The sequence below is a fragment of the Rhineura floridana genome, chromosome 6 (assembly GCF_030035675.1).
Source record: "Rhineura floridana isolate rRhiFlo1 chromosome 6, rRhiFlo1.hap2, whole genome shotgun sequence".
Lineage (NCBI taxonomy): Eukaryota > Metazoa > Chordata > Lepidosauria > Squamata > Rhineuridae > Rhineura > Rhineura floridana.
The window spans coordinates 75,298,849-75,443,027 of NC_084485.1; the positions used below are offsets into that span (position 1 = coordinate 75,298,849).

The 144,179-nt window shown below is 43.2% G+C and overlaps 2 protein-coding genes across 16 annotated transcripts; one reads left to right on the forward strand and one right to left on the reverse strand.

Annotated features, from left to right (window-relative positions):
• Positions 1-3,337: 3,337 nt before the first annotated feature.
• On the reverse strand, positions 3,338-51,361 carry MTCH1 (mitochondrial carrier 1). 8 transcript variants are annotated; one of them, XR_009763504.1, is made up of 18 exons: positions 51,144-51,361; positions 50,416-50,500; positions 46,732-46,838; positions 45,093-45,170; positions 43,928-43,985; positions 42,723-42,774; positions 40,794-40,853; positions 38,414-38,507; positions 36,764-36,811; positions 35,752-35,819; positions 35,037-35,112; positions 24,325-24,432; positions 20,078-20,645; positions 18,445-18,539; positions 16,833-16,925; positions 14,960-15,120; positions 6,476-6,627; positions 3,338-3,574 (listed from the first exon to the last, which is right to left on the reverse strand). XR_009763504.1 is itself a non-coding variant. In XM_061632468.1 (12 exons), the coding sequence occupies exons 1-12, from the start codon at positions 51,315-51,317 to the stop codon at positions 32,553-32,555; spliced, it is 972 nt and encodes a 323-aa protein (XP_061488452.1). In that variant the 5' UTR covers positions 51,318-51,360; the 3' UTR covers positions 31,757-32,552. The 8 variants fall into 8 exon arrangements, 1 of the variants encoding a protein (XP_061488452.1); XR_009763508.1 differs by lacking the exon at positions 6,476-6,627 and having other exon boundaries at positions 14,960-15,036; XR_009763507.1 differs by lacking the exon at positions 6,476-6,627 and having other exon boundaries at positions 14,960-15,039.
• Positions 51,362-51,702: 341 nt separating this feature from the next.
• Positions 51,703-97,447, forward strand: FGD2 (FYVE, RhoGEF and PH domain containing 2). Of its 8 annotated transcripts, none has more exons than XM_061632459.1 (15): positions 51,703-52,025; positions 69,646-69,726; positions 75,144-75,292; positions 76,954-77,110; positions 83,394-83,532; positions 84,600-84,658; positions 84,773-84,919; positions 88,479-88,571; positions 89,992-90,071; positions 90,163-90,193; positions 91,778-91,870; positions 92,591-92,725; positions 92,998-93,144; positions 94,096-94,239; positions 94,901-97,447. In XM_061632459.1, exons 1-15 carry the CDS (start codon positions 52,008-52,010, stop codon positions 95,111-95,113), a joined length of 1,686 nt encoding a protein of 561 aa, XP_061488443.1. In that variant the 5' UTR covers positions 51,703-52,007; the 3' UTR covers positions 95,114-97,447. The 8 variants fall into 8 exon arrangements, with proteins under 8 accessions (XP_061488443.1, XP_061488445.1, XP_061488449.1 ...); XM_061632463.1 differs by lacking the exon at positions 51,703-52,025 and adding an exon at positions 52,338-52,374; XM_061632461.1 differs by lacking the exon at positions 69,646-69,726.
• Positions 97,448-144,179: the final 46,732 nt, after the last annotated feature.

The following is a 144,179-nucleotide window of genomic DNA, read 5'->3' on the forward strand; positions in this document are numbered from 1 at the left end:
GTTTGATGTGGAAATGGGACTGAGCAAACTTGTGAATGAACACATGTGAATGAACACATGTGAAACTGAGACCAACTGGAAATAGAGTGATCCATCCATCCCTAACAGGTGACTTTGCCACAGAAATGACTAATGGCACATTGGAGTTGTACTAGCAGGAAGCAAGGGCTGTCTAATCTCAGACTTGAGATTAGTTCTCAGAGGTTTTTGTCAGTTCACAGAGGATGGGCAATTCATTTGAGAGAGAAAGACAGAAAGAGTCAGAAATAAGGTCATGGGGGGGAGAAAGGATGACACAACACTGGGGGGGAAATCTGGAATGCAACAAGTTGGCAAGGATGGGAATTCCAGACTAAAAGAGTTAGTGTGGAAGGAACAAAGGTGAGAGTGTAGGATGAGAGTCAGCCAGGAGTGCAAAGAGGCAATTGAATCTTATCTAGCATCCCTATCAACTAACAAAATCTAGAGATGAAGGGATGCCTCTGGAGATCTGATGTGAGGCAGAGGAATTTGCTTTGTTGGAATGTTTAAGTTGTATGACTCCTCCTATGCCATTAATATATATGATCTTTATATCTGTGATAATACAAAATGGCACAAGTTCTTAACAATTAAAGCTCAAAGGTAATTAAACCTGGGTAAGCACTATGCCCCTTCTTGCTGCTCCAAGACGTGGGGTGCACATAACACTGCTGTCAGACAATTTCAAGACAGCCTCTTTTACAGATGAGAAAAGGTTTTGCATCATAAGAGCTTAAACGAAAGAGGTAAGGATCATTAAACATAACACAACTGCAGCAAAAAGTTACCTCTAGTAATGTTTGCACAAATCCTCTTTAGGGTTGCCATCTGTTCATTTTAAGCATGCATTCCCGTTTTTAAAGCTTATCCTCAATACTAGGTCAATTTTATATATGCCTTCATATTTACATGGATTAGCATACTAGAGAATTATCTATCCCAGTCCCTTTATTCTTGAGCTGTGAGACTACTATTCCCAGGAAGCAATGCTCCAGATACAGAAGGCTACAGTTCCCAATAGGCAATGTTATAAAGAACAAGTAGCAACATTAGAAGCAAAGTATCATGATAACTTGCGTTACCTCTCATAGCAACAGCTAAAAGCTGATCCAGAAAACTGTTGTTTCTATTTTTAGTATTACAATAGGGGTCACAAATGCCAACTGTAATGAGGAGCCCACCTTAACATTAACTGTACAAGCATAGTTGAAAATAGCTGCTATAAGGAAGAAAAAACAAAATACCTAAATAAGGCAACCAGAAAGTCACACAAGAGGGCATTAGTCAAACCCATGTTTCCAGTGCTATAATCCACATTCAGGGCCAGATCTTTTGTATTGGTGTGTAGGGAATATAACTAAGTCATCATGCAATACCAGAAGCATACATATAAGTAATCTAGTGTGCCTACAGTATTTAATTAAATAATGCTAACTAAAAACAAATACAATTAAAGAATTATTATTACATTTATACCCCGCCTTTCTTTTCATGATAGAAACCCAAGGCGGCTTACACATGGTTCCCAGGCAGTCTCTCATCCAGGCATTGACCAGACCTGACGCTGGCCTCATGTGCCTTCAGACCATAGCTTGGGCACTTGGCATTTATTATCTCAATGCCTTTACATTCCACCAAAACACTGGGAATTAAAACCACATTTACTTGGGCTACATCTGCACTATACCTTTAAAGCAGTATCATACCACTTTAAACAGCCATGGCTCCCTCCAAAGAATCCTGGGAACTGTAGTTCATTAAGGTGGCTGAGAGTTATTAGGAGACCCGTATTCCCGACAGAGCTACAGTTCCCAGAGTTCCCCAGGAAAATGATTTGATTGTTAAACCACTCTGAAAATCATAGCTAGTCTCCTAACAACTCTTAGCACCTTTAACAAACTACAGTTCCCAGGATTCTTTGGGGAAGTCATAACTGTTTAAAGTGGCATAATAGTGCTTTTAAGTATACAGTGCAGATGGGGACTTGGTATTATAAAAGGGCACAGAATGCTGCCTGCAATATAAAAAATAAATCTCCAAAAGGGCCGGAGACTTACTAGAAAGTGTTTTCAGTGCCTGCTAAAAACTTTTTTGTTCCAGCTAGCCTACCTAGTCTTGTAATTTTGACATATGGTTTTTAGAGGTATAAGCATTTTGCAATGACTGATTGGATTTTTTTTAATGTAACATATTTTTCATGTTTTTATTGGTCTTTTAAATGAATATTTTAGAACACCTTGTAAACCACTTAGAGATCTTTTGTTCAAGTAAGCAGTAAATACATTTTATTAAATAATGAAAAAGGTAAAAATTTAGGAACAGCCCTGGAATACTCTTGAGAAAGCTACCCCCACCCACTTCCAGCTATGGACCTGATGTAACCCCAAAATCATGACATAAAAGCTCACAATCCACTCTTCTAATGGTTGTTGCTGTTGTACAGTACAAGATATGTAACAACTATGACCGGGGGGGGGGGGAGACAGCTATAGGAGAGCGATTTTGTTCTGCTTTCAGGCGAATTGCCAGAAAAGCAAGCAGCCAGGCTGATTTCCCTACCCATCCTTTAAAAATTATTTTTAGTTGTTCAGTTCTTTTAGGCACATACAACTGGCTGACAGAGGAAGGGGACCAGGAGAGCAAATACAAGAGAAATCCCAACTTGTGCTGGTGGGGGGTTGAGATAAAAATAGTGCACATCTGGAAGGAAAGAAAGTCATGTTTATAGGCAAGGGAAATGTTTAATCCCACTCCTAGTATCCAAATAATATACTGATTTGGGAAACTTTATGCTTCTGTACAGAAATAGCACTCTCCTACACTGTGATATTGCTGCCTCTCTTGCAGTTTTCTTTGCATAGATTTTAGGGAAATGATCTCCAATCTCTACAAAGAGCACAGATCAAAAGAGAATTGTTATTTTTCCTCTCCACACGGCCAGTTAAAAAGTTTAAGCAGTATAACACTGTGCAGGAGGGGAACATCAATATGGGTTGCAAAGCCCATTTACAGACTGGGATGGTTCTCAAGATGTCATGTTAAAACCTCTATAGCAAGAAATCAGGTGCTTTAAATTCTGGTTTCATGCACATTTCGGGGGGGGGAGATATCACAGCTGTGCTTTCTCTATGGCTTGGTATCAAAGCTGCATTGTCCATGACCAGCATATCTGATCAAATCTCTTACAATATGAGCGTTTGCAATGCCAGAAAGTGAAAGTCTGAAAGTATCTAAGGAAGCAATTTAGAATGAAAACAAACTTGAACTATTGTGAAATCCTGAGTTCACTTCAAAACCTAAAGAGTTTTAGGAGAAGTTTTTAAAAGCTTCAGGTGCCGATCTGGTTTATTAAGAGAGTCTGTCAAACTGTAAAACAAAGAACAAAATAGCTCTTTTAAAAGTAGACCGCTGCTTTCAGCTTTTGTATAGTCACAGTCCAGACAGGCGCTGCCAAAACGATCCGGGGACACTTTCCAGAGAGAAAAGTGGTGCCAGTCTTTCTTATAATCTTTTCAGTCCTTCACCATGATAGCTAAATTGGGAGACAACCAACCTGAAAGAAAAGAACTGCATTAAATCAGCTGTCTTCATTCTTACAAAATGGCTGACAGTCAGCCATTTTGTCCTTTAGATTTGCCTATAGGAAGGCTGCAGTGATTTGATGTTCAAAACGTGTGACTATTTTTTTTAAGCAGGAAGATCAGCAGCAACAAATATTTTTTAAAAGTTACCCAAACTTTTAAAACATTGCACCATCACTGTTTGTATACTGAGTATTTTCTAATCTAGGCTATATTCCTTGGAACTATTTTGTTTAAGGCTCACAGAAGTATCTTAAGCATCATGTGTTTTATTGTGTGTGTGCTCTATTGTAGTACTGGGCTTTTAAAAAAAATTGCTTTCAATTCGATTGCCAAATGCCAAGCTCAATCCTTTATGGCAGGAGTGAGAAACCAAATCACAGAGAAGCAGTGAAGCATCTGTAAAACACTTCAGCCCTTTCTCGCCAACAAAACCAAAACCTCAGATTTTCAAAACTTTATTAAAATGTTGTACATCCACGTTATGCCTTTGTTTAAAAGCAGCTAACAGCCCTAATGTGAAAACCACAATGTTCACAAAATGCATACAGGTGAAAATATCCAGCCATCATTATTCTATATTAAGCAGAAAGGCAGCAAAGATGAGCATACAACAATGTGAGCAGCTGTAAAATAAAGTCTATGTGCTACTATAGAAAACTCCAGTCCAAGAGACAGAAAAATATTACGCCCCTTTTCTGAGCAACAGACAAGAGTCTGGGGGAAGGGGGATGAGTTAGCCTTGCAGCAGGACGCAGCCTGTTTACAGGGATGGGGGGAATTCAATGCAGTTTGCATTTAAATGTGAATCTACACTTTTTGAAACACTATGCAAACTGAAACACTGCCATCCTTCAAAATTCATACTTCTCCGAATTTTGCAGTGTAGTTCTCCAGCCAAGTAATATCTACAGAAAAGCATGTACTAAGGTAAAGCGTGCATTAAAATGCCTCTGTCCATGGAAATAACATACAAAAATGCATTATATTGGGGAAAATATGCATTACAAAAATGTATATATTAGGTGAAATTCGCACTTAAATGCTGATGAATTTCCACGAGGGCTTTAAAAAATGGCAAACTGATGTAGAAATGTGGAAAACTAAAGTTAAGATTGGAAAAATGAGAAATGAAGAGAAACTGAAATTGGCAGATTTGCCCATCCCTATTCTGTGTATAACTTTTTTAAAAAAATGTTTTGAACAGGGAAGAAAAAAACACACGGAATGGCCATGAACAGCCCTGCTTGTGTTTGCTTGTATGTAAATATTTAGCATGGTTGTTAACTTCCGTAATAGAATTCTTCTTCTTTTGCTTCAGCTGTAATTTAAATTGGGAATTAATTTGACATATATAAAAAGGGTTAAAATCAAAAACAATCATTGTAAAGGAATAAATTAACTGAGTTTATTGATTTACAGTGAAATCCTGTACATGTCTACCCAGTTTAACTTTCACTTTCAGAAAAGTGGTTATAAGGTTGTAACTTTAAATATATTGTCAGAACTTCATTGATCACTTTCATCAGCTTTTACTGTACTGTAATTACAAATTTCCATATCACTTTAATCATTTCTGCATTGTGCTTATGATTTTTACCAACTTCATCAGTCATGTACAAACTATTTCTGAATGTAAACACAACACAAATCATAGCTGCAAATTAGATACATTCTGTATACCACTTAGCATCCATTATTTATTTTATTGACTAGTTTCCCTTGCCGAAGAGCCCTAATGGTTTCAAAATGTGAAATTCCATACAAAGTACATTTTTAATCTTTAAACTAAAAGTAGTGATCTTGACAGAAAACCAGCTAACCCCCCTAGCTTTCTAGACATTGTATAGAACATTTCTAAATATTTTAGGTATTGCTAAAATATGAGCAACAATATTTCTTGCTCAATCTGCACATCGTAATTCAAAACTTCTCTTATCTGGAAAAGCATCTTTAGCTGTGATTGTTATCTTCCACGCTGGCTTTTCCTAACCAGATGCCCTCCAGATATTATGGACTACAATTCCCATCAGCCCCAGCCAGCAGCACCATATATGTATGTATGGAAGCATAGATACTTATCGCTGCTGCTGGTCGTAAGCTATTCAGCTCTTTAAAATTTAGTACCTTTACAACAGGTATTCAGAAAGTAGTCATGAAGTGGCTTCTTCTCTAGCACCAGCTTTTTGATGCCATTGGACAGATTCTTTAAAATAGACTCAATTAACTTAGCACTATTACAGTACTGGAGACAATGAACTGTACAGAGATGCTGCAAAATGACATCAAGGTCTTTTCTACTGTTCTTCAGCTTCTCCTTGCATGACACATCATGAAGTCTCATAATTTATTTCAGGACATACACCTATTACTACACAATTTTTTCCTTACAATGCTAGGTCTACTTTTTCTATAAGCAACAATGAAGCCATGGGGCCTGAAAAACCACAACAGTGCTTTTAAAAGTTAAAAAATTGATTTCCCTTGAGGAAAATACTTTTGAGGAAAAGTAGTAGATATTATAAACTGGTTATAGATATAGACCAACAAAAAACTACTGGCACAGAAACATAATCAAATTCTGTTTTCAGAAATGAAAAACAAGAGAGGAAGTGAGTTAAGTTAAATCCTTCCCTGTAGCTTGGCCTAGGTATAATCACATTGCCCAACCATATATAATTGTTTGCAATTCTAGCAATTGATGATACAACATACAAGAATCATAGCAGAGACTTTCCTTTCATACTGCAAACAAACCTTTCCAGCTGGTTCTAGGCACAGTCACATGGTCCTGGCTGTACCGAGTAACATTACACTGATAACACAGTAGCTTAGTTTGGCAACCCAGCCCATTTGCAACACTCGGCACATACCAAAACTACCCACGTCTCCAACTCTGGTTTTATTCCAAACTGGTTTTCTCTGTTTTATTACAGATAGTGCCATGTAGAGATGAAAGAGTTAGGTCCTAACATGGGCGGAGAAATCCAAAAAAGCCACGTCCCAGCCTCTTTGCTTCCCTTTCCTGACAGAAGATGAGTTGGCCAGGCGGCAGCCATTTTGTACGCCTCGAAACAGGGAGAAAAAAAAAGGGAGGGGAGAGGGAGGCTCAGAGATTAGTATGTTTCAAGTTTTTAAAAAAGGAATAATCACAGCTCTTTAGATATATACCTTCCTTTCCTGCTATTTGGGCAGAAGAACTAAGTCTAAAAAGATCAGTTTCTGAGGTTTCTAACACGCTGTTGCTCATGAAGCTTGAATCTGCTGATCTTAAAGGAGAAACACATCTTTCCTAGGACTAGCCTATTGCTGGCACATGTGGAAGCATGACTCAGCTTATACTTCTTCACCAAAAAGGGACACACAGAAAAAAAATCTTCGGGAAAATTCCCAGTAGGAAGAAAGCAGTGTAATGGAAACTACCTGGCAGTGTCAAACTTTCCTGACCTGGTAGTAAGCTGCACAAATATTTCATTAAATGCACAATGACGGTTCCCTCAACATAGGGTCTTGGGCCAGAAGGACAACACAGACTCTAGATAGCTCATCATGCTACCTGGAGGATGGCTTCCAAGGAAAACGCAGCTTTCTTAAAAAAAAGACATAATCTCACATGAATGCCTATTTATGCTGCAGTAGTAGTAATTAATAGTAGTAATTAATGGGTATAACTAAATTGTAGTTTTAAGGCAAGGACTGTATGTCAATTGCTAGCTTATTCTGGAGCTCATCTTCAGCATCTCATTAGAAATACCTATGATTTGATAGTTGCTCTGGCTCAATCCAAAACAGGACCTCAGGAAGTCTGGATAAAGTAATTCTTTCAAACCACTTTATTTAGCTGTTTACTTATTTACTTCTGTGGTAAGACCTTTCCTGAGCCAGAGACAACCTTGTATAGTTATTGATGGATTTATTATAAGTGAGAAGGTGCTCGCTCTGGAAGTAATCTCCAGGTTTCTTCATAGCACAGATTAATTTAGTGTAAGTTATTCAGTAGGGCCAGAAGCCAGACATAAGATATGATGGTCCAGAGTTAGAAATGTTTCAGAATTTGATACTTGGCAGAACGGTGCAGAGTGGTGTTCTAGGGCCAAACATTTAGTGAAAATGATTGGGATGTGGGTTCAAATGTTACTCTGGAAGCAAGCAACTAGGAAGGCAGTCTATAATGCTCTTCCATGGAATGTGTCAATGTGCTCTGGTCCTGCTCGCAGGCTTTCCATAGGCATCTGGTTGGCCACTGTGGGAACAGGATGCTGGACTAGATGGGCCACTGGTTTGATCGAGCAGCCTCTTCTTATGTTCCAAAAAAAAAGAAAGGAGATACAAGAGGGTGGTAGGGGTGCATAATTCAGCTGTTGTACCCTTCTCAGGAGAAGATCATGTAAGAGTGGTCTCTTTTTTGAAAGACCAGTTACACTTAGTTGATAGCATCAGTTATAGGCAAGGACAATGGCTCATCTAGCATACAACAGTGAGTCTAGTCTTAAAAGCAATGTTGTTTAAGAGATGATCAGCCAAACAGCTTTTTCAGCACATCCCAGGAAACTTGCTGAAATCCAACCTAAGCCAAAGTCTGTTCAGTTAATAGCAAGAATCGGGGCAGATCATTTTATAAAAACTTGCGCCTTCTACATAAAGAACAGAAGGGAACTTAGTTCCCTTCAGGGTACATTAAGAAAATAATGGGGAGATTCAAGGTGAATCTATCAAGTATAATTCAATTGTTCTCCAAATGTTATACAGTAGTTCAGGATATGCCACATGGATCATCTTCATATTTTCAATTCCTACAGGAAATAATAATCTCTCTTTGTATATTGCCATGTATGAAAAGCAGCACACTTAACCAGCATTTTTTGTTGCAAGTACATTTACTAGATGGATGGTGGGCATCATTGCATGACTGGTGTACTGGCAGTTGGAAGTGCAGGATTTCTGTGGCTAAGCTTCTTCCTGTTCTCCCAGGTGTAAATGGACATTAGAGACACCCAGTTAGCAAAGTCAAACTTGATTGGGCATTATGATAGGTTGGTCATTCCTGTATGTATGCATGCTGGTCACATACATTTCAGCACCTTAATTGTGTGAATTGCACAGCTTGGGATAGACTGACTGATTCCAAGGCAACACTTCCAATTTTATTTTCATACATATGTATGGGGAATATACATCTATATATCATTTCAACCTAAAGAAGCCCTCTAGATATATCAGAAATGTAATGAAATATTATTAGCATCTTAACACAGCAGCAGCACAGGGACCTACTACAGATCAGTTTGGGTTATAGACCATATCGATAGCATACTGGAAGTCCAACTAGGACTTGAGAGGTCACTCAACAGAACTCTGTCATAAAATCTCCTATACTCAGCACATTTTGAGCAGTTATTCAAGAAGCTATGTGCATAGGTCTGCTAGTATTATAGGCATGAGAATATGCACAAATAAATATGTACCTAAGGGTGCATAAACAAAAGGGAACATTCACGTATCAACGAGAGAAACATACAAATGTTTTTTTCCCCTTTGATAAATGAAGTTTGCAATCTAGGACCTGACCTTTAATTATTATGGCACGTTTCAGGTAAGATATGGGGGTTCAAAGCATAACCACCACTTTGTTACTCAAGTGAAATATTCAGCTTATCACATTTAGTTTAAATTGTGCCACAAGAGGAACATAGAAGAACAAAGAAATGGCAAAGCATTCTAGTGATAAAATGGTACGTTAAATACAGTGAAATAAAATGGTAAGGGAAATACAGTTCTGACAGAAGTACAGACTGAAGATACAAGGAAACTGGAATCTAATATTAACTTTGCCATCAGTTAATAATCACATCAGGATAAAATGTAGGCACCTTACACTACACCACACTGATGAGATAAAATAAGCTCAACTGGCACTGACAGCATGTGAAGTCATGTTCTAACTGCAATCCATATAGACTGCATGAACTGGATTTTTTAAAAAAAAGTAATTAACATAAACCAGGGCAAAGCATCTCAAGCTCCATGTGCAAGATGAAGAAAAATAATTTTATTACTGGTGAGATGTGCAGTTTTGGAACAAATTACATATACTCCATTGAAGATATTGCCTCTGATGAGCTATCTGAAACCCTTGTATCCACAAGTAAATTTCACTACTGCGGTGGAGAGGAGGTGGGTCTCTAGTACACATGGGAAGCAAATGGTCCAATTGATCGTATGTCTCTTAACTGCTGACAGTTATTAAGATTATTATTGGGCTTAATAATCCAAGGGTGGCCTTGCATGGTACCAAAGCTTTCTCCTCTCTCTCAGTGATTTGGGGAAACTGTGATTTTTTGGCACTGTTGCCTCCTCCTGTGGCACAGACAAATTCCTCTAAAGGCTCGCACAGTACTGGTAGGTGCTGGAGCAATGATCACCTCTGTACTCCGCATCCTAAGGGTGGCTCAACCGTCTTAGGCGATCAGTTCTTGACACAATAACCAAATTGCCTTTTACGGTACTAAAAGGTTTATCTGGTAGTTGGGCCTGGACTAGATGGCTCTGCTCTTACTTATTTATTTATTTAATATATATTTATTAAATTTAGTTTCTACCCTTCCTCCCAGAAGGAGCCCAGGGCGACAAACAAAAATACTAAAAACACTCTAAAACATCTTAAAAACAAAAGACTTTAAAACATTAAAACAAAACATCTTTAAAAACACCTTATTTAAAAACAAGCTTTAAAAAGTCTAAAAAAGTAATTCCAACATAGATGCAGAGGAAGGTCTTCAGTGGGCACCAAAAAGATAACAGAGATAAGGGGAGGGAATTCCAAAGGGTAGGTGCCACTACACTAAAGGTCTATTTCCTATGTTGTGCGGAACGGACCTCCTGATAACATGGCATCTGTAGGAGGCCCTCACCTGCAAAGCTCAGTGATCAACTGGGTATATACGAGGTAAGACGATCGTTCAGGTATCCTGGTGCCAAGCTGCATAGGGTTTTACACACCAAAACCAAAACCTTGAACTTGACCCGATACTCAGCATAGCATCCTATTTTCATTGTGTTTACTTCAAGTCAGTATTTGCACTCCTCCAGCTAAAGTGAATTAACAGAACTGGGCTGGCTAAGCATGGTCAAGGATGCTTTAGGTACAGGATTTCCTGTTCTGTCGCAAAATGTGAAAGAGATTATCAATGGTGCATAGGAAGCTGCGTTATACCAAGTCAGACCATCTAGCTCAGTATTGTCTATACTGACTGGCAGCAGCTCTCCAGGGTTTTATTTATTTACTGCATTTGTATACCACCCCATAGCCGAAGCTCTCTGGCAGATTTAGGCAGAGTCTCTCTCAGCCCTACATGGAGACACCAGGGATTAACCAGGGACCTTCTATGTGCCAAGCAGATGCTCTACCACTGAGCTATGGCCGTTCTGCTACTCCTTTATACCTCTACGATTAGAAAAAAAATCCATATTTTTATGCATTGTGAATATAATGAAAGTATGCAGAAATGATAAAAGACCTATGAAGAATGATAGAAGGGCCATAAAGAATGAAGTCTTGAGAGTCTAAAATTAGGGGTGCACAAGAAAATGTTTGTTTTCTTACTTCATTTTCTTCATTAAGCCATGTTTTCATTTCATTATTAATTCGTTAAAATCACATTTGTTTCATACGTTATTCATTGTACTCACATTTAGTTCATTATTTTATTTGTTTTCATTGGCTTGTTTTCCTTTTTTAAAACAATTATTTTTGACACCTGTGCTAATTTCTAGGGCTGTTCCTGATGGCCAGTATTTTATTTACCTAGAATCCCCTGGATATTTAATTGTTCTGGGACATTCTGGTAAAAAGATAGCAACTGCTCCAAAAAAAAAAGTGCTGCCCCATTGACAGCTGGCATCCCCGCAGAACGACCTGGAATTATACATCTGGGACATTTTGAATAAATGCAATGCCAGCAGCTGAAAAGGGCTCCATTGCCACCAAGAGAAAGAAATGTAAGCCATCCCTCCCACCACAACTGGCAGCGCTGGGCACAAACTAGTTTGAATGGGAGTCCTATGTATACCCATTTGTTCTTTTTATTCATTTCAGAATGAAGGAAAATTGAACCAAACTGACTTAACATTTTCATTCACTCTGAAACAAATGCACACCCCTATGAAATGTGCCCCTATCATAGCTGTGCCTTGTCCACCTCCCTCTTTCCAGACGTCAGAGTTAAAGTATCTAGACTATTCAGATAAGTTCAGCAAGCATCTTAGGTACTGACTGGTGTTACGTTAACAGACGCATGCAGAGATCTGGTAAGGGTGTGCATGTGGAGGTTAAGCTAAGTTAACAAGGGAACCCAAGCTAATTATATGTAGGGTGACAACAAAACATACACATTTGTGGCATCTAAATGCTAATTTGTGCATTCTAGGATGGAAGGAAATGTATGTTTTGCAGTTAATGTTTCAAAATAATTTTAAAGTGGCATGTTATCAGGTCAAATGGATGCGACTCACTTAGGTGTTAGCATATCTTTTTTCTTACAATGGCCAACCAGATGCTAATGGGAAGTATATGCAAAACTAAATATATGTAATCCAACTTTTCATAGATGTATACTTACTTGGTCAACAATTCTGGGGTCACTAAGATCACATCCACACCATACATTTAAAGCACGTTTATGCTGCTTTTAACAGTCATGGCTTCTCCCAAAGAATCCTGGGAACTGTAGTTCTGTGAGGGGTCTCCTAACAACTCTCAGCAACCTTAACAAACTAGTTTCCAAGACTGGGGGAAGCTGTGACTGTTAAAGTGGTATAAGAGTGCTTTAAAATGTACAGTGTGGATGTGACCTAAAACAAAAACAAGTCTACCTATTTTTCTCTTGTCACCTATAGGAAAGTATGAAAAATGTCCAAAGAAACAGAAACTTTGAAACTTCACTGGGTAAAAGGTCTATGATTGGGCAGTACCATGTGTATGAGCTCAAGTCAGGGGAAAATGCATCTTGGTGCTATCCATAAAATAGGTGGATTTGTGGCAAGAAAAGGATCTGTTTAATGTCATCAACCAAAAGATGTTCATCAGCAACCATGTCACTCAATAGTTAATTTTATTTATTTTAAACAAAATTTATGTACCGCTCGATTGTAAAAAGCTTTTAAAGCAGCTTACAAAGTCACAAGGTGGAAACATCGTACGGCCTGTGTTAGCCTAGCCTGCATTTTTAAAGAGATGAAAACTTCTGCATTTTTACAGTCCTGTGAGCTATGCTGCATTCATTTATCACAGAGGTTATCAGAAGTTCACAGAAGTCAATGGAGACAACTTCGTATGGGCATAAGGTGAGATTGGGAAGAAAATAAAGCAAAGATGTGAACTATGATGAATTTTGCTTCCCATAAAGGAAACTGGGCTCAAAGCACAATGTTGTCAATAAGAATATAACCACCAGCCTTTGATCTATGAGCTACTTTGGGTTTTGTCCTAGAAGGTCAACCAGAAGGGTTGCACAATTTAGAGATCACCTTATCTCTGGCAGGATCTCTAACTATAACTTCATGGGTCAGGGACAGAGAGTCCAAAAGACCCATCGTTATTAGTGCTAGAGCCTTAGCTTATGACAATGTATAGCTAAAGCTAACTAGTTTTATACTCTGGATTGTGTGTAGAGCGTTAAGTTTGGAGCAAGGAGTGCAAGCATTTATGTAAAACTTGGGAGTCACGAGTTTCTAGGAATCAAGATGGACAGATGAAGACTGGAGTGCACTAGTGAGAGGACCTATCTCCTCCTCTAGCTGGTGTGCTCTCTCTTTGTTCCCATCCCCTCCATGATGCCCCTTTCCAGGCAATACTTAATTAAGGTATGACTTCCAACCAGGAAGTCATACCCTTTTCTCTAGTGAGCAAGTACCAGTTGAGACCACTCAGTTGGGAGAGAAAGACATTCTGCACATGGCCATCTTGATTACTACTATGGATCTTCCAGAGCCGGGTTGGAGCATTAAATGACGTTCTTGAACTGTGCCTAAGAAAGTCGTGGCTTGAATTAAGTCCTGCTTCTGTGGATTGCTATTGGGAGATATGGAGGAAAGAACAGGTAAAAGGGAAGTAGAAATGATTTAAGATGAAGGCAGCTGAGGACTAGGGAAGAAATTATTCAGTGGACTTGAGGCTAAAAGAGAAATGGGGAAGAGGGATTTATGCATGGCATGTAGAACAAAAAAGTTCTGGAGAAAAATAAGGACTAGTAACATGTATTTGGGGGTAGGGAGGAAATGACAAGAAAGAATTGTGTTGGGAAAGGATATAAGAGAAGGCAGCAGCAGCAGCTACAGCCAAGTCCAACACATAGCAGGACACATGAGAGGTGTATAACCAGATTCCTGCCCTCTTCTGCAAGCTGGGGCCAGTCATCAAACCCAGTTTTTAAGTTGCAGGTGACACCTGGATTTTTGCATCTCTGATTTAGAGCACCTTCAAGAAAAAAACAGAGCAACCAATTTTTTAAAGCTAGTGAAGGATTCAGATCTGCACGGCTGAACGTTAAAGATTGTGCAAAACTTCAAAGGAAGCTCAAAATGCAAATTCTTCCCGCTCAAAACATCTGACCATTTTGAGCTGTGTCCAGCTCCTTTTCAGCTGCTCCCAACTAGAAATGGGTGGGGGCATATCTCACTGCTGCTGCCCTGTTCTCTCCAACAGCCTGCCTCACCTTCCCCAAGCGATTTGATCAAACAGGTTTTTTTGAGTGTTGCTTTGGAATGCTCAGAAAAAACCTTCAAGGCTTTTCAAGCATTTGACGGGAATGCTAAAAGATGGCAACTAATAACTGGGGCAAGTTGGAGTGGGCTCATACATCACAATAGAATATATTCAGTGGAGAGGAACTGCAAAAAATATGAATAACTGGAATATAGATGTTTAAACTGAACCTTTCTAGTGATGCTGAATCACGTGCCTTGCTTCCAGTTGGTTATATGCACGTTCATTACTTTTGCCTGAAAAGGTCATTATGCAATATTTTTATACATTCACACTGATCATGTTAGTATGATTTACATTACTTTAGCATGATTCTAAAGCTTTCATGTAAATATATTCCAGGCCTTAAAGAGAGTTAGAATAGGATGCCATAGGGATGGTGTGTGCATTGTGAGGAGTTGGGGCTGATGGGAGTTGTAGTCCATAACATCTGGAGAGTATCAGGTTGGGAAAGGCTGATTGAAAATGTGTTATGCTATCCTGGGCTTATTTGATTGGGAAGAATGGATATATACATGGCTATATTTAAATAAATAGTAAAATAACAGAGTGAGCACATTTATATTGGGACAGATGGACTTGTGTTAACACTTACGCATGGCAAGAGTAGTGAATTGGGTCCTCTGGCCAATTTACTGTTGAGGAAGTCGAAACACGTGCTAGCTCTTGCTTCTGCTGAGAAGGAGGCAGCAATCAAGGTATAAAATGATGGTGGGTTTATTACAAAGGAGCAAGTTATACCCCTGTAATAGGAATCTAGGTTCACAAAAGAAAATAATATTGATCTCAATTTCCCAATCTAGATGTCTTAAACTCTTTTTAAAAATAACTCTGAAGCAATCAACATGAGAACAGAACTAAAAATCCTAACATAATAAGTACAGAGAATTCTAGGTGTCCTTACTTTTAATCACCTCATTCTGTTAGCTCACAAGAAGTTCTTATACACAGCCCACTGGGTTATAAACACTGTATGTAGAGGACAAGGGATTTTCTTGTACATCAGTTCTTAGCAAGTTGGCAACAGAGGAGGAGATGGTTCCACATGTTGTAAAGGGGGGGTTCTCTTCAAATTAGGTAAGCTCTCTTTCTGCAAGGGGGCAAGGCTATCCTCAGTGCCAGAAGTCTGTCTCTATGGCAATGGGGAGCAGAGTATCTAGATAAACTAAAATTTGGTACAAGGCCCAGTTCTCAGAGAGCTTGAGAAGTCATGTCTGGCATTCAATAAGAGCTCTAGTTGAAGCTATGGCACTCCAGGGTCACACAGGGTTGTGGCTTTGCAGTCAACATTTGCATTTAGCATGCCATGCTAACATTTCTGTTTATTGTTCCAGGGGTAGGGGCAGGGCTAGGGAAGGGATTGCCACCCATTTTGGGGGCTTTGTTAATAACAAAACATTTAGAAGGAAGCAGTTGTCTGTAGGAAGAATCTGTTACTCTTGGGGAAACAATATTCTTTTGTTTTAGACAACAGGGACCTAAATTAAGCCTGACGTAAAGAGGCCAGATTTACAGACACTAAGTACAGCCCCTAAACTCCATTCCATCAGTGTAAGTCAGGAGGGACTCAGCGTGCTGTGGTGGAGTTCATCAAAGTTTATGCCAGTGACATGTGAAGGGAGAAGCTACCCTTAAGAAAGGACAAGCCTTTAAAATGACATGAGGTGGGCACTATCAAAAAGCATCCACTTTACTCTTTCCAAATGCCTCCATGATGCATCTAGATTTGTCCCAATAAAGATCAAGTGATGATGTCACTCTCCAAAACCTGAAGCATGCCAGAAATCTACCAAACGCACACCACCCACCCTTCCCAAATCCAAAATGTGCGTCAAAGCCAAAACAAAAGACAAATTAGAAATTTGGTATTTAAATGATAAATACAGAACAGCTTGTAAATGGTTAACATTTTACAAAATACCAAGATGAGGATTAACATGGCTGAACTCTCCCTTCTTGAAGGCTGCATGTAAAATCCCACAAATTATTTCCCGAAGGGAATATTTATTCCCCTGATTTTCGGTCACTCCAGCTCTGCCAAAAGCCATGTCTTCAACGAGGGACATTTCTTGCCACGTCTTTCAACACTGCAAAGCCATACTATATCAGCTAGGGCTGCCATGTTGAATTGCACGTCTGACATGATCCAACTTTTCCCTCTCCTGCTTAGGGTGGCAAAAATCCAAAAAACTGAAAACACCCAGCCTCCCAATACCCATAATCAGAGTATTTTCAAAACTAGAAGGAAAAAACCAACAACTTTATCTATGGCTGGGCAGGGGAAATAATAAAATCCACCATCAGGTTTATCTTTAAAAAAAAAAGGAAATCGTATGTTTTAGCGCCACAAAAAGCAGGGGGGTTGCGGCAGGGAAGAGAAGATGTAGCAGTAGCAAGTGCTAGAACATTTGGACAAATAAAAATGGCATTTTCAAACATTTTTAAAATAGCTACATTTGATTTCGTACCAGAAAGAGATGTGCCGTGAAGGAGAAGGATTTTGTTGCTCTGTAGCCGCTGTCTTTAGTTCTGATTATCCGGACAATCATCAGGAATGGTTTCTTTTTTTTGAAAAAAGGCCAGTTTGAGTGAGACAGCTCCCCCCCTTGCGTTCCCTTTTCCTTCTCATAGCAGCTCAGCACCAAGAAATGGGCGGTGCCTGCATGCCAGGCTTCATCCGAATGAGACGCCAAGGCCGACAAGAGGCTGGCACAAAGGGAAGCTGGCAGGAATTCCAGCACTTGGAACCATTGGCTAGGGTGCTTCTGGGACAGTCTTCCATTATTAACATGGTCTTCAGAAATACTTTTTTTTAAAAAAAGCCAAACACTCTATTGACATTCAGAAGCTAGGCACAGAAAGTTTTGCAGGTTTTGCAAAAACACCCTCCAAAAAAGACAAAAAATAAAAATAAACACTCCCTGCTTTTGATAAATACTGGTTACAACGAATGGCTAAGTTCTCCCTGTCCCCCCATGTATCAGCCCAATGCACGCACATAAAATAAATCTTGGCTTCCCCTGTCCTGAACTTGAGATGCTGGTGGAGGCAGAGTTGTTTAAACACAGCCAAAAGAGATACAGGGCGGGAAAACAAAAACACAAGACCAAAAAATCCCCTACCACACCATCTTAGTTATGCAAGAAGCGTTGTGCTTTTGTGAAATGCTTCATTTGCCAATTGAAAAATGGAATGAAGAGACAGAAATGGAGGCAGGTGAGGTTTTTAAAAAAAGAAAACCACCAGGATACGCCAGAGAAGAACAGACAAGCCCCCCCATGCACACACTTTCCATTTTGTCTGTGCCAGTCTTAGAGAGAAAGAGACAAGGGCAGAGTGAATAGCTGCCTCGTTCGGAAATGGGCCTACAGCCACTTCCCACTTTGGAAGCCTCAGCAGTCATTCTCTCGCTCACTCTCTTTGCGTTCTCCCTGCCCACTCTGGCTTGGCTGCCAAGTCAGAGTTGGCACAGCTTCCCAGGCAGCGCGGAACAAAGCCCTCTCCCATCCCTGAACAGGCACTGACAGTAAGCAAAGTGACAGGCGCATCTTCTGCGTGTTAATCCAAACGGAGAGGAGAAACTGACAAGAGAATTCAACCTCCTTTACCTTCCAAATAAAACAAAACGTGAGCTTAACATAGCTATGCCTATGAGAAAGAAAAAGCCTCTGTCTACCCTCTTTGAAAGGATCCTTTAAAAATACAGCTCGCTGCAATAAAGATTGGAGAAGGGAGGGGAAGGAGGAAAAAGCAGAAAAGAAACAGAGGATTTACCCACCAGCACCCTGGCAAACAAGGCTCCTTTGCATCTGTTGTACCTGTTCCTGTTGCCTTCCTTGCCTTTTGGAACCGTGACAAGAGAGAAAAGTCGCCTCTGGTGGGTTGCTCAAAGCGGCGGGTCTGCAGCACTGTGCAGGAAGTTGGCACTGATCCCAGGTAGGACTTTACTCCCACATTTCTACCCTCCACCTCCTCCCGCTCCTTCCCCTCCCCTCCTCCTTCTTCTTCTCCTCCACCCCACCCACCATCTCCCTTGGTAAATCTCCCCCTGCTCTCCCTCAACGCCTGTTCTTCACTTACCTCTTTTTCCACTGCACCACTGGGTCTGTGTGTGCGCGTGGGTACATTCACATTCTGGATCCATCAGAGGCACTCAGCACCCTCCAGAATTCATGCTAAGAAACACAAACACCCTTTAAGGGTGACCCGGGCAGCAAAGACAGCAACAGCTTCCTGCCTGCACTGGCTCCCCTAAATGCCTGTTTCAACACATGGGTTGGGTAGTGGTGGGGTTAAAAAAAATTCGTGCTGCCAAGGAGACTGGACAGAACGCAAGGGAGAGAAAAAAATACTCTGAACTCTGTACAGGGCAATGAAAGGAAAATGTTGAGCTTCGTGAAACTCCTAAATCCAATCCCTCCCTCCCCCTCCTTCTCTTTTAATAATGCCCTGGCTTCTGAATTGTTTGAGTCCACAATTGGGAGGGAATGTACAGTATAGACTCCCTGCAACTGGCAAGAGCCTTGCAAAGGGGGGGGGGAGAGAAGAGGAGGAGAGTTCTTACAATTAAACAGCGAGAAGAGCAAAGAGAAATTAACATCCAATTAGTGCCGTGTTTAACGAAGGAGACAGAGGCAGCCGTTGTTTTATTGCCCTGTTCTTTTCTTTCGGCTCTGACAGGCAGCGCGAAAGGCACCCCCAGATTGCGGTGACGTCATTTTCCCCCTTCTCTTCCAAGTTTCTCAGAGGTTGGCCATCACATTGGCTGGAAAAGTTAATTATATTTATGGCTGAGCTTCACACAAAAACAAAAACAAAAAAGAGAAAGATCTCTCTCGTTTGCAAAGAATCCAAAAAATTAAAACAAGGAAGATCTCTCCCTCTGCTTTTCTGACTTTCTTTCTCTGTGCTTGTCTGTGTGCCTTCGCTTGTTTTCCTGCTCACTCAGCTTGTAAAAGTTTGAGCTGTGTGACACTCTACCCGGCCTCCTTTGGCAGCATGACAAGAACTGCTTTGGTGTATCAAAGAGAACAGGCAGCTTTTAAGGAAGAAACTCAATTCAGAGAGATTAAAGAATTATAATGTTTTAATCAAGGGAGAGCAAGAGGATGAGTGGGAGGCTTTTCCTTACATCTGGATCTACATAAGTGGCCCTCTAAAGGCTGCAACGGCAATTTGGAATTGGGGAGGGGGGGAGAGAAAGAGAGATGAACTCAGAAGCAGGAATCCAGCATTAATAGTCTCCCTCTTTTTCCCCTCTCCATACACAACATGAACTTTGTGGGCTGTTGCATGAAGGAGATGAAGAGACGCCATGATGGCAAGGCCTTTGTATTCTACCAAGGGATCATACAGCATGCACAGAAAGATTGTTGGGCTTTTTTAATTCTAGAAAAAAATATTATTTCCATGGACACATAAGACTCTCACCCAACATGGTCCATTTCAGCCACCTGGGAGAAATTAAGCTGCTTCCTTTTTACCTCAGTATCACACCTATGCATTCCCTCCTACCAGGAAGGACTTGCATTTTTTCTATCAATAAGGGAAACAATATTCTTTAGTAAGGTGCTTTTAACCTTGCAACAACACCCAGAACTGTTCTTTCTCTCTTCCCCCTCTCCCCAGTTTTTGCCTCTTGAATTCTATGCAAACTGTTCAGACCGGATTTTTCCAGCTGCTAGAAGGAAAAGAGCTAAGCTTAGGAACAAACCTCTGGATTCTGACTGAAGTAGATGTATTCAAGTGATGTCCCTCCTGTGCTTGAGTAATGGTGTCCCTTTTGACCTGTAAGTTTAGAACCAAGCAGAGTCCTCTGGAGGTAGAAGCACATACCTTGAGCTAAAAAGGCTCAAGTTCAAACATATGTTTTTAAAAATTGGCTTTATTTTACCCTCCAGTTTCTGAATTGGGCTCATTTTCAATAGTAAACCCTCTTGAGTGAGTCGGAAGTAATATAGTACATAAACAAATAGCCCTGCCTTAGTTTACAAAGGAAATGGTACACTTTAAGAATACAAGAGTAGTCCTATTGGATCAGACCAAAGGCCGCTCTAGTCCAGCATTCTGTTCCCACACAGGCCAGCCAGATGCCTAAGGGAAGCCCCAAAGCAGGACACAAGCACAATAGCACTTTCCTGCATGCTTCCATAAGACTTGCCTCTTATATTTCTTTAGGACAACTACCAGTTAGATGAATGGATGGATCCGTCTATTTCTGGTCCATGTGTCTTTCCAATATGTTCACTCATAAGTCTGTTCTGACCCATTTTGGCATTCATCTACAAAAAAAATTAATTTATATATTTAAATGTGAAATTTTGTATATTTAAAGTAATATGGACATATTTCTGCACAATACACATACTTCTAAACACATCTCCTCTCAAACTACACACTTCTATATAATTTAATATACAGTTTAAAATGCATTTTGAGCTGGGAGTTGCATCACAAAATTTGGGGAAGGGGAAGGACTTTAGCTCAGTGGTAGAGTATCTGCTTTGCATGCAAAAAGTCCCAGGAGACTTAATCCCTGACATCTCCAGGTAGGGCTGGGGGACACTGCCTGCCTGAAATCCTGGAGAGCCACTGCCAATCAGTGTAGACAGTACTGAGCTAGATGGACCAATAGCGTGACTCAGTATAAGACAGGTTCCTATGTTCCTAAAATCGAAAGAAAACTATGTTCCAGTTCTCACATTAGTTTGGGAGGTGCAGATCAGGTCAGTTCGTATCAGAATTAGCAAAGATCAAATATTTCAAACATCCCTACTACCAAGTGCAAAAGCATCCCCTACACCCGCTGTCACTCCTGTTGAAATTCCTCCCTGCAGATTTCATTGTGATGAAATTCTAACAACCCTAAAGTCTTAATATGGTACCAGGTCAACAGAGGGGAAACTAGGGGGGTCACTGGTGGAATTTCCGACTGGCAATTCAGACATTTATGGAACTTGGAACTTGGCTTTCAGCTAGTCCATAGTGAGGGAGCATTTAAATGTATTTGTTTAATATTTTTGCGTATAGCTTTTCAAGAAAAATTCTTCCCAAAGCGATTTACAAGCCACACGTTGAAACATACAACAAAATACAATTTAAGACCATGCAGTCAGAGCATGAGTTAGTAACATCTCCCGACAGACAGCAAGGCTGCTGTTCTTGAAGAGGAGAGGTACTGTGAGAATGAGGTGCTAATCACTACAAATTAGCACTTCAAACCTTCCACATCAATCTTGGGCAGGTGAAAAAAAAGAAGCCAGGAGAGCAGAACACAGACGATAAAGACTCAAATCTCTTACTGCCCCATAGTACGCATATTCATTTTTTGTGGGCCACCATGATCTCTCATCATCAAACAGCACCTAAAAAAAGATGTAGAGATTCCCAGCAATGTGGCCTATATCATTGGACTATATAGTCATGAAGAATACCATCACCCTAATCTAGGAATACCTAGAGAAATTTTGGAAAGCTATCTTTCAAAATATAGATGTAATTGTTTCAGTATGCCAAAGGATGGATACACAGCTTTTTTTTTTAACAAAGAAATGTAAAATTTCCTTTATGAGTAAAATCAAAGGGCCAGAAGTTGTTTGTAATCTGATTTAAGTCAATTTCATATCTCCCTTGAAGTCTGCAAGACTGGGACAAGTGTTTGCAGTAAGGGGGGGGGGGAAATGAACACATATCTTTTTTGTTTTTTTCCCCTTAAATTTTTAATTTTTTTATTGACATCAAAATATACATAACCCCAAACTGAGAGGGATAAGTTGTATACAAAATAACCTTCTCTGCTCATGTCCAAATGTCTTTTGTAAACTCTTCTTCCACTCTCCTCCATCATACCTGTATAGTCATTCCACTGCTGATAGGTTTGTGCCTTTGTTTGTAATGAATGAAAAATTGAACCAAATGGGGCTTATTCAGTTCACTTTCATTATGACACAAATATGTTTGTTTTTGTAAACCCATTTGTATCTATTCATGACACATTCTGGATTTTTATTTAACCTTTCTCTCACTGATTTTACCAGGAACCTTTTGGCAGCCACCATTTTATTTTCCCAGAATGCCCTGGATGTTGAACCTCTCCAGGACAAACCAGGGGGTGGGATGGTATCCATTCATGGATATTCTCATTTTTGTGTCATGGATACCATTTTCCTACCCAGAATGTCATGGAAAAAAGAAACATCCAACTTTTGGGGGGGAGGAAATGGTGGTCACCAAAACCTGGGCAATGAGCCGCTACCACCACCACCACCTCTCCTCCACAAGTTCAATAATGAAAACAAATACACTTAAATGAATGAATCACATAACAAGTGTGATCTTAGTCAATGAATGATGAAATTAATTATTTAATAATGGAAACAAATGGAGTAACAAGACAATTCCCCTAGCTGCCAATTTATGTATAAAAATATTTATACACCACCCTCTTGCAAAACATTAGGGCAGTGTACAACATAAAAACATTTAAAGATACTACAAAACAATCATTAAAATGACTGGCAAAAATCATTAAAAAGACTGTTGGATCACCGCTGCCACAGTTGTGGCAAGGGTTAAGTGGCTCATATTGCTCCTCAGAAAATCTGGATGCAACGTTTCTCACTCAGCTCAGTTCCTGCCTGATCTCACTGCTATGTGTTACCTTCTTTTTTATGCTGTTATCAATCATTAATTTATGATGCCCCTATTCTTTTTTCTAAAGGGAGAAGATGTTTTGCTGTTTGTAATGCAAGCAATTTGTGATATAGTTTTGTATACTGCTGCAACAAAAACCAGCAAGAAAACTATAAAGAAGAGCTGACCAGTAGCTAACTTACAGCATCATGTTGACAGAGTTTCTTGCCTCCTGCATTTGTCATCTGCTCCCCAAGTATTTTGCATAGTCTGGGATGTCATTGAAACAAATAATAGCGGGAGGAAAGCCAATTTATAACTGCACTTTCTGACCTCTCTCTCATCACTAGTTACTGTTTTAGATCCCTGCCACTATTCTCTGCTGAGACTTGGGCCCTCTAACGTTTGGATCACCTGTCTTTGCACCTAGTTATTCTACATTCCAGGCAATGAACACAGCTGGCTGCCATGTCCCCCTTATTTATACTGGTTTTCCCTGCTAGCTACTTCTATAAGATTTAGGCTGAACTCCTAAACTGTATTGTGGCCAGTTATTCTTGCTTTGGTAACTGTCCATTTGGATTATTGTCATGTGTTGTATGTAGGGCTGTCTCCGAAGAAATGGCAACTGGTTCAAGACATAGCATCTGTGTAAGTGACTGGTTGCATGGGACACATTTTGGCATATAAGCAGTATATAAATTAATTAATAATAATCTCACTTTACAACTATATTAGCTCCTAGCTTTTCTTGGACAACAGTTCAAAGTACTGGTCAAAAGTTCTAAACAGCTTCGGATCTGGGCACCTTAAGGACTACCTACTATCACATGAATCTGTCATGTAAAGTCACACTTAGAAGCTTTTCTCCTTACTGCCCCTCTGCCCTTGGAGGTTAAGTGAGTAGTGATCAGGGTAGAACCATTTCAGTTATAGCATCCTGGCCCTAGAATAGAGAGTCCAGGTGAAGACTTTTGTATTTCCCTGGGCTTTTTCAATTTGCCAATTTTAAGTTTATTCAGTTTGTATTTTTCTCTGCTGAGTTACTACTGATGTTGTTTTATTGTTGTATCAAGTTTTGATATGCATTTTTTCTTTCTTTCAGTAAGCCATTCTTCAGAATCCTTGCTGAATAGTAAGATATAAAATGTCAGAACAAGCTCACTTATTAGGAAGTAAGCCTCATGGAACAGGGCAGGCTTTACTTTTGAGTAAACAGACATAAGACCTTACCACATGTTGCTTTTTGCCCAAACTTCCTATTACTAATAATTCAACATTAAGGATGGAGAGTACATTAATTCAGTTTGCATTTAAAGATGAACCTACCTAATTTGCACAATATGAGAATCAAAACACAGCCATCCTTCGAAATTTGCACTTCTCTGAATGTTGCAATGCAATTCTCCAGCCAAGTAATGTGTACAAAAATGCATTCTAGGGAAAAGCATGTAGAAAAAAATGCACCTATTAGTAAAAAAACATACAAAATGCATTATTATTATTACAAAAATGTGTATATTAGGAGAACGTTGCACTAAAAACTACCAAAATGCAGATGAATTTTCATGACTTAAAAGTACAAATGGGTGTAGAAATATGGATAACCAAATTTAAGATCTGAAAAATATGAAGAATCCTCAGTTGACAGATCCACCCATCCCTACTTGACATTCGCACTGGCCTGAAATACCTATTACCTGCTTTATAATTCCCAGCTCCAAGAGAGATCCTATAGGACAGCAGCCTATCCAGCTGTCTGCCTCTGCACACTCTCTTTCATTTCAAAGCCAGCTGTGACCTTCAAGCTGCTCACTGGGGATGTGAGGCCTGACCCCACCCCCTCTAGCTGGGATCTGTTGTCTTGTCTACGTGCTGCCTGCTCTGGCACAGTACAACAAGAGCAGAGAAAAGTAAACATTCCTATCGCTCTGGGCCAAGGGCGTGTTCCACAGCCTCAAGAATGGCTTGTCTGTTTAGCACAGGGCAGTGCGTCATCCTTAGTCATGCCCCCCACACTCCAGTGCTGGGTGTAGAACAGCCTCCATAGTTTAGAGCGCAGGATGCACCTCCACCATACCTTAGAGCAGTGCGAGCACAAGGAGCTGAAATGTTGTCTCTTTTGCTCTAGTTGCCGTCCCAAACTTGTTGCCCTCCACATGTTTTCGACTACAACTCTCATCATCTGGAAGGCACCAGGTTTGCTCCCCTGGCTTACAATGTAGCTTTAGAGCAAAAGAAATTAGTCTTCAGCTGAAAACTGCTCCCCAAATTTTTCCTCTGTCAAAAGTTTGATGCTAAAGAACATGCCAGGTATGTTCTGAATATTCAAGTGTTTGCCAAACATGTGTAAGCAGTGTTTGACATCTCATGATATTTGATTTCAATATTTTGACAGTGACAATTTAGCATTTGACAATTGGGACCTACAACACAATGTTGCAATGTGGAATGCTCCCACTCTGTGTGCTGCTTCCCAGCTGGCTCGCTGTCCGTTCTATCCCCCCCCTTTTTTAGATTTTTCCAACGGTGTTCTGTGGCCACTGGGCAGGCTTAGTCCTTACCTGGCTTTGGGGTCCTCCCTTTACATTTTCTTTTTAAAATTTTGTTGAGGTTTTCCCCAAGTCCGCTACTATTTACCTCTTGTGCATGAGGATAGTATTTTGATCACATAATGATCATGTTTTGACCAAATAAAGACTGGCATTCAGAGAATGAGTTTGCCACTACTATGCACAATGGTGTTTGATAACTATTACAGGGATTTAAAATAGAGAAGGTAGTTGATCTCCAAAACTATGTAACACACACTTTTTAGCATCACAGCCACCCAAAGCTATGGTAGATATACTCTGAAAGTGAAAAGAACCAGACTGATCCTACAGAGTTGCATATTGCACCCTGTGTCTGGGGAGCAAGGCAGGCCCAACTGGTTCTAACCATGAGCCTGTGACCAGGGACTATCCTCTGTTTTGCTTTCTGCACTGCAGCTACAACAGGCTTGCAATGGTATTTGGCAACTGATGGCAATACCTGACAATGGTGACAGCTTAAGAGTGGTTTATATTAAACACCTGCCGCAACAAAAGAAACCACAATACACATACCGGCATCTTTTCGTGAAGTGCTTGACTTTTAGGGTAAACATTTCACATTCAATTGATAAATGCTAACATTTGAGATTTGGGCAAATTTCAGCTTTTATCTGAGAACTAAGTTTCAAAACAAATCTACCCATGTCTGTCTTTTTTGCATGGTTCTTGTAATTATGATGATAGCTGCTCACTTGAGATATATATCACATTGGCTATGATCTTCAGCAGTCTTTCCTCCATGTGGCAACAGTATCTCTTACTGGGACAAATGCTCACTGCTGATAAGCTTATCTATGCAAATACTGTTAAGGGGTCATCTAAAGCCACCAAAGGGGGTCTGACGATATGGATGCCCATGTGACTTGAAATAGTTAAGTGAACCAATCCATTTGCTTGACTTTTTAAGAGCAAGTAAAATCCCCTACAGAGCCTTTTTGCAACTTTATTTAGCTATGTCCTTAAGGCCAGCATATGAACTGGAGATGATCCAGGAACCTCCTTTCCTTGGACTCGTGATTTTTGTTAACAAAAGAACTGCAAGCCATCTACACAAGCCGTGAATGTTCTTAGCTGTAGCTTCCTGGAAAACAGCAGCTCTACATTATGCTTGGGGAGGGGGGGGAGAGGGAAGCCATTTGCTGTTCAAGACAAGATGCCATGCACTCAGAGTCGCCAGACGGAAGTGGCTGCCAGAACCAGATATAAAAGGGGAAGGAAGCAGATGTAAAAGGGGAGGAGAGGAGGGGTTGTCCCTAGGGGTGGACTGTGGAAGGCTGTGAAAATGGATGGGAACAGAAACAAGGAAAGAAGAAAAAATTGTACAACAGGAACATTAAGGTACACGTGCTCTACAGGGCAGTTTGCTAACTTGGAAGGGGTAAAGCCATGCTCTCCTTTAGTTTCCTCCCCAGTAAACGAGAAAATTTTGGTTAAGGAGCCATCCCTCTCAAGACTCAAAACTGGGCTACCAAATTAAAAATAGGAGACGGGTGGCATGTTACTGGCTAGAGGAATCAAGTTTAAGAGCAGACTCAGTGTGATCTCTTTCAGTGGATCTGATTTATTATTTTAGTACTTCAAACCCCCTTAAACCTGAAAAGCCCGCACTTGTCTGCCGTCAGTGCATAGCTGGCTTTTTTTAAAAAACAACAACAGTGAACTGATGCAGTGCTGATCCAGACAGAAAGGCCTTTTCCGGGCTATTTTCCAAATTCTTGGTAGTGCACTGTAGTATGACAAGAGCATAGAAACCTATTATACCTCATAAGATAGGATCCTGAAACAAACACCCCCTATGTGTGTGATCAATACAGTGCTACAGAATCTGCTCACCATATCACTGGAGAAAGCAAAGCTTGCTCTACATAAAACAGCAGGGAATTTAGCACCTTTAACACTGGATGAAAAATGACATTGGCTCAACACCTGTCACAACATCTGTTGTCTTATTTTAATACTCTAGTGGTCAGTTGTATAGCAAACCCACTGCCAGAAGCCAAATGCCCAGCTGATCTAATACATATTGTTCAGCAGATCTCTTGGAAGATAGAAACTGAACTATAGTTACAAGTTGCCATACACAAGACCTAGCGAAAAGAGGATGCCTCAGTACTGCAGACTATGGAGTCCAAAAAAATGCCACTAACAATAATCTGGAGAAATATGGGTGAGCAACCTGTAGCACTCGGGATGTTCCTGGACTACAATTCCCATCAACCTCAGTCAATATGGCCAGTGGTCAGAGATGATGGGAGATGTAGCCCACACACATCTGGAGGGCCACAGGTTACCTATTCCTGATATATAGGAACATGAGCGGGGTTGGAAAAGACTCCTGTGGAGATGCTAAGGACTGAACCAGGATCAAACCACGTGCTCCACCATCAACTTGCAGGCCTTCCCTATTGTCTTCTACAAACTGGAATTTCAACCATAGAAGATTTTCAACTTAACATTTAAAACTCATTAACAAAAAACATGACTACAGACTAGGAGAGTGGTCCCCAAACTTTTTTTTCCATGGACCACTTGAAAATTACTTAGGGTTTTGGTGGACCTAATGATTTTTCTGTCTGCTGTAGCAGTTGTAATGTGCTGGGCTAGGTGCTGTATGATTTTAAATTGTAACTTTATACATGCTGTGTACCACCTGAATGAAGCTCACGGACCAGTTTGAGAACCCCTATATTAGGGGTTGTATCCAACAAAGTTGTCCTGTTAGCACAATGACTTCTGCCTGCATAAAGGAACTTCTGCATCTCTTTGTACCCCTCCTTCAAAACTGCTCCAAAAGGTTGGGAGAACCTCCAGAACAGATTTGCTGTGGCACATGGGGAGGGACAGGAAGACCCATCGTGCAGGTGGAAGTCCTTGCGGGAACAGGATGACTTTGTTGGATACACCCTAGCTGAATCAGCACACAATTTGCAGATAAGGCAACATGGTAGCAAAGGGACTCTCATGAATGAGGCAGCAACTTTTCATAATGGAATATTTAAGAAGGCAATTACTGACCAAAACATATCCCTGCTCTTGAGAAATAAAAGGCTAAAATAAGACTTGAGGGTAGAAATTTGAAAATATGCCTAAGGTGCCAAGTGAAAATCAATTATCACCTGTATCTGTATTCTTCAAATGGAAGGTAACTGTGGCTTTTACTGGCCCTGATGCACACATATAGCTTAAAGGTAGATTAGCATAATCTAATCTTAACAAAGTGCAATATTCCCAAGAAATTTATAAACAAGTCTGCATTTATACAACACTGGAGTATACCATAAACCTTTCACATATATTATATCTGCAAATTTACAGTGACCCTAAAAAGTATAGGCCTGCGTGACCCCCAAGATAAAATTAAAATCAAAGCTAAAAAAAGAATGAGTTTCTGATGGAAGCAAGATCTGAACTGGAGACTTACAAGCTCACATTCTTAGACTGCAATCTTATGCACTCCTATTTGGTGGTAATTAGTTCTGAGTAAATATGCCATGACACCTAGTGTGGTGTACTGGTTAAGGTGTTGGACTACGACCTGGGAGACCAGGGTTCAAATCCCCACACAGCCAGGAAGCTCACTGGGTGACCTTGGGCCAGTCACTGCCTCTCAGCCTCATGAAAACCCTGTTCATAGGGTCGCCATAAGTCGGAATCGACTTGAAGGCAGTACATTTACATTTTTAAATATGCCATAGGATTGGGATGCTACACTACACCAGTTCTCACTCTGTCTTTATGGCATGAACAGCCCTCCCTTGAAGGAATTTATGCTGCAATTTGCCCATTTGGCTAAAACAGTGGCTTTTTTCTGGAACTATAACGCAGCCATGCCATCAAAGCTGAGCTCAGTCATCTCCATTTGAGAATTTAAGCAGCTAACTACTAAAGGTATAGTACAAGAATGGACCAGCAACATATATTACCACCAATAAAAAATGGGAACCTACCCGGTCTGAGCAAAGTCATCCATATTTTTATAATAGGGTTGCAATGGAGCCAACAAATTAAGTATTTTCAGTTTACTGTCTTGCAAAATACAAAATACTTTGAAGAAAACACCAAATTAACTAGAAAGGAATCTAAGAAAGATTTGCTCTATCATCTGAGAAGTTGTCTGTCCTATTCTGTCCTGGCTAGGTATTGCTATACATCTGTTGTCAACCAAGAACAGTACCTATCAGGTGTGATATCTAATGGTAGAAGGGAAGGAGCCATCTGAATAGGGCATGAATAAGAAAGCTAGAGATGTAAAAAGGGACTTATTGAAAAACATACCAGTGTTTGGCATGCCTTCAGACAGCAATATTGTGAAGAGTGAACATTTCATTCAAGTGTCATTCATCTGACTGAGCCTGAACTCTACATTCTCAGTGTGGGTAAGATGGAAGGAGACTGAGTACATACCAACAATGGTTTTTTGAATACTGTTAGATTTAAAAACAAATTAAAAGACTGAGATTTACAGACTGTCGGGTAATACTGAAGAAGCTTAAGAGAAGTCATTTTTCACAATTTTATTTCAAAGTAAAATCAACAGTTATAAAGACAAGACCATGCAGATTTATGGTAAAGGTAAATGCGTCAAAATTATGGCTAGGTCCAAGGGGTAAGTGGCAGCTATCATTCTAGATACCACAAGAGTCTCCACAGTAGATTTCGTCTAATACATGTACAAATATGTTATACAGGACAACATATTTGAAACAACAAGACAAATATCTGTTCAAATGACAATGTTTGGAAAGTAAAAGTCTTGAAACACCAGTTCAGAAGAAAAATGCCCCCATTCCTCCTTTGAGGAATTCCTGCAATGCCTTGGATGCAAGAGACCAAGGCCAGGCTTTTCTCGGGCTCCCAAGAACGCACAGGAAGAAATCACAAGGCAGTCACTGTATGACAACATTGCAAAATTAATGCACTTGCTTCTGACCCAGAAAGCATTCCAGGCTCTGCTGAAGCTCACACAAATGTATTTGGAATTACTGAGCAACACATACACACACTCACATACTACAAAAAACTAACACCACAACAATTGGAATTGGGAAAGCCTTTCTATTTATAGTAGCACTAGATGGAAACAAAACTGGTCTTAGTGCGTACATGTAAACCTTGATCACAATCTACTAAGAGAATGCCTCCAACACTATTACTGCACAAGCGGTTGATAATTTTCATTCCCTCTTCACTTAGTTTGCCAATGACAAACCCTATTCATACTACGTGTGTGTGTGTAATAAATTAAGAAGCTGAGTCAAATGTTCCAACTACCTTCCTTGTTGAAATAAACACTGTATTAGTACAATTCACAAATAAATGGATTTTTGTTATACTGTTGTGACATACATGACCTAGTAGTTTAAAGATAGAGCTAAAGCTATCTGGACAACCGCATTCATCGACTATTTGTTCTACCCTTGCCTCAGCTTATGACCAATTCACAAGACTAAAGAGGTGTGGTAAGAACATGGGTTTGGTAGACAGGACAGAATTGTTGGTAAAGTAGATGCTTTGCCAGGAAGATAATTTCCTAATATTTGCCATGCAAAGTTGCTGAAGTGGGGAACACATAAGATGTGGGCTGAACTACCAGCCATGCTTGTGGTAAAGTTGCTTCAGGACAGCCACTTACTTGACTGTGGGAACTGAACCTTAAATCTAAAGAAAACCTTCATGCTAACCAGAGCTAGCTCACACAATCTTCTCAAGCAGCAATTAGAAAAGCTAACGATGGCCCCATGAGTACACAGTTCACAAGATAAAAGGTAGCCTTAGCTATGACAGCTGATGCACAACAGCCATTCTACACAACAAAGCTACCAGCTCTTAAAACAGCAGCTGATGTTGCACAGTATCATCTGAAAGTGCACAGCACAGCTGAACTGGGGAAACAGGCTTAGAACAGCAAGTATGACAAGTTTATTCACATACAGGTCAGCACAGTCCCTTTTGTGTTCCAGAGAGAACATTTCATCTTTTTGCTAACAAGCTACCTTACTTTGGCCATTATTCAGCCGCTGGCTGCATCCCCTTGTACTCCAAGGAATCCCACCCCAAAAGGTCCCCTTGCTTTATGAGTGACAGAAGAGCCTCAGTATATATGTGGTATTCCACACATGGCCCTTTGAATTCCAACCTCTATTAGTATTATCCATTTCTTCACCAAACACTACACAGATTCTGGTTTAAACATCAAATTAGTGAGAGACACTCAGCTCAGTCTTAAAATACTCGTAGTTATGTCCCCTTAGGAAATACATAGCCCCTCTTTGTGTTCAACACCCCCTTCAAGTGCTCAGGAACATGGGTTGTTCACAACCCAGATAAAATTGCTTAACATATGTGTTAGATATTCAACATCAGAGAACATTCCCCAGAAAAATCCAGGTGGTGGAAGACAAAGAGATATTATGGTAAAACAAGATTAGGGATAATACATGCCAGTGTTAGGAATTGATCAGTATGCTACTTAGTTTTCTATGGCCCTACTGAATATTTATCGAAGATAGTCCAAAATAAATGGGGTTTAACATATAGACTAGCTGATGAGGCAGAAGTCAAAGCTGACAGAGCTAACTCCTCCTGTCTGTCTAATGATGGCAACAAGGAAGAGAGACTGCAACCAACTGAAGTTTCATCTGGTGTAGGCAGCACAGGGAAAAATGTCAACAAGATTGTGTCATGATCCCAGAGTGGTATGTGCACATCAAGCTTTCAGAAGGTATAACCTTTCTTCAATATGACTGTCCCTTTTGACATTGGGCTTGACTGACACTGAAAAGCTTCCCCCCCTGGCAAAATCAGCTGGCAACCCTGGTGCAGTTAGGAAGCCAGACCAATTTGCTGGGGAGAAGATGGTCTTGCTCTTTCACCTTTGACTTCAAAATTAAAAGGAAATGTCAAAGCAAGCTTTTAGTGTTTCTTCTACAAGAGTCAAGGTTGGCCTCTTTCTCCCAGATGAGATTAATCAATAAGAAATGTTGCTGGTGTGGATGCTCTACGAAAAAGCAGGCTGGAGCCTCTGAAGAGCTGCCCCTAGGAAGAAGAGAAGAGGAGAAGGTTATGGGAACTTGGCTATTGAGATGTACCTCTGAGTAGCAGCAGCTTCTTGCTGGCAGCAAGAGCAAGTGCTGCAATGATAATGTGTGTCGGTCACACCAGGATGCTCTATGCTGAAGCCCAAGCTGAGCAGCAGGGATGGCATAACAATGCAAGGACCCATGTGGCTAAATGGAGGATAAAACTGCAACTTCCAATGGATTCAGATGTGATGTGACTGCATTATGTTAGCCAGAGAAAGACGTACAAGACAAGCATGCCAATTGCACTGAGATGTTGAAGCTGTTCATGTCAAAACCAAATTCATCCTCAGCTAATATGAAGTTTCAATCCTGTTGTACCCAGATTTCCTTTCTGAACTGGTTTGTCAGATTCGAAATGAAGCCTCCTTAGGCCTCAAGGGCGACCAGTAAAATACCCATTGGGGGATGTTTAGACGCTTGTAAGACTCTGAGTTGTCCTTAAGCAGCAACAAAACCTTAGCACTTTTAAGCTATTATTCATGAATGACATTAAGTTACCAAGAAGTCAGACAGTTAAAGTGACCAGAAACCAGACAAACTGTGTTATGCTTCATTCTCAACAGTATTTTTTTTAGGTTTTGCATAAAACCAGCAACTATGCTCGCAGCTGGGACTTTGCATTAAACGCCTCCCCAAAGTGTCACATCCAGTTACATTTGAACCAGACATAAAACCATCCCCAAGCCTTTGCTGTGCTTTAAGTGCAAATCTGTGAAGCTCAAAGGTAGATTGACTCAAAGTTCATTGACAGATGTCATCGTAAGTTTTAAAAAGTCACTGCCCCTATTTCTGTCTCATTCTTTCAAATAAGCACAAGAATGAATCCCTACAAGTGAGCAGAGGATGCTCTTCAGCCTTTAACAGAAGTTATGAACTTGTACCCTCATATGAGAGAATTTAGCAGTTGGAAGAGAAAAGCAACACAAGATAGTTTAGTAGATTTTACCATTTTGCAAAATGGCAGCTGCATAGCAAATCTCTCATCATGCAGTGAAACTTGGCCAGTTGCAAAGAAAAAACCCAAACCAAACTTTTACCACATTTCCACTCACATGGGTAATCCAGCAACCTTCAGCATGCAAGTATCTCTCTCATCTCTACTGTGTGGAAAACCCTCATTTTAAGAATGTTTTCATCTACTAAGCTCATTTCCATTTTTATGCTGCTGTTTATTTCTTTTATGGGATTCATTTGTTTTTCATTGGCAGAAAAAACCCTGATCAGTGCAAATGCGTTGGAAGGGCTGGGAATAAGCATTTCAAAAAAGAAAGTCTGTCTACCTATGAGTAAAATGGATGTCCCACATGTGGATGCACTTGGCATCAAAATGGGTTAAGTGTGGGGGCTGGAGCGGGTCTCTAAATCATGTTGGAGGGGTGGGATGTGGAGATTTGCATGGGAAAATTCATGGATGGGCAGGAGGGGTTATGCTCACATTCCACTCAGCCACAATATACTATCAGGGTGTGATGGAGAGGCTAAGCCCAATGCTCAAGTGAAGTAAGCATTTTGCTCAGCCTCAGCACCCAGCAGGGGAAGGAGAGAGGAAAGAGGACTCAAATGTGCATAGTTCCACCTGCCCAACCACAGCCGTGTGAATCAAGCTGTCATTTGATAATATATCCCAAAGAGTTTGTAGATTGTTGAGAGAAACAAAACAAGCATTCAAATTAAAAAATGGCAGACAAATTTAAGTAAAGAGAACGTTGAAAAAAGTGGATTTAAGAGGTGGATAAAATTGGGAAAAAATACACAACCAGAGAAGACCAAGAAGAAAGAACAGTTTTAGAGAAAAGAGGAACAGCAAGGGTTAAAAAAGTCATGTTTATAAAAAAAATGCGTGAAAGAGATATGCAGAGTGTAATCAACAAAGGCAGAATTGGAAAGCAATGCTTAAAAGAACAGTGTTCTTATTTTGTATAGTAAACAAGAGTGTTGGATGGAGCAACAAAAAAGTGGGAGCACAATACAAAATGTTGATCCCCACCCCCCACCCCATATACACACAGGTCCTCACTTGTCTCTTTTTTTTACACACGTTTAGGAAAATCCTGTATAATATACTGCAGTAGCAAAGAACACTGCAAATCAACTAGTAATAGCCTGTATTTGGAAGATTATCCTTATTGCCATTAAAGTCTGTAGCAGATCTTAGAGATTATAAAAAATAAAAATGAAGGACAGGCAGAGGTAATCTTTTGCCTTTTCTGTTGCTGAACTTGCAAAGGCAAGTTTGCCAGAAATTAAGATTCATACACTCATAGAAGGAAAGAAACAAACTTCTGCCATCCATCAGTACAGCAGAAATGGCCAGGAACTGTGGTTTTACTGTCTCTGGCTCAACCCACCTCACACTGCTGCTCACCTGGGCACTGAGGTGTCTCCAACACTGAATCCAAGTGGAAAACACAGGGGCGTATGGAGGGAGGCCAGCAAGTAACCTATACAGCAAAGAGAGTTGTCACAGAGGAGAACACAGAGAACACACTATTGAGGGGGGGGGAGAAACAAGGAAACAAGGCATAAACAGGAACAAGCATGCCTCTAGATGCTCTCATTTATTCAATGTACCACTGAAGCAAATATATACAGACTGTGCTCTAGAAAGATGGCAATATGCAACTGCAAAACAAACCATCTCAGTGCTCTAACTGCAGATATTTTACAAAAGCTAGAATAAGAAGTCATTGACTACCTCCATCTCCTTTCACGGCCTTGGACATTCAAGGACATTCATAAACTTGAGAGAGACACAGAGACTGTTCATGATTATAGAGCTAAAAATGCACACTGGCTGGCAAAAATAACTGTGGGCTATTTCCACACACACACAGCCAAGCACTTCTCTTCCTCCTGGTTCCTTCAGTGCACATCAAATGCAGCAGCCTACAGTCCCTCCATCGCTTTGGGTATGTGCGTGGATGTAAGGGAGCAATTGTTTATGTTTTCTGTGTGTATATGTACAGCTTAATATCTTTACTACAGGAAACTAGGTGTAGAACAAGTAGCTCTGTCAAGCAGGAAGCAATTCAGTACGTTTTCACTTAAGTTGATAATGTTTGGTGGTAAAAATCACATACCCACAGTTGTTCACTGCCATGAGATCTCCCACAAGAAGAAAAGGGTATGTCAGCATGCTCACAGCAATCTGAAACAAAGACAAATCTAAGAGATTCCCTTCTATACTGAGATGTAAGACCAAAAAGTCAAGAAAAAAGCTTCATGCAACAAGATGAAAACTAGGAAGGACCAGCATGTTTTCAGCATGCAGGTAGAGACAGAGAGATCTTCACCAGTGGCAGGTTAACCGTCAGTTGTGTAGGAAAGCAACATAACAGGTCCCAGATATGTTAACTGGCAGAAAAAACCACAGCTAAAAGATGTAAGATCCTTAACAGCAGAGCCACATGTCTGTTAAAAATTACACAAGGAGAGCGACCATATGCATGAAGGATAAGTTATAACAATAGCTGGTTCTCCACTGACATGTTGCACTTTATTAATCATGGATTTATTCGGCTCTGGTTTGGCAATACAGAAGTTTCTCAAGCACAAGGTGAATCTAGATTGACCAGCAATTCTGGGGAGAACATGAACGCTAGGCCACTACAAGCTGTAATTCCTGAGAGCTGTTGTCTTCAGAAGACCTCTCTTTCACCTAACCTAACTCACTGCAAGCAGGTCAGATTTTAAAAAGTCAAGCAATTACCCCTTTTATAAAACCAAGAGCTTCCAAGTCAGGAGTAGCCATGAGTATCATAACCAGTGGCATGCTAGAGCAAAAGGTGGTGGCTCAGTGAATCTGTATATGGCAGCGAGTCAAATCTACTCACTGTGGTACTATTTCATACTTTGGACCAGACGTGTGGCACACTTGCCAAAAAGGCTGCCAATTATTGCTTTAAGCCAAGGTATCATAAACCAGCAGTTCAAACACCCTGGGACCTGAAGCTCCCACTTGCTGCTACTCAGTGCTTATACCAAGTCATACATGGGTGCACGCCGATTTCCTTAGAACAGTAAAAGACAGAGAAGAACAAGCACACAGCCATATGTCAGGCAATTTCCCAACAGGTGGAATTGTTTACATACCCCCATCACAAATTTGGTGTAGCTCCGTATCACAGAGGCCTGATTGAACTGAAAAGAAGAGATTAGGGGTGTCTTGAGGCCCAGACCATCACACACATTGAGTGAATACAGAAATATCACCAGAAATCAATATGCCGATGCAGAACGTTTCTTTGAATGTTTGGCAGAGGTCTAGCCAGAGCTATAATTTAACCTATATCTGAGTCGGCACAGGTAGCAACGGTTTTAGACTGACAAGGGACACCTGCTAAACTGAAAACATTGTAATTACAATTCCAAGAGGAAGGCCAAGACCACTGAGTCATTAGATAATTATAGGACTCCCAGTTTCCCTTCCATGGAAGGAACTTTTGGTCCCACGCCACCTGGCTTAATATTGGATCTCACTCCCAAAGGGGAACAGACTTTGTGAGCCATATTAACAAGCAGCTCCAGGAAATAGGTTTGAGTGCTTTAATATTTCCTTAGACCAAATGAGCTTACTGCAAACTAGGCAAAAAGTGAGTGTGGGGAAGCAACAATGCTTAAGAGATGCTACATGCACAGGACAAAGTTGGCTAGAATGTGGCAAAGGGCACTTCCTAACTGCTAGATGGTGAGGACTCAAGCTTGTGATGTTTACAGCAAAGCACAACAGTATTAAGAAAAAATGTTTTTTCTGGTTACAACTGTCAGCTACTTAAAGCCATATGAGAGAGAGACCTCACTCATAGATGAGACCCCTCCCCCTTCAATTTACACTGGGGGCTTCAACCAGGGCCAAATGAGTTCTGAAAGGCTTCCTATTTCTTCCTCCACACTTTTGTTACCAAAATCTAACATGTTTTATTTCAGCTATTAACAAGCCTCCTAGGTTCTTTTGACCCATATGTTTCTGTGATACGGGTATCAGTGGTAGTCCTTAAACCACGGGTGGGTAGACTTCAGGCTTATGGGAACTTTTTTTTTTTTTTAACTAAAACCTTGAGATCTATCAAGTGGAGCCAGGAGCAAAATGGCGGCTCATCTAGGCAGACATATGTGCTCTGCAAGTGAGGATCTCCTGCAGATACCATCTCATCACAAGATCCATTCTGCACAACATAGGAATCAGGCCTTAAGTGTAGTGGCACCTATCCTTTGGAATTCCCTCCCTTTAAATATTAGACAGGTACTGTCTCTGTTGTCTTTTTGGTGCCTACTGAAGCCCTTCCTCTTTCAACAAGCCTTTTGAGTAGATACTTTATCCCAGTCTTCATCTGTATTGTAATTATTTTTAAGATGCTTTGTTTAACGTTTTTTAAAAATATGTTTTTTAGTGTTTTATCACTTCTTGTTTGTCGCCCTGGGCTCTCTTTGGGAGGAAAGCTGGGATATAAATTTAATAATAAATAAAATAAATATGCTATGAATTAAAGAACAGGGTGCCTTTGAGCACATGCTCAGTCCAGGAATTTATGATTACTATCAACACCAAGCTTAGAATTCCTTCCACACAAAAAGCCACTCGCGGTTTTCTCCTACGCATTCTTTTTCAGCAATCTAATGTGGGGTGGTATCCTTGCTGATATACTGCAATCATCCAGAGCTCTATAAATCCTGATCTACCTTTTTCTCAGTGCCGCTGTAAACCAACAACCCACCCAAAGGATCAGAAAGGCCACCACTCACATTGTCATCCACTGCATAGGTGTTGATAAAGTGAGCCAGAAGGTTGCAGCACCATAGAAAAATAACATCACCTAGGATATGAGGAACTAAACCTCTGAAAAACCAAAAAGAAAAAATGGATGAAAAAAGACTTGAAGTAACCTCAGGTCTGGGGAGTGAAGGCAATCATACCTACAATACATTTGAACGAAACAAGGTTCCCCAGGTTTGTATAGTCTCTATGGTGCCTTGAGCAGAGAAGAGTTGAAACAAATGCAGGTGTTCTGCATTTTCAAGGCACTAAGTCAGGAGTGGCTCCTGTGTGGCCCTCCAGATGTTGTCGGGATTCCAGTTCCCATAAGCCCCAGCCGGCATGGCCAACAGCCAGGGAAGATGGGAGTTGCAATCCAGCAACATCTGCAGGACACAGGTTCCCCACTTCTGTGTTTTGGAGTAAGAAACAATCAAAATGTGAATGATCAAATTAATCCATGAAAGCAGACAATCCTTTATCAAGTGGCAGGTAACTTACCATCCCATACATATAACCAGTGTGGCAGAGTACAGCCAGCTGCTATAGCATCCTTCCACAGGGTGGGAAGAATACCACTTTGTATATGCTTGCCTGTATTCAACTATAGTAGGAACAGAATGAAACATTTTATAAACCAAAAAAGCTTCTAGATGTCCACACTGACTGGAAGCCATGTTCTTGGAATGCCTCACTCTAGCCCCTTACTAACTGCTGCTGCTACCAAATATATAATAGGTGCCACCTATGTGGTAGTAAGCACCACCCATTTAGGTACAAAAAAATTAAAGGCATAAGTATAGGATAGGAGAGTCATGGCTAGGCTGCAGTAGATGTAAGGAGAATCTAGGTATCATAGTGGATCACAAGCGGAAAGTGCTGCTGCTGAAAAAAGAAAAAGTGATCTGCAGTTCTAGGAGCAACATTTGAAGGACATAACAAACTAGAATATGTCCAGAGGAGGGCAACCAGGATGATGAAAGGTCTGGAAACTGAATCCTATGGAAAATGCAGAAAGAGCCAGATATGTTTAGCTGGGAGAAAAGATGAAGAGACACGATAACAATCTTCAAATATCTGAAGGGCAGAAAATGGGAGGAGACTTGCTCTTTTTTGATCCAGAGGGCAAGACCAGGTGGAACCATTAGGTGGAAGGTACAGGGAGGCAGATTTCAGCTAAATATTAGGAGAAACATCCTGTTGGTAAGAGCTGTATGAGAGTGGAATAAGGTGCTTGGAAGGTGGTGGGTTCTTTTTTGCAGGAGGTATTTAAGCAGAGGATGGATGGCCAACTCCCAGGGATGCTGTAGTTGCATCCTGTGTAACAGATCTTGCATTGAGCAGGGGGGTGCACTAGATGACCTCTAAGGCCCCTTCTAAATCTATGAGTCTATGCAGAATACAATGGGTGACACATCCTGTGCCAATCCCAGAGTTTACTGTCCTTGCTTCAACTATTTAGGTGATTGTTATCCCCTTGATGCCTTTTATAGTCCTGTTCCTCCTGCTCTAGTTTCCCCCCTTTTGTAGGTAAAAGTAGACTACTTATTTTACTAGATGCTTTTCATTCACATGAACATGGCTAAATTCATGAGTGACTTTATAAAGCAAGCTGATGTTATGCTGAAGTGCATATGTGTTCTGTAGCTATTTAAAATGGAATCACCATCAATAATTCAATGTTTTAGTTTTGTTTTAAAGATCAAATTAGAACAAAAATCTACCAAGAGTGACCAGAAAATGTAGAATTTGTCCCTGTCCCTAGCCTAATACAGAAATTCCTACCCTCCAGCTCTGAACTCAAAAGGAAATCACTCACTCATTTTACATGCCATTTAAATAGTAACTGCACAGATGCATTTTAGAAACCTTGGTGCTGATTAAAAAGAAATCAGATAAAATAAGATCTGCTAATCTCCTTATTGCTGTTTTCATTGAGCTAGTCCTAGTAATTATTGTTGCTTAAATAGTCTTGCACTCCTTCCCCAAAAAGCCTCAGGCTGCGACTTTATGCAGGGAGGAATTCCAAGGCTGAGGTATAGCCAATGAAGCCACAAGTTATTTGCTCTTGTCTATTTTATGTGATGTACAGGAGACACTACTGCCCAATCATGATGTCTTGCAGTTTGTCAGGATTCCTCTTTGCTACGTATACGAAAGTTCCAGAGAAATCTCCAGTTTGGCACCAAAGCATCTGAGGTACTGTCTGATAAACTTTGCTAAACTGAACTATAAGCAGTGGGAACAGTAATCTGACAGATTACTGTTTTGAATAAAAGCCTGCCCAACGTGCAATATCTGATCAAAACTACAACCAGCAGGTTTCAGATTTAATGACGGTTGCTAGGAATTCAGATAGAACTCACGTACACAAAGAACCCCAACAGTCCTTCTTCTTTCCAAATTGTCCCAATGGAACTAAACACACCCCTGTTGAGAAAGGAAAGTTGAGACTCAGGGAAGCACTCTCATGCCACTCTTTAGTTGGCAGTACATTTTTGCAACTGCTACCAGTAATATTCAGCAGGAGAATTATAATCTACCTTTCCTTGGAAGCACCCAATTGAAAATTCAATATTCTAACTAGTGTTATCATTCAACTACAGAGGTGGGCAACCTGAAACCCTTGGCCTAATTTCAAAGCCATCAGCAAAGAGTCAGTTCAGACCTCTGGGCAAGATTAATCTGTCCCTCTCCAGGAGCTGGCTACGCAGGGAGGAAAAGTGAAAGAAAAAATTGTGTGGAAGGAAGGGAGGAAAAGGCTCTGGCCCTACCCACAGATGGCTTCAGTTCCACCCACTGCCAGCATGCAGCCCCCATCAAACTACCCCACCCCCCTGGAATCTCACTCTCTCTCCTCCCATCACCAACATAAGAGAACAGTCTGCAGCATAAAATGTCTAGGAGAAAGGAATCAAAACAAATTAATTGCACATCAACTGTGCCATTCAGACTAAAAATCACAGATTCTCCAAAGGCATGGAAAAAATAAAAAGTCTTGACCTGCAGACAAAATGACCATAAACAGGCACCAAGCCAGCCTCTCCCAGAAGGATATCCCACAACTGAGGTGGGACCACAGAGAAAGCCCTCTCCTATTGGTAGCTACCCACCTCACTCTGCTTGGTACAGACACCTACAGCAAGGTCTCTGAAGAAGGTATCAAACTTCAGGTAGCTCTATGTGAGAGAAGGCAATCTTTCAAATATCCTTGTCCCAAGCCATTAAGGGCTTTGGAATGTTAAGACCAGCACTTTGAATTGGGCCCAGAAACAGACTGGGAGCCAGTGTATCTTATAAAGCACTGTCATTAATACAATCAAATTACCCAGTCCCAGCTTACCTTATAGCCCTATTTTGTACCAACTGTTGTTTCTTGACCATTTTCAAAGGCAGCCACACATATAACACACTGCAATAATCTTAACAGGAGCTAACAGTGACAAAGCTATCTTTATTCAGGCATGGCCGCAGCTGTTACCAGCTGAAGCTGATGAAAGGTGCTCTCAGCCACAGACGACACCTGGATCTCTAATGACAACGCAGGACAAGAAGTCCGCCAGCAAACTGCAAAACTGATATTGTGTTCTTATCGCTTTACTTCTGAGCTGTCCAAAGGACAGTGCTCCTGGGACTTCTTTTTATAGTAAGTATAAATAAATCTTGCTCCAACACGTGGGTGGGATTGTGTTTAGTGTTGACAACTTCTTTCCACTACTTCAGATTTGTGGAAAGCCTTCTGTGCTGGCAATTTAAGTCAATCTGATCGGTGGGTATGGCGCACAAGGCCTCTTCTGTGGTGTCTCTCAGGCTGTGGAACTACCTCCACATGGCCTCTATGCTGCCAATTATTAAATGGATTTTTTAAACCCATCTTTTTCAAGCTACCTTCCCCTAGAGGAATTCTTCTTAGTTATGATACACACTGTATAGCTCTTCAATTGATTTATTAGTCTGACAGTTTTAGCTAGCACAAAGCTAGTTTTGATTTTAGAGCATTGTATTCATTGTGTTCTGGGTGGGCTATGCCACAGAAGGCAGCACATAAGAGTGAGCGAGTGTGTATGTGTGTGCACCAGCAGAATTGCTGAATATTGTACTGGTGTTTTGCCCCCTTTTGTTGGAAACAGAAGAGGCTGAAACACATAAAAATCTAAAGGGAAAACAGATATGCCAAAGAGAAGGGGGAGGAACTGTGTTAACACTGAAGCTCCTCTGTTTACATTGAGTAAATACTACATGCAAGATTCTTTTGCTATCATGCTCTGATCCAACTCTAAATTGCCAAAACAATCTCACCTGTATTTCACTTCCCGTCCTACGAACTGGACCATACAGCGCATGGAAATTACTGCAAGGGGGGAAAAAGACGTAAGTGACTGCAGGTGCAATCCATATCATTTGATACAGCTCTATCAAGCAGTACATGAAGCATGAAATCCAGCCCCCAAAGGCCACCATGGTATCTAACAATTCTCAATTCATGATGCTTAAAAGACATAGAAATGCATACCTCTGAAGCAGCAGAAAAACAAGGACAAAATACTAGAGTGTCTTATGGCTCCTTAAATGCTAACGAGTAAATTGTGCATAAGATTTTACCAATTAGAGCAGGGATGGGAAACCCACAGCCCCCCAGATGTTGCTGGACTGCAACTCCCATCATCCCTGACCGTTCACCATGTCAGCTGAGGCTGATGAGAACTGGAGTCCAACAACAACTGGAGGGCCACATGTTTGCCACCCCTGGGTTAGAAGCCATTCTGTCAGATGCATAAAAGTTTCTTCAGTGAGACAGAATCTTTCACTGTTGTGTACATACATTTTTTTTGATAAACAGTAGGACCCAAAAGATCCTCTGTAGCGCAGAGTGGTAAGCAGTGGTAACACAGCCGAAAGCTCTGCTCACGGCCGGAGTTCAATTCCAATGGAAGGAGGAAGTCGAATCTCCGGTAAAAGGGGTCGAGGTCCACTCAGCCTTCCATCCATCCGTGGTTGGTAAAATGAGTACCCGGCATATGCTGGGGGGTAAAGAAAGGCCGGGGAAGGAACTGGCAATCCCACCCCATATATACGGTCTGCCAAGTAAACATCGCAAGACGTCACCCTAAGAGTCGCAAACGACTCGCACTATGAGTGCGGGGACACCTTTACCTTTTTAGGACCCAAAGGCCAAGAAATAGAAAATGCACCAGTCTGCTGTATTTCTATGTCAAGCTAAATTTATAGAGTGTTCAGAAGAGTTACCAATTACTACAGCAGTCATTAGTGATAGTATTACATTTCTTGCTATACAAGTTTTAAAGGACAATTGTTTTCTTTAGCAAGTAAGAGCATCTCAAACTTGACTGACTCAAGATCAGACTCCATCAAGATTGGGAATATCTTTCCCAATCTTGTTTGAAGCAATGGCCTTCAAGAGACCAAACAAAGGTTTGTTCTTTTACCTTCAAAATCAACATTCAAGCAGAGAAAGGGACCAAAAGACAGATCACACAACTCACCATGAAGCGGATGAGAGATAACCCGGGATACACACTGTATCATCATCTCATGGGAAGTCTGAGAAAGTATATAAAACAGAACCCAGTGTGAACCACCATCTGAGAAATGGCTTGACTACAACTGATCCCGCCATCAGCAGGACTAGGTAGGGAAACAGATTACTTTAAGTATCTTAGTTTTAACATTTTTTTAAAAAATCTGCTGGACTACAAAGGAGGCAGCAATTTCTATTGTAAACGTATCCCCAGATCATTCAAGTAAGAGAGACTGTGAAGCTGCTGTAGTTAGAAGTGAAGGGAACACTGTTTGTATACCCAGGCTGCAGATGTATGATGAGTTAAGTCTGAAGGCAAACATTTGTTTTCTTTGAAACTTTCCAAGCCTCAAATATGTTGGAGGATAATTTTCAGGTTTTATGTACTCTTTACATTGTGTCATTTTTCAAAAATCATTGGGTTGTATCCAACACTGCCATTCTGCTTATGCAATAGAAGGTCTCCCTCTTCTCCCTGGCACACCCTCAAAATCTGCTCCAGAGCATTGGGGGATTCTTGGGAGCAGACTTTGGGGTCACACAAGGGGAGGAAGGGGAAGTTCTGCTGTGTGAACTTAACATTATTTGTGCACTGCAACTAAATCACTATGAGTGCAGAATAACTACTGTGAGTGCAAGACAAAGTCCCTCTCTTCTCCTCTGCAAAGCAGATTTGGAGGTGGTGTGGGAAGTTCCGTTGTGCTCATGGAAGTTGTTCTGCATGTGCAATGATTTGATTGGATTCAATCCATTTATTTTATTTTTTTAATTTCTTGAACGCCCGAAGAGCCAAAAACGTAGGAAATTAGACTGATTCCACTTTTGCATTTTTCTGATAATCATCCATATTTAGTAGCTTCATGATTATCTATATTCAGCTATACATTATGTATGTTTATTTAATTTTAGAATAGCCCAGTAGGAGAAAATATTTTGTCCATAATTTCATACCACTCGTACAGGTTTTCCCGCTCTCTCACAACTAAGTTTGTCCCTACAGAAAGTTGGGGAAAGGGTTGTGGAGAAATCAAGCATATTAAGCTTCCTAGATTTATTAAAGTGTAAAGCTACAAAACAGAGTTCTTCCTTTCAAGCACTAGGTAAAAGAAAAACTGCTTGGCAGGTTCCACCTCTTTTGCCACTTTCCTGAGGGAAGTTTTCACATCATCCTTGTTTGAAACATGCTCCACATCCTCCAAAGGAAAGGCCTAAAAGACAAAATTCAAAGAGATTAAACTCATCTCCCTTCAGAGACTTTGCCACGATGAGCAACGACAACTGATGCATCATTGAAGCTTTCCTAACAGCGGTACTCCCAAGGTCCTCTATTCCCCACATAATATAGCTGGACAAGGATGGGAGAAAGGTTATCATACCAGTAAATTTGTCTTTCCTCCAAAGAGCTCAGGGGGGCATACATGAGGAGGGATTACTCATTCCATATTCATAACAACCTCATGAAGTAGATTAGGATGAAAGGCAGTGATTTGCCCAAGACCACCCAGTGAGCTACATGGTTGGACAGGGATTTGAATGCAAGCAACCACTCCCATCATTGCTTTGCCTTTCCTCAGCAAGAACATCGGAACTTGTCTTGTCCCAAGTCAAATCATTAGCTCATCTAGATCAGTGTCTACATTGACTGGCTGCAGTTCCAGTGTTTTTCAGTCAAGGATCTTTTCCAATCATACCTGGAGATCCCAGGGAATGAACCTGTGACCTTCTGCACACAATGCATGTGCTCTACCACTAACCTACGGCCCTTCCCCAACTTCCTTCCCCTCTCCCCACATTATTTGTGTAAGCAGGGAGGGAGGACCGCACACTCTTTCTGCTTCACAGAAATGGAGAAGGAACCTGCTGTCCATTTGAAAACTCCCAGCTTCGAAGCATGTATGTGCCTCCTGCTTAACACCCTGTGTCTAAAGCAGCAACAGCAGTGAGAGGAAAGCTAGACCCGAAAGCACTGAAGAAGTATGAATGAGCCTCTCTTCCCCCTTCCAAGCAAGGAATACAAGGGAGGGAAGCGGCTGCCTGCATACACTCCTGAACTATACAGCTGAATCAGGCAGTGTTGCGCTTCTGGAGCTTTCCTGTGCACAGCAGGAGGAGGTGGAGTGGATGGTAGCCAACTCATCTTGGCAGGAGACAGAGCAGCACTCCTCCCATCCTTAATGAGGAGCTGTCACCAGCTATTAGAAACATGAAATCAACAGCCCCACTGTCAAAGGCTGAACAGGCCAAGAAGCGTCAAACATACAGGCTTTCACAGGAAATAGAAGGTCACTAAGAGAGGATCAGCACCTCATTATTTTAGTAAGGTTGAAGGCATTCAGACATTCCTAAAGCAGCCTGATGGTGACTTAATAATCAATCAATTTAAAATATGGTCCAAGAGGGCCATCAGTGTATGTCTGTAATAAAAAAAACTGCTGAGGATTCAGGAAATTGTTCACAGAATAAAAAAGGGAGAAGTTAAAATATATGCTTAGAGGGGTTCCATTTACTGTTGCTGCTGCTCTTGCAGCTCAGTACCTCAGGTTCTATTAAAGGATTTATTGCCTCTGGTTGAAGGAAAGAGGCCATTTACCATAACCAGAATGGTGGTGGCTGCTGTTCTTGAAGCACACTCCCTTCCACCCCCCAGTGGTCAGGGGTGTCAGCTGTGATTTCAGTTATACTGAAATTCTGACCTGATTTTTTTTAAAACACAACTTGGAGCAATTAATAAGTAGTACACAAAGCGTGGAGAGAAACTTTGCACCTTACCTTCTTTACTCTCCCTCTGCTTACAGTGGATAAAGTGCTAGAGAAGATTCGAGGAGTAAGGCCACGGAAAAGGCCCCTTTTCCCATCCACTTCCACAATGTGTCTGGCTAGGAAATAAATGATTGGGATGTCACATCATCATCATCATCAATCTTTAGAAACTCAAACTTGCAGCTGACTAAACATCTACTTGAAATAATACATCTCAGGGCATTAGACTGTTCACTGATACTGAAGATCTCATTGTAAAATGGGGAGGACCCTGACATTTCCAACTAAATCTTTCAACTGTAGTCTGCCTACCTTTAAGAGTTACACTGGATTTTATTGGGCTAGGTCAGAGTATGAAGATTCCTTTAACTCGTGCTTAGTTGTGCTGCCTCCTTCCACCCCAAAGGGTTCAGGTTATAATCTGCAAAATGTTTTGAAAGGAATTGCATAGAGCCTAAGTTATTATAAGCATCAGATGGTATGCAAGAAAGGAAAAACTCAAATGTGCACCTAGTGTAATATACTATAATGCTGTAGTTGTTTGCTACAGTAGCAATGCAAACTTACTCCCACTTTTCCGCCCCTCAGCTTACTGCAAAACACTGTTTCCCAGTTATACATTTTATTTCAAAAGTAAAACACAAAGTGTTTCCAGAAGAACACATCTATAATGTGATCTTCATTAAATTGCTGTATTATTTAGCCCTTCACTTGATCAAGTGATTGTCAACTGCAAAGCAATGCATTAAAACATTTCATTAGCAAAAACCTCGGATTGTAAATTGCAGTACAGCTGATCTATACAGTTACACAAATAAAAACCAAGGAGTAACAGAAACAAGCTGAGATGGATACACGTTTTGCCCCTCTACAGGCTATAAATGTACTATCCTTTTTAACTCCAACTAATACCAAACAGATTGCTAATGAATATTGTTTTAATAGGTGCCATATATAGTGCCTTGCAAAAATAATCAGATCTCTGATCAATGCTCTCATATTACTGAATTACAAATGGTACATTGTAATTTTCTTCTGTATATTTTATTTTGAAACATGGAAACTCAAAATCTATTACTGTAAGATGACATTGGTTTTATGTTAGGAAATGTTTGTAAGAAACAAAAAAAACTGAAACATGTTGCTTGCATAAGTATTCAATCCCCACACATTAATTTTTGGTAGAGCCACCTTTCACTGCAATAACAGCTCACCAGCTTTGCACAGTGTCAGAGGGATTTTGGCCCATTCTTCTTCACAGATTCACTCTAGGTCTTTTAGGTTGGTTGGATGTTGCTTGTGGACTGCAATTTTCAAAGAGCGCCACAGATTCTCTATGGGATTGAGATCAGGACTCTGACTGTAGGACATTCGCCTTTTTGTTCTTGAGCCACTCCAATGTTGCTTTGGCCTTGTGTTTGGGATAACTGTCCTGCTGATAAGAATTTCCTCACTTTTTAGTGGACTGAAGCAGGTTCTCTTGCAGTATTTCCCTGTATTTTGCTCCATCCATTCTTCCTTCAATTTTAACAAGATGCCCAGTCCTTGCTGATGAGAAGCATCCCCACAGCATGATGCTGCCACCACGATACTTCACTGTAGCAATGGTGTGTCTTGAGGCATGGGCAGTGTTAGGTTTGCCCCACACATAGCACTTTGAATTTTAGCCCAAAAGCTCTAGCCTGGTTTTATCTGACCACAAAACCTTTTCCCACAACACAGCTGGAGCACTCTCATGTTTTCTGGCAAACTCCAGACGTGCTTTCAAGATGGTACTTTTTGAGTAGTGGCTTCTTTCTTGTCACCCTCCCATACAGGCCAGTGTTATGCAGAGCTCTTGATATGGTTTGACTGGTGCACCATTACTCCACTCTCAGCCACTGAACTCTGTAGCTCCCTCCAAGTGATGGTTTGCATCTCTGTGGCTTCTCTCACAAGTCTCCCGAGCACTGAGTTTTGAGGGACAGCCTTTTCTTGGCAGTGCCTGGGTTGTGTGATGCAGCTTCCACTTCCTAATTATGGATCCAATTGTGCTCCCTGGAATATCCAAACACTTGGATATTATTTTGTACCCTTTTCCTAATCTATGCATTTGTATTACATTATCTCTCACTTCTGTAGAATGCTCTTTGGTCTTCATTTTCCTTCAGATCCACAGCCTGACCAATGAACCTTCAACAGTGGAGTTTTTATCCTGACAATGTGATAGCAACTTTAATGGTTCACAGGTGCAAACAATGGTAAGGTAACTGTGTCCTCGATAGGACACTTTCATCTGTGTAAACTGGGAGCTTCCACAACACAGGGGTTGAATACTTATGCAAGCAACATGTTTCAGTTTTTTATGCTTCTTACAAACATTTCCCAATATAAAACCAATGTCACCTTATAATAATTGATTTTGAGTTTCAGTGTTTCAAAATAAAATATCATACAGAATGAAATTACAATGTACTATTTGTAATTCAGTAATATGAGAGCATTGGTCAGGGGTCTGATTACTTTTGCAAGGCACTATATTTCTCTTAAGAGAGTTACATAAGGGGCATGGCAGAAAGAAGTGAATCAAATCCTCAACTACCATACCACTACTCATATAAAGACTTTCATAGAATGGAACTCTCTATAAACTGTATTTTTTGAATCTCTGAAGCCATGGCTTGCCCCTTCAGCTAATATTTGTTCTAACAAAAGGATATATCTAATCATCTAAACAAGTATCTCAAAAACCAAAAAAGTGTTTTGGGATGGAAAAGCACTTTTATAGCTGAACTAAATCTACACATTCACATCAAAGAACCAAACTACACTTTTTGTAGCACACACAAACCTGTCTAAGTCATCAAGCACCAACAATAATTCCATAAACAACATGGCTTTTTGTCTGTTACAAACTCACTGGCACTATAAATGGGACAAGCAATGGCCTAGTTTAAGCCAAATCATGGCTAAGTTTGCAGGTACTCACAGTAAAAACTGCAGCCGCTTTGCTCCTTCCCTGGCCTGCTCCTGCAGCACTATCCAAAGCTAAGTCATGGTTCGGCTAGTGTTATGTATGAACCCAGGCCTGTGGTTTGTCTCACTTCAGACAAACCATGAACCAAGGTAAGTTTTTAGCTTACCAGCTGTGGTTATGTGGAGTGAGACAAACCACAAACTTGGGTTCAGACATACCAGTAAGCCAAACCATGGGTTAGCTCTGAGTAGTACAACAGCAGGACTGAAGGAGTTGCAAACTGCCTGCTATATTTACTGTGAGTACCTGCATGCTCACTTTCATGCTTAGTGTTACAAACAAACTGGGCTACTGTCTACAAGACTTAAAAATCAGGACACTAATAATGCAATGCTGTATATGTCTACTCGGAAGGGTCATACTTCCAACTAGCAACTAAGAGAATCTGGTACATCATATCATCTTAGCTTTCACTCTTCCTCTCTCCTAAAATTTAGCTGTCACTCACAAGCCCATGGCAGTTGCACAAGTAGCACCTCCAACTAAGACAATCAAGGTGCCCTAAAAAAAATCTCTCCTTCACCATCTATGTTCCTATAAACAAACAAGAATAACAATTTATCTGACTCACATCAGCACTGTATTACTGTTGAGTTATCAATCATTTCTGGCTTCTGTTTTATCCTTAGCAGACTACTGACAAATCTTACTTGGGATTATTATTAAAATATGCTCACCATATGTAAAAAAGCCAGGTAGGTAAAGTACATTTCTCCCCAACAAATTTCTCCCAACACTTGGAGGAAGAGGCTCATGTCCGACCTTTGAAAAAGATACCAATCAGGTAACATCTGCTTCTTGCAAGTATCTCCCATACCAGTTAATCTTTTACTCATAAATTTACATCCGACCTACACAGATGTAACATTTTCCCCATTTGCCCTCAGTCGTTACTTTGTTCAACTTCACCAACACCAACCCTTTAATGAGTGAACAGCACAGCACATTGTCTTATGGGTAGTTTTAACTGATTTTAATACTGTATTTTTATATAGTTGTAATCCACCCTGGGACCTTACATGAAGGGTGGGTAAATAATACTAATAATAGACACAAGTAATCAAAAGCAGTTTTTAATTGCAAGAAAGTATCCTAGTCTGTCATTATATGCATTTACTGGAAGAGCAACGTGCCTTACAGTATCTAGCTAGACATCAAAGGGGAAGTTAGCATGCCTTTTATGAACTGCTGACCTCCCTGCCACAAAGCCCAAAGTGGGTTGTTATCAGGGATATAATACGATGTTATAATACGATGCAGACGCCCAGATAAAGAGCTAATACAAGTTTCGGCCCCTGCCTCGCAGTGCCTAAATCCCTGGATTGCCTACTCCATAGGTGCCCACACGCCGAAAGAAAGCCTGCCCACCCAGGAACCGGCATCGGGGACTCGGATCCAACCGCACCTGCACTAGAAGCTTTACATAGAGCAGAGGGTGGCTCAAGGCCGTGAAACCGGCGCTTAACGCTACGAAAAGAGCATCCGCCCCCTCTGCAGGTCCAGGCCCTATTCCCGGGCCAGGGGCTGGGGGAGGAACCCCAGGACCCACAGCTACAGCCGCCATCCCCTCTGACCCCATCCAACCAGGAAGCACGCTTCCGGGCACAAACGCCTGCCCTTGTCACATGACCAACCCCTTCCGTCACAGGGCTTCTACGCCATCGCGTCACGCAAGGTGAGAGGCCGTTGCAGAACGAAGGAACTTGCTGCCTTCCTCCATAGATTCAGAAAAACTGTAGAGTAACAACCGATTGTTTGAAAACAGAGGTTCCTGGTTCCTCGTCAAAGTATTTTTCCCCTCCTCGGGGCGGGAGAGAGGCCCGTAGCGAACAATGAAAAAAAAAATCCGTTGTTGTGAGCGGATACCAGAAAAGGAAGAAGGAAAGAGAGGAATTTAGCTCAAATTGTATTTCATTTAAAAAATGCCATCTTTAAATTTATTTCTAGCTTTAAAACCAAGTTTAAATTGTTGTACTACTGAAGTTCAGCGAGAGGAGAGGGGAGAGAGAGAGCGGGGCACGGACAGGGGTTGATGAAAGACATGGAATAATGTCCTCTCTCAATATTGCAGGTTGGAGGTGGGCCGAACCTGGTTGCACTTAAGAATCCGTGTGGTCCATTGACTTAAGATCTGAATTAGAAAACTCATAAAATCTGCCCTTTGCTGCTGCCTTCTGCTCAGGGAGGGGCGACAAGGAAAACATGCTGCTGCCCAATTATGAAAATGAAATGAACTGCCTTCAAGTCAATCCTGACTCATGGCGACCCTATGAATAGGGTTTTTATGGTAAGTAGTATGCAGAGGTGGTTTACCATTGCCTTCGTCTGAGGCTGAGAGTGACTGGCCACTGAGCTTCTCGGCTGTGTGGGAATTCGAACCTGGTCACCCAGGTCGTAGTCCAACACTCTACCACTACGCCACATTGGCTCTGGCTGCCCAATTATAGATACATTAAAATCCTATATTTGTTCATCGTTTTCTAATCGAACCATCGTTTCAGCCCTAGGGGAAAAACAAACAGGCACTCAGTTTACCCCGAAGCTAGGCGCTGTGTATCAATGTACCTGTTCGATGTCTATTCTTTTCCTATCTCTGTGGATTCGCACGCGCCCTTGGACGATACCATTATGTTTAGGTAAGAAAGGAAAAGGAGGGTAGAAGATTGAAATCTGAAACTTTCCATTCTCTCGTAAGCATATTTTCTTCGGGAGTATTAAAAGGAAGGACCCCCCCTAGCATGTTTGTTATCAGGCGGCGGGGGGGGTATGCAATCATAGTGAGTTGTTCATTCATGGCGATAAACAATCTAGAGATAGCAAACTGTAGAGTTACAACCTCCACCGATCTCTTGTTTTGTTTGAGAATCTCCATTTTACACTGCCCCAGGTACACGATCCCAGCACCAGCGGGCCTGCCTGAATATAGCCCCAGGGCCATTTGTAGAGTATTTAGTTGAGCTTTAGGCTGCTTGGAGATATTATTTTTTGTGTGGGGCATAGTTTTGTCATGATGTCTGTTTTCAGCACAGGTATTCAGATGCCTATGATTGATTTACTATGCAATCCTAAACACCTCTATTCAGAAGCAAGTCCTATTGAGTTCAAAGGGTAAGCGTGTGTATAGGATTGCAGCTGCAAGCACAGAAACCGTTAGCGAATAATCTGAGTCTATTCATCTGAAGTAGTGAATTCCCTATGCAACTATTCGACTTTCTCACCTCTTCATAATTTTTCATGTGTGCGTTATTATTATTAATTGAATTTATATGATGCCGTTCCTCCCAAAGCAGCCCAGGGCAGCAAACATATCACCAAAAACCTTTGCATTAGAAACCTAAGCACCTAAGAAGACCCAAACGCCCATCTAGTCCACCATCCTGTTCTGACAGTGGCCAGCCAGATGCCTATGGGAAGCCTGCAAGCAGAACCTGAGTGTAAGAGCAGCACTTTCCCAACTTGTGATTCCCAGCAACTGATATTTGGAGGCATGCAGTAGCAGTCAGTGTGGTGGGGCAGAACCGCCCTCCTGACACCAGCATCACTGCAGATTACCTGGATAGTGCTGGGGTGAGGCAGAGTGTTGGCAAAGTCAGGACTGTGCACACACACTGGTGGGGTGCCAGATTGGCTACGCTATTGTGTCCACGCAGCCCTGATCTTGCACCATCCAGGTAAGCTGCAGATACCCTGGTGCAAGGGATGTTACTGCTGCTTATGATACTGGAAAAGAAGTAGCACATCACCATCATGACATGAATAATGATAAGGATAGTCTTATCTTCCATGCATTTGTGTAATCCTCTTTTAAATCCATCCAAATGGTGGCCATGGCTATATCTTGTGGGAGCAAATTCCATAGTTTGACTATCATCTGACTGAAGAAGTACTTGCCTTTTGTCTGTCCTGGATCTTTTGACGTTCAGCTTCATTAGATAGCCCCAGGTTCAAGTATTATGAAAAAGGGAGAAAAACTTTTCTCTGTCCACCTTGTGTAATTTTTTACACCTCTACATGCCCCCCATTCACCTTCCCCCCCCAAATTAAAAAAACCCAAATGTTTATTGCCTCATAGGGCAGTTGCTGCATCCTTGTAATCATCTTGCCCTTTTCTGAACATTTTCTACCTCCACAATATCTTTTTTTCGGGTGTGGTGATGAGAACACTGCACAGTATTCCAAATGTGGTTACCCCATAGATTTGTAAAAAAGCATGATATTGGCATCTTTACTTATTTCATCAATAAAGACAGAAAATGTGACAGCTCTTAAAGCCCCCCCTTTTAAGTCAGTTATTGTAAGCCAGCATATATAAATCTGACCCCCCATTTCAAGACCATAATAAGCAGTGGTCCATGGCAATCTGCAATGTGGGGGAAATGTGGGGGGCTACATTGCAAGGATCTCAGAAAGTACTATCATCACTCAATCTGAACCCCACCCCCTGCAATCTGGGTATCTTTGCCGAACTCTGTCAGACTTGTGCCCCCACCCCTGCAAAAATGGAGATAATAACATTGGTCTACATTGCAGAATTGTTGTAAACCACTCTCAACTTCAGCATGCCTCCTATGTCTACAATATGGGTAAAATAATACTGGACAGTTTACTTTTCCTAGTGTAAGAAGCATCTGCAGCAGGAGCTTTTCATATATATATATTTAAAACACTCAAATTTTCACTGTGCAGGAAGATCTGGGTTCGAAGGTACATAAAAACCTGTCTTCTTACTATGTTTGTTCTAGAGAAGGGGGCTTGATGCTATTAGTAAGTACAGTGCTGTTTATTGTAGTCAAACTACAATAAAATCCTGAATTTATCCATTGTCTCATATAAGGAATGGAGGAGAAATTCAATTCAGTTCACATTTAAAGGCAAACCTACCTAATTTGCAGTTTCCAAAACTCCTACTGGGAGGAAGGGCGGGATATAAATCAAATAAATAAATAAATATGCAAAATACAATCATCTGTCAAAATTCACACTTCTCCAAATTTTGTAGTGTTCTTCAGCCAAGTAATGTGTACAAAATTCCATAAACTAGGGTAAAGTGTGCATGGAAAAAATGGACTGCCTTCAAGTCGATCCCGTCTTATGGCTACCCTATGAGTAGGGTTTTCATAGTAACCGGTATTCAGAGGGGGTTTACCATTGCCTCCCTAGTACATTGCTAGTACTCCCCAGCTGGCTAGGGCCTGCTCAGCTTGCCACAGCTGCACAAGCCGGCCCCTTCCTTGTCTGCAACTGCCAGCTGGGGGGCAACTGGGCTCCTTGGGACTATGCAGCTTGCCCACGGCTGCACAGGTGGCAGGGCATGTAACCCCTGAGCCACTCCCTGTGGGGGTGATCTTTAGCTGGCCCTTGACACCCAGGAGACACAGCGGGGATTTGAACTCTCAGCCTCTGGACTCCCAGCCAGGCTGTCCTCCCCACTGTGCTATACCAGCACATTTAAAGTGTGCATAAAAATACATATATTACTGAAAATAACATACAAAAATGTATGAGAGGAAATTGCAAAAAGTGTGCATAGTCAAAATTGCATATAAACATGTATATAGCAGGAGAAATTTGCACTAAAATGCTGATGAATTATGAGGACTTAAACAAAATAGCAGACTATGAAAATGTGGAGAACTGAATGTAACATTGGAAAAATGTGAAATTGAGAGAGAGCAAAATTGACAGTTTCACCCATCCCTATCTTCTATGAGCAGCTGCCACGTTTACCTTGGGAGGAGGAGGAAAACTAACAACCCCAGACTGTGTCAAAAATAACCAGAAAGTCCTGTCAGTCAAGTAGGCGACTGAATTGGCAATCTATAAATTGTCTATGGTTGAGAATTGCCCAATGCAAGGCACACACTGGAGTAGTTGTATGGAGCCTCCTAGTGTTTGTAAGTGTCAATTACAGGGTATTCTGAAGGTCCTCACCCTAGTGCAGCCTTCCCCAACCTGGCATCCTCCGTATGTTTTGGGCTACAGCTCCCATCATCCTCAGCCAGCAGGCTCTAGAACAGCAAATAGAAGTCTCATATTAAGAGATAAGCAGCAAAATCCTGAAAAACTTTCTTTCTACATATGTGATTAGTTGGTTCTGTCAGAAGTTGTAACTTATTTCTGCTCTTGAAATATAAATTTCTTTCCTGCATCACTGATGAGGAGAGGTGGAAATTGCAAGAAGAATGCAGTCATATTACATAAGCAAGTGTTATACACAGTGCATGACCTAAACCAGAAGTTCCCAAACTGTGGTCCATGGACCATCAGTAGTCTGCGAGCTTCGTTTAGGTGATCTGTGACATAAGCGTATTAAATACTCATATTGATTTTTAATTGTGTTTTTATTGCTTCTTTTATTTTTTCTGTAATATTGTATTTGGTTGAATTCTATGCAATGCAAATTGTAAGACAATAAAATACAATATAAGAAATAAAAGCAGCAATAAAAATACAATTAAAAATCCTACAGCATCTAGCACAGCCCATTGCAAGTGCTACAACAGGAAGAAAAATCATTAAGTGGTCCACCGAGACCCTCAGCAATTTTCAGATGGTCTGTGAGAAAAAAAGTTTGGGAAAAACTGACCTAAACATGAGTCAAGACAGAGCCAGAATTAAATGAAAAGAGCACCTTAAAAAAAAATTAACCTAATAAGGGGTCTAAATTCCTGGTATGCCTTTGTAAATTTGTAAATTTTGTTTTTTTTAAAAAATGTGTTTTTAAATTTGTATATTTGTTTTTAATTGTTGTGAACCATCCAGAGAGCTTCAGCTATGGGGTGGTATATAACTGTAATAAATAAATAAATAAAACTTGCTCATTTTCTCTCAGATTTTTGCTTTTCAGTACTTCCTCATAATTTCCATTTATGGTAAACCACAAAACTTGCAAGGGGGGTTTCCTACATCACAGAAAACAACAATATGCAAACTGTTCAGTACTTTTTGAGTAGTTCTGTCAAGTGGGTTTTTTTAAAAATTCTTCAGAAATATCTCAAGCAAAAGAATGTCTGAGCTGTTAAAAAAATCAATGTCTCCTAGGTGTAGATCCTGTTTTGTGCATGATGTTAGAACTGCAGGTCCAGTTTCAGATCAATAGGTCTCAGCCTGATGGAGAAGCAGAGCCATCCACCCACTTCTCTGGTTAACTGTGTGGATGTGTTTGAGATTTTCACGTACAAGGAATCCACCCCCCATCCCCCAAGATGTTTTGTGACTGAGATATCAGGGTTCAAGAGCAGAAGTTGTGAAATGCCAGTTTCAAGTAGCGTGGTAGTGAAATCAGCTTTGCCTTTGCCATGTTCCACAGAGATAATCAACAGGCCTCTGAGGATTTAAGGATAAAATAGATATTGTGTTGGATGCTAAAAATGTTTATTTTTACAGCCTTTCCCAGAAGGATGAGTTTACTCGTGAACAGTATCTTTTGTTTGTTTTAAAGATCTGTTTTATCTGTTTCATTTTTATTGTTGTATACCACTATGGTATTATTGTGATGTCAGCAGCTTTTTAAAAAGTACTCAAAATAAATAATGGGTTGCTAGCGTGTGATATGTCGCTGGACTCCATCTCCCATCATGCCTGACCATTGGCCATGCTGTTTGGGACTGATGGCAGTAGGAATCCAACAATATCTGGAGGGCTACAAAAGCATTTTTATAAGTCCTATTGAATTCAGTGAGGTTTACTCCAGGTATGTGGGATTAGCATTGCAGCTTTACTCCCAGAAAAGCAAGTATTGGATTAAAACTTCATATTGGAAAGGTATATCTCGAGAACCAGACCACCTAGAAACTTAATTTTTTTTTAATGAAAGCTGAGAGTCCAGAGATTAAGGTGCCTTATCTGGAGACCCAGAGAGGACCCCAAACATCTGGAGTCTCCAAGCAAAAACCGGACATCTGGCAACCCTACATGAAATGTTGTTTGTCTTGTCTTACTGAGGCAGTGGATGGCTGGCCTGTGCATAATTTGTCAAATGAAACGATGTCAGCCTGACTTAATGGGTTTGGATTTTATGAAGACTAACATCTGGTTGGCTTTATGTAGCATTCTAAGCTCAGAGGAACTCAAAACAAACAAAATGCTACAAAATAAAAACATATGCAAATGTCTCTTGTGAAAGGGTCCTGAGAAATGGTGGTCCACATCAGTTATGGGCTCCAAGAATTTCTAGTCACTTCAGAGCCTCAGACACTCTCAGGTACGTCAGGAGAGGCAGTGCATCATGACCTAGATGACACTCCTTTCCTTTTGTCTTCCTGGCTACGCATAGCTCACCGACGTGAGGAAGTGGAAAAAACTGGGGAAGGGACATAGCTCAGTGGTAAAGCATCTGTTTTGCATGCAGAAGGTCCCAGGTTTGGTCCTCAGCATCTCCAGGCAGGAATGGGACAGAACCCTGCCTGAAATCCTGGAGAATCGTTGCCACTCGGTATCCATTATTGAGCTAGGTGGACCAATGGTCTGACTAGGTATAAGGCAGCTTCCTTTGTTCCCAAAATGCAGACAGCACTGCTCTCCTGACACTGTTTCATTGCTTGATCTGAATGGAATACTTCCTTCCTTTGGTGTGTCTCCCTCTCTTCATCTGTCAAATGAAGAAAGAAAATTATACTTCACTGTGTTAGTTACAGGGCTTGCTTTTTATACTGTGAACCTAATGGTCATGTTTAGTAGTATGCACCGAGCAAGGACCCTGTATTCTCTCTCTTGATCTATGTTTCATAAAGGAGCAGTCAAAGCTGGAACAAAATCAGGATTGTTTGTGGATGTTCTTGACCGACCAGGAGAGAGACCTCGGGGTTGTAGTGGACAGCACGATGAAAATGTCAACCCAGTGTGCGGCAGCTGTGAAAAAGGCAAATTCCATGCTAGCGATAATTAGGAAAGGTATTGAAAATAAAACAGCCGATATCATAATGCCGTTGTATAAATCTATGGTGCGGCCGCATTTGGAATACTGTGTACAGTTCTGGTCGCCTCATCTCAAAAAGGATATTATAGAGTTGGAAAAGGTTCAGAAGAGGGCAACCAGAATGATCAAGGGGATGGAGCGACTCCCTTACGAGGAAAGGTTGCAGCATTTGGGGCTTTTTAGTTTAGAGAAAAGGCGGGTCAGAGGAGACATGATAGAAGTGTATAAAATTATGCATGGCATTGAGAAAGTGGATAGAGAAAAGTTCTTCTCCCTCTCTCATAATACTAGAACTCGTGGACATTCAAAGAAGCTGAATGTTGGAAGATTCAGGACAGACAAAAGGAAGTACTTCTTTACTCAGCGCATAGTTAAACTATGGAATTTGCTCCCACAAGATGCAGTAATGGCCACCAGCTTGGATGGCTTTAAAAGAAGATTAGACAAATTCATGGAGGACAGGGCTATCAATGGCTACTAGCTGTGATGGCTGTGCTCTGCCACCCTAGTCAGAGGCAGCATGCTTCTGAAAACCAGTTGCTGGAAGCCTCAGGAGGGGAGAGTGTTCTTGCACTCGGGTCCTGCTTGCGGGCTTCCCCCAGGCACCTGGTTGGCCACTGTGAGAACAGGATGCTGGACTAGATGGGCCACTGGCCTGATCCAGCAGGCTCTTCTTATGTTCTTATGATTGCATGGAAGAGTTTTGTTCAATGGCTTGGAAGCTTCTGGCACAGTCCCCTACTCTCTTTTGAAGTGACTTACCCTCTACCTCTCTTGCTTCCAGTTCTGGTTTTATAATATCAGTCCACACTGTGGTTTGACTATCACCTTCACATTCTAAACACTTCACCTGGTGGAACTTGGCTGAATTAATAAAGTAGAACCCCTTTAACCTCCCAAGAAGAACAGGGAAAATGCCCAGGAGACACACTTGTTTATTACTGTACAGCTGAACGTCAAAAAGACTAAAGTAATGACAACAGAAGATTTATGTAACTTTAAAGTTGACAATGAGAACATTGAACTTGTCAAGGATTATCAATACCTTGGCACAGTCATTAACCAAAATGGAGACAATAGTCAAGAAATCAGAAGAAGGCTAGGACTGGGGAGAGCAGCTGTGAGAGAACTAGAAAAGGTCCTCAAATGCAAAGGTGTATCACTGAACACTGAAGTCAGGATCATTCAGACCATGGTATTTCCGATCTCTGTATGCATGTGAAAGTTGGACAGTGAAAAAAGCGGATAAGAGAAAAATCAACTCATTTGAAATGTGGTGCTGGAGGAGAGCTTTGTGGATACTATGGACTGCCAAAAAGACAATTAATTGGGTGTTATAACAAATTAAACCAGAACTATCATTAGAAGCTAAAATGATGAGACTGAGGTTATCATACTTTCGACACATAATGAGAAGATATGATTCACTAGAAAAGACAATAATGCTGGGAAAATAATAATAATAAAAAAGATAATAATGCTGGGAGTAGAAAAAGAGGAAGACCAAACAAGAGATGGATTGATTCCATCAAGGAAGCCCCAGACCTGAACTTACAAGATCTGAACAGGGTGGTTCACAACAGATGCTGTTGGAAGTCGCCGTTTCATAGGGTCGCCATAAGTCATAGTTGACTTGAAGGCACATAACAACAAAACTTAAAAGGCTTGTTGAAAGAGGAAGGTCTTTGGTAGGCTCCACAAAGATAACAAGAGATGGCGCCTGTCTAATATTTAAGGGGAGGGGATTCCAAAGGGTAGGTGCCACTACACTGAAGGTCTGCTTCCCATGTTGTGTGGAATGGACCACCTGATGAGATTGTGTCTGCAGGAGGCTCTTGTCTGCAGGAGGCTCTTATCTGCAGAGTGCAATGATCAACTGGGTATATAAGGGTCAAGATGATCTTTCAAGTATCCTGGTCCCAAGTTGCATAGGGCTTTGTACACCAAAACTAGATCCTTGGCCCCATAGCTAATGGGCAGCCAGTGCAATTCTTTCAGCAGCAGCATGACATGTTGGCAATACCCTGCCCCTGTCCTGCTGGTTCCAGTGTGTCTCCACCTCTCTTTTCTGAAAATGGGCGCACACAACGCTAGACAAATCCCACCCCTTTTTACTGTGAAACCTGGTGGGGTCAGCCTGTCTGCATAGTTTTTTTTAATAAATTCAGCTTCAAACAGATTTCGCAACTGTTCAGCAGATCAACACGTTGCTCCTCCAGGTGTGGCCAATGGAAACACTTTGCTGTAGGCGACTAGTGTGCTCACAGCCTAAGATAAAATGAACAATGGGAAGTTTCTTTGAGACAAAAGGCTGTCAGAAAAAAAGGAAGATTTTTCTGATGCTTTGTTAGGCCCAAAGCAATTTGATAAATGTCAGTGGGAAGAGGAGTATAGGTTTTTTTTAAGATATGTGTGTCTGCTATTCTGTTACTATTATTTTATGTTTATATCCCACTTTTTGTCAAAGGGGCACAAGATGGCATACATGACTGTCCCCTTCCCCATTTTATCCTCACAACAGCCCTGTGAGGTAGGTTAGGCTGAGGCTGAGCAACAGTGACTGGCCCAAGGTCACCTAGTGAGCTTCATGGCTGAGTGGGGATTTGAACCCTGGTCTCTCAGCTCCTGATACAAAGGTGGAGACACATTTGTGGCTGTACTAGCTTCAGTGCGTCTCCAGCTCTGTTTTCTGAAGCTGGAGACACACAACACTAGTTAAATTCTGTCCCTTTTTACTCCAAAACTTGGGGAAATGCAGCTCCATCGCGTTTCTCCATGAAATCAGCTTGAAGTGAAAACAAAACTGTTTGGGAGATCAACTCGTTGCCACTCGGTGGTGTGTCCAGTGAAAATGCTTTGCTGCAGACTCTGGCAGAGACAGTGGCTGGCCCAACACTTTGCTGTGGGCAGTTCTAAAAGGTCTGAGATCAGCAGTGAGGAAGAGAGATGTGTCCAGCCATGGGCAAATGCACTTTAAACCAAAGCCAGAGAAAGCAGTCTGGCTGCTTTCGAAGTAGCTGGTGTGTCTGCAGCCCAACACTCTAACCACTGTACCCTCCCAAGCATGAACTTCTTTCCATTGCAACTGAAGGAAGATCCCCAACACTGTAAAGAAGGTGATATTTCCATAGACTGTGGTCTATAAAAGAGGAGCTTATTGTCTCTGTTATTTAATATATACTTACGTTTACTTTTATATCTAAATACATGTGCTTCTCAATCAGAAGCCATTCTAGGTTGTCAGACACCTTGTGTTGAGGATTGCCTCTAAAATCTCTATGATTCAAGTTTCTGAGGCAGCAAGGCCAGCAGGCACAATGCTGTGCTTTCTCTTTTTCTAGCCCTGCAACGTGTGCCATGGTCTGAGGGGGAACATGCAAAAACTCTCCCAGTTCATCCTGTTAACTTTCCCATTCCCTGCGTAGGTCCAAAGAGGCTTGCTCTTTAGCAAGGCTACCGTTAGACTCCAATCATATCTGCAGCTGTTTGTCACGCATGCCTCTTGAATGGCGGCCTGTTTGTTAAAGGTGAAACCCTGCTTTGTAAGTACAAATAAAAGCTGAGTTTTGGATAGATGAGGAAGCTTAAGGGAAGTTATGTCGGCTGATTGTGGAACAGAAAAAAGGATGTAGCCATCTGTAGCAACCCTCAGTATGGCGGAAATGGAAATGGAGAAGAGCCTTTCTCAGGCCAGTTCTAGATGCGCACAGGATAGTCTTGTCTACAAGAGGCACAAACAAATGATCTTACACAGCTTCATGAAAGAGAAAGACAGGCAAGCCGTGTTTCTGAGCATCACATGGGTCAGTGAGTTGGTGTCCAGTGGTACACTGTTTACATAAGTAGGCATTATGGTATCAGTGCAATGGATGCAAAGCTTTGTCCATGATGCATGCATGTGGTAAGTGTGTGTATTGTTGGGATATTCACTGGGCTGCAATGTTTAATTAACTGCTTAGTGATTTAGGCTGCAGTCTCACCTACATGAGAGAACCCATTGAATTCAATATGGGACTTACCTTCTGAATAGGCACGTATAGGATTGCACTGATTTTAAAAAAATGAAATATACAACAATGCCCAACAGATGTTTGTTTTTTTAATTATAATGGGTGATATCATGGCTTGACCTACTTATGCAACAGGGTGTCCTCTTCCTATCCTCCCCCCTGCAACCCCACACTCTACAGATCTGTTCCGGAGGTCCCCCAACCCTCTGAAACAGATGTTGGGGTGCAGGGAGGGAGATGTAGGGGAAGAAAAAGAAAGGGATGGCCTGCTGCACAATAATATAATGTTCCACTGGCAGGCAGACACAGTTGGGTGTCACCCATTATTTATGAAAAAAATGCAGTTAACAAGCACCATCTAAAAAGAGACACTTCTTCTTTTCCCTCACATAGGATGGTGTGCCTCTTCTAAGTTGATGCCTGCTATGACACATGCATACATTATCCAAAAAAAGAAAGAAGGCAAACCTGTTGCTTCAGAAACATTTGCAATCAATGCATGCATCTATGAATCAACTCAAACTCAAACAATTACTTTCATTAATTGTGTTGCTTGCACCCTTAGTTATTTGGCACCAATCACTGCTGGTGTATAGCTACTGTAAGCCCAGAGAGCATTTGCTGCTGTCTCAGAATTCCCTATTCCCAAAAGCCAAAACAGTTATAATGTGAATATGGGAGATCAGAGATCTAATGTCCTGGTGTGTGTTTTGTTTAACCCTTTATCCCAGTTCTGTTTTCTGGATATAAATTTCTCTGCTGAAAGCTGTTATGAGCATGATGGGGGTGGAGGAGAGAGAGAAGTATGCAGGCAGGATACAAGTATATGCATTTCTTATACTTGAGGACTCAAAGCAGATTGGAGGCTGGAGGGAATTTAGATCTGGAAAATGGCACTGCAGGGAAAAGTTAACCCTTCCCGCAGCACTGTTTCTCTCATAAAAATTGGAACACCCCCCATACTGCTTTTAAGTAGGAAAGAGCCCCCGCATCAGTAGATCTGATCACAGATTTCCTGTATCGATTCATGTACATTTTGCCCCTACACTAATTGTGCATTTTAGATCAATCTGCAGCCCAGCTTAATATGGAGCTAGAATCCTGATGGTCAATTATCCTTGATTTTCTTTCTTTCACTATTCTGTTTGCCATTTAATTGTAATGTGCAGAAGCAAGAGTTAGCTAAGGTTACCAGCTGCCAAGAAACTATGGCCTTGTCTGCTGTTATGTCTTTACCAGTTGTCTGATGTACTGAAATCAGCTGGTGAAGTTTTTCCATAGGGTAGAGAAATGCATCATCTGCTAATGTCGGCACAACCTAAAAGCACATCTATAGCGGCCAGATGAAAAGTAGATAACTAACAACTGCGCTGGCCACTGAGGGCACAATTGTGTTACTGAGGGCACAAATTGCTCAATTGTGCATTTCCTTTATATTATTGTTTGTTTAAGTTTAAATTGTTCTAACCTTATGCCTTCACTCTGCCTTTAATGGAGTTACTGGACTATTGGATATATACCATATCTATGCATGGACAGGGGTGAGAATATAATGCATAGATACTGAGAGAAAGGTTTCAGTTTTGCTTTGAATCTCACAACTGTGATTGCTTGGCTTTCCACTGTGTTTTGCAGAAGTGCACTGAATAGGGTAATTTGAAAACTGCTTTGCTTTTCTGTGGCCAGAGCCTACCAGAGTCTCAGCAAGGAACAAATCCTTCCTCAGTCCGGCCGCCACTTCAGAACACCAAATCCTATGGTGTCCTCCCTGCTTCCACCTGGGACAGGCAGAAGTGCTATGAGTGAGGCCAAGGAGGATGCACCTGTTCAGCACAGCCCAGTGCCCTGCAGTGCAGGGTCAGTGAAGGAGCCACAAGAGGCTCCTAGAGGGCTCACAGTCAAGTGTCTCGACTCTTTTCGAGGGAAGATCACTGCAGGCAACTGGAGGATTCAAGTGGACACAGGCTTTCAGCCAAGTCTCAAGACATACTCTGGAAGCAGTGGAAACCAGGTCATGGACATTATTACTATTATTATTCATATCCAGATAGAGCAGGGGTAGGGAACCTTTTTCTAGCCCAAGGGCCAAATTCCCTTTTCGGCAACCTTTCGAAAGCCAAATGCTAGTAGTGGGTGAGGCGAGAAGCAAAAGCGGATAGAGCTATACATGTCAATTTTATCTTTGTACAGTAAGCTACACACACTCCTCTCTGCCCTCCATCCGGGCAAGCCGGAGGCACAATCGGAGTTCAAGGACACAATCTAACCAGGCAAAAACACTCAAAGGAGAGTGAAAACCAGGGCCAGTAGGGCGTGTGGCTAGAGAGAGGGTTGTGGCCTGGAGAAAGTTTTGGGGGGCAGACAGAGAAGTGTGAAGGGCTTCATTCATCCCCTGGGCCTGAGTCCCCCACCCCCGACAAATGGAATACCTGGCAAGATCTATTGTATTGGTGGATGCAGCCCCAATAGTCATACAGAGGAGGCAAGAGCTTGTCTTCCTGTTTACTGGACACTTTTGCCATTCAGGCAATGCGATTCTTGCTTCTTGCTTTGTCTGTCGCTGTCATCGGCACCGTGTCAGGATACTGGGGGAAGGGCCATAGCTCAATGACAAGGTATTTGCTTTGCGATCAATCTCCGGCATCTCCAGGTAGGGCTGAGAATGTCCCCTGTCTGAAACCCTGGAGAATTGCTGCCAGGCAGTGTTGACCTGGATGGACCAGTGGTCTGGTTTGGTATGGGGCAGTTTTTTATGACCCTATCTATGAATATGCGGAATTGTGCTTTCTTCTAGAAACTTATGTACCCATTGTTAAACCATATTTATAGACGGTTCAATATTGCATGTATTTCTCCTTCATGTGGGGCCCTCCCCTCCCACACAATTCCAAGCCTGGTAATCCTCTAGATTTCCTGCCAAATATCTGAGATGTATAAAATCCCAAAAGGTTTATACTCAAAACTCTTACTTTGGAGTAATGCTTTAGATCTCACTAGGGCTGCATTCCAGAGACAACTTCCAACACAAAGGGCAGGGGAGCTGTAGAGCAAATGCTTCAAATTCATTCTTAGCAAAAACTTAACATACCCAGCTTCCACTGGTTTGGAGCAGGGAGCTAGATCTATCCCACTGAGCTAGGGTTGCCACGTCTCCAGTTTTCACTCTTGATTTTGGGGGTCCTCTCTGGGTCTCTAGATGAGTCACCTTAATCTCTGGACTCTCAGCTTCAATTAACCCCCCCTAAGTTTCTAGGTGGTATGGTTCACAAAATATACACCAAAACATCAGCCACCACCCTACGCAACTTCTGTTAAATCAGCTGTAGCTGGCTGCTCTAACCCTGCCCTTTCGGGTTTGTAGCTGATAAGTGAAGTCAGGGTTGTGATTTGTTGTCCTCCAGGCAGTGCCTAGACCCATTGCAATGCCAGAAAATGGTTGTTTTTTCCTGCTTATTTGAAAATTGCAAGTTGAGTAAGTATATAGCTTTCATTTTTTCTCTCTCTTGTGTGGAGGAGTCATACAAGTTTAAATTTTCCTTGGCTGTTAGAGAGGGCATTTTATTTGTCTAATTCATAGCCTGTTTTGAAACCTTCCCAATATGAAGCTTTAATCCAATACTCACTTTTCTGGGAGTAAAGCTGCAATGCTAATCCCTCATATCTGGAGTAAACCCCATTGAATTCAGTCAGAGTGGTAAGCGGCGGTAACGCAGCCAAAGCTCTGCTCATGGCCGGAGTTCGATTCCAACGGAAGGAGGAAGTTGAATCTCTGGTAAAAGGGGTCGAGGTCCACTCAGCCTTCCATCCATCCATGGTCGGTAAAATGAGTACCCGGCATATGCTGGGGGGTAAAGAAAGGCCGGGGACGGAACTGGCAATCCCACCCCATATATACGGTCTGCCTAATAAACGTCGCAAGACGTCACCCTAAGAGTCGGAAACGACTCGCACTACAAGTGCGGGGACACCTTTACCTTTTATGGTTAGGATTGTGCTGTAAATTAATGTAACTTTGAGTAAACATAGCAAAATGAACATAGTGAACTTTAAGCGAACACAGCAAAGAATTGTGTTTGTGTTGTAAATCTTTCTCTCCCTCTCCAATCCTATTATTTAAAGTAATTAGGCAGGGCTTACTTAGTTATCACAGTTTTTATTATCTAGGAAACTAATACTGATTTTTAAAAATGTTCTGCAATGACCAACTGGTTTGACAATAAACTATTACATGGGGTGTATGTATTTTCACATCTGCAGTGTGTGTGTGTGTGTGTATATATGGAGTCTTTCTAACAACCCTGTGAGGTAGGGTTGGTGATTGGAAACCAAGGCAGCTCACAATAAGAAATAAATCCCTTTAAAATCCAATAACCATAAAAACAAATATAAACAGTTGGAAAACAGCTTAAAGTGGCATGATTCTGAATATTGGGTTGGGTGAATGACGTTCCTTATCACTTGAAGTTGCAGTTCTGTGCTTACTTCTCTGTTTGAGTAAGCCCCATTGAATACAGTGGGCCTTGCTTCTGAGTAAACAAACATAGGATTGCACTATAAATATCATTACAGGTTGTGTAAATAATAAGCATCTTTGACAGTCAACCTTATATAAATATTTCATACTGTGTCCCAATAAGTATTTGATTTCACATTATGGCTGTAGATTATTATTTCCTCTACATTGTAAGTATAGCCTTCTTTCTTGGGGTGGTCATGGCTCCCTTCTGTTGTTTTCATCCTGAGGGGCAGATAGGCTGAGAGATGGTGAGTAGCCCATGATCACTCAGTACACTTTATAGCTCATTTCCATTTTGAAAAAAAATAATTAAAATGATTTACATGCAGGCGAAGTTTATGAAGTAGATCCACACAATACATTTAAAGCACATCCAACTTGCATTTAAAGCATGTGACTTCCCCTAAGGTATCCTGGCAAGTGTAGTTTTCCCATCGCAGTTATAGTTCTCACCTCCCTTAACAAACTACAGTTCCCATGATTCTATGGTGGGATTCATGTACTTCAAATGTGTGTTGAATGTGCTTTAAATGAATGGTGTGGATCTGCCCTAGGGATGATGTGCATTCATTAGTGAATTGAAAAGAACAATTTTAAAAGATACTTTTTAAAACGGGAAGGGTTGTAGCTCGGTGGTAGGGCATATGCTTTGCATGTGAAAGTCCAAAATTCAATTGCCTGGAATCCTGGAGAGCCAATGCTAGTCCATGTCATCAATACTAGGTAGTATCAAATGGTCTGAGTTGATATAAGATAGATTCCTTTGTTCCTAAAAGTAGAAAGAGACCCAAGGGCCACAGTGACTCCAAATTTTATCTATGTATTTTATTTACAACATTTATATACTGCTTTATTGTAAAAAAATCTCAATGTGGTTTATAGAAGGAATTAAAACAATAAAATTATTGGCAAAAACAGTTAAAGACAGGTATTCAAAAACATCCAAAATAATGAAACCAACAATGATTTAAAAACAGATAAAAAACACAACAGCTTCTACATTCCTGGATGGGCTTGCCTAAACAAAAATGATTTTAGCAGGTGCAGAAAAGAGTACAATGAAGCTAATGTCAATAGGCAGGGAGTTCCAAAGCATAGGTGCTGCCACACTAAAGGACTGATTTCTTACAAGAGCAGAAGTACTATGTGGAACCCGTAACATGGAAAGCACAGCTTGAACTTGGCCTGGTAGCAAATCAGCAACCAGTGCAGGTTTCAGAGCAGAGATATTATGTGCTGATAGGGTCTCACTCATGTCAGCAATCGTGCCACAGCATTCTGAACTATCTGCAAGTCCCCAAGTCAGGTTGTGCTGCATGGGGATTTGTGACCTTGGCACCAGGATTATTTAGTTTTGGTTTTTGGTTATAAATCCTGACTGGTTGTGGGAAGCTGAGGTTTCTGCCTTATTCAGAAGAATCTTGTTGTGTTTGGTATGGAATTGCATTTAGGAAATTATCACGGTCTTTTCTTTTTCTATTTGCCATTTCATTTACCTTTAACCTCATTCCCTTACCTCCATAGTGGTTCCATGCACTCAGCTCAACCTCCTTAAACCTACTGATGATGCACCTTGTTTGTTTCTTGCCCAATAGTGGTAAAAGAGAATTCACATATTTGGAAGTGCAGCTGCAATTGGTGTTCCTAAGCTGCTGCCTGTGAAGGTAGACCAAACCATGTGTCTTTTCCCTCTTTCAATGATTACTTACTGGAATTGGGTTGGCTGTCAAAGTGAGTTTATAGCAGCCCACAAGGTAGGCAAAAAAGGTAGAGAATCTTCTTACTTTTACTGATTTCTCAAACCTCTTTCTGAAGTAAAGGGTCAAATCTGTAAAGAAGTTTGGAGCAGCCATGTTAAAAGGTAGGGGCACAGCATTTCAAGCAGGGGGTTGCCAACCCTGCTTGAATATGGATATCTTTGCAGAGGATCCCTAGTCAAGCTTTGCCAACAGCACAATCCAAACTATATCTACTCAGAAGTAAGTCCAGCTGAGTTCAATGGGGCTTAGTACCTTAGTAAGTGTGTTTAGGATTGCAGCCTTCAGGGGCATCCATCTTTACTCCTGAGTGGTCCTATCTAACATCTCCACAACAGTAGGCTCCTTTCTTCCTACAATGGCTTTCTGGTGACTGGGCTGGCCTGAGGGCACTTAAACCCTTCTTGCCAGAAGCAAGTAGGCTAGATGAAATGTTCTCTACCCAGGCTCCATCTTTCAGCTAACATTTCTATCTTAATTTCCAATCAGAGAAATTTTTTGTGTGTATTGTATGCTCCAAGCAACTGTGGTTGATGCTTAATGTATCATGCTTAATGACATCACTCAGGCCCGTCCCAGTGACATCACTCAGGCCTGCCCCTGAAATCTCAGGGTTTGGAATGCTTTTGACCTGGCAACTGCACATGGGGCTCCTGTTCACAGTTAGTGCCCCACAAGATCAAAACTGTTTCTCTTTATACACACAGGACCCCAAAGAGAAAAAAATAGCTCTGGAGCTCCTGCTAACAGAGCAGGCCTATGTCAGCCGCCTTCATCTTCTGGATCAGGTTGGTTGGCAGCACCATCTCAACTTTCTGCTGTGTATATTTTGGAATTTTTTAAAATTCTGACCTGGTGAGAGAACTGAACTTTCCTGATATTCTCTCATAAAATGTTTTCCCCACTTTTAATCTGCCATATCTTACTTCCTATCCACCATTCCCTCTGGCCCTCAAATGCTTGATGGAAAAATAGCAGTCTGGAAACTTAGACTGGAACTCAACACCAGGGCCAGCAGCTAAATATAGTTTCATCAAAAAAATTTCAGGTATCATCATAGCAGCCCCTAGTAACCACTGTGCCAGGTCCAAAAGACCAAGAGCACATTGAAATGAGGAACTATGCAACAGAGCTGGCCCTAGAAATTAAGATTAAGGGTAGAGACACACATACTGTTGTCCCAGTCTCAGTGCATCACCACTTCTCTTTTGAAAACAACACTATTCAAACCTTGCCCCTTTTTACTGTAAAACCCCAGTCAGATCAGCTCGAGTGCATTTTTTTAAAATTCAGCTTCAGATAGATTTTGCAACTGATTGGTAAATCAACCTATTTGCCTTCCAGGTGTGGCCAATGGAAATGCTTTGCTTTAGGCTCAAGCAGAGACAGTGATTGGCCCAATGCTTTGCTGTGGGCAATGCTGAAAGATCTGACATCAGCAGTGGGGAAGGGAGGTGTGCCCAGCTGAGGGCAGAGTTACTTCAAAACGCAGCCAGAAAAACCATTCTTAGTGCTTTTGAAGTGACTGGTGTGCCCATAGGCTGAATATGGCCCGGTTTTCTACCTCTTCCCTTCCTGCCCCTACCTTCCATGGCTTTTTGCCAGCCCCTCCTCCCTTGCACAATCTCACCCTTTCCCTCACCATTTATTTATTTATTTATTTATTTATTTTATTAAATTTATATACCGCCCGACTAGCAATAGCTCTCTGGGCGGTGAACATAAAATAGCATAAAAATACAATGAATAACAAAATAATACTAAAATACAATCAACAATCCAATACAATAAACATTTTTAAAAGTAAATCATTGTAACTTAAAATTAATGATACATTTCTATTTATTGATCTGTTTCTATTGTGAATTGTGTCAGTGGAGTGCTTTGTTGCATTGCTGTTTTATTGATTTTTCATACACTCTCCTGGGATTTATTTATTTATTATAATGAAGGGTGGAATAGAAATATTGTACACAAGCAAGCACGCAGTATTATTTGATCATCAATTTGGAAGTGTATGTCGAGACCATGTGGTCACTGGGGTCCATGTCACCTTTAGATTCATTATAATAAAGAATGACCTCCGTCTTAGAATTCTGGCTTGGGATTGCTGCATTGTTATGCACTGAAATAGGGGAAACTGCTGCAGCGAAAATGACATCAAAGTGAAAAATGAAAAAGAAACAAACTTTAAAGGTAATTGAAGGAAGATCACTTTTGTGGTTAGTACTCAAATGACGTGTAGAACCTTGAAAAAAAGGTTACAGACACTTGCTTTTTGCCACTCTAGATCACTGCAGACAGAACATTAAAAAAACACTGCCACTGAGCTTGGTGCCGCTGTCACTCAACTTGGCGCCCCCTTCAGGTCGGTGTTCTGGGCCACTAGTAGCCCAGCTTGCCCACCCTTAGGGCCAGCCCTGCACATAACTTACAGGTATCAAATGCCCTTGAAAACCAAAATGACTGCTGTGGACGCTTCTGAGTTTGTGGGCAAGGAACTCTGGGGGAATTTCTGATTCCCCCCCTCACCAATGTGCTAACCAGAGTCAGGTTTTTGTTAGCTAATCCTGTGACGCATGACACATTGGTGAAAAAGGTGTCTGTCATTATATTCCTTTCAGAACCCTGTAAGTATATTGTTAGATTCTCATTCCCTTTCTGGCTTAGGTTGTGAGCTGCTGGGGTAAAAAACTTAAAATATTTTTCTCCCTGTCTGCTGTGGTGAAATTACGTAAATTATGTGTTGTTATATTATTCCATCCCATTCACTTCAGTGTAAAGGAAATGCAAGGCAAATAGGGTGGGGGAATGTAATCAATTAGATATCATTTGCAGACTAAAAGCAACAACAGCAGCAAATACCAGTCATATTCACTGGATTGATTTCCTTTCTTGATATGAGACAAATACATGAAGATTCACTAATAGGCAAAAAAAAAACACCTTGCAGTTTTGAACATACCTGTAGCCCACAGATATTTCTATCAAACTTTAAAAAGCAGGGAAATTGGGCAGCTGTAGTGAATGCACCAGGAGAGCAGGAGACCTGACCTCCTCTCTGAGATGTTGTACTGGACTATGAATTGGTCAAAATGCAAACACAATTTGGGTTGGTCTTTCACAGTCCAATCCACTTCCTGTGTAGCTTGGAAGAATTTGGTAACATGTTCCTCTGAGCATATGGTAAGTGGTGGCAATCAGCCCAAATAACAGAAATAAGACATGTGCTGTGCTTATCTTGTTTTAGCAAGCAGAAAGCAACAATATTAATACAGTTGATATAGTTCAGATTCACGTTAAATATGTTAAACTTACTTTGCAATTTTAGTGAAGTTTCCTATGGTACATTATTTTCTTTTTCTTCTATTTCTGTGAATATGTGAAGTACAGCAACACTTTGCAGAATTTACACTAAAAAAACCCTCCAAAAACAATTGTGGAATTAAGGCACTGACTATTCTACAGAATAGTCTCCAGTGGACATGAGGAGTGCCTCAGTTTGCACAAGATAAAAGAGTGGGAGGTGAAATATATTCTAGCAAATTTCTAGGTGTGCTTTACGTTTTTAATAGACCAGATCCACCTTCCTTAAGTGGAGTGGTTTAAGAATAGCTGGCTGGACACATGCATCTTGGGCAGGCCAAATTTGTTTTTTCCAATAGCTAGAGACATTGCTTAAGTAGCAACATATTGTAATCAGACTAATTTTACATCAAAGCTGCAGTTTCAGATTCAACTTTTAATGCAGCCAAAATAGTAAAAGAATATAACCTGCAGTTTGAAACACAAAATGCTATCATATGACATTGACCAATAAAAAGCCTTTGAAATTAATAAAAATAAATTTGACACAGATTTCTAGGATAAATAATGAGTGAAATATAATTTTCTAGATTAGATTCTCGGTAGAAAGAGTAGTAATACAGAGGGAAAGGCAAAGTAAGAAGAACACCAACAAACATACAAAAAATGAAATTCTCCATCTTTGGAGATGCAGTCCTGATTGCAGGTGTTGTAATCAGTCACTATATGCTCAGAGGCACATATTACCAAATTCTTCCAAGCTACACAGGAAGTGGATTGGACTGTGAAAGACCAACCCAATTAGTATTTGCAGTTTTACAAATTTGTAGGGCAGTATAATATCTCAGCAGGTCTCCTGCTGCCCTGATGTATTCACTAGAGCTGCCCAATTTCCCTGTTTTTTAAATTTTGGTAGAAATATCTGTTGGCTATAGCTACATTCTCAAACCACAAGGTCTTTTTTTTGTCTATTAGTTTATTTCTCTTCTTTTTAACCTGGGAGGTAAGAAATGGGGTCCTGTGCAAGTTTGTTGAGAGTGGATTAATCATTTGCATGCTTCTTGAGTTCAATAGAATTTACTCCCCTGCAATCATGCTTAGGATAGGTGAAACTGACCATGGGGGAGGAGGAGGGAGGGCAAAGGGGAGGAGAGGAAATGGGAGCAGGCAGGAGGGGGAGGGCTGGTTTGATCATTTGCATGCTTATTGAGCTCAGTGGGATTTACTCCCATGCAATCATGCTTAGGATAGGTGAAACTAACCTTGGGGGGGGGAGAAGGAGGAGAGAGGGAGGACTGGAGGGGGGGTGAAGAAGAGGAGGGGGAGGAAGGGAGGAGGAGGGAAGAGGAGAGGAGAGGGGAGGGGAAGGAGGGGGAGGAAAGGCAGGTTTGATCGTTTGCATGCTTATTGAGTTCAGTGGGATTTACTACCGTGCAATCATGCTTAGGATAGGTGGTATGGGGGAGTATGGGGGAGGAGGAAGGGAGAGGAGAGGGGGAGGGAGAGGGGGAGGGAGGGGAGGGGAGGGGAAAGAGGGAAAAGGAAGGGGCAGGGGCAGGAGGGAGGGGATAGGAGGGAGGAGGAGGGGGGGCAGGCGTGATCATTTGCATGCTTATTGAGTTCAGTGGGATTTACTCCCCTGCAATCATGTTTAGGATAGGTGAAACTGACCTGGGGGAGGGGAGAGGAGGGGGAAAAGAGATTGGGTGGGTGGGCACTGGACAGAGGAAAAGCCCCTTTCCTTTTCAAAAGGAAAACATTGTAAGCAGTATCATTATTTGTTTGGGGTTTCCCCACCTTTTTATTCTACAGCAAACACATCTAGTCTCCCATCCAAATTTAAACCAAAGCTGTCCCTGGTCACATCCACACCAGACCTTTATTCGACTTTAAACAGTCATGGCTTGTCCCCAAAGAATCCTGGGAACTGTCGTTTATGAAGGGTACTGAGAGTTGCTGGGAGACACCCTATTCCCCTCACAGAGCTACAATCCCCAGAATCCTCTGGGAAGAGGGCTTGGCTGTTAAACCACTCTGGCCAGTGGAGCTCCCTCCTGAAAAATACTGACAGTCTGCAGGCACCCTAGATCTACTTAGGCAGCCTTGAAAGCATCTGGAGGGCCTCACTGTATATACTTAATTCTGTTAAAGTCATTTTAATAAAACCATGATGAAATGTGTTTTGACTTCAGCACTATCTTTGGCTTTTCCTGGGTCCTTGAACTTTACCACTAGTTTTTCAAGTGAGATGATGCAGAGGGAACATTAAAGTTCAGCATGGAATGTTTATCATGAGGAAAGGCATTTGGGACTTATGTACCCACTAGCTTCTGAGGGCTTACATTCCAACATGCATCTATTCTATCACCGCCACCCATTTGGGAGTTTCCCATCCTTCAAAGAGAGAATTGTTTTCATTGGAGGCACATACAACTTGGGGAACTACGGTATATAAAAGCACAGGGATGCTAGCTGAATCTTTTATTTGTGTTAATTTACTCGCTGGGAATGTCCCCTTCTAGTAGGGATAAGGGAGAAATTTGATTCAGTTCTCATTTAAAAGGTACACCTACCTAATCTGCACTTTCTGAAACAATTCACAAACTTAAAACACAGCCATCCTTCAAACTGTGCACTTCTCTGAATGTTGCAATGCAGTACTCCAGCCATATGTGCAAAAATGCATTGTATTAGGGAAAATATGAAATATTGGGAGGAAATGCACTGAAAAAATGGATATATTAGGAGACATGTGTGCTAAAATGCCGGTGAATTTTCATGAGGACTTTTTAAAAAAAATCACAAACTGAGGTGAAAATGTGGAGAACTGAACAAGACTGGGAAAATGAACAACTGTGAGAAACCAAAATTGACAGATTTGCCCACCCCTTTGTTCCAGGTCTTTTTCTCGGAGCTGCTGAAGGAAGCCAGGAGTGGAAAAACATTCCCAGAAGAGGTGGTGAAAATGATATTTTCCAACATCTCATCCATTTACCAGTTCCATGCCCAGTTTTTCTTGCCAGAGCTGCAGAAGCGTGTGGAGAACTGGTGAGTTATGCCAGGCAGCTGTCTCCCCTCTCCCTAGGAGTGGCTGGTGGGGAGGGACATGTGCTCCTGCCACCGGCATAGCTGTGGCTTACCAGGAAGAAGAGGGGTAGGTGGCTGGTACTGTATGGATGCACCAGTGGAGCCAATCTGGCACTCCTGATGGTGCATCTGCACAGCACTGACCTCCCTGCTGCCTCCCACCCCGCCTCGGTAATCTGCAAGCTTCAGTGATGCTGGTGCTGGTACACTACACTGCCTCTGTCCAACAGCCACTCTTGCCTCTCCTTATTGTACTCTTGGAAGGGGAAGTGAGAGTGGGGAGGGATCATGCTACTGAAAGCATGTTGTAGGATTTGCTGTCTAGAATCTGAAAAAAAATATAATACAAGAGATCTACACTTAGGTCACTTTGAGAATATCTGGATTCTTTGTCCAGCTATGAAAAAGATCTATAATAAAAGTTGTGTGGATATCTTTGTATTGTTTTTATTGCTGGCAGAGGGCATTTTGCAAAGAGTTACCATTACAGAACAAAGACTTGTATTATGCTGCTGCTATTACTTGTTCTTCTTCGCCTAACCCCATCAATGCACATTCTTAAGAAAGCTCTAGGTATTTGTTTATTTAATGAAGCTTGTTCCAGTCTGTCTTGGCTTGGGCGGATGGAGTTGTAGTCCAAAACATCTGGAGGGCACCAAGTTGGCGAAGGTTGGTTTAAGAAATGTTTAGGCATCTTATTCGGGCGTAGCCCTAACAAGGTGTGGTGCCCAATCAAAGTAGGGTACATGGAGATATATTAATCCGTAAATCATAATACAAAAATTAGAAGACACCAGCTTGGAGACATAGGCCTCAACCATACTATGAATTTTTCCATAAGACACATTAGGACAGTTCAGCGTCTCAAAGAACCAGCACGCAAAAACATTGATTTATGAAAGGCAGCCCAGAACAGATACGTATTTAAGGCTTGTTTGAAGGTCTGCACTATAGGGGTCATGCGTTTGTTGGAAGGATAACCATGGGGCCTCCATCAAGATTGTGGTCCTAACTGATCTTACTGGCACCCCCTAATTAATCTTACTAGTGAGTAACAAGCAGGACCACCAAGGCTGAACTTAGCATATGGGCAGGATCATATGGATGAAGGTGATCCTTTAGATAACCTGACCCCAAAGTTTTATCCGCCATTTTCTTGGTTTTGTGGGTTTTTGTATTTGTTTTTATGCTGCCCTGGTATGCCATTTGTCTGATATGACAAAGAGCATTACAGAAATATTTTAAATAAATAATAACTACATCAGCAGTACTTGCTGCATATATATTTTTGCCTTGCTGTGACAGGAGGACATATGAAGACATTTATTCAACTTAGTAGCTTTTATGTTTTTTTGTTGAAGATGTTTATAAACAGAGGCAGCTAGTATTGTTTGTGCTGTGATGCATTCTTAAAAATATGGACGACTGCCTACAAGAAGCGGGGCTGCATCAAACAGACTCTTGCAAATGTCCCAAAATGGTGCCAGTGAGGCTTGGTTATTGCTAGTTGAGACCAGGAAATAAGGCAGATGGACATTTCCTCAGGCAGCTTCCCTAGAATATTTTGGCCGCCTTTCCATAGATGTCAATGATGGACTGGTTTTCTTGGCTTCTGACTGCAGGGATTCCAATCCCAGGATTGGGGACATCATCCAGAAGGTGGCCCCTTTCCTGAAGATGTATAGCGAATACGTGAAGAACTTTGACAAGGCAGTTGAGCTGATCACCACATGGTCTGAAAAGTCCTTGCCATTCCAGGAACTCATCTCAAGCATTCAGGTGAAAGCGACTCATAACATACTTAACATTTTCAATCAGATTAGCTTCTACTAGGGAGGCAATGTAGGGCATGGGTCTGTACATGTTTATAGGCAACATAGATCTTAAGCATTTTGGTGTCCTTGACAAAACAGTGAAATGGCCCTTCCCCATATTATCCTTTCTTCACTCATTTTGCGTGGCCTGGTGGCTGGCATCCTCCACGCCAGTCTTGAGCCTGCTGGTCTTAGCTAGGATATTAGACTCTGCAGTTCTTTCTGTGCTTCTTGCTGAATCCTATCCCCCAGGTCTCAAAAGGTTACACTAACTCATCTTGCATATCTCAGATGCTGCCTTTAACCCTGTACTCCTTACTCTGGGAATTTCTTGCTTCCAGATGACCTGAAACCTTCCATTACTCTGCTGTAGAAAGACTCGCACCAAGGCATTAAATCCTTCTGCTATACCATCAAGACTCAGTAGATCAGCCTTTGTCAATGTGGTGCTCTCCAGTTATTTTGGACAACAACTCCCAGGAAGGCTCTGTGTTGGGAAAGGCTGCAATATTTGCTAAGGTGCTTCATCCACAGGATTCCTGAATGCCTTGGGGGAGTTCCCAGTAGATAGAGCAGGTGACCCTGTTGAAGCCCTTGTCATGCTGTGGAACAGCGAGACGCTTCGGTCTCTTGACACGGTTGCCCCCAAGTGCCCTCTCCGACACTGTGGAGCCCGGTTTGCATCTTGGTACACTAGTGAGCCCCCTCTAGGATGCACACCTTAACATGGTGAAGGGGTTTGAGAGTGTTGAAGAAGCTAAGAGCAATGCTGTCAGGAGTCTAGACAAAGAGGCTAGACTCCTAGCAGGAGCACCCAAGGCGGAATGGTCAAAGCTGAAACACCAGACTAAGATGCATCCAAACTCAGAGGAAGGCAATGGTAAACCACCTCTGAATATCTCTTACCATGAAAACCCTATGAACAGAGTATCCAAAATGCAACACAGGATAGTGCTGGAAAATGAGACCCCCAGGTCAAAAGGCACTCACTGAGCTACTGGGGAAGAACAACGGACAAGAACGAGTAGCGCTGTGACTAATGACGCAGCTGGGTCAAAGCCGAAAGGAAGCCCAGAGGCTGACGCCCACAGATGCGAAAGGAGAGTCCGGAGTTGTATGACGCACACAATAAGAACATGGAATGTGAGAAGCATGAACCAGGGAAAGTTAGAAATTGTCAAGCAAGAAATGGAACGCATCAACATTACAATACTTGGGGTGAGCAACCTAAAATGGACAGGAATGGGACATTTTCAATCAGGCAACTACAAAATATTTTATGCAGGAAATGAGAAATGAAGAAGAAACGGGGTTGCTTTAATAGTGAGAAGTGATGTAGCAAGAGCAATTAGGAGCTACAACGCAAGGTCTGAGTGAGTTATATCAATGAGATTAAACAGGAAACCTATCAACATAACCATCATCCAAGTTTATGCTCCCATGGCAAATGCGGAAGAAGAGGAATTGGAGAGATTTTACGCAGAAGTACAGGAAGAAATTGATCACACACCAAAACAGGATGTGCTGATAATCATGGGGGATTGGAATGCAAAAGTAGGGAACAGAGAAGAATTAGGAATTGTGGGGAAATGGGGCCTAGGAGACAGAAATGAAGCAGGAGAAAGACTTATTGAATTCTGTGGAGCCAATAATTTGTTTCTTGCGAACACATTTTTTAAGCAACCGAGAAGACGATTGTACACATCGACATCACTAAGTGGTCAATATAGGAATCAAATTGATTATATAATTGATAGCAGAAGATGGAGAAGTTCTGTCATGCCCCCTTCGGAGAAGTTCCATACTTTGTGCAAAAACAAGACCAGGAGCAGACTGCGGTACAGATCATGAACTGGTCGTATCGAAAATCAGAGAAAAGCTAAAGAAGACCAACAAAGCAATCATAATGCCAAAACACAATTTAAATAACATCCCAGAAACATATAAAGATAAAATAAGGAACAGGTTTGAGGCTTTAAACTTTTAAACTTAGTTGACAGAGAACCAGAACTATGGAATGAAGTCAGAGACGTTATCAGGGAAGAATGCAAAAAGACAATACCTCTAGTTAAAAAGAGAGAAAGACCTCAATGGATGACTGAAGAAACTCTTAAAATGGTTAAAGCGAGAAGGAAAGCAAAAGCAAAAGGAGATAGAAACACAGTTAGAACCCTAAATGAAACAATACAGCAACTAGTACGAAGGGACAAAGAGAACTATTACAATAGTTATTGTATAGAAATAGAAGGGGACAACAAAAAGGGTAGAACAAGAGCCGTGTTCCAAAAGATTAGAGAAATGAAAGGGAAATTTAAACCAAGAGTAGGGATGTTGAATAATCAACAGGGGAACACACTGACTGACCAAGATGAAATAAAAGGAAGATGGAAGCAATACACTGAAGAACTCTATATAAGAAATGCCAGGATGACAGATTCATTCATGGAGGAACCGTATGAACCAGAAATTTTAGAATGCGAGGTGAAAGCTGCTCTTAAAATACTTGGAAGAAACAAATCACCAGGAATAGATGGCATACCAATAGAGTTGCTACAAGCTACTGAGACTGAATCCGTCCAAATTTTGACAAAAATCTGTCAAGAAATATGGAAAACTAAACAATGGCCCACAGACTGGAAGTGTTCGATATATATCCCAATTCGAAAGAAAGGGGATCCCAGGGAATGCAGTAATTATCAAACTATTGCCTTAATATCCCATACAAGTAAAGCAATGCTCAAGATTCTACAAAGGCTCTTACCATATATGGAGCGAGAAATGCCAGACGTCCAAGCTGGATTTAGAAAAGGAAGAGGCACCAGAGATCATATCGCAAACATATGTTGGGTAATGGACCAAGGAATTTCAGAAGAAAATCACCCTGTGCTTTATAGATTACAGCAAAGCCTTTGACTGTGTAAATCATGAAAAATGATGGAATGCTTTAAATGAAATGGGGGTGCCACAGCATCTCATTGTCCTGATACGTAACCTATACTCTGGACAAGTGGCTACTGTAAGGACAGAGTATGGAGAAACTGACTGGTTCCCCATCGGAAAGAGTGTGAGACAGGGATGTACTTTATCACCCTATTTGTTTAATCTATATGCAGAACATATCATACGGAAAGCAGGATTGGACCAAGATGAAGGAGGTGTGAAAATTGGAGGGAGAAATATCAACAATTTAAGATATGAAGACGATACCATACTCTTAGCAGAAACCAGTAATGATTTGAAATGAATGCTGATGAAAGTTAAAGAGGAAAGCACAAAAGCAGGACTACAGCTGAATGTCTAGAAGATTAAAGTAATGACAACAGAAGATTTATGTAACTTTAAAGTTGACAATGAGGATATTGAACTTGTCAAGGATTATCAATACCTTGGCACAGTCATTAACCAAAATGGAGACAATAGTCAAGAAATCAGAAGAAGGCTAGGACTGGGGAGGGCAGCTATGAGAGAACTAGAAAAGGTCCTCAAATGCAAAAATGTATCACTGAACACTAAAGTCAGGATCATTCAGACCATCGTATTTCTGATCTCTATGTATGGATGTGAAAGTTGGACAGTGGAATAAAAGAGGATAAGAGAAAAATCAACTCATTTGAAATGTGTTGGAGGAGAGCTTTGCGGATACCATGGACTGCGAAAAAGACAAATAATTGGGTGTTAGAACAAATTAAACCAGAACTATCACTAGAAGCTAAAATGATGAAACTGAGGTTATCATACTTTGGACACATAATGAGAAGACATGATTCATCAGAAAAGATAATAATGCTGGGAAAAACAGAAGGGAGTAGAAAAAGAGGAAGGCCAAACAAGAGATGGATTGATTCCATCAAGGAAGCCACAGACCTGAATTTTCAAGATCTGAATCATGACAGATGCTCTTGGAGGTCATTGATTCATAGGGTCGCCATAAGTCGTAGTCAACTTGGAGGCACATAACAACAACATTAGTGAGCTAAGGGCAATGAAACAGACTGGATGATGGTTAGAGCGCAAGTGGCGAAAGACGTGCTGTGAGGCTGATCAGGCATGAGTAAAACTTCATAACCGTGCCTACTGTGTGGCGGTGAGGGTGGCAAAGAAGGCCCACTTCTTTGTCACCATTGCATCCTCAAGTAGCCATCTGGTGGCACTTTTCTGTATTGTCAGGGGTCTGTTGACATCATCTCCAGGAAATGGAGTTTAAGACCCTTCGGAGGCCCACTGTGAATTGTTTGCAAGGCACTTTGAGGGTAAAGTTGCTCACCTCTGCAGCAATCTTGATGCCCCATCCATAACTACCGTAGTCCCCAATGAGGTGTCCATTGCAACTTCTGCTGTAACTTCTTGGGATCGGTTTCAGTTGATGCGGCCTGATGACGTGGACAAGGTGCTTGCAACAATGCTGCCAGCAAATTGTCCTCTTGATCCTTGACCTTTTAGGCTTATTAAAGCTTCCTGAAGGAGTTTGATCGAGTGGATCCAGAGTGTGGTCAATGCGTCGTTGTGGGAGGCAGTAGTTCCAGCTCCCCTGAAAGAAACGGTGATCCAGCTGCTCCTGAAAAACCCCAACATAGACCCATTGCTTTGCAAGAACTACTGCCCGGTTGCAAATACGCCCTTCTTAGGGAAGGTGATTGAAAGGGTTGTGGCGCAGCAATTGCAAGTATTCTTGAATGAAATGGATTATCTTGACCCATTCCAATCTGGATTCAGGCCTGGTTATGGGACTGAATCAGCCTTGTTGCCCTGATAGATGACTTTTATCAAGAGAAGGACAGGGGGAGTGCAACCTTGTTATTCTTACTTGATCTCTCAGTGGCTTTTGATACCATTGAGCATGGTATCCTTCTGGGCCGACTTGATGAGATGGGTATCAGAGGCACTACAGTGGTTCCGATCCTATCTCCAGGGTTGTTTTCAAATAATAGCATTGGGTGATTGTCTTTTGGCCCCCTGGCAGTTGTGCTGTGAGGTGCCGCAGGGTACCATCTTGTCCCTCATGCTGTTTAACATCTATATGAAGCCCTTGGGAGCGGTCATCAGGAGCTTTGGGGTGAGGTGTCAGCGGTATGCTGACGATACCTGGCTCTATTTGTCTGTAACATCTGAATTGGGAGAGGCCGTGCAAGCCCTGGACTACTACCTGGACTCAGTGGTGGGCTGGATGAGGGCCAATAAACTGAGTCTGAATCTTAGTAAGATGGAGGCGCTGTGGGTTGGTGGTTTCTGAGTTCAGATAATTGGTCAGTTGCCTGCTTTGGATGGGGTTGTACTCCCTCTGGAGTACTCATAGTCTGGGGGTGCTCCTAGATTCATCTTTGTTGCTGGAGGCCCAGGTGACCTCCGTGGCTAGAAGTGCCTTTTATCAACTTCAGCTGGTAAGACAGCTTCGGCAGTTTCTGGACCGGGGTAGCCTGACCACTGTTATCCATGCACTGGTAACCTCCAGGCTGGATTACTGTAATGAGCTCTATGTGGGGCTGCCCTTGAGGTTGGTCCAGAAGCTGCAGCTGGTGCAAAACGCGGTGTCGAGACTGCTCACTGGGGCAGGATATTGCCAACATGTCAACCCGCTGGTGAAAGAATTGCACTGGCTATCTATTAGCTACTGGGCTAACTTCAAGGTTCTAGTTTTGGTGTACAAAGCCCTATTCAGCTTGGGACCAGGATACCAGAAAGACCGTCTTACCCCTTATATACCCAGCAGATCATTGCGCTCTGCAGGTGAGGGCCTCCTGCAGATACCATCTTATCAGGAAGTCCGTTCTGCACAACATAGGAAGCGGACCTTTAGTGTAGCTGCACCTACCCTGTGGAATTCCCTCCCCTTAAATATTAGACAGGTGCCATCTCTGTAATCTTTTCGGTGCCTACTGAAGACCTTCCTCTTTCAACAAGCCTTTTAAGTTGAGACCTTATCCCAGTCTGCGTCTGTGTTGGAATTGCTTTTTAAGATTAAAAAAGATGTTGTTAAAGCTTTTAAAAATGTTTTGTTTTAATATGTTTTTAAGGATGTTCTTGTTTTAATATATTTTAAAATATGTTTTTATGTTTTAAAGTGTTTTTAGGCTTTTGTTTGCTGCCCTGGGCTCCTACTGGGAGGAAGGGCGGGATGCAAACTTAATAAATAAATAATAAATAAATAGTGTAGTCAGCCAACATATCTGTAGTTTCACGTCTATTCATGCATGCATATAAAGCCTTCATTGCCATGCTTTATCTTTCTGGCATTGTTATGTTGTGACCAGAGGCGGGAGATCTCAGCCAACTTAACTTTGCAGCATCACATGCTGGAGCCAGTACAGAGGATCCCCAGATATGAACTTCTTCTGAAGGATTACATTCGAAAGCTACCTCCAGAGGCACCAGACAGGGAGGATGCACAGAGTAAGAGTCCCATTTGGTCCCTTTTGGGGTGGGTGCAAAGAAGAAAAGTGATGAAAAAAATATTAAGTTAGAGGAGACTCTCCTTTAGCAATGACACACACACACATACCTCCTAGTTGAATGGTTCTAAGGTTTCCACAACAGGGATGAAGCCCTGCTGGTTGATATAAAATCCCCCTGCCAGGCATGCACCTCCATTCTCCAGCTCAATGCCATACAATTGCTTCTGCATTGGGAAAGTGTTGGGAATGGAGTAACAAGCCCCTATACTAGGATTACTATATGCATTCTGTCTAGGTCTGGACTTCTGTTCTTTTAAGAACTACCAAGAAAAATAGACAATGCACCTCTGGCAGCATTGACATGAAACCTCTTGTGCCTGCTGAATATGACCCTGGTTCACCTATAACTTGTCATTTTATTTAATTTAAATGCTTGTATGAATATATACATGTAATTACATTTATCTAGACATGTAATCAAGGAGAACAATAAGGCAATCAATCTGTACATCATATATCAAAAGGAACATAATATTTATGCAATCAAATCACCTCAGTATTCAAAAACCTAGTCATACCTTTTCGTTACCCTATATCATTCTATCATATTTCCTTATTTATATTAGTTCTAGGTTAGTACATATTAAAATTCTAATAAATGGCACATATAATTATTTTTATCATGGGAGTTGCTGATAGGTAAAAAAGTTGAAGACAACAGAATGGCCTTTCAGTGTCATAGCAGCTTACAAGAAATCCAGTTGTGCAAACTGAGGGTCAAGACACACCCACTGCTCTGCCAGTTCCAGTGCGTCTTCACCTCTCTCTTCTGAATATGGGGTCACATGGCACTAGTCAAACCCTGCCCATTTTTCCTCTAAAACCTGGTGGGATTAGCCTGAGTGCATTTTTAAAAATTTGGCTTCAAACAGATTTCGCAACTGATTGGCAGATCAACCCATTCCCCCTCCAGGTGTGGCCAATGGAAACACTTAGCTGTAGGCGACTAGTGTGTTCACAGCCTGATTGTGACTGAGAGTTTATTTTTTCTCTGGTGTTTTATAGAAGCTCTGGAAATGATTTTCATAGCAGCCAAGCACTCTAATGCTGCCATTGCAGAAATGGTGAGTGTGCCAACCTCATGTAAGTGACTACCCCCCACACCTCAAGCCAGGGATCTTTGTAACCGAGCCATTTGGTCCCCATCTCACTCATCTTTTTTTCCGATGGCTCTGCAGGAACGCCTCCAGAACCTTTGGGAGGTGTATCACAGGTTGGGGCTTGAAGATGACATTGTGGACCCTTCAAATGAGCTAATTAAAGAAGGGCCTGTTCAGAAAATCTCTTTCCGGCACAACAACACAACGGAGAAATACTTGTTCTTGGTGAGAGACTCATCAGGTTGTGGGATGGATGGAAAGGGAAGATGGCAACAGGTGGTTGTTGGACATTTCTGCTCTTTTGCACAGTGCAGAGGAGGAGGAGGGGTATGGAAAGAATTAATAATATGTAATGTATATAATTATATGTAAGGTATTATAGTATGCAGAGAAGCGCAACCAATAAGGGAGCTGGATCTGCTTTCCTACAGGAAAAGCTAAAGCACCTGGACCTTTTTCATGTGGACAGAAGTGACTAAGAATGTGGTAGAGGTTAATAAAGGCTATGGCCTTAGACTCACTAAAGCCTCTCTGAACACTGAAAATTGTGTATGGCATGGGGGAAATGGAAAGAGACTTTTTTCTCCCTCATAATGCTAGAACCTGGGAAGAGGGTCATCCAATGAAACTGGATGAGATTTGGGACAGAGCAAAGAAAGCACTTCTTAAACTCAAATCATTTTTGGAATTTGCTGCTTCAGGATGTGGAGATGGCCACTAGCTCAGATGGGTTGAAAAGGGAAATAGGCAAATTCACGGAGGATAAGGTGATGAGTGGCTACAAATCATCATTGTGGCTATATGGAACCGCCAGGTTTAGAGGCAGTGTATTACTGAATGCTAGTTGCTGGGCAGCAACAGTAGTGGAGGACTTTTGCCCATAAGGGTGGGCTTCCTGGAGGCACTCAGCTGGTCACTGCAGGAAGGAGAATGCTGGATGAATAGATGGACCCTTGGTCTGAGCCAGCAAAGCTCTTGCTATATTCTCTTGAACATACTCTAACACTGAATTTACCCACCAGTGCGCCATTTGCAACCCGTCAAATAGAAAGCCGCCCAGCATCGATGTATGGCAGCTCACAAGGGTGCTTAACAAACCTTAATTTAAAGTATATATATATATTAAATACTTTTGCCCCACTTTTTGATCAAAAGCTTTCAGAGATGGCTTACAATGGATTGAAACAATACTAGAATAAGCAATAAGCAATTAACAAAACAAAACCTTGTTGTGTTCTTCGTGCTCCCAAAGCAGTGCTCCCAAAGGAAAACGTCTCTTTGGTGTCTCTCTTTCAGCTGCCGAAGAGCACCAGATATACCTGTCTCTGTAGGGCTGGGCTTCTCATCCAGGCTAAATGGAACACGGCTTCTGGCTTGTCTCTTGATGACAGAGATGGATGGAGCAGACGAAGTCTGTTCTGTGTCAGTTTTTACTGACAATCATAGTTGCAGACTGTCTGAAAGAACACAGACACAGACACAATCTGCATGTCAATTATACACATTTTGTACACTTCCTATAAAATGCATATTTTTCACTGCATTTCAGTGCTTCTCAATGCATTTCCCTCCAATATGATTTTTAATGTACAATGTGTATTTTTGTACAAAAATCAGAGAAGGGCCTCATCTGATAATTGTGTTTCAATCTGCAAGCAAGTTCAGGAATGGCAGACTGGGTTGGTCCAGGACCGTATTTAATTCCTTCTCCACCCCTATTTGTTAATAGGGCAACTGTGGGGGATGCATGGGCAATAGGATCTTAATGCTTCTCTCCAGCTCTCTGATGTACCTGTCATCAGCTTATTGAGCTGATTTATGCTGTTTGCTTGGAACTGCAAAAAGTTCTGAGGCCACAGAACATGGCTGGGGTGTATGTGCATTTGGCATCATAGATCATAAGTAGTACAGGTCTGCACTAGTGCAAACCAGTGCATGTCTTGTTAGTAACTTCTCATGCTCTTTGGTGCTGCATCAAAGACCTAAGAGAGTGGTAAATATCCCAGTAGCGGATTGTTTTTGTTAGTTTAGCACATTCCTGGGCAAGGTCCTGGAATGAGTGGTTGCAGGCCAGCTCCAGACACTCTTGGATGAGACAGATTATCTGGATCCATTTCAGTCGGGTTTCAGGCCTGGTTTTGGCAAGGAAACAGCCTTGCTCACCCTGTATGATGACCTTTGTCGGGAGAGAGACAGGGGGAGTGTGACTCTGTTGATTCTCCTTGATCTCTCAGCGGCTTTCGATACCATCGACCATGGTATCCTTCTGGGGAGACTAGCTGAGTTGGGAGTGGGAGGTACTGCATTGTGGTGATTCCACTCCTGCTTGGCAGGTCGCCTCCAGAAGGTGGTGCTTGGGGAACATTGCTCGGCCCCTGGACTCTCCAGTATGGGGTTCCGCAGGGGCAGTTCTGTCCCCCATGCTGTTCAACATCTACATGAAACCGTTGGGTGCGGTCATCCGGAGCTTTGGAGTGCGTTGCCATCAGTACGCTGATGACACGCAGCTCTATTTCTCCTTTTCATCCTCTTCAGGTGAAGCTGTCAATGTGCTGAACCGGTGCCTGGCTGCGACAATGGACTGGATGAGGGCTAATAAACTGAGGCTCAATCCAGACAATACTGAGATGCTGTTAGTGGGTGGTTCTTCTGACCAGATGGTGGATGTCCAACCTGTTCTGGATGGGGTTGCACTCCCCCTGAAGGAGCAGGTTCGTAGCTTGGGGGTTCTCCTAGAACCATCTCTGTCACTTGAGGCTCAGAGAGCCTCAGTGGCACAGAGTGCCTTCTACCAACTTTGGTTGGTGGCCCAACTACGTCCCTATCTGGACAGGGATAACCTGGCTTCAGTTATCCATGCTCTGGTAACCTCCAAATTAGATTACTGCAATGCACTCTACGTGGGGCTGCCTTTGAAGACGGTTCAGAAACTGCAGCTTGTGCAAAATGCAGCGGCCAGATTGGTAACAGGGACCAGATGGTCCGAACATATAAAACCGATTCTAGCCCGCTTGCATTGGCTGCCTGTATGTTTCCGAGCTCGATTGAAGGTGCTGGTTTTAACCTATAAAACCTTACATGGCTTGGGACCACAATACCTGATGGAACGCCTCTCCCGATACGAACCCACCCGTACACTATGTTCAAGACCAAATGCCCTCCTCCGGGTGCCTACTCGGAGGGAAGCTCAGAGGGTGGCAACAAGGGAGAGGGCCTTCTCAGTGGTGGCCCCCAAATTATGGAATGATCTTCCTGACGAGGTGCACCTGGCACCAACACTGTTATCTTTTCGGCGCCAGGTCAAGACTTTCCTCTTCTCCCAGGCATTTTAGCATTTGTTTTAAATTGTTTTTAAAATATGTGTTTTAAATTGTATATTTGTTTTAATGTTTTTTGTTGCTGTAAACCGCCCAGAGAGCTTTGGCTATGGGGCGGTATACAAGTGCAATAAATAAATAAATAAATCTGTGCTGGGTGGAGGTAATGGGAGTTGTCCAAAACGTCTGGAGGGCACCAGACTGGTGAGTGCTGACATACCACAAAGTGATGCATCAGCTGGGTTCTTTCCTGACTTGTTGGTGATGATAATTCCTTCTATCTTGTTCTTGTTTGGAGTGACTCATATTTTGAGATCTCTAATCTTCAGAGGGAGGGATTAACTGGGACACACAGCTCTATTACTGTGTGGTTCATTTGACATTGCCTCTCTTCTTGTTGCCTATCTTAGTTCCTACTCAACGTTTCCCCCCCTGTGCTTACTCTTTTCCACTTTTGTGTCCCCCAGTTTAATAACTTGCTGCTGTACTGTGTGCCAAAAGTCATTCAAGTGGGTGCAGAATTTCAGGTGCGCAGCCGGATTGATGTGGAAGGCATGAAGGTCAGAGAATTTCGTTGCGGGTTATTCCTTTTATTTACTTGGAGGGGGGGCTCTCTTCTCCATCATTTTCCTACATGACGGCCACTTCTAGAGAAACATAAAACAAATAGTCAACAAGCAGAGCAGTAAACAGAGTACCCCAGGATACAGGGGAAAAAAAGTTTTCCTGATAAGGTCTTATAAATACTATCTGAGGAAGAGTATGGCATATTTCTGGCTTTTTGGGACTTTGAGCATAATGGCCCAAACAACTTCAGTCTGCTCTCAGCCAGCCTTCTTATTTACATCAAGTCCAGGGCATGGTGCTGGCTGTCAGCTTCTTCTTCCTTAGACTCAGTGCTGCCATTATAGAACTTATCAGGGAGAAGGATTGGGGCAAAACCAGAATTTGTTGGCTCTGGCTCCACCTCTTATTGGCATCTCAACCTTCCATCCTGCCATTCCCAATGGGCACCAGACTAAATGTTGTTTCCATTTATTTGTTTGTTTGTTTGAGGTGGGTTATCCCCACTACCTCCCCCCAACTTTACACGCTTCTTTGTTCAAATGTTTGTTCGGTACTTTCCCCCTTTTATTTGTTTATTATTTATTTACTTCATTTGTAGCCCACAGCTTCATCTTCCAAAGTGACCAGAACAGCTCACATTATAAAGCATAAAACGATAAAAACAGTGGGGTGATATCTGCTGTTAGTCATACTCAGAGTAGACCCATTGAAAGGACCAAGTTACTCAGTCTCATTGATTTTCAGTAGGTCTGCTCTGAGCATGATTAACATTGGATGTCACCCAACATGAGTACAACAGAACGACAAAAACTAAAACATGACAGCAGAAGAAACCATTTGAGAAATAATAGCCTTTCTTAAAATTCTTCAGAACAAGTTTTGTTTAAATCAGGGTTAGCTAACATATAGCGATGGTCCATATCCACCCCTGTAGATTTTTTATAGCCCCTCCCAAGATCCCCAACAATTTAGGAAGCAGCATCTCTGTCTGTCTGTCTGTGAAAATGAGTAAGTGTGAGGTGGCTATACCACCTTTGGGCATACCCACTTTTGCTTTAAGCATGCCCACCACTGCATGTGGCCCTCAAAGTGTTGGCCAATAGCAAGTACAACCCTCAGGCTGAAAAATATTAGCTAATCCTAGTTTAAACTTTAAAAGCTGTAGCAAGGAAGAAGGCAGATGACGGGGAGAGGCTTCCTGATTGTCAGAAAGGCTAGCCAATTAGTGCTGTACACAGTCCCTTTGGTCCCAAACAGTTTTTCTGTGAGCTATGGGAGAAGGGCGTGCATCTAAGATACAATGGCCTTGTTTCCATGGTGGATTCCCAGTTAAAATTATATATGTCTGGATGCACCATATGAGGTATTTGCTGAGACACCGAAGCTAATTCTTTTATTTATCTGGACTTCCAGGTTCGGGAACTGAATGATGCAGAATTTCCTTATGCTTTCCTTGTATCAGGGAAGCAGCGAACACTAGAATTCCAAACTAGGTAACTGACCCAGGGATTTTGTCCTTTCTGATTCTAGCAAAGGGTGCATAGAACTATTCCTCTCCAACAGGTGGCTTCTCTTTCTGTGCAGGTCCCAGGAAGAGGTGACGGCTTGGATAAAGGTAACCCATACTTCAGCTCTTTATCATTGGCAGGGTCCTGTCCAGTTGAGAAAAGCAAGGTGCCTAATAGGCCTCTTACTTTGCTCCTGGAATAACCTGTAGATCTCCTGAGCAGCTGCATGATGGTATCAGCCTTGTACCTTGGTGTTTCCAGCAAAGGCATAGTATACAACATGGGTGGTCAAGGCACAGAGGATGTCATGTTAACCTACAGCAGGGATGGACAACCTGTGGCCCTTCAGATGTTATTGGAGTCTAACTCCCATCATCCCTGACCATTGACCCTGCTGGCTGGGACTGATAGAAATTGGAGTCCAACACATCTGAACAGCTACAGGCTCCCCATCTCTGCCCTACAGTACAGAGCAGTCCCCTGCCCCAAGTCTCTCTATATTTGACCTATTTATTCAGGCTTAGACCAAGGATGAAGATTTGATGCATCCTCTTGAACTTCTCCATCCTTGACCTTTGTTGTGCCCTCCCTCCACCCTCCATGTATATTATCAGTGCAATCAGCAAAAGTTATCACTACTTGTGTTGTCCACTGAACCTTGAGTACTCAGTTCAGACTGCACACAGATGCTGGTAACTTGGTTTGATTAATAGTGTCCTACTCAGCTGCACACCAGGGCTCTTGACACAGGCTCTGCAGCAGGGTTTTTCCTAAGCTGAGTGAGGCTGGAGGCTGGGTTGTACTGAAGGGGGCAACGCACAGTTACTTCACTATGCCCAGATGCAGCACAGTACTTTCACTGGGCACTGGTGCTCTTCACAGCTGGATTAAGACTGTCTATTCATGCCTAGGCCCTCCCTTAGCATGTGCGGGGCCCAGGGCAAAAGCATAGTTGGGGGCCCCCCACATTTGCTCTGGGTCACCATCTTGGTTTTGGCCGAGTCGCCGTAGGTGCGCAGGCACCAGTCCTGGAACTGCCGGCCCAGCTCGCTGTCCCCAGGGTGGCTACTGCTCGCTGACCACAGCAGGAGTGGCGGCGGTGGCGGCAGCTTCGACATGGCGGGCAGGCAAGCAAGCCCCTGTCCCCGGTGGAGAGAAAGAGAGCGAGCGAGCGCTGCGCCCTGCCTGGCATGGCAAAGGCGAGCAGGCAGGCAGGGAGGAGCCAGCTGGCGAGCAGATTGCCAAGCGTGGGGGCCCCCCAAAGTGTGGGGCCTGGGGCAACTGCCCTGCTTCCAGGTGCCTAGGGGTAGCTCTGTTCATGTCTTCAAGGGTCCTACAGGGAGCTTTTAGTGGTGAGCCTGAGACTCCTAAATGTGATAAGAGCATACCCATTTGTTTAAACTCATGTATAAAGTAGTCAGGGTGTATGATTCTCCCAGCCACTTTCACTTCTGGTATCAGAACCTGGCTGGGAGAAATATGGCATCAAGGAACAGATTGCAGGAAACTAAGCCAAGGGCGGAGGTGGTGGGGAGGAGGGCTTAGCACCCCTCAACTGCCTAATTATTTTGTTCTTAAAATCCCCTCCTCATACAGTTCACATGTGATTGGCTTAAACAAACGGGCCTGCCTCTTTCATGTGTAGCTTAGGCCTGAGCTTCCTTTCAAATCCCCCCTTTCCCCCCCCTCAGGCCTTCCAGTCTGCCATTGACAAGAAGGAGAGAAGGAGTGAGACCTTCAAGATGGCGATCCAAGGGCCTGAGGCAGAGACGCAAGAATTCAGTGTAATCCTCCTGGTCATACTCATTCCCCCATCCCTCATGACTCTGTCTCATTTCTAACCTGGGCGTTTTTTTTTAAAGAAGTAAATCATTTCCTATATTAAGACCATGAGTAAATCTTCTAAAATCTGTAACTCTGTAAAAAGAGTTACAGAGAATCCAGCGAACTGGAAAGGGTGTAACGATTGGAGGAGAAGGTGAAGGAGTGGGATGTGCAGAAGAGAGGGAATTCTAAGTAAGGAAGCTGTGGCAATGGTGCTAGGCAATATGGAAACCAAGCAGAGGCTTCATATTTGCATAGGTCCTCCATGCTTTAGGTTGTAGCCATAATTGCCTTCATTGCCAGAGAGTCCACCAGAGGGTTAGTTGATTCCAACCCTCCTCATACAGTGCATAGTTAAACTAAGGAATTTGCTGTCACCAGATGTGGTGGCCACCAACTTTGATAGCTTTAGACAAATTAATGGAGGATAAACCTTTCAATAGCTACTAGTCACAATGGCTATGCTCTCCCTCCATGGCTGGAGGCTGTATGCTTCTGAATACCAGTTACTGGAAACCTCAGGTGGGGAGAGTGTTCTTATGCTCAGGTCCTGCTTGTGGGCTTCCCATAGGCATCTGGTTGGCCACTGTGACAACAGGATTCTGGACTGGATGGACCTTTGGCCTGATCCAGCAGGCTCTCCTTATGTTCTTATGTTCTCTCTTCCCCCCTCCCCCCAGCACTCCCAGTCTGAGGAGCTGGGCAAGCGGGCTCCTCAGTGGGTAAGAGACAAGCTGGTAACTATGTGCATGCGTTGCAAGGAGCCATTCAATGCTATCACACGCAGAAGGCACCACTGCCGAGCTTGTGGCTATGTGAGTAGATGTGTCTGTCTCCTCCAAGTTCCTTTGGGAAGGGCAGCCACATGGAAGGGACATAGGACTCCATGTGGGTCCAAAGGGCCAGTCTTTAGAACTGTTCACAAGAATGGTCATGATTGGCCAGCCATATCTGGGTGATGGGGGGAGAGATGCTGAACTCTTCCAGTCTCTCTTCAACTTTGGTTTGGGTCTTGTTTAAAGAGGGATGGGGCTTTCCTCTCTGAATTTATCCTACAGCAACCCTTTGGTTCCTCTCGTGGAGGTAGGTGGTGTGTGGCCGGTGTTCCGAGTACAAGGCAGGATTGCAATATGACAAGAGTGGGCCCAAACGTGTCTGTGTGGAGTGCTACTTCTTCTTGACAGGGCATTCACTGCCGGACGAGCGTCATGGGAAGCACAAAGGGATTTTGGAGGTGAGGGGAAAGCACAGCTGGGTATCTCCATATTTTCTGTCTTACCTGACCACCTGCCTGAGCCTTGTTTCTTTCTTTGCCTCTGCTTCAGGTATGACTTGGACACCATCAGCCTGGGCTAGATTTTCTTGTTTCAGCTCCTTCACCCTCAAATTTTAGAACTGCTTATCTTGCAGCCACGTTCCACTGCTGTTCCCCACACTAAATGAGTAAAGTACGTAGGGAGAGATGCAGTCTTAAATATGAATGGACGAGAATTGGAGACTCATGGCAAATAATAGCTCTCATGTGCATTTGTCTGTTACACCTTGCATGTTTACTGCAAGAAGGGGGAATGGGACCTGGATGCCATCTAAGGTGGGAAATGGAGCTGTGGAGGACGCTGTCCATGGTATTTAAGATTAGGAGAACAACAGAATAGACCTCAAGTCCCTATTATGTTTATCTGTTTATTTATTATTTGATTTATATCCTGCCCTTCCTCCCAGCAGGAGCCCAGGGCAGCAAACAAAAGCACTAAAAACACTTTAAAACATCATAAAATACTTTAAAATACATTAAAACAAAACATCTTTTAATTTTTTTTTTAGTTTTCAAAACATCTTTTTTTTTTAAAAAAAAGGTTAAAAACACACTAAAAAGCAATTCCAATGCAGACTGGGATAAGATCTCAACTTAAAAGGCTTGTTGAAAGAGGAAGGTGGGTATGTCCACACAAGGGACTGAAGGTTTTGTATGTAAGCTTGTATGTAAGAGTTTACATTATGCCCCAGAAGGAATGAAAACAGTCGTTCTTACTGCCTGCATTATCCACTTGTGTAGTCAGGTGCTGAACTATTTGTTGTGTTCCATTCCATATATAGCCTTCCATAGATATAGAAGGCAACAGAAGCCTCTGGGCTAAGGATAACTAAGAGAGTGATTTGGTATGTATGTTTGTTTCATTGGCAGAAAGAATCTGCAGAAATATCAGGGCAGAGCCTGATGTGCAGTTTCCTGCAGCTGCTGGATAAGAACGGAAAGGGGAGCATGCGCGGCTGGTTTGTGATCCCACGAGATGACCCTCTTGTGTTGTATATTTATGCTGCCCCTCAGGTATGCTTTGGCTTATGCAGAATTTGTTCTTGTGTGGAAGCTTATAAGGTTTAGAATAGGGGTGGGGAACTTTGGGCCCTCCAGATGTTGCTGGACTACAACTCCCATCATCCCTGACCCTTGGCCATGCTGGCTGGAGCTGACAAGAGTGGGAGTCCAACAACACGTGGAGTGCCTGTGGTTCTCCATCCCTGCGCGAAAGTCACAGAGCATGAGGGTACTGAACTGCCAAGGTATTCCAAGCTGCCTTTCGGATTGCTCCTCAATACAAAGGGCCTCCAAGCACAGAAGCAGAGGTTCCAGCTCTGCTACTCCTGGCAGCTCCTGACAGGGGTGACCTTGAATGGAAAAACAGCCAGAGGGAAAAGGCTCAAGCAACCTCTCCTCCTGCTGTTCCTCTGCTTAAATTATAGTAGCCTCTTGAGGCTGCTTTTGATACAAAACCAAAGAAATTGCCATGTTAGTGGAAAGATACACACAGCTGCATAGCATGACTAGTGCCGTCCCTGAAACATTGCCACGTCAGCCCAATTTGACAATCACCCCATTGCTAAACAGGGAACAATTCTGGGTTGGTTTGTGGAGTGAGTTTTGGGACGGCTGGAAATGCTTCCTTCTGATCCTCTAATCCCTCATCTTTCTCCACTTGCCTCCCCCCCAGGATGTCAAGGCTCACACTTCCATCCCCTTGCTGGGCTACCAAGTCAAGGAGATGCTCCAGAGTGACCCTCGTCACATCTTCCAACTGGTGCAGTCCAAGCAGGTCTATACGCTGGTGGCAGAGACTGAGGAGCTAAAACAGCGGTGGGTGAAGGCCATAGTACACTCGGCTCGGGGAGAAGAGGAGGAAGACTCGTTTGATGAGCTGGAATAACTGGAACCCTGCTGAGAGGCTGATACATAATTTGAGCCACCATTTTAACATCTGTCAAAGGAAATCGATCTTTGGATTTTTTTAAAGAAGTATTAGTAATTTTTCAGCTATAACTTTTTAATCAGTTTTGGATGTCATAGTATTTCTGCCTAGCTCAGATTTCCCTAGTTTGCTTATGAGCCTGTCACGTGGAATTGTGTCAAATGCATAACTCAAGTCACAGTACATTGTTTATTACAATGGGAGACTTGCAGATGTGTCCTCCCATTCACATGGCTACCCATACATACACATTGCCGCAAACAGCGTTTCCTATGTGCGCACAGAACTCCCACTGCTTTCCCATAACATGGTCAGCACAACTAACATCTTACTATGGATGCTGCCCCTGTGCTTCCTTATGCTACCGAATCTAGATGCTCCTCCCCATTCCCTCCACAAAATGAAGCAGCAGAGCCTGCCATCTGCAGAAATGCTAAGAAAACCTCCATTAGCCACGTGAGGAATTGGGTCAGTGAGAAAAGCTTAGACTCCCTCTGTTTGTGTCAATCAGCAAACGTATGTTCTTCTCTGGCTCATAAGAACAAAAGAACATAAGAAGAGCCCTGCCGGATCAGGCCACAGGCCCATCTAATCCACCATCCTGTTCTCACATTGGCCACCTAAATGTCTGTGGGAAGGCCACTAGCAGGACCTGAGTGCAACAGATATTCTTCCCACTTGTGATTCCCAGCAATTGGTATTTAGAGGCATACTGCCTGTGACACTGAAGGCAGAACAGTGCCATCCTGGAGGCTTATCCTCCATGAACTTGTCTAATTTTTAAAGTCATACAAGCTGGTGGCCATCACCTGCTCTTGTGGCAGTGAATTCCACAGTGCAACCATGTGCAGTGTGAGGAAGTACTTTCTCATGTCTCTCCTGGTCTTCCAACTTTCTGTTTCATTGGATTACTCTGGTTTCTACTCTTATGAAAGATAATGTTGGTGTTATGTTATATATAGTATTATCTTCTGTCTATGGAGCACTAAGGAATATCACCAAGCCAGCTAGTAGGCTGAAGGAGAAATCTGCTTTCTAGCCACCAACTGAGATGGCTTTTTGAAATGTCTAGACATGTTCATGGAGGAAAGGTCTGCCGTTGGCTATTAGCAACATCCATGTTCAGAGGTGCATACCTCTGAGTACGTGGAGTTCTTGAGTCTATTACTATGGCTGTGCACATTACCCCCCCATCTGCCCTGTGGCTCCAATCCAGAGGGGGGAACATCAGGCTGATCTACCCTGGGGCGACTTTGGGACCATCAGGGCTGTATACCCCTGAGGCCCGAATCAAATCAGGACCATTCGGACATTTTCGGGCTTCGGCCAAGTTGGGTTCTGACAGCCATGGATCACTACGGGTCGGATTTCATGTCCCAGAGTGACCTGGGGCTGTCGGGGTGGGGTATCAGGCAGGAGGACGAGTCATGGCTTTCCTTCCTGCTTGATGAGCAGAGGCATCGATCCTCTGGGGGTGTGGGTGCTGTTTTGGAAGGGACTTTCCTTCCTTTACAAAGCAGCATCCCCCAGGATTGCTCCCTCCTTTGCAACACTGTTTTGCAAAGGAGAGAGGAACAATCCTGGGAGGGGGGTGTTTTGCAAAGGGCTTTCCTGCAGCATCTCCCAGAAACAGCATCTCCCAGAATCACTCCCTCCTGCACAATGCTGTTTTGTAAAAGGCTTTCCTAGAGGATTGCTAAGGAGCATTGCAAAGGATCAATTGACCCCTTTCCCATCCAGTGGTGTGTGAGTGAAGGAGATACAATGTCTCCTTCTCCTGCCCTGCCATATATTTAATTAGGTGTTTTTTTAAAAAAAAACAATTAAATGTAACCCCCCAGACTTATTCAGGAATGGCTTTGAGCCAGGGCAGGTGGTCCCTGGGTTGACCCAAGGCGGTTTAACCTGATGCCCCCTCCAGATTGGAGCCATAGGGCAGATAGAAAGGTCTGTCCATAGCCCTAGCTGTTATTCTCATGCCCTATTTGTGGGTTTCTAGAGGCATCTGACTGGCTACTGTTGGAAGCAGAATGCTGGACTAAAGAGACATTGGCTTGGCCCAGAGAATGGTCCAAAGGCACATGACAACCATCCCACTGCTGAAGTTCAGCATGTTTAACCTTGTAAGCTGCCTGGATGAGAGACTGCCTGGGAACAATATCTGAGCTTCTCTGGATGGCGGGGAAGTGAGGTACAAGTGTAATAAAAATAAATAAATTCCTACATTTTTATGCTGCTCTCCAGTCATCAAGGATTCCATCAACCTTCCATGCATACATGGAAATAAATGCAGATGACAGTTGTTTTCTGGCACTTCTGATCTAAATGCTGTTGAATCTTCAGAATATTCTTTAGCTGATTTCTTTCTTGTCTTGACTTGTGATCCCTTTCTCGTCAATAAGAATTGTTGGTTATTTATTAGTGTCTTAGGCTTCCTGTGCTAAGAACACTATGCAGTTGTAATGATCAGGGGAGCTGTTTAGACCCTTTATGTATGGACTTTACTGGCAATAACCCAGGGTTAACAACAGATAGTGTTTATCTGAGGAACAATGGGGGGGGGGAGAGTCACAGTAAACTAAAGTCTGGGTTGAAGGTGACTAGAACAAGGATATGAGGAGAGATTGAAAGAACTGGGCATGTTTAGTCGAGAAAACGGGAGATATGAGAGCACTCTTCAAGTACTTGAAAGGTTGCCACACAGAGGAGGTGCAGGATCTCTTCTTAATTGTCCCAGAGTACAGGACACAGAATAATGGGCTCAAGTTGCAGGAAGCCAGATTTTGGCTGAACATCAGAAAAACTTCATAATTGTTGGAGAGGTACAACAACGGAACCAATTACCTAGGGAGGTGGTGGGCTCTCCAACACTGGAGGCATTCAAGAGGCAGCTGGACAGCCATGTATCATGGGTATGCTTCAACTTGGATTCCTGCACTGAGCAGGGGGTTGGACTCAATGGCCTTATAGGCCTCTTCCAACTCTACTATTCTATGATTCTAAGTAATCTCCTCAGCCCATTCCCATTCAGTTAATACCCTCTCCCCTCTCCCTCTTACAACTATCAATCTACAAAATTCCAGTGACCACCCCAACTCTCAGCTCCCTTCAACCCTCCCTTCCCCCTTCATTTCATACTCCTTTCCCCGCTTCCCAAACATGGTTAATTGTATCAGTATTTACTATCCCTGTCTGTGTGTATGATGTTTTACAGCAGGTGTGGGGAACCCTTTTGGTTCCATGGGCCAGATTCATATCACAATTGGTGATAGGTGGTGACATCACTGGTGACATCAGATGATGAGCAGGGATTAAATCCTTCTGCTGCACAATCCTGATCCCTGCTGGGAATAGGATGTGCTGCAAATGTAGGATTAAACCCTGTCTTTCTGCCCATCACCTGATGCTATCAGTCATGTCAGCTGATGGGTGGGTAGGCATGGTTTGAGAAAAATGCCCTCACAGGCCAACATGTACCAAGATTAGCCCATGGGGTAGAGGTTTGCCAGCCCTGCTTTGCAGCATAAACAGAAAGGAAAGAAAAAAGAGACAGGTGCATGGCCCAACAAGCACAGAAACCAAATACTGAGTACTTTTACAAGAAATGCTTAAACCCCTCTGTGAATTTTTGTGATGATGGCACATCAACCCACATGATGCACACAACCCACACTAGGCATTTAGTGTGAGATTGCCATGCTTTGTTCACTCACTATCAAAATGTCCTAGTGTTTTCCCTATGGTTCTTCTGACTATTCTCAAATAGCAGGAAATTTTACTTCTTTTTTTAAGGAGAAAAAATGAACAGTAACGTACTCTTGGTAGGTGTAAGATTAATGAAACTACTCTTCTGTCTTTTCCAAGAGGAGTGGTTTTGATATATGCAGTGATGTAGCATTCTATTAACATGTTTATTTTTCTTTCTTTCTGATTTGGCCTAAACACACTTTCAAACTTAAAAAAACAATATTTTTTTACACATCTAGAAAGTAATTGGGCAATAGTGCTTAAATAAGTTCTTGAGGGCAAAATAAATCAGGAAAAGAAAAAGATGGACCAGAAAGGCAGCAATTCCTAAGCTCCCAAGGAAGGCAGCTGGTCGTTGATGTGACTGACCTCTGCAGGGAGAGGTCTCCTCACTGTGGAACAGGAAGCTCTGTGGCTGTTCTGCCAATGGTGCTCAGCTGACAGAGGATCCAAAAATAGGATGTATCAGGGACATGTCAGAGGAGCCCATGGAGCTGCAGGATCTTAAGCCCCTTCATTCCCACCTCACCCCTCCTTGCCAAATGACCCTGAACTACACTGGATCTGAATCTGCATAGAGCCCCTTAAGATTGGTGGGGTTTTTTGTGAGTGCATTCTTCAACATGTCATTGATGCAATAATAGGCGTTAGTGGTGGTCTGTCCACGCATCCTTCTGCTTTATTAGTTCTGCGGTGCTTCCACAATGTTACCCCATTATTGCTATCTAGAAGTGCACTTTGTGCTGTAGTGCCACAAAACATTTGTGGTATAAAAATGGATTCCAGCAGGATTTCAGCAGGAAGTTACAGGATTTGCACTGACTGGAAATGATGAAATGGATGGTATTCACCAAACTTTTTGCACTAGTGCTGGCTACCACTAGCTCAATAGACTCAACAGGTCTCTCCTCTCCTCCCTCAGTGCATTCCCTGTGATGTCCCCAAATCTGCTCTGGAGGGTTGAGGGAATCTCCACAACAGATTTGGGGGGGGTGTAGGGGGAGAAGAGGGGGAGATTGTTCCACTGCACAAGAAAAAAAAATCCTTGCACTGATAAAATGAATGCCTTATCGCCACACTGAATGCAATCCAATATGTCCGCCCTGAAACTTTTGCAGGCACAAACAGTACTGAAAGCAAAATCACACATAACTGCCCTGATAACCTCATAATCACAAATAATCATGAATGCATAATAAAAAGTGACATCTGGAGGGACCCATAGTTAATTCCACTCCACCGAAATCAATAGAGGGAAAATTTAAAAACACTCCAAAGGGGTGGAGGGATGAAAATATCACTGCCCAGTGGTAGCAGATGGCTCCACATCAGTGGGGCAGTGGAATCCGTTCTGGGTTTTAGTCTGAACTTCCAAGGAGCTGTACAAGGTGCTGAAGCTCGTTGACAGTTCAGACTAAAACCCAGAGTGGATTACACTGCCCCATTGACGTGGAGCCATCAGCCACCAATATCACTGGCTGCCACAAACTAGCAAAGCTTTGGATTTTGCAGTAGATTAACAACAATACAAAAACGGGTTTGTATGTCTAAGTCTATAAAAAATAATACCACAATTAATTAATAGACCAAAGACAATAAACTTTAATTTCCTCATACAAATGTTGTATAGATAGATAGACAGATATCAAAAGCCTCCTGTGACACATTTGTTAAACACTTTGCCGATAAAATCGAGCACCTAAAGGACAAGATTCCGTACGTCGTGGTTACAAGTAGGGGTCCAGAGGCGGCCAGTTGCAATCCGGTCTGCTGGGATCGGTTTCAGCCTCTTCTCTCTGATGAAGTGGACAAGGTGCTCTCTACTGTAAAACCAACCACTTGCTTACTTGATCCTTGCCCTTCATGGCTCGTTATGAGCTGTAAAGAGAGACTGGGCAATGGGATCAAGGCAATGGTAAATGCATCCTTGGAGGAGGGTGTAATGCCATTGCCCCTCAAGGAGGCAGTGATAAGACCTATTCTGAAAAAGCCCTCCTTGGATCCCCAAGATTTAAACAACTTTCGCCCAGTCTCCAATTTACCGTTCTTGGGCAAGGTAATTGAGCGTGTGGTGGCAAAGCAGCTACAGACACACTTGGAGGAAGCAGATTATTTAGATTCTTTCCAGTCGGGCTTCAGGACTGGACACGGAACTGAAACAGCCTTGGTCACTCTGGTGGATGATATGAGGAGGGCGTTGGATAGGGGAGAACATACCTTCCTCGTCCTCCTGGACCTCTCAGCGGCTTTCGATACCGTTGACCACGGTATCCTGTTGAGTCGCCTGGGGGGACTGGGAATAGGAGGCACTGTTTTACAGTGGTTCCATTCCTATCTCTCCGGTAGATATCAACGGGTAATGTTGGGGGATGAGGTTTCAGACCCTTGGCCCCTCAACTGTGGTGTGCCACAGGGTTCTATCCTCTCTCCCATGCTATTTAACATTTATATGAAACCGCTGGGAGCCATCATCAGGAGTTTTGGGCTGCAGTGTCACCAATATGCGGATGACACGCAGCTCTATCTCTCATTTAAATCTTCACCAGAGTTGGCTGTGGATACCTTGTCCAAGTGCCTGGAGTCCGTAAGTGGATGGATGGGAGAGAACAGGCTGAAGCTGAACCCCGATAAGACTGAGGTATTACTAGTGGGGGACAAGAGAAGGTTGGGTGATTTTGACCTGATACTTAATGGGGTGAGTTTGCCCCTGAAGGACCAGGTCCGCAGTCTCGGGGTCATCTTGGACTCCCAGCTGTCTATGGAGGCTCAGGTTTCTGCAGTGAGCCGGGCAGCTTGGTACCAACTTCATCTAGTACAGAGGCTGCGACCCTATCTTCCCATACATCTGCTCCCACGAGTGATACATGCCCTGATCTCCTCTCGATTAGACTACTGTAATGCGCTCTACGTGGGGTTACCCTTGAAGACGGTCCAGAAACTCCAGCTGGTACAAAACGCGGCGGCACGCTTAATAAAGCAGACCCACCGCCGCGATCATATCACCCCAGTGTTGATTGAATTACACTGGTTGCCAGTTGTATACCGGGCCCAATTCAAGGTGTTGGTTTTAACCTTTAAAACTCTATACAGTTCCGGCCCAGTTTATCTGAAGGAGCGCCTCCAGTATCACCAAATATGCCGCCAAACAAGATCAGCCTCACAGGACCTTCTCTCGGTCCCACCGACTAAGACAGCTAGGTTGGTGCGGACCAGGGAGAGGGCCTTTTCGATCGTGGCCCCCACCCTCTGGAACTTACTTCCCTTTGACCTTCGGCATGCCCCCTCCCTGCTGACTTTTCGCCGAGCCTTGAAGACCTGGCTCTTCAGGCAGGCCTATGGGATCTCTGGGGTGGGTTAGGTTTTACACTGTATTAATGTAAGATGGTCTTCAGATGAGATGTTATGATATTAATAATGTGATGATTATGTATATGAGCAGATTGTATTTTATATTGTATTTTATATTGTACGTCGCCCAGAGTGTCCGTTCAGTCGGACAGATGGGCATCTGCTAAATAAAATTTTATTATTATTTTATTATTATTATTATACAAAAAACAATATATCAACAAATAAAATATCTAAAATATCAGTCATAAATATATATATGTAATTATATCTGAATACCAGTTGATACAGCCAGCTCTAATGTGACAAACCAAAACATATAAACAGTTAAATTGTAGACCAAACGCATTTCTACCCCAAAAGGGTCTTCTTCAGTGATCAACATAAATGTACAATTCAGTCTTGTCACAATGTTAACAGTTTGCTGTATTCAGTTAAATAACAGTTTATTGTATTCTGACCTCTGTTCTCCTAAGAGTCTATTTTAGATGCTAAATGTTAAATGGGTTGCCCAATTATTCCTAATTTCAGAGCTTTCTCCATACAGTTTGCTGGTTGACCTGTTCGGGAATTACTAATTTAGAGAAAGCCCTGAAATTGGGAATGATTGGGCAACCTATTTAATAATAATTCAATATTTTTCATCTAAAATAGATAGTGGGGGTTCCTGAGGGGGTGGGGGTTAGCAAGGTGAGCAAGTGGGGGTGGGAAGCAGGGCAATCAAGGGTTGGTGTGCACAGCAAGCAGGGGGCACCCCCCCAGTTAATCCACAACTTCACATCTTTTGCTTCCAACATACCTTTCACACACCCTTTGAAAATGCAACATATTTTGTATGCTTGCCTTAAATATTGTTCTTGCATACTTTAATATTTTATATATAACCAACAAGGTTTCATCATTTCTAGCTGTAAACTACTTCATTTTATAAAGGGTTTTTGGTTTTTTTTGTATCATAGTATTGTCAAAGACATAAGAATCAAGAACAATTAGATACCAGCCAGAGACTTCATTCTTGGGGCTGGAAATAGCATTTTAAGATCAAACTTACCTGAAGCTGATAAATGTGTCTGGAGGGTTCAATTTTTAGAGGGGTAACTGTACTAGTTTTGCATATGGTCATTTGTGATACCTTGAATATGCACAAATTTATTGTAGATTTCTGTAATTCATCTTCTGCACACCAGGAGGTAGTACAAGATATGAAATCGAGAAAACCAAGCAAGAAGGTGGACTTGTTTTTTTTTAAGCAAACCTCTAAACAGTCCTAGAGTAGAAGCTGAGTGGAGGATACATCAGCCAATATATCCCATTTGGAGTAGGGGCTCTTACTCATGTTAGAGTTAACGGTCCAGGGCACAGAAAAATCTTGGATGCTAGTGGAAGTGCTGAATTGGGGGGGGGGGGGTTGCAAAGGCAGATGTGGTTAATGGCAGCACGAATTCTGTGCCTGACATTCAGCCAAATGTCGTAATAATTTATTGGGAAAGCCTGGCTGCAACACACAAGAGTTGTGAATGTATCATATACAGCTATATATAAGGCCAGTCACTCTCAGTGTGAGCCATCTCTGCTATCTTTTCAGCATCTTTTGAAGACTTTCCTCTTTCAACAAGCCTTTTAAGTTGAGACCTATCCCACTCTGTGTCTGTGTTAGAATTGCTTGTTAATATGTTTTTCTTAATAATGTTTTTAACCCTTTTTTAAAAGATGTCTTTAAAGCTTTTTTTAAAAAATGTTTTTAATGTTGTTTTGTTTTAATGTATTTTAAGGTCTGTTTTTATGATGTTTTAAAGTGTTTTTAGCGCTTCTCTTTGCCGCCCTGGGCTTCTGCTGGGAGGAAGGGCGGGATATAAATCAAATAATAAATAAATAAATAAATAAATAAATAAGAGTAGGAAGCTGCTCTCTTGGCCACACATCTCTGTGCATGGAGCACACAGAGATGCACATCACTGACAAAGCAAGGGGCAAGTCAATAGGGCACGGACCTTCTCCATGTTTCTTCTCTGTGGGTGGCCGTCTTCCACATGGAAGACCATCATAACACACATACCGCTGGTCATCATAGTTAGCTTTTTATAACAAAGAGTTGTTATATTGTGTGAACATCCATCCCAAGGGAGCTCAGACTTACGTGGGGCCTTCCATTTTCACTTTTTTTTTATCCCTGTGGAACGGGCTGCATGTTGAGACAGAGGGCAATGTCGACTGTCAAGACCCCGCACAGTTTTGCTTGCATTCTCCTAGAAGAAGGTGGGGTGACCACAGATGAGGCTGGGTACTTGCAGATTTAGCACCAGGCTAAGTATGTAGAATATATTTATTAAAGTTATCAGCAAAAAAAGTAGTTTTTCCAAACCAAACCTTTGCCTTTGGCCCTAAAAGAAGAGAATCGTCAGTTTTCTCTTAGTCCCCAATGAGTTGCTGCCTCTGTGTGGGAGTGTGTGCTCCTGTGAGTGACTTAACAGGTACAGCATTTATCCAGCCCTGCAATGTAGGCATGAGGAATTCCTGCCTACCACACGGTTGTAAAAAGTACAAGAATCCTCCAAGAAAACAGGGTGGCCATATGACCTACTTTGCAGAGAACAGTCCTCTGTTTGAAGGTGTCCTCTATCTGAGGTCTATCCAGTCCAAGTTGAAGCATTAGAAGGGAGAGCCGGAAAGGTCTTGGAGTTGCCCATCAACAATTAGCAGCACCTCCTGGCCAGCAGACTAAGCAGGAATGCAAGTGATCTAGTGTCTTCCCTGCTATAGTGAGATACACTTCTATTTAAATTCTAGCAATTATTTCTAGATTTGTGCCTATACATATAAATCATCATGTGCACATTTTGTGCAAATTGCCAACCTCTTTCATCCTCTTTTCGGGGCAATGCATAACTGGCCACCCAAGGCCTACTTCTGGGGCTGTGAAAGCATCATCGTCCCCCTTTCATGAATTTGTTGTATTTATATGCTACTGTATGGCCTAATGAACCTTCAGGATGAATATGGTATGTAAAATAAGACATTTAATTAAAAACTGCAGAGGTAATAGTAACTGTAAAACTCATGTACTCTTTGTCTACCACCCCCCGGCCAATGCTAGCCCAAGACATTTTGCTACATGAGGTGGGGCGGCAAATGGCACCCCTCCTCTCAAGTCTACGTGCATCATACCCAAGGCTAGACAAGTTGTTTGGGTACCTGAAGTAGGAAATCCCAGAAAGGCCTCTCCCCACAAGGGCAGTCAAAATAAAACAATAATAAACAACAATTTATTTTACAAAGGCAAAATTTACATTTGTCACTCTGTTCATCTTTGCCTCTGGCTTTGCCCACCACTGGTGGGTGGCCCTCAGAAGGTTGGCCAGATAAGAATGCATCCCTTGGGCTGAAAAAGATCCCTCACCATAGTTCTCTAGGAATATATTCTTATATCTGTTTCATTGTATTTGCATTTATATTCTGTGCATGCATGAACATGGGAGTCCGGAATGCCCAAGGGGTGCATCTGCACCTTATGTGTACATTTATGTGGAGAATAAGTGTAATAAAATGAGTCATGCTGTGGTGGCACCTGGTGGCTCCATGTCAGTGGGGCACTGGAATCCACTCCAGGTTTTAGTCCAAATTTCAAGGAGTTGTCCATGGTCCTTCATGGAACCACCAGCTGCCACTGCCCTAGTGAATTACTAAGACATGCGATTCTAAGACCACAGGATACTGTGGGAAGCAGTCAAGGCCGTTCAAGCCTGTAATATCTTCCCAGTCACTCTTCCTAGTTGGCATCATCCTGCATTTCAGAGTAGAACAAAATAGTGCCACATGACCAAGCTGTCATTATCTGAATCATGAACGGCCTCTGATCCTAATAATAGATTTCCTGTTTTCCTCAGGCTCATAAACTTGAGAAATTGCTTCCCAGTCAAAGGTCACCCTGTTTCTATTTTTATGACCATTCTGGATCTCCACATTATGGTCTCTGATTCCTTGCCACAAGCTGCCTCCCACAGAAGTCTCGTCCAGAAAGCGGGTAAGGAAGGGTTAGCAATGTGCGGATGATATAGCAAAATAAAGCTTAAGCCAAAATAAAGCTGAGATCTGTATCCCATACATCTCCAGGGAAAGCACAAAGAGATGTTGTAGAAACGTTGCTAAATGCCCTGAGCTACAGGATTGGGCAGCGAATAAATTAAAAATACATCAGAATAATTAGGCATTTGAATCTAGATGAGAGCTGAATGAATATGGACCTTTTCAGAGTTTTACTGAGATTGCAGCGTGGCTTTCGTTAATACAGGCACGCCTACCAGCAAGCTTTGCACTGCCAAACTGTGGCATTACTAATTGATTATCATATTTGCACCCCAGCTTTCCTTTACAGAGCTCAGGATCACTCCTCATTCTACATTATCTTCACAACAGCTCTGTGAGGTAGGCTAGGCTGACCAATAGTGAGCTTTAAGGCTGAGTAAGGATTTGAGCCCATGTTCAAATTTGACACTATTTCCATTCCCCCACACTGACTATAATGAAGGCAACCTCTTCAACTGCAGAGGGGGGGAAATAACATGTAAGTTTAGTGTTCCCCTGAATATTCATATTTCATCTCTATTTTGGGCATTGCTGTTTCAATGACTGGTCAGGATGTCAGAGAATTCCATGGAAATGGGAGCCAAAATTGCCAATGTTCACTTAGTCATCCCATGTCCAGAATGGAAAGCAATCCAGTGAATACAATCAGTCTTCACTATTGTTGCTGTCACTCCGCAAACACTATGAAATTGATTACGTTTCTCCCCCATTTGCATCTCATTTCCTTTGCAGTGAAATGAATGGGGTGGGATAATGCAATGCTAGTATAGTTAAATAATTTATGTAATTAAATTACACAAGTTTCTTAATTTTGCCACAGAGGATGGTGAGACAATGCCATTTTGGGCAAAAAATGAACTGCAGCAGAACAGAAACAGTGCTGCCTGTGATGAATACAAGATGAAACAGAAAGTGATGGCTTTCTCATACCCCTAGTGCCTGATATATGATGGGCCAGTATGGTGTAGTGGTTAAGGTATTGGACTACAGGGTTCGAATACCCACACAGCCATGAAGCTCAGTGGGTGACCTTGGACCAGTCACCGCCTCTCAGCCTCAGAGGAAGGCAATGGCAAACCCCTTCTGAACAGGGCCGGCTCCAGGCACGCGGGGGCCCTTGGGCATCAGCTTGCCCTGCCCCCCCGGTGGGGGGATGGGTGTGTGTGCATGTGTATATGCGCATGCGTGCCCCCCACCGCACCCCCCACGGCCCCAGTACCTGTCTAGTCTTTACCATTGCCCTTAATGAAGATGGCGGCCGTGGTTTCCCTAAGGGGAATGAAGCCTCCGCCGCCATCTTTGTTGATGGCACATGTGCGTGCTACGTGCGCACATCCCTGCCATCAACTAAGATGGCGGCAGCGGCTTCAGTACCTTAGGGAAGCTGCGGCTGCCATCTTCATTAAGGGCAATGCTAAAAAGCCGGCTGACAGGTAAGTGGGGGGCATGGGGGGGTGCGGATCGTGGAAGGGGAGCAGAGGGCCCCTCAGGGGCTCCTGTAGCTCTGGGGCCCTCAGGCCAGTGCCCAACCTGGCCACCCTTTAGAACCGGCCCTGCTTCTGAATACCGCTTACCATGAACACCCTATTCATAGGGTCGCAATAAGTTGGGATCAACTTGAAGGCAATCCATTTCCACTTTTCCTTTATGGTTGTCCCTGAACCTCACAAGATTTGAGGTTTCTAATGTCTGCATGTTCACAAGCAAAATCCAGAGCTGTAGATTTGGCTATTTACCTCAAGTTTGCCAGCTGGCCCTTATGTTAAGGGGAATGTCCCATAGCTTCATAGAAATGATTTCTCTCTACTAGTCTGCAGAAGAGAAGCTCCCAGTTGCAAAGACTGCCAAAAAATAGAAACCACAGAAAAGCTCTTAGACTGGATTCCCATAAACTCTGCAGGAATCTCTTAATTCTGATACAGTCATGTAGATGAAGGTCTAGTTAGAAAACTGAACAAACTCCTCAGTGGTGATATGAACATTCTTTGTGGTGGGAGAGAGGGGGAATGATTCACAGGCATGGTTAGGGAAGAGCCGTAGCTCAGTGGGAGAGCATGCAAAAGGCTGAAGGTTCAACTCCCAGCATCTACAGGTAGGACTGGGAGAGAACCTAGTCTGAAATCCTGGAGGGCCACTACCAGTCAATGTAGACAATACTGACCTAGACAGACCACAGGTCTGACTTCCTATATAAGGCAGCTTCCTATGTGCTGAGGATGTACAATGTGGTGTTAGAACTGAGCAAATGTGAACAGTAGGTGAAAGGGCAGGAATGTATGATGCATTCACGGCAAAGCTTGAGTCATCCTGATCTCTCACTGAACTCCAAAGTCCTCACTTCCATTCCAAGAACATTCATAATCATCACACTGTGAGGCTGATCGCAGACACTGCAACTTGTGCTGGTGGGATGAAAACTCTTCCTTTGGACTTTTGCTGGAAGTTTGGTTATGTCATCTGACCTGGCCCAGCCCCGTGGACAGCAGAAGCTGCACGCTGCTGGGTTCAGTAAAATCAAGGAGCACAGAGGTGCCAGCAGCCAAGGCTACTTGTTTACAAGTGGGGAATGCTTAGTCCCTCAGCCAGTCAAAGTCTGTAGTCCTCCAAGATGTCACAACTGGATCAGTAAGGGATGTAAATCTCTAGGGCATGTCTCCATCAATGTCCTGTTCCAAAAGGAAGAAATTCCTTTCTCCTTGCCATTGAAGTGCTGACGGAAGCTCATGAAACAGAGCGGCCCAAGATATCTAGAACTGTAGCACTAAAGGGGGAAAGTCATAAGTATTTGACAGCTGCTGCAAGACCTGACATTAAGCAGAGGTTAAAAAAGAAAGGCCCTTTTCCTTGTTACACAGAAACTGAAAATCCCAACGAGAAGTTCAGTGACTTCCTATTCTCAAGAATGAAGAAGAACTAGAGGCAATTTACTGGAATTTCCCCTTCCCTTCCCTCCCCTCTGGCTTTTCTCGTAAATACTGACGAAAAGATATTGTGAAATCCACATGGTGAGGCAGAGTCACAATGGGGAAGTGGGATCCACCTACCCATTGATAAATCCATGGTGGGGGTGAGTGATTGTTATGTTGCTTCTTCTGGAAGCAGATGACCTTGATCTTCATTTTCCACCGCAGGCCAATATTATTTCAGCCCCAGTGCAGACAGAGCTGGCTCCACTCTTTTTTGAGGACTTATTCTTCTGCCTATATAAGCAGCAAGAAGAAGAATAACAAAAACAGCTCTGTGAAGTCCTCAGTAATGCTACCAACCATCCCAAATAGGCCACATTCAGCCCAGTTAGGAGGGGTGTGGGACACATTTTATAGAGATTGAACATGTGGTGCTCCCCCATTGGCATAAATTGCCAAACTATGCACTATAAGCTGTACAGAATCAATGCAGGTTTTAATTCACAAAGCAGAGCAAATAATCAGCTTGTCATGAACATTCTGTCCATGAATGGAGGAAATCTGTAATGTTTGCATGGGCTGAATTAAGCCCACAAGTGGCTATGTGGATTCATGCTGGAAGGGCCTTTAACACTTGAGAAATCTCAGAAGTAGAAAACAAAAAGAGAATGTGGGTCATATTTGGTCATCAAGTAAGTGGGGCAAGCTTCACTTTGAAAGCCATGAATCTGCAAATGCAAGAACCAGATTCTGAGCACAACTGGGATTCCCAAATCCATACATCATCTGGAGACATGTCCTTTGTGTGTGTGTGTGTTTAAATCTATATGTTCCTAAGTATATTTCCATGTGTGCATTACCGTGGGCCTCTGCCATGTGTGTAGATGTGTACTTCTTTACGTGAACCATTGTTGTTATGCCCTTGGAGCATCTGTAGCTGTGTTTATTATCAGACCGTCTCTTGATCCTTCCTCAGACCAGGAGATGGCGCTGGTCTGTTTGTTTCAGTGCCTCTGGGATATGCACAAACCCACGGGCTACAGCAATGCTCCAGATCAGTGAGCATTTCTTCTATCATAGCAGCCCAGGGAACAATGATGGTTGTAAACCAATGCTTCTTATATTATTGTTAATTCTTGATCTAGGTTCTAAGAAGCACAGTCTGTAGTACCATTGGCACCCTCCAGGAAAAGAATGAGCAGAAAGAGACTTTGTGTCATGAAGTGAAGTTTTTACCATCAAAAGAATCGTGGGAGACAATGAGTTTTAGAGGTCGCCTCATCTCAAAAAGGATATTATAGAGTTGGAAAAGGTTCAGAAGAGGGCAACCAGAATGATCAAGGGGATGGAGTGACTCCCTTACGAGGAAAGGTTGCAGCATTTGGGGCTTTTTAGTTTAGAGAAAAGGCGGGTCAGAGGAGACATGATAGAAGTGTATAAAATTATGCATGGCATTGAGAGGGTGGATAGAGAAAAGTTCTTCTCCCTCTCTCATAATACTAGAACTCGTGGACATTCAAAGAAGCTGAATGTTGGAAGATTCAGGACAGACAAAAGGAAGTACTTCTTTACTCAGCGCATAGTTAAACTATGGAATTTGCTCCCACAAGATGCAGTAATGGCCACCAGCTTGGATGGCTTTAAAAGAAGATTAGACAAATTCATGGAGGACAGGGCTATCAATGGCTACTAGCCATGATGGCTGTGCTCTGCCACCCTAGTCAGAGGCAGCATGCTTCTGAAAACCAGTTGCCGGAAGCCTCAGGAGGGGAGAGTGTTCTTGCACTCGGGTCCTGCTTGCGGGCTTCCCCCAGGCACCTGGTTGGCCACTGTGAGAACAGGATGCTGGACTAGATGGGCCACTGGCCTGATCCAGCAGGCTCTTCTTATGTTCTTATGTTCTTATGAAGACACCTTCTCTCTGCATAGTCTCTGACCCATAACAAACAAAATTTGGGACCTCTAGATAGAGTCAGGTCAGATTTGCCTGGGAACCCCCTATTACAAAGACAGAACTTTATGATGGGCCTAACCAGCAACATGATTTTTCTAAAACAGTCTTCACCAGTCTGATGGCCTCCAGATGTTGTTGGTTTCCCATCCACCCAGCCAGCACTGGGAGAAAAGTAAGAGTCCTGGGATGCCATTCCATGTACCTGAACTTTGGAAGATAGAGCATCTCACATAGAATGTTTTCACCTGATTTATGATTCAGCAGGAAACATGTACTCTGGCATGGTGGACTGCTCAAGTTACATGGAGACTACCAATTGCCCTTTGTTGTAAGGCCAGCCCTACAATTAGGCAGAGCAAGGCAGCTGCTTTGGGTGTTGGGTGTTGGGGTGAGGGGCGGCAAGGTGTTGGAGGAGTGGTGGTGGGATGTTGGGAGAAGAGGACAGAGCTGTATGTGCTATTTCATCTGCCTTTTCACCCCTTAAACTAGCCTGTTGCCCTTAGTTATCGTAGAGGACACTGTTCTGTCACCAGTGTGAAAGTTACATTCAGCTACCAGTCCAGGTGGCTTCTGTACATCCCATCAGGAAGTGCCATCTTGCCATTTGCCTCAAACAGCAACATAATTTGGGCTGGCCCTCGTAAGGAGTGGTACTTATTTTACATTGACCATTATTTTATATCGTGTGTGTGTGTGTGTGTGTGTGTGTGTGTGTGTGTGTGTGAAAGGTGCTGTGCCATGTACTAGAACATCAGCAGATTGACATTGCTGGCACTGCCCCATTTCTGGCCAAGCTTTGTTGACATCCCAGCGTGTCATACCAGAAGAAGCACCAGGTGGTGCAGATCCTGACAGTCCCATATAATTTATTCCCATACTTTATCCTATGCATATGTCTTTGGCTAATTTTCCTGTCCTTCAGTAAACTTTATAAACAATTCAAGCTCCCAGATGACCTGTATCTCCAAACCTAGGAACTTGCTGCCACTCTGTGTGAAACATTTCCCTGGCAACAACAGTAGACTGGTTTTCCTCCTTTTTGCACATGCAATTAAAAGTGTCATCTTCTTGCTTTTTTCCCTGACTGAGGCAGTACACTTGCTATAATACGCTGTCTGCAAGTTTGTTTATTTCATGTCTCTGTCTAAATGGCTCAGAATAGTAGTTGTGTTTTTCTGCCTTTTCACTCTTGTGCAATGTGTACACATACAGAGTGCACAAGCAGACTGACTGTACGTGCCCCCAACACTCTCCTGTTGCTCATGCAGAGGTATGAACAACCCCTTAAGAAATTACATCGGGCTCCTTCAGATGACCGATTTATTGAGCATTCATTCTGGATTCATCTGTTTAGAGGTTATTTGGCAATGAGCATTCATCCTGCATTTATCCTAATTTGGTTGTGGTGTGTCCATATGCTTTCCTGTTGATCATTCATTCCACACTTTTTAGTACATTTCCCAGTCACTTTCCTAACTGCGAAAAGTCCATTTCTCTTTTTAAGTGGATTTGCTATGTTACGGTGACAAAGCATATGAACTGGATCAGGCCAATGGTCCATGTTTAATCCACTTTAATTGTGCAAGCCTAAAGTTCCTGGTATGTGCTTGAAAATCACCTAGAGACACCCGTAATATCTATTTGTGACTGGACTACCAGTTGATCAATGTCCCAAATGAATCCTGAGAATCTGCCTCAGATCCTACTCCTGCAGGGAAATTGGACTGGCCCCCAGAAGGAGTTAATTTCCACTCTCCAAGGAAAAAAAAGCTCTGTTGTTAGGGGCAACTAGGAATCCAGGCCCTTGCAATCTGCTGGAGTAAGGGAACTTCCTGCATCCACAGAGAAGAGAGGGCAAAACAGCCAGGACAGATGTGTGGCAGGATGGTGGCCAGTAAAATGACAGGCTGTACCTGGGTAGTTGGGACTCTTCAGGGGAGAAATCTCTCATGATATGAGCTTGGATGTGTAGCCAGTTACTTGGATGGCATTCTATGGGGCCAAGTCAACCCTGTACACCGCCTGACAAAAAACCAAGGGTGCTGCACAGAAATCTAACAACAAGAATGGGATGTGCTGAAGGATGTCATACTTTATTATTTTATTTATTTATTTATTATTTGATTTACATCCCACCCTTCCCCCCAGTAGGAGCCCAGGGCGGCAACTTACAGTGTTATTCATCAGGTACATGGAAGCCCCAGCAAGCATAGCCAATGGTCAAGGATGATGGGAGCTGTAGTCCAGCAACATCCAGAGGACTGCAGGCTCCCCACTCCTTTTGTCTTCATCTAAACACTGTGAGAAGTAAAGCTAGGGAAGTAGGCTGTGGCTCTCCTCCTCCCAGGCTGGGCACTAAGGCCTCACTTTGCAATAGAGCAGGTTTGCTGCAGAATGTGAGAACCAGCTGCTCAGTGCTGGTTAAGGATACATGATGTGCCACACTGGTCTAGAACCCAACAGTTCCAAACACACCAGCTTCCCCACTCCCTCCAACCATAGCAACAGGCTCAGACCAAACTGTTTTACTCCAGACTTTCTGAACTTGATGAAGCACCTTGGACAGATCCTTGAAAGTTTGGACTAAAACCTGGAGCAGATTCCACTGCTCCACTGACATGGAGCCACCAGCCGCCCACTGACTCACACCAGGGGATTTCCCCCTTCTCCTCCCCTACGTGCACCCTGCTCCACCCCCAAATCTGCTCTGCAGGGTTGGGGAAAAAAAACAGAACAAATTTAGGGGGGATGAGGGGGTAGGAGAGAGGGAGAGTGTTCCCTTGTGCAAGGACAAATCCTTGCACTGATGGAACTATCAGCTTAGCACCATGTTGAATACAAGTTTAGGATATCTGAAAAGTTTAGCATATCTGAAAAGGGCTTCTGCATTCATCCTCAAAGACTTACTGACAGTATTCTCCAACTTTAATGTTCTATAGGGTGTGTATATGTGGGTGCACATGCTAGCCCAAGGCATTAGAATGCCACCAGCTCAAGTTGGCTACAAAGTGGCCACTCTCTAATGCAGACATAGGGCCCTGATTGTGTTTGAACTCATTAGTATTGACCAATTTGATCATAAGCTGCCCCCAGGCAGAGTAGTGGCCATGGGCATGCATGGAAACCTACATTGCAGAGGTTGCTACAGCCCTCCATCAAGCTGTAAAATGGGGGGTTTTGAGGTTGCAGTGCTTCATCTGGAGAGCTGGAACTTTATGAGTCCTCTTGAAAGAGCCATTGGACAGGATACCAATGGGTTAGAATGAGATGGTGTCTTTCTACCAGCTCCCTGATTTAAGGGAGAAGGGAGAGTGAGAGTCAGGAAGGCCCTGAGTGAAAATGCTTCATTCAGTAGTGCATGAGGGGAAAAGCAAAGATTCCTCATTGGGGTGGGGGGTTGGCAGCCATTAGGCAGTGTGATGCAACCTCCTCAGGTGGCAAATGCTGGGGTGTTAGAGGGAGCTGCCGCATGGCTTTTCCTCCTGAACCGCCTGGCTGTACCTTTCTGTTGGCAGACTGAGCTATGTGTGCCACATTGTCTGTCTGGTGCCTCCATAATAAGCCTGCTTCGTTCAGGTAGGGTGGAGGTCACAGTCCCATTGCTAGTATTGAAGTAAGATTCAGCTGCCAGCCCAGCCACCTTCTCTTCATGGAATGTTTTTTTCTTTCTGTCATACCTTCATTTCACCACAGGCAGCAAAATGTCTTGGGTGGACCCCGATTCCTATAAGGTGTCCTGTGTTTCTTCAGCCGACTGGGGCATTTCCAGAGAGAGTATTTGCTTATTGAGTGTGATTATGCACATTGTCATCATAGAATTTTCCCCATAGAGCAGAGATGAATTGTCATAACTAACACAGTTCACTGCTAGACTAACCATGCAAGGCCTTCATTGACTCAGGGACTGAGAAGAAGTCCCTGTAACCCAGGGATGTGTAGGGCCAAAGGAGCCCAAAGAGTCTCAGGATGTTGCTTCCAATGTGGATGGAAAAATCCAGCTTTAAGAGAGATCTCCAATTTTAGATCATAGTCTCTGCAGTTGCCTTTTATCAATGCAAAAACACACCAGGGACAAACTACACACAAGAAAGCATCATGTTAGAGGGGGAAATGATCACAAAGATAAAACAGAAAGAAAACCTAGGCTAAGTCCAGAGAGCCATTCTTTTTCCAGAACCAACATCTTGTTTGTTTATTTATTTATTTATTATTTGATTTATATCCTCCCTGCAGGAGCCCAGTGCGGCAAACAAAAGCACTAAAAACACATCAAAACATCATAAAAACTCACAGTAGAGGTAGGTAATCTGTGGCCCTCCTCATGATTCAAGCTATAACTCCCACCATCCCTGACCATTTGCCATGCTGGCTGAGGCTGATGGCAGTTGGAGTCCATCATCTGGAGGGCCACAGGCTCCCCATGCTGCCACAGCCACTGTGCCACCGATAGGTGCACCATGTCTTCAAGCATGATTCTGGTTGCACCAAAACAGTCGTTTTTATCTGTGTAAGCGTATGCCTGTCTACTCCTGTGACACAACATAAAAAGAGTCTTGCTGGATCAGGTAAATGGCCCACCTAGTCCAGCATCCTATTCTGACAGTGGCCAACCGGATGCCTATGGGAAGCCGGCAAACCATGCCATATGCCCTCAGAGCTAGCACTCTTGATGTTGGCGAGCAGAATGTATTAGCTGCTCTATTCCTCACTTAAGGCAGAGTCCAAGCTTTCACTTTCAATGACAGAGTGTCTCAATGATTGAAGGCTCTTTCTAGTACAGTAATGTGATTTGACGCTCAGATTTGGTCCTTCCAACTTGTTTAGTGTGATTCCAAAGAAAACCATTAGGGCATTTTTTTTTCTCCCCAGCGAATGCCAGCCTTATCAGAAGACTGAGAATTCTTATGTCCAGTCTCATATGACCAGGGCAGTGTTTTTGCTATGATTGTGCATACGTTCAGGGATGGGGGGAGGATGTGCTACTGAACGCACAACTCTGAAAATGTCAGGTTTCACTTTTCAAACAGCAAGTGCCTAGCCCTCATGGTTCCGAAGACATGCATGAGAGCATGGGGATGACAAGGTCAAGCACGGGGCTCTTGTAACCTGCATAGCTTTGCCATGACTGGCAGAAGCAGCAGCAGCAGTGATGATGGGAAAACATAACGGCAGAATCAATGGCATCAGTATCTAGTTCACCATCACCATAAGGTCATCACTGACGCTGCCATGGTGGCATGCTAGATGCCACCTTCCACATACCTTCCCTGCCAGTGGGGGGCTGCCATTGTCCCCCTCCCTAAGAGCGTTGGGCTTCCTGTCCCTTCCTACCAGTCTTTCATCAGCATCAAGGCAACTTCTGCATCTCACGGTAGGGCAAAACTCAAGGCTCTCGCAGCCTGTGCTCCTACTTGAGACCTCTCTGGGAGGGGTGGGTGGGAGGAGGAATGCAATCAAGAGGGGTGGTTTTCGCCCTGACTGCGGCACAAGCCATTCGAGTCTCAGCTGCAGGAAACTGGCTGAACTGCAGCTAGTTGCCTTGGCAGCTCATTTGACAGCCTCCTTTAGGCAGCAAGAGTAATGCAGAAGTTCCCGCTCGGCGTATAAAGCAGACACTAAAAATATCCCTGTGTGCAAGAAGCTTCCCAAGGAGGCGGCAGCCGCGTGGCACCATCTCTAATGAGCGAGCCAGAGAGGAGTTCATCCAAGGACAGGAGAATGTTCCCTGCCGCCACTCCTGCCTCCTCCCTCTCCCACTCCCCTTCGCTGCTGCATGATCAGGTGGTGCTGCTGGCTGGCGGGGAGGGGGGTGGGCGGGCGCGCGGGCTGCGGCTCACTCCAGCGCCCTGAAAGGCGGGCGAGCTGCGCTCGTGAGCAGGGAGCTGCAAAGAGAATCTTAAGGGATGCTTTTAAAATGGAGGGAAGGGAGGAGAGGGGAGGGGAGGGGAGGGGGAGGAAATGAAAACGGGCCAGCTTTCAATTGGAACAGAGGGATGGGGTGTGTGTGTGTGTGTGTGTGTGTGTTAATAAGTGAGAAGAGCGAGAGGACACTGTGATCTGCACATAGCTACAGAGCTGTTTCTCTTAATGAAAGCGATGAGAGAAAAAGCCGCGTACAAGCCGTTTAAAGGCCGCAGCAAAGAAGTGGGCCAGATTGGGCACAAGGGCTGCTGTGGTGTTACAGATCTCTGGTGAGGTTTCAGAGATCTAATGCTCTTGCTTCCAATGGGGATGATGGTGGTGAGGTGAGCTTCTGGCGATTGTACCAAAAACAGGGCTAGCCTTACCGTTAGGCAGAATGAGGCAGCTATCCCGGGTGCCCGGTGCTGGAGGCGGGATGATGGTGGGACCTTTTGCCCGCCCGCCCCCACCATTCACCTTAAACCTGTGAACTCGCCTGCTGTCCTGTGGTGCAGTGGAAGACACTGTTCCATTGCCAGTGTTGATTCAAGATTCAGCTGCCACTCCAGTCAGCTTCTTTAGGGGGAAGGGGAGGCGTGTTCCTTGTTCTTCACCTCAAGTAGCAAAATGTATTGGGCCAGCCCTATGCAAAAGCTAAAAGTAAAAAAGAGAGGCATTGGTATTGGGTGCAAAAAAGAGAGAAAACTGGCTCTGGAAGATTCTTATTTATACAATTTTCTTTATCAAGGGCTTATCTAAAAAAACCAATGGCATGACAATTAGTAGGCAGATATTGGTATCGGGTACAAGATCCAGCATCCTGCAAACCTCAGCTTCCCCTGCCACCTTTTTTTAAAAAGCAAGCTTCTAGCTTTAGAGTAGGCTTTAAAATGTATGTGCAACATCTGGAGAGGTCTCAGAAGCCAGAGGTCAGATCCAAGTAGTCAGGGGGCAAGGAATGAGCCCTGGTCATAGTTCTTTGCCCTTCCTCATGTCTTGTGGAAGCAGAACAAACAGGGTTGCCACAGATGGCAAATAAGGCCATCAGTGGCTTGCAGCCACAATGGCTATGTTCCACCTCCACTGTTGGAGGCAGTATGTCTCTGAATGCCAGTTGCTGGGAATTACACGTGAGGCGAGTTGCTGTTGCACTCCGGTTCTGCTTGCAGGCTTCCCGCAGGTGTCTGGTTGGCCATGTGAGAATAGGATGCTGGACTAGATAGGTTTTTGGCCTGATCCAGAAAAGCACTTCTTATGTTCTTAGGTGCAAAAGAGGGCAGGATTCCTGTCCTCATTTGTATCTGTCCACCCTAGGAATACATTATGCAAAGTAAGCAAAAATGGGTACTTGTATTTAAATTATACAATTTATATTTACAAATGCATGAACATAAGAACATAAGAACATAAGAAGAGCCTGCTGGATCAGGCCAGTGGCCCATCTAGTCCAGCATCCTGTTCTCACAGTGGCCAACCAGGTGTCTGGGGGAAGCCCGCAAGCAGGACCCGAGTGCAAGAACACTCTCCCCTCCTGAGGCTTCCGGCAACTGGTTTTCAGAAGCATGCTGCCTCTGACTAGGGTGGCAGAGCACAGCCATCATGGCTAGTAGCCATTGATAGCCCTGTCCTCCATGAATTTGTCTAATCTTCTTTTAAAGCCATCCAAGCTGGTGGCCATTACCGCATCTTGTGGGAGCAAATTCCATAGTTTAACTATGCGCTGAGTAAAGAAGTACTTCCTTTTGTCTGTCCTGAATCTTCCAACATTCAGCTTCTTTGAATGTCCACGAGTTCTAGTATTATGAGAGAGGGAGAAGAACCTTTCTCTATCCACCCTCTCAATGCCATGCATAATTTTATACACTTCTATCATGTCTCCTCTGACCCGCCTTTTCTCTAAACTAAAAAGCCCCAAATGCTGCAACCTTTCCTCGTAAGGGAGTCGCTCCATCCCCTTGATCATTCTGGTTGCCCTCTTCTGAACCTTTTCCAACTCTATAATATCCTTTTTGAGATGAGGTGACCAGAACTGCACACAGTATTCCAAATGCGGCCGCACCATAGATTTATACAATGGCATTATGATACCGGCTGTTTTATTTTCAATACCTTTCCTAATTATTGCTAGCATGGAATTTGCCTTTTTCACAGCTGCCGCACACTGGGTCGACATTTTCATTGTGCTGTCCACTACAACCCCGAGGTCTCTCTCCTGGTCGGTCACTGCCAGTTCAGACCCCATGAGCGTATATGTGAAATTAAGATTTTTTGCTCCAATATGCATAATTTTACACTTGTTTATATTGAATTGCATTTGCCATTTTTCCGCCCATTCACTCAGGTTGGAGAGGTCTTTTTGGAGCTCTTCGCAATCCCTTTTTGTTTTAACAACCCTGAACAATTTAGTGTCGTCAGCAAACTTGGCCACTTCACTGCTCACTCCTAATTCTAGGTCATTAATGAACAAGTTGAAAAGTACAGGTCCCAATACCGATCCCTGAGGGACTCCACTTTCTACAGCCCTCCATTGGGAGAACTGTCCGTTTATTCCTACTCTCTGCTTTCTGCTTCTTAACCAATTCCTTATCCACAAGAGGACCTCTCCTCTTATTCCATGACTGCTAAGCATCCTCAGAAGCCTTTGGTGAGGTACCTTGTCAAATGCTTTTTGAAAGTCTAAGTACACTATGTCCACTGGATCACCTCTATCTATATGCTTGTTGACACTCTCAAAGAATTCTAATAGGTTACTGAGACAGGACTTTCCCTTGCAGAAGCCATGCTGGCTCTGCTTCAGCAAGGCTTGTTCTTCTATGTGCTTAGTTAATCTAGCTTTAATAATACTTTCTACCAGTTTTCCAGGGACAGAAGTTAAGCTAACTGGCCTGTAATTTCCGGGATCCCCTCTGGATCCCTTTTTGAAGATTGGCGTTACATTTGCATGGCACAAACAATATGGAACTAAGGCAACTTTATGGTCTGGGCAACGAGCCTATTGCATGAGGATCTATTTTGGGTCACTGCCCTGCTAATCACAATGTTTTATGTTCACCGCCCAGAGAGCTATTGCTAGTCGGGCGGTATATAAATTTAATAAATAAAAATAAATGAATAAAAATAAATAAATAAATAAATAAATAATGTTTAGTGTTTGAGGAAAATTGGAGGAAAATGTCCTTTCCTCTCAGTCACTGCCAAAATCATGCATGCTTGCTGGAAGGGACAGTTTCAATAACCTTCATACTTTCTCCAATGTCCCTCTTACTCAAGACACCTGCATCCATAACTGCTTGGTATCTGCAACCTGAGGACAGTCTGATGCCCTTGACCTTCTTCTGACAGTTGAAAGCTTGTCAGGCATATTATGCACAGATCCCATTACAAGGGGGGGGAGTGACCCACTACACAAAGCTGACAGATAGTTTCCTTATTGACTTTATTGCTTTCTCAGTAACCCTTTACCCAGATGTCTTCCAGCCAATTGCTCCTGGCAGTTGCTCAGCCTGTTGGAGATATTCAGCTCTATTTGGCAATGTTGGTGGAATACACATGATACAGAAGAATCTTCTAGATGGGATGCAAGGAAGAAGGGCAAGACACTTCAGTGCCTGAAGGGGAGCAGCAAATGATGTTTCCTTTACCATGCAAGTTGACATGCATAGCAACAAGGCCAGTTTTGGCACGCGAGGCAGAAAGTCCCATGAGCGATTCTCCCTCTCCCTGGCAAAAAAAAATACAATTATTTTATCATTATCAGTTTGCGGCAGTAGAGGACAGTGTGTTGGTACAGAGTTGTCCTACTGACCTTGGGGTCACTGCAGTTTACCTGGATGGGGATAGGGTGGGCCAGGATACTGTGAGGCCTGGGCTGCAGGAACGCCCCAGTGGGAGTGTTGGATTGGCTATGTCAGTGCATCTTCACAGTCCTGATCTTGCCACTGCCTCACCCTGCCTAGGTAAGCAGCAGTGATGCCAGTGTTGGGAGAGCAGTTCCAGCTCACCCCACCAACTGCTACTGATTTGCTGCCTAAAGTCAGCTAGCTGAGTTGGCTGCCTCACTCTGTCTAATGGTAGAGCTGGCCCCAAAGGGGAAGACTCCATGCTATATCTCAGAGGCAGGGATGGGGAACCTGTGGCCTTCCAGATGTTGGACTACAACTCCCATCATCCCTGATCATTGGCCATGCTGGCTGAGGCTGATGGCAATTTGAACTGTGAACACATAAAAAGGAGAGATATACTCTGACTAATGCAGTATTACAGCAACAAAGCAGAGTTATGGGTGCCCAAATGTATAAAAGCTGTTGTACACCAAATGTGGTTAAAATGCTAACAATATCTATAAACAAAATTAATTATGAAGTAAGAAGTAAAGCCTGCTAACTGAAGACACAAAAATACACAAATTTCACAAACTAAATAGAAAATATGCAATATAATATGCAATACAATACCTGAACAGAAAATGCTAAACATGTGACAAGCTGAATTCTGGTCAAGAACCATACATAGATAAAATGTGGAGGAGGCCTATATGTGGCACATAAAAATAGGAACAAATTTTGACCAACAGGTTGATTTTTGAAAGAAAAAAAAATTACACACCAGTATATACTGGATAGCTGGACTGCTTTATCTAATATTTACAAAGCAGTTCCTGGATCAAAATTGGTGAACTCGTACTGAAAGGATGTTGTACAAACAGGCCACTAAAGAAAGCTAAGAGGCTGACACATGTTTGGCATGTATCTATCCTGAAAATTTAACCACATTTGGTGTGCTTTTATACAACAGCTTTTATACAATGGGCACCCTTGACCAGTGGTGTAGTCATTCAGGGTCTCAGGGGATCTTAGACCCTTTACTTTTTGGGGAGCAGGGTCCCTATGTCTCCAGCATCTTATGAGCCAATCAGCATGAAAGGGAGCATTTTAGCCCCTGAAAAGAGTCCTTGCATGCTTCCTTGTCCTTTCCTGCTGATTGGAGCCAATCAGAGTGAAAGGAGGTGAGTCAGCCCCTGAGAAGATTCTTTTCGGTACCTAACACTCTCCTCTTTCATACTTATTGGCTCCTAGAAATGTCTGTTGTTGTGGGAGAGGAATCTCATTCTCAACCAGCAGAAAAAAATTAAAAAGAGGGAAGGGTGTGGCTGTGACACACCCTGTACTTCTGAATATGCCACTGCACTACTGCCCTTGACTCCTCTTTGTTTGTTGTGACAAATTGAGCCCAACAGCATCTGGAGGGTCATCACTTCTCCAGGATGGAACTAGAGTAAGGCTTTCTCCAGGATGGAACTAGATTTGTGGAACTCCCTCCTGCATGAGATTCTCTTAGCTTAGTCACTTGCAAGTTTCCACTTGAAATAACAACAATGTTTTTATTTTATTTTATTTCAGGTAGCAAAATGGAATTTTAATGGGCTGGGTTTTGTGGTGCTTTATGGATCGTTGGTGTTTTATTGTGATTTAATATTTTTATTTGTATTTTAACCAGCTGTGGCTCCATTATGTTTGTAGAGAGACAAGACAGAAATCAGTCAAAGAAGGATAATCCCTCAAACAATCCAAGAGGGGATTGTAGCTGTAACAAGTGGAGATGGAGACAATAGGTAGGCAGAGAGGTCAGGCAGAGGGAGGAAAAAAACCACAGGAATGTAGGAGGAAACTGCCTTATGTGAAGTCAGACCTTTGCTCCATCTAGCTTAGCACTGTTTACACTCACTGGCAGTGGCCCTTCAGGATTTCAGACAGAGGACATTCTCAGTCATATGTGGAGATGTTGGGGATTAAGCTTGGGACCTTCTGCATGCAGAACAGATGCTCCACCACTGACCTATGGCTATTCCACAGTCATTTCTCATACTTTACTGGTAGACCTCTTTGCAAGCCAGCCCATGCTCATTGGGAGGCATAGAAAATCCCCTTTGATTGGACTGGGGGGGGGAGTAGTAGCAAGTTACCTTCTTCCATTCCTACCTAACCTACCTTTCTGTCACAGATGCAGTAGCCTTGGCTGCCAGGAAAGTCTCAGTGCTTGAGGCTAGCATGCATATGCTAGCTATAGGAGGTTTCACATAGGTAGTGGTCAGGGTTTGGGGTTTTTTTGCAAGCCAATGGGCTCTTTAATGATAGTAGAAAACTCTAGGCTGCCCTGTGTAACCTTCAAGTAGAAATCTGGGTCATCTGAATGGACAGCTGTGGTTGTTGCTTGTATTCAGGTATGCCGGCCTGAGGGCCAGATATGACTCATGGAGACTTTCACTCCACCCCAAATATCGATTGTGCCACCTACCATGCGGTGGCTTAAAGATGCACTGTCTTACTGAGGAATGACTGGAGATAGGAAAGAAGGACAACTAAAGTGGCTACTAGCCTTGACAGCTGTGCTCTGCCTCCATGGTCAGAAAGAGCATGCTTTTGAATGCCAGATTCTAGAAACCTCAGGAGGGGAGAGTGCTCTTGCACTCAGGCCTTATTGCAGGCTTCCCATGGGCATCTGGTTAGCCCCTGTGAGTACAGGATGCTGGACTAGATGGGCCACTGGCCTGATCCAGCAGGCTGTTTTATGTTCATATGTGGATCAGGACAATGTGTGTGGAGGTAGCCTCTGATTTGGAACCCTGAATGTGGGAGTTGGAATCTGCAATGCAAGAAACCTGCTGTACTGGCCAGACTAGTCCCATTCATAAGTTAATGGATTCATCCAAGTCTGTCAAATGTCCCCCTTAACAAGTGTAAGAATCTGCCAGGGAGGCAATGTAGCCCATTAACTCTTTTCAGGAGAGAGGCCTGCCTGCCAACAAGGACGTAGTTTATGTGCCTCTGTGAGCATTAGTGGGAGGAAAGGCTGGGAGCTGGAAAACAGACAGAGGGGCTTGCTTGCTCTTTGTACCCCCAAAGCTATGGGCCATGGGGAGCAAGGTCTGATGCACTGTTAATGCTGTGAACCCTCCATAATATGCTCAGGTTGTGAATATGTGTAAATAAAAGCTATATGTCCTATAAGACACCACAGTCTCCACTGGCCTTCATTCCAAGGAAACCAAAACCTGGGTAAAACACAGGAACCCCTGGAAGTCTCTCACCACTTGGAGACTGGGGTGCCCGCAACCATAATATCAGTGTACTTCGCTAATGTTAAACAATGGGAAGGGCTGTACCTCTGTGGACCTTTGCACGCAAAAAGTCCCAAGTTCAATCACCAGTGTCTCCATGTAAGGCTGGAAAAGACTCAGCTGTGTTGCATGAAGGGAAGTGGAGGGACAGCAGCATTCTCCTGGTGGCAGCGGTACCAGTGATGCCAGGATGGGGTGGAGTGGGGGAGCAGTTAGGGCAGGGGAGCCCTGGGTTAATGGCCTCTGTATTCTGCAGGCGCACACTGTCACTGACACCCAGGAATTCCCCAACCTCATCACCTAACCTTGCCCCACCCCATCTTTGTCCTGGGAAATGCAGTGCCACTGCTGGGAGGCTGCTGCTGCGCCACCCACATCCCCTCACATGCTGCTGCTGGAAAGGCTCCTGTCTGAAGCCCTGGAGAGCCAGTGCCAGTCAAGGCAGACAATACAAAGCTAGATGGACCAGTGTTCTAACTCAGTATAAGGCAGCTTCCTGTGTTTTTAAAGAAAGCATCCATTAGTTGTAAGGGCTCTCGGATATGGGAAATGTCCTTTTCTTTAGATTCTGTTTAGCTTAATAGCTTTATGAAGCTAACAGCACTGATGGGTAAAAAACATCCCCTTAAATGAGCACTGATGGCTGGTGACAAATAGCTATCTCACCTGTTTGGATGGGGCAATTGCAACACAAGTTCTGAAGGCAACAGGAGGCTGAAATTTGCTGCTGTTTGGCATTGAGGAACCTGGGGAGGCGGCTGAAAGATGCTTTTGCTTTTAGGGAAAGTGATGCTGCTTTAAAGGCTTCAACTGTTTGTTTGGGTGCTTGCTTGTTCCCCAGTGCTCTGTATTACAAAAACGGCATCCTGTATGCTCATTCTCTGAATGCCAGTGATTATGTTACCAAAACAGCACCAGCCATGCACAAGAGGAAGGCACCAGCAGGTTTAGGGAAGCAGAATGTTTGCAGAAGTGCAAAAATACTTTAGGAAAAAATACCTAAGGGGAGAACGCCTTAGCGAGGACAGCATTCTCAGTAGGTATGGAATGCTGACTGGCTGTTGTGAGGTGGAGAATAGAATGGTGTAAATGGAATGTCTTGAAAGGTGATATGACTGATTAGGTGGAACCCTGAACAGGAGCACTCCACACTGCAGCATTTTGTTGTAGATCCTATTTGTATGTCTCTAACATGCTTTCCTCATACAGACAGTGCCACTGGAAAACACTACTCCTGGAACCTCCTACTACTGACTTGAAGAAACAATATGTCATTAACTAATCAAAATATGCGAGTCACTTCCATGGTGCTGTGTTTGTGTGGGATGCCTAGTGCCTCAAGCTGTAGACAAATTTATGAAGTATTAACTTCAAAATCATATTTATCTACCAAACAGGAAATAGTTTTTCACATGAAGATATCATAAATCTAACTCACATTTTCAGAATTGCAAAGTTCAGAAACGGGTGAATCCAGTTTCCTAGCAGGGGGTATTGTAACAGTCAAACAAATGGAAGTGGCAAATATTTACATGGAAACATAATGCACAGCAGTAATGGATATATGTCATGGAAAACAGATCCTGTCCCTTGTAAATGGGTACAGATAGAAGGTCTGCACTTCTGCTATTGAGATCCAGCTGGCCCTCTTTGCAATACAGACAGATGTGGAACAGCTGTGCAGCACATTGTAGATTGCAAATACAAAGGGTAGAAATACACTCACTGTTCTGTGCTTCCAGTGCGTCTCCACCTTTCTCTTCAAAAAACGGGCACACAATGCTAGCCGAACCCCGCCCCTTTTTACTGTAAAACCTGATGGGAGCTGCTTAAGTGCATTTGTTTACAATTCAGCTTGAAAGAGATTTTGCAACTAATCGGCAGATCAAGCTGTTCTCCCCTCAGGTGTGGCTAATGCAAACGCTTTGATCTGGCAACTAGGGTGTTCACAGCCCCAGTGCACCTGAAAAAGTCTCAAGGCTATAGGAAGGACTAGGAAAGACGTCTTGGCTCTATCTGAGTTCAAGAGTTAGTCTGGTTTGTATGTGTCCGTGTGTGTAGTTAGTGATGTCTACAGTGTGCATCCATCTCCCTTCTGTTGTGTTTTCCAGTTGAAAGTGCTTAGTTTTTGTGCACCTTCCATGTAGTGAGGAGCATTAACGCATTATTTTTTCTGGGTGTTTGTAGTCAGAATGTGTATGTGTGCACATACAGAGTTAGCAAATCAACTTGTGGTTTGGTATTTTATTCAATATGGGCATTCAGCGTTAGCACATACTGTGCACATCATGCCTGTGTATATGACTGTGCTTGTTATTCATATATAGCAGATGAGGGGGATCTCAGGCCCGGAGGCTGAATGTGGCCCTCTCACCAGGCCACCCCCCTCATTGGCCTTGCGCTGCACCCTGTGTGTTGTTGCCTGGCTGGAATGCATTCTTGAACTTTGATCATGCCTCTTGCTTCCCTGGATATAGAGAGATGTGTGAGTGTGTGTAGAAACTCGCCTACTGTACAAAGGCAACATTTACATTTGTCGCTCTGCTCGTTTTGCCTCTGGCTCTGCCTGCCACTGGCACGTGACCCTCAGAAGTTTGGCCAGATGAGAATGCACCCTCCTGGGCTGAAAAAGGTCCTCCGCAACTGTTTGTGAGGAATATATCCTCATATTCGTGTCGTCGTATCTGCAGTTATATTCTGTGCATGCATGAACATGGGAGTCCGGAATGCCCAAGGGGTGCATCTGTGCCTTGTGTGTACATTTATGTGGAGAATGTGTAATAAAATGAGTCATGCAGTGGTGGCACCTGGTGGCTCCCTGTGGCTGAAAGCACCTTGGACAGCTCCTTGAAAGCTGGGACTAAAACCCGGAATTTGGATTCCACTGCCCCACTGACACTAAGCCACAAGCCGCCACTTAGAGTCATGCCTTTAGTGTCCATGTTCTCATTTTAGCAGGATCTCTCTGAGGCTATGAAGGCAGATCCAGTAAGCCCTAGTAAAAGAGTCCCATGCCCCTTGCTCTTTTCCCATGCCGGGTTCTGAAGAATTCCTTGAAATCAGACTAAGCAGCTGCCTTCCTCTCTCTGAAGAGAAGCTCTACCTTTACAGGACCAAGGCAGGTAGAAACCCACAGGAATCCACAAGGGAGACAGTATTGGGCTATAGTACCCAGATCAGCCCCTACCCAGCAATCTTGCTCCAGAATCCTCTCCTAGTATTTCTGTTCTCAGTCAGCACTGCAGTCCTTGTGGGGAAGGGGCGGGATGGCAGGAAAGGGCTCCATTAAAGGGAAGACAAAGAATAAACTGCAGAGGCAGCAAAATACGCTCATTGCTTCCAACAATTGCACAGCTCAGGGGAGGTTGTTTTGCTCATGGTCGGCTTCTCATGATGTGCCTTGTAAATAATAAATGCACACTTGGTGCCGTTCTCCTTCTGTTACACCTGCCTTTGCTCGGGGGGGGGGTGTCAAGAAAAATGCCTCAAATGGGCTCCCTAACTTGCCTTAGCTGCACATACTTTTATGATTGATGAGCATGGTTATGAGTGGCCACCCCCAGGGCTCTGTGGGATCTCCCTAATGAAGGCCAGATAATGCATGCATGTGCACCCACTGAGCTCAACATGTTGCTTCTGTCAGTCTGGCCTGGGCATCAACTGGTAGCAGACATTTCAGGTGGCCTCAGAGAGGTGCAATCTCTGCCACTTAGTGGTGTATGGTATGGGGAGGGTAGTGTCACATTTTAGTGCTAGGATAGGGAAACCTGTGGCCTTCCAGATGTTGTTGTTGGGACTCTGACTCCCATCAGCTGCAGCCAGCATGGCCAGTGGTCAGAGATGATGGGAATTGTAGTCGAGCAATATCCAGAGGGCAACAGTTCCCCATCCCAGTTTAGTGGAAAGACATCATCTAAAAGGCTTCCCTTTCTACTGACTCTGCCAACCTGGCTGTGGAACAAATAATGTTATGCTTTTTCATAATTTAGATGTTTTAATTATTTGGATTACCCCCGTATGTTCTTTCTGTGTCATGTACTTGTTATGTTTTCCATTTATGAGACGTTTTTAATGCCTTCAGTCAAGCTTTATAAATTATCTTTACATTTCTACAATATTGTCCTCAGATGTATACCAGTTCTTAATGCCTGCAATGTAAAATGAATCAGCTGTAAATCACTCACTGCCTACATGCTAGTGGGACCTATTTAAAGTGCTTCTGTTGGTGTAGAAAGCCTGGACTGGCCTCAGACCCAAATACTTCAAGAGGTGCCTTCCCTAATGTATGCCAGCCTGTGCCTCAAGATTTGCGGGAGAGGCCCTGCTCATGGTACCCCAAAATGGGAGTGGCTTGTGTGCAGTGACATTGGGCAGGGTCTTCTCTATAGTGGCACCCCAACTGTGGAACACCCTCCCATTGGATATAAGACTGTCCCCATAGTATTTATCTTTTGGTGCTAACTGAAGGCATCCTTTTTCATCCAGGCCTTTGGGGGATAAGGCTGTATGATGGCGATCTTTTCTAAGATGCTTTTAGTTGTATCTAATGTAGTGCTACATGAACGTTCCATCAGCGCAAGGATTTCTGCTTGCACAATAAACACTTTCCCTCTCTCCTCTTCCAGTGTACCCTCTAAATCTGATCTAGGGGTTCCCCCAACCCTCCAAAGCAGGTTTGGGGAGAGTGTGGGGCAAATACAGGGGGAGGAGAGGGGAGAAAGTCCTGCATTGCAAGCGGAAATCCTTGCACTGACAGGATTGGCATTTCAACACAGCAAAACAAAACTGGCCGAAGATGCATATCAAAACCTGAGATTGCTAAACTCTCAGAAGAACAAGGACTGTGCCCTGCCAGGTCCCTGTTAGTGTAACCTCAGTACAGAAGAACATCTCAAGACAAGCACATACCTGATCACCAGTGTTATAGGACTAACATGTTGAGAGCCTGTGATCAAGATAATGAAAAGAGTGATAGAGGCATCGGCAACTGATCCCCTAATAGCTGGGGGAAAGGTTGGGCTTTGCGCTCATTGATAACAATTTGTAGTAGCAGTCAACATCATAATGGTCATAGTGCATCATGTTCCATTGTTCAAAGCACTTCCTATGCTATCTAGCTGTAACCTTTACAACAATCCTCTAAGGTAAGTCAGGCAATATCCCTATATTCCAGATCAGAACACCAAGGCTGTGTGAGACAATCTTGTCTAAGGCCACCTAGTGCGTTCCTGGCAGACGTGAGATTCGAACTGGGGACTTCCTGAGTTGTATAGCTTAAGCTTACTCCCTGCACTACATGTCCAGCATAAATCAAAACCATTGATTTATCCTGGCAGGTTTTATAGGATGACATCCTAAGCCTTTATAAATTTACTCAGAAATAGACTTCACCAGGTTCAGGGAGACTTATTTCCATGAACCTGAGCCAATACCACCAGTGGTACAAAGCTAGTAGCCGCAGCACTTTTTATCTGTGTCCATGTACATACTCTGAGAGAAGCAATCCAGGACAGTCCACTTCACAGACAGTAATAAAATCATCACCAAGGTCAATTAACGGTAGCAATGGTTGTGGCCACTCTCTGATAGGAGTTAATGCTAGGGATGGTATAACACCAGCGGCATTGTGTGGTGCTATTCCTCGCTATCAGTGGTATGTGATCATCCTTCAACCTGGAAATGCTTTCTCATGTACTTAGAGATGCTTGAGGATTTCATTTGGGTCCACATTTTTAAGCCCAATTCACACTTTCTGAACTATTACATAGATTGGAATGCAGTTGTCCTTCTGTTTTCACACTTCTCTGAATCTTTACTCAAAACAAGTACTAAAATGTGTATAAAATGCATATTTCAGCTTAAAATGCATACAAAAAATGTATGTGCACAAAAGATGTGTGTTTTAGGATAAAATCCATACAAGATTGCAAATGTATGTGCATTAAAAAAAAAAAAGCACAGTAATACAGGAATGGGCCAGAATTGACTTATGAATGAACACATGTGAAACGGACACTGACTAGAAATAGCCTGATCCATCTGTGAACCTTAGCCATTAGAGCTCTGACCAGGAATTAATGCAGGGTGCAGAGCGTGGTCATATAAACACTCCACATAAGAGTTAATGTGGATGTGGGTGCACTAGTGTTATATAACAGTGGGCACAGCAGTCCTAAACCTGGCAGGGCAGCCGTAGAGTGTGACAGAACAGCATAGCCACCTCTGCATCCCTGTCACTCATGCTGGCTAGGCAGAAGGCAAGGGCAGGAAAAACCCTGCTCTGCGCCAGTGGAGGCTGGTGCTCCAATCTCAGTGGAGCAGTGAATCTGCTCTGGGTTTTAGTCCAAACTTTCAAGGAACTGTCCAAGGTGCTGAGCACAAGCCTCCACTGCTCTGCACTATGCCAGCCTGGAGCTGCCTTCAAATAACAGCAGTGGGGTCAGTTTGAAATCTAGTGGATCCCAGGCTGATTTGGCCACTCCCTGGAATGCCCTATTTTGTGACAATCCTGTTGGCGGTACTTCTATCCACCCACACTTTTGGTGGATGGAAAGGAGAGCTCTGCCAGCATCACTTCACAGGTGGAGACTGGCACAGATGTTTTAGGCTGGGCAAAGGAAGACCCTCTCCCCATCCAACACATCCCGATGCATGGCAGATTGGGGGTTTGGAATGAAGCCTAAAATAGCTTATTTAACCATGCAAGATGCTCACCAGTGCTTCCCTCTGTACATAGCCTGGTTACAGATACTCAGAAGAAGTGGGACTATGGCTCTCTGCTCATGCTTCAAGGCACTTTCTTCACCACATATTCTAAAGCTGAGCTGATGCAGAGGAAATGGACTCTGTGGAAGAGCCCTAATGAGCACTGGCTCAAATTAAGCCTTGATGCACATGCATGTGGGCTGAGCTGTTAAGTAATATGCACACAGCAGCCACACGACTAATGCTGGGAGCATGGTTATGCCAGCTGATTGATTGATAGATTTTTATTTACGGTCATAGACCAAACTGGGTTATGCCAGCTGCACCCCATCCAATAAGAGCCACTCAGGTATCTAACCTCCTCAGTGAATTTGACCTTCTTGTTCCATGCTATGGGTATGAGATATCCATATAGAAAGCAAAGATCATTGTGTTTACTGGTAGAAAAATGCCAAAATCCATTATTATGGCAATCTCTTTGTTAAGGTCATATTTCACAAAAGAGTGTGCAAGCTTTCAGGTTCTCCAGAACTCTTCAGCTAGAAGGCAAACAGGGCAATGACAGTTCTCAGGTTTCTTTGGTGAATGTGCTTGAACTGTGCTTGAAATGTATGGTGGGTATGCAGCCTTAAGAGAGAAGGAACATTCATTCAGAGGATTTCTTAGCCAAATGAGAGTTCTAGTATCACTAGGGGTAGAATGTGTGTGTGCGCACGCCTGTGTGCATGTGTGCATGCGTGCATGTGTGTTTGCTTTCATTCAGGAATCTCTCAAATGTGCTAGCTACTCTCAGGGAGCCTGAAGTGTGAGTCACTGCTGTGGCTAAAACGTGACTCACTCCTGCCATTCTTCAGGTAGGACATGATCAGACTGCCAAGTCTAGGGAGAAATCCCAGCATAGCTGCTGTCAGCTTTCACATTAGCAACACTTACTGGAGAGAACAGAGTGGGAGGAGAGAGAGCAGGGAGGTGGCGGTGGCGGTGGCAGGGAAAACAGGGAAGAATGAGCAATGGCAGAGGGAAAACATTACACACATAGGAAAGAAATCATTCCCGCTGCTGCTGTGATTCTTAGCCAGAGGAAAGTGCCAGGCAAGCTTGTCATCAGCCTTAGTGGTCAGAGAACAGAAGCAGGGTAGACTGATGGCTCAGAAATGGATCCATGCTTCACAGCCTGGAAAATTCAGAGCCAGGAGTTTGCTTCTAGGGTTCTTAGCGTCAGACACACCATTGGGAGGCCCTCAGGCTCACCCTGCTTGACAATCTGCTTCCCCAAACCACCTATGTCAGTATTAGGAAGTAAAGAACATGACTGATGATGGGGGCTACTTCTTGTCTGCAGGCCCTTCCTGCATCTGGAGAGATGGAAGGCTTCAAAATAAAGTGCTGGGTAGGGCTGGGCTGCGTGTTGCTTCACAGAAGAAAGGGCAAATGAGCATCTGAAACCACACAAGGGGAAAGTTGCTGCTCTGTGTGTGTCTGAGAGAGAGAGACAGAGGGATAGAGATTTGGGACAGAGATATTGCGGGAGGGGAAAGGGTTAAGAATCCCCCTTCTCTGCTGTAAACTGCCTCCTCCTGAACTTCCTTTTTGATTTTAAAATGGACTGCCATTACCTGGCCTACAATTACACACAATTTGTATGTAGTATGTAGTTTAACCCATCCATTTCTGTTCTCACACTCAAGGAAAGACCATAGCTCAGTGCTTTGCAAATAGACAGTTGCAGGTTCCAATCCCTGGCATGTTTTGATAGGACTGGGAATGTCCTCCATCTGAAACCCTGGAGAGCTGCTGCCAGTCAGTGTAGATAAGACTGAGCTACATGGACCAATGGATTGACTCAGTATAAGCCAGCTTCCTATGTTTGCATGTAAATTCCATGGGGACTCCTGGGGTAGATCTGACCCTCTGATGTGCTTGCATTGCAGTTGAAATAAAACTGAATTTGAGGGCTTGGGGCTAAGTCGACGAATGAGTTGAACCTGTATGCATGGGAGACTGTTCACTTATAAATTACATCACAATCCTAACCATTTCTGCTCAGAAGTAAGTCCTATTGAATTCAGTTGGGGTTGCTTCCAGGGGTAGGATTGTAGCCTCAGTCAGTGATTTATTGGTTGGAAAATCAGTTAGTGGATTACACTTAAATTTGCTGGATAGCGGAAATAGGGTTTGGGGAAAACAAGTAATCTCAGATTTTGGGGTTAGGTCTTACATTGCTGATCATGAAATTGCTGATCATCAAAAGAGAAAAAATGGGGTTAAAAACCTCCTGGAGACACGAGCCAGATTTTATTTATTCATTCATTCATTCATTACTAAATTTATATCCCACTCTTTCTCCCAAAAGGAGCCCAGGGTGGCAAATAAACACTAAAAATACTCTAAAACATCTTAAAAACAGGCTTTAAAATATATTAAAACAAAACATCATGAAAAATATATCTAAAAGCAATTCCAGCACAGACGCAGACTGAGATAAGGTCTCTACTTAAAATGCTTGTTGAAGGAGGAAGGTCTTCAGTAAGGATGGGGTTGGCTGCCTGGTTCCGATCCACTTGTATTCCGATAGTCTGTCGTTCAATCTCGATCCACCATTTTTTTTGTTCCCGCTTGCTTTCGCACTTGCCAATTCAGTCTGCTGTTGTTGTTGTTTTGGTGGTGAAAAAAATTGTGTAATTTTTAACATAAATACTTATGTAAATCAGAGCTTGGAAAAGTTACTTTTTTGAACTACAACTCCCATCAGCCCAATCCAGTGGCCATGCTGGCTGGGGCTGATGGGAGTTGTAGTTCAAAAAAGTAACTTTCCCAAGCTCTGATGTAAATCCACGGAAGTTAATGGATAATAGCGATTGTATGAATCGCTATTGAAGATAATTACATACAATGGGGGGGGAAATTCGGGGGGAAAGCCATGCTGATTACAGCTGCAGCCACTGCAAGAAATCAGTGCAAGTCTGAAAAGATAGCGGACTGTCAGATTCAGTCAAAATCCAGTACTAAGTCTGATTTAGTGGATATTCTCTTCCAACTCTAGTCTTCAGTAGGCACTGAAAAGATAACAGAAATGGCGCCTGTTTAATATTTAAGGGGAGGGAATTCCAAAGGGTAGTTGCCGCAACACTAAAGGTCTGTTTCCTATGTTGTGCAGAATGGACCTCCTGACAAGATGGTATCTGCAGGAGGCCCTCACCTGCAGAGCGCAGTGATTGACTGGGTATATAAGGGATAGAACTGTCTTTCGGGTATCCTGGTCCCAAGCTGTATAGGGCTTTGTACACCAAAACTAGAACCTAAGCTAATGGGTAGCCAATACAAGACTTTGCATGGCTCTAAAGTTGTGTTAGTTGCTTCTATCTTGGTGTTACCCATATAAGCTGCAGCAAACATATAAAGTGTAAATGGTAGACATACAAACTTAAGCATCTATGGACATACGCTTCAAAGCACCTCGTTTGTCTGTACAGTGGGGATTGAAAGCACCCCTCCTTAGGGTGGCCCTAAAGGAGTTTAAGTCAACTATGTACGTGAGAGGAATTTCCCCAAGAATTGTATTGGACCAAATAAAAACAATACTATGACAGCCAATGTAGCCTGGAGCAGTTTTGCTACCTATGCTGAAGTAGCATAGATCTCACCATAGCTTAGTGGTAGAGCACATGGTTTACATGCAAAAGATCCCAAATTCAGTCTCCAGTGTCTCCAAATATAACTGGGAATGTCCCATGCTTGAAACCCTGGAAAGCTGCTGCCAGTCAGTGTAGGCAATACTGAGCTCGATGGACCACAGATCTGACTTAGTATAAGGTAGTTTCCTCTGTAGCACTATGTGGGCCATTGTATAATGGGTGTCATTCTGAATGCACAAAATAAGGCCGCTGGAGTAGGGGATGGGAGGATGTAACACACACACCCAGAGATCTGCATTGGATGGATCCTATACCTAGGAAACATATGTCAGGAAAAAGCTGTTGAAAGGTGGGAGGACAGGGTAGGCGGGGCACTGCCACCCAGCTGGATCTAGGGTCTGGTCTACACATGCCCCCTGAAGGGGAAGAATGGAGGATACCACTGTAGACTACAGATGTGGAATCACACTGAACACTCCTTGATGTAAAGACAAAATACTTTGCAAGTAGACAAAGAGAGGGAGTGAGCCGGACACTAACCTTTAAAAACAAGCAAAACACAAAATATCACAGCAAGGCTTTTACATGGGGAAACATTAAACAATTTCCTCCCCACTAACTGTACCACTGAATTTAGAATTCTACCAGCCTCGTTTCACTCCATGTGTTATATCAGTTGGAAAAGGATCCCAACCCCAGAAACAAGGGATGCTCTTGAAAGTTAGACAGAGGGGAAGGCAGACAGTTGCACACATGCACCCTGGCTGCGTTTCAGTCTCAGAGCATGTGATCATGACAGTCAGAGAAAAGCATTGCAGCTAATCAAAGTGCTGAGCTGCTTCTGTAAGCAGAAGTGGTTGGGGGCTGTTGTGCCTTCTGCTGAAAATCTGAAATGGTGCCCCGGCCCAGAAACTCTTCTGCCTATAGTCATCATTCTTACCGGCCATGAAAGGAATCCCCAGGGCTTGAAATAGGCTTGTTCCCAGAAGGCGGATCGGCTCCCCTCCTCCAGCTTTGGCTACTGGCTGGTGCTGGCAGGGAGCAACGGGCCTACGATGCCAGCAGTTATTCCGCACTGTGTGGGTTTTTCTTGCAGGGGATGGGAAGCTGCCAGAGAAGTCACTTAATGCTTCAAATACTGATGAGCAGGGAGGTGAGGGAAACCAAAGGCCGGGAGTGGGTGGATGGGTGGGTGGGTGGAGCACTGTGATGCAGAAGGCACTCTAGAATCCTCTAGCTGCAGCCAGGGAATGAGCAGAATCAAATTAGTGGCAGCATCTCTCTCTCTCTCTCTCTCTCTCTCTTGGAAGGCCAAACCCAGCTAATTCCACTCTATAATGGCAGATCTGCCTGTAAAAATGACAAGCATCTCCCACTGAGGCAATCAGACACAGGGGAAATGCCCACTAAACTCTGAGACAGTACTAATCCCCTCCTTCATGTCAACAGATGGGAAGGGTTAGTCTGCAGGCAACATGAATATTACAGTAACAGCCCCAGGCACTGTAAATGCCAGGCGGTCTCACTTACTCTGGTATTAATATTGGGGGTAGTAGAGAGGATGCACAGAAAATAATAATCCCAACAACTTGCATCATAGCCTTTCTTTCCCTCCCCACGGCCTCTCCTGTTGTCCTGGGTCTAATGTGGGAAACAGTGCCTGATGCTGTCCTGCACTGCAGCATTCATAGGGACCCACTGCTGAAGCCACAATTTCCTCCTCTTGCAAAATGAAAAGGGTGGAAGGAGGGAAGTCTGCTTGCATCACCTTGCCACTCTTAAGCACTGAAGAGAGGCTGCAATTTGCCACAGGGAAGTGCCTCTGGGGGTAGTCTGGTGCCACAGCTGGTGCTCCCCATCATCCTGCTCTGCTCCCCAAGTGAATTCTTTCTGCAGCTGAGCTTTGAGGCAGAATGGGCAGGAGGAGGGAGGGGGCTGGAGGCATTCAGTGTCACCAATATGCGGATGACACTCAGCTCTATCTCTCGTTTAAGTCCTCACCAAGGTTGGCTGTGGATACCATGTCCAAGTGCCTGGAATGCGTTAGTGAATGGATGGGAAGGAATAGGCTGAAGCTTAACCCTGACAAGACCGAGGTGTTGCTCGTGGGAGACAAGAGTAAGTTGGGAGATATAGACCTGGTGATTAATGGAGTAAAATTGCCCCTGAAAGACCAGGTCCGTAGCCTCGGGGTCATTCTCGACTCCCAACTGTCCATGGAGGCTCAGGTTTTGGCAGTGGGTCAGGCAGCTTGGTATCAACTTCATCTGATACGGAAGCTGCGACCCTACCTTCCTGTTCATCTGCTCCCACAAGTAGTACATGCCCTTGTCTCCTCTCGCTTAGACTACTGTAATGCGCTCTATGTGGGGCTGCCCTTGAAAACGATCCGGAAACTACAGCTGATACAAAATGCGGCGGCACGTTTAATTAGTAACTGCTGTCGCCGTGATCACATCACGCCAGTGTTAATAGATCTACACTGGTTACCAGTTGTTTACCGGGCCCAATTCAAGGTGCTGGTACTGACCTTCAAAGCCCTATACAGTGTCGGCCCAGTTTATCTGAAGGAGCGCCTCCAGCATCACCAATTAGGCCGCCTAACAAGATCAGCCACACAAGACCTTCTCTCGATTCCGCCAGTTGAAACAGCTAGGCTGGTGCGAACCAGAGAGAGGGCATTTTCGATTGTGGCCCCCACCCTCTGGAACTCCCTTCCTTTCGATCTTCGCCATGCCCCCTCCTTTATAGGCTTTCGCCAAGCTTTAAAGACCTGGCTATTCAGGCAGGCCTATGGGAAATCTGGGGTATGTTAGTTTTTAATTACCTGAAAGAGGTGTTTAGTTTTTTAAATATTAGTATGTTGTATTGGTTTTATACTGGATTTTATTGTACATGTAAGTCACCTAGAGTGGCCGTTAATTCGGCCAGATAGGCGACTCACAAATAAAATTTTATTATTATTATTATTATTATATTCTCACAGGAAGCAAAAGAAGAGACTCTGTCATGAGAATGGAAGACTTTTTGAGAATGCTTTGCCTCCACCTTGGGATCAGGTATCTGAAGGGCCATCTATTCCCAAATGTTAAAAATTTTATCCAAAGTGTATGCTGGCTGGTGCTGATCGGAGTTGTAGTCCAAAACATCTGCAGGGCACTAGGTTGGCAAAGGTTGTTCTAAGGTGAGGCAGATCATAACCAGGGACAGGGCCTTCTTGGCAGTAGCACCCTATCTACAGAACACCTATCCCAAAGAGGGTGGCGTGGCTCCCTCCTTGCTAAGTGTCAGGTGCCGGGCAGAAACCTTTCTATTTGCCCAAGCTTTTTAATAACAGTAAATATTTTATTCCTGTGACTGTTTGCTTATTTGACATTTTATCTGCTGTTTAACTCTACTTTTCTATCATTATTTGTTGCTGCTGTTAATCTGCTGCTTTCAGTTTTAATATAGCTGATTAATTTGTATCTTAATTGTGCTTTTCATTATTTGTCGGCCACTTTGGAAACTTGAAATTGAAGCACATGCTAAACCTTTTTAAATGAATAACTGAATGTTTTGTATAGTTGAGTGGTCGTAGGAATATCTGGGGGTAGCTGAAATAAGATGCTGGAAGGCAGGGATGAGGAGGTGGAAGATTTGTGGTCCTCTGTGTAGTTAAAGGCTTCTCTGCGTATATATGTCAATTATACCATTTCCTGGGAAACTGTGGGGCTTTTGTCTCCGAGAGGAGACAAAAGACACATTGGATGAATCTAATTAATCTGATCGTGGTTCCAGGTCAGGAGCAGACAGACTTGGCCTTTGTGCTCTGTGTGGTTCAGGCAGTGGTGGTAGGTCGGTTGTGGTGCTAGGCAATGTCCACAGTATCAAGCAGGGATGGAGAAGCTGTGATTGTCCAGATGTTGCTGGATGCCAATGCCCATCAGCCCCAGCCAGCATGGCCAATAGTCAGGGATGACAGGAGTTGTAGTCTAACAACAGCTGGAGGGATACAATTCCCTGATCCCTGGTGTAAAGACATTTGAATCCTATTGTAACTGCCTCCTGTCATCCTATTATTGTTCCTTGCTGCTGCCAGTGCAATGCCTGTAGCGTGTGGCAGGGCAAACCATTCAGCAGCCCCTCATTTGTACAGGCAACTTGCTGTCCAGCCCCACTTCATATCTGGGGCAGTCCGGTTCCCATGGCATGGTAAGAGTGTGGGTGGAGGGGATCCAGGCAGAGTTCTCCTCGCTGAGGGCAAGTCTGTCAGCACACATCCAGCATGTAATTAATTCCACCCAAATTGGCAATGCTACGCCAACCCATGCTGCCAGAAGTGGGCTGACCGATGATAACACTGTGAGCTGGGTGCACATTGAAGCAATGGCACTGCTGCTGATGCAGAATGTACTGAACTCTCCACAGATCCACTCAGCTCACTGATTACGCCAATTGACAATGAAGGAACTGGTTCTTCTTACTGGCTTTAGGTTAGCAGTCGCCGCATCTCCAATGGGCAGCCCCACCTCCCTCCTGCCCCCAGCTCAAGCGTGGCAGCAGCTGCCTTTGTCAACAGTGATTGAAAACCAAACCTGGCTGGCGTGCTTTCTCTGTGATCTTGTTAATTAAGAAATACATTTAATTAGCAGCACCCCAGCTGTGACTCAGCTAATAATCATGATATAAACATGAGAAGGATTCAACCATTACTATCAGGGCACATTAAAATCAAACCAAGGCCGTACACTGGTGGCTCCAGGGCAAAAGAAACCCAGCATCCATGACCCTTCCCAGGGAGACCAAAGGGCCAGGCACCTCCAGATCTCTCCCCCACACTGCCTATTTGTCCCATGAGTTGTGCTACCAGGGAAGGAGTTTGGAGGATTTCAGGGCAAAAAAGGGACATGAAAGCCAGATGGAAAATGACTGAAATTACTTGCCTTCTATGACATTTTTACTGGCACTAATTAGGGCTATAGCATTTACTTACAACCCTAGGCATGTTTACTTGTCAATAAGTCCCATTGAATTCAATGGGGTTATTCCCAAAGCTATGTACCTAAGATCACAAACATAGATGATTAAATGGTTATATTACCCAATTAAAAATGTGGCCCCTGATGAATCAGGCAACAGATTTTTATTTTTGTTAAAAAAAACACAAAATCTTATAAATGCAGAGGTGTAACGCCACATCAGTGCACTGTGCATGCACTCCTGCCATCCTCCAAGATGGTGGTGGTGGGTGTCAACCCCTTAGGGAATCTCCCATGACCATCTTGGGTGATGCTGGTGTGCATGCACAGCACATTGACATGGTGACATAGGAGGTAGGTGGGTCAGGTGGGCCTATTTCATCCTGTGCTGTCTGCATCGGAAAGGTTGCCTTGGGGGAGGAGCTTCCACTTTGCGATCAGTGGTAGCATCAGGGCATTGGGCATGATTCATCCCATGACCCAATGCCAGCACAGATCACAGAGTAGGAGCTCTACCCTCCCAGCCTAAGGGGCCCTTCTGGACCACAGGGGCCCTCAGCCAGTACCTGACCTGGTCACTTGCTGGCGCCAGGCCTGACCATAGATTTGTATGACAACACTATGATATCAGCAGTTTTATTTTCAATACCTTTCCTAATGATCCCTAGCATGGAATTTGCCTTTTTCACAGCTGCTGCACACTGGATCAACATCTTCATAAAGCTATTCACTATGAGCTATCTACTATGACCCCACCAGCCTCATGGCCCATGGCCAGGATCATGAGGGCTATAGTCAAACAGCGCTGGAGGACCATTGGGTCCCCATCCCTGCTCTAATAAAGAACATTTTTTATTCCAAATTATCAATTCTATTCATATGCAGATAGTTACCTCACATTTAATCAATTAACTGTGCAGTCCTAAAGCTTGGGGTGGGCAAAGAGATGGGCTTTTCCAGTGCCCTGCTGGGCTCATGCCAACAGGGCAGAAGTGAGGGTGCAGGAGTGTTCATGCACTCCTCTGGCCTCTTCTTGTATTTTCTTTGTTTGTTTGGAAACAATGGGAGGAAAATAAATTGGAGTGATTTAAACCAACTCCTGGGCTGGTGTAAATATCTCTGAGGTTTGGGAGTGTGTTGGGGGACTGGACAGATACTGGACCCTTTGTATCCAAGCTTTGCCATGGCTTTCCCCTGACTCTGGCCCCACTGACATCACAGGTCTGTTGCCATTAGGACCAGGACTGTGGAAGTTGCTGTCTCAGCAAATAGGGGATACATCAGCAACTCTCCCTCAGAAATCTCTTTCCAGCCTTAGAGGTGGAGATCTAATGTATCCCCCTGGGGTCATGGGATTGTAGCCTCAGTCTCCTTTGGTTAGTCATCTAACAGTACAATCCTATATATGTCTGCTCATAAGTCCCAATGAATTCAATGGGACTTACTCCCAGGTACGTGGCTATAGGATAGCTGCCTAATCAAGTGAGAGCCTTACTGCTAATATGTTTACTATCAATAAAAGCCAAACGTGCATATTTCAGTGAAAATGAATATGGCTGCAAAATGTTACTTGTGCTGGACTATTAGATTTTCCTGTGATAATAAAACGGGCTCAGCCCAATGATAAACCTATTTCCTGAGATGTAGACTTCATTATTTCAATGTTTAGGACTGCAGCGTTTTGACATTTTCTTGGTGCCACTCTTTCCAGAAAAAAAATGCTTTTTAGTTAGGTGCCAACTCAACTGTGCACATGTTTACTTGGAAGTCTCACTGAGTTTAATAGGATTTCTCCCAAGGAAGTATGCATAAAATTGCAGTTTTAGGATACACTGGGTGTTTTTCAACAAATATATCCCATCAGTGCAAGGACTTTCTCCTCCCCCTGTGTGCCCTTGCACCCTCCCCAAATCTGTTTCAGAGGGTTGGGGGAACCCCTAGAACAGATTTAGGGGGCACAAGGGGAAGCAGAAAGCAGAAAACGTTCTGATGCGCAAGCAGAAATCATTGCATTGATGGAATGTTCATGCAGCGCTACATTGGATACAACTCAATACTCCTTTATTATTACCATATTACTACTACTGCTGCTGCTATACTACTACTACTACATTTATATCCCACCTTTCCTCCAAGGAGCTCAAGGTGGTATACAGACATGATCCCTCCTCCCAATTTTATCCTCGCAACAACACTGTGATGTAGCTTACACTGAGAGACAGTGACTGGCCTAAGGTTACCCAGTGAGCTTCATGGCTGATTTGAACCTGGTCTCCTAGGTCCCAGTCTGACATTCTAACCACTACACCACATTGGCTCGTCTCTTACCAGGGAACAAGTCCCACTGAATATAGTGTGTCTTACTTTGGAGTATACATGCACAGAATTACACTGTATCTTAACTGTTTGAGGGTTGGACTCGATGGCCTTGCAGGCCCCTTCCAACTCTACTATTCTATGATTCTATGTTTTGGTTATGGCTGTTAGCTATACAGTGCTTCACAGTATGGATCATGGTATTTACAGATTCTTTTTAGAAAATGTATGACCTTTGTGGTTTTATACACAATCCAGAACACACACCCCACAATCAAGGTGTGTGCTGAAACAGCCACTTTCTATGCAATGTTCAAATTACTGTTAGAAATCGAAAAATTTTGTTTTGGGGGGGGGACTTTTTTTTTAACACGGAAGTACAGTTTACTTCTACAGTTATGTTTTGATGACACTTAACTGAGAGTGTTTGAAACAAGAGTGTTTCACTGGTTCAGTTCTATTTACAGCTTCATGACAGCCACTTCATGCAATGTTTTTACCAGCTTCCAGTAAAAGTGGGTTGGCAATCATAATCCCACTTCACTTACGTGAAGAAAGGAAATCCCGACTGAAGGCAAGGTGAAAGTGTGGCTTGAAGACAAGGTGGTGATCAGAGAGTTTTGACCTCATGTTGGGATTTGTAACATTTTTGAGCTGAGATTTGTGAGGTTTGACAAAATAAGCAAAATCATCACTTCTTCTGTTCTCCAGTTTCTCATTGCGCATGAGATAATAATCCTTTCCTTGTCACCCTGGTTACTCATGACGTGAGCCTTTGAGGCAAGGGCTGTCCTTCCCAGTATGAGCTGAGCAGCCCCTTGTCCTAGAATGGTCCTTATCTCAGCTGGAGCTTCTGGAGAATGATAAAAATGTGAAAGGATAACAAAATGAAAAACAAAAGAATGGTTTAGATCCGATCTCTGTAGAACTGGCTGAGCACCAATTACTCAGAAACTGGGCATTCTCTCAAACTGAGGATTCGCAGGCCGGAAGATACATTACTGGAACCCAGAAGAATCCAGATTCTGAGTTATTCAACAACAACAACAACCTCCTGGGCTTTTAAACCTTATCCTCCATTGTTGCCGACTTTTTCTGTGTCATGCTTTGCCGGGAGTTTCTGTCCTATGCATTATTGGGCCATGACTCAGAGATTCCAGTCGAGTCATCAGTTCCTAGATCAGTTTCTAACAACAACAACTTCACTTTTATTCCACCCTTCCTCTAAGGCGCTCTGGGTAGCATGCATGATCCTCCCCCCTCATTTTATCCTCAGAACAACCCTGTGAGGTTGGTTAAGCTGAGAAAGTGTGACTGGCTCAAGGTCATCCACTGAACTTCATAAGTGAACAGGGAATTGAACCCAAGTCCCCTGTATCCTAGTCCAGCATGCTAATTCCTACATCACACTGGTTCTTTTCAGCTGCTACTACCTGGAGGCTTTAAGCAGGGCGCATGGTAGCTGCTGCTGTGGCTGCATAATGTCTGGGTAGGGTCAGGGCTGGCCCAAGACATTTTGCTGCTGGAGGGTGAAGGATAAGATAACCCATTCCACATACAAAAGTAAACTGGACACACGATCGGCTGAAGCTCCTTGTCGACTCTGCAGCCAGGGAGGAAGAGTGGGCTAGAATATAAAGGTGATAAAAATTGTGAACAAACAGTAGCACCAACAGATCAGACCAGAGATGAGGTCAATATGTTCACGGGAATCACAGACACGACAGCTAATGTTGTCTTATTCCTGCTTCTCCCTTCTCTGTGCATGTCACAGTTTCAGCCACTGCAAAGAGGCAGTTGTGGAATTTGCGTCCAAATAAACTGTCATGTAAATAGGCCCTCTTTATGTATATTTATAGGGAGCTTTCTTGCCAGCTGGAATCTAATAGGGTGTAAAATAAACTGTGAAGCTGCCTGGAACATGAGGACTTATACCCTCTGCTTTCTGTTCAAGTGCCTGTGGCTGGTTTATACAATCCATGCCACAGCCTCCCCTGCACCTGCCAAGAGAGCTGTGTAAAACAGGCAACAGAGCTGACTGACCCAGACTGATGGAAAGCAGCCTGGCTATCCTTGGTCTAGGGCAGAGGTTAGGGGACCATTTCCAGCCAGAGGCTCACATTCCCTTGTGGACAATCTTTGAGGGAGGGGGGTTGGTTGGGAGTTGGGATGGCCCATACCAGAGATGGGTGTGGCCACAGGCAAAAGTGGGTGGAGCAATGGATGTGACTCTTATCTTTTTACAAAAGATTGTCTTTAACTAAGTTCTACTCAGAGTAGACCCACTGAATGAATGAGCCTAAGGGCATCATGACTATTAACTTCAATGGGTCTACTCTGAGTAGGACTAG

Excerpts from the sequence above, each read along its gene's own strand:
- MTCH1 (XM_061632468.1), bottom strand. The coding sequence starts at position 51,317 with ATGGGGTCAGAGGGGATGGCGGCTGTAGCTGTGGGTCCTGGGGTTCCT. Across the intron at positions 50,501-51,143 it reads ATGTAAAGCTTCTAGTGCAG|GTCGGACATGAGCCTCTTCC; the intron begins GTGCGGTTGGAT and ends TCTTTTTCAAAG. Across the intron at positions 43,986-45,092 it reads TCAGGAAAGTGGCAAAAGAG|ACTTCCCATGAGATGATGAT; the intron begins GTGGAACCTGCC and ends ATACTTTCTCAG.
- FGD2 (XM_061632459.1), top strand. Across the intron at positions 77,111-83,393 it reads AACTCATCTCAAGCATTCAG|AGGCGGGAGATCTCAGCCAA; the intron begins GTGAAAGCGACT and ends TGTTGTGACCAG. Across the intron at positions 90,194-91,777 it reads AGGTGACGGCTTGGATAAAG|GCCTTCCAGTCTGCCATTGA; the intron begins GTAACCCATACT and ends CCCCCCCCTCAG.